This window comes from Geotrypetes seraphini, chromosome 2, assembly GCF_902459505.1.
Source record: "Geotrypetes seraphini chromosome 2, aGeoSer1.1, whole genome shotgun sequence".
Classification (NCBI taxonomy): Eukaryota; Metazoa; Chordata; class Amphibia; order Gymnophiona; family Dermophiidae; genus Geotrypetes; species Geotrypetes seraphini.
This window is the reverse complement of record NC_047085.1, coordinates 115863485-115967221: the sequence shown is the minus strand read 5'-3', so window position 1 is coordinate 115967221 and position 103737 is coordinate 115863485. Positions and strand designations below refer to the sequence as shown.

General features: G+C 44.5%; 1 protein-coding gene across 4 annotated transcripts; it reads right to left on the bottom strand.

Moving 5' to 3' along the window:
- Window positions 1-264: 264 nt before the first annotated feature.
- Window positions 265-76252, bottom strand: SDR16C5 (short chain dehydrogenase/reductase family 16C member 5). Of its 4 annotated transcripts, none has more exons than XM_033934185.1 (7): window positions 76215-76252; window positions 73356-73702; window positions 52428-52559; window positions 46150-46249; window positions 36682-36826; window positions 19579-19704; window positions 265-744 (listed from the first exon to the last, which is right to left on the bottom strand). In XM_033934185.1, the coding sequence occupies exons 2-7, from the start codon at window positions 73674-73676 to the stop codon at window positions 651-653; spliced, it is 918 nt and encodes a 305-aa protein (XP_033790076.1). In that variant the 5' UTR covers window positions 73677-73702; window positions 76215-76252; the 3' UTR covers window positions 265-650. The 4 variants fall into 4 exon arrangements, with proteins under 4 accessions (XP_033790076.1, XP_033790074.1, XP_033790073.1 ...); XM_033934183.1 differs by lacking the exon at window positions 76215-76252 and adding an exon at window positions 75920-76067; XM_033934182.1 differs by lacking the exon at window positions 76215-76252 and adding an exon at window positions 75819-75969.
- Between the last annotated feature and the right edge of the window lie 27485 nt (window positions 76253-103737).

Genomic DNA, 103737 nt, shown 5'->3' with positions numbered 1-103737 from the left:
GGTTTGAGGGCTGTTAGCGCGGGGGTGGGGGTGCGTCTTCCGGCAGGAGGGATTGGGCACCCTCCTGCCAGCGATTGGTAGTGGCGGGGGGGGGGGGTCGGTAGTGTCGGGGGGGGGGGGGCATCTTCTGGCAGGAGGGATTGGGCACCCTCCTGCCAGTGATCGGTAGTGTCGGGGGGGGGGGGGGGGGGGCGGTCAGGCCTCGCCTTCAATATAGGCGGCCTGCCTGGGTAGCATTTTTTTAAAAAACATGCATCCCGATTGGCTGATTAGACAGCTGTAGGATGCCTACAGCTGCCTAAAATCGGGACGCACTTTGTAGAATCAGGGCCTTTGTGTCTGTAGCTTTTGTATATGAAGTTAGCAACATTATATATGAAAATATAAACAGCCAAAAAACTGTACTTAAACTGGTCCATTATTTCTAGACATGATAGTTTCATAATTAATTTGCAAGGTTTACTGATGATATTTTTCATGACTAAAGACAAGGCAACCTTGTTATAGAACATCAAAATACATTACATATCGTAGGAGCCTTTGCTAGAACAATGTCATCCAGAAAATTCAAAGATAACATTTATACTATTAGTATATCTAGAAGACAGCATCATTGCTTTCTCATCTTCATTTTATTTAGCCACTGGATTTCAGTCCTTTTTCACACGACCTTTGAAGTGATCCATGAAATGGAATGCTCCAAAGTAATCTCCAAGAAGAAATCCTAGTTTCACTGACACTAGACTGGAAAAACAAGAGCATAATTAAAACAGATTTTCACCATCTTTTTTTTTAAGGTATATCCATCACTACATTCCAAACCAGAAAATGCAAAACATACATAGTGCAAGTAAGTGAACAACTCGCATAGCAAGCAAGTCACCTTCATTATATGCAAATCTGCCTCATGCATATTCATTACTGGGATTGAATAAAGAGGTAGAGTGGCACTCCTTGTGAGTCCACTGATTGGATTAACTAGGAACTGGGAGGAGGGATTAAGCAGCATAAGAGCAAGTTAGGTTGTCAGGTCTTGTAGGTCAGTTTATTCCTTCCAGAGGGGAGATGTGGTTTTTGAGTCTAAGCTGCAGTTGCTGTATGATTAACAAATGTGATTACAGGTATGTGTTATACTGATATAGTTTTGAAAAGAAAGTGTGGTATTTGATTAAGGTTAGCATGATAGTGGAATGATGTTTATCTTGTCGAGAGAAAAATACAGTGAAAACCTGAAGTGGCTTCAGCTCCCGAGGACACCTGTGTGGCGAAATGCAAGGTTGTGTTGGGCTGGCTTGAACATTCTGTCAGGTGTTATTCAAGAGAGAACAAGATCTTATCATGAAAGCAGGAGTTTAATACATGAAGCACCAGTTTGACAAGGACATTTTAAATAGAACACTGGACAATGTGGAACTGATTATCCAGGTTTTCGGGGCAACAAGGGCATTTGCCTGGGTTGTTGGTGTTTGTTATAAGTCAGAGGGTGGTATATTTAATATATTTATAATATTTGTGAAAAAAGTAAGGTTGATTAATAAATTATTAATGTTGGGTGCATATATGTATTAGTTTCTCTTCTTCTAAATGTATGTTATGCATATTCATTAGGGATATCCTGAAAACCATACTGGCTGGTGGCCCCCAGGACAGGTTTGAGAACCACTGGTATATTAGATTAGATAAAATACAAGGTGGGCTCTTAATTCAACATTCTAAAAGGTATTCTGTCGTGCATTCCTTTGCAAGAAGGGAATACATAAAAGCTCGCACAATAAGCAGGTTTAAGTGCAGGGTCAGCCTAGCCTTGTGATCTTATCAATGCTTCTTAGTTCAAGTCTTTTTATTGGAATTATAGGCAACAATACAGAAAAAGAAAACAATACTTGCATATTATATTTTAATATATTTGCAATTTTGCATATTATATTTTAATATATTTGCTCCGCAAATGTGTTGTTCCAGTAGTAACCACGCTGGTGATTCCTCAGTAGGAGGTGGAATAAGCCATAGAGTAGCTTGTCTCATTAGAAAGGTTATATGGTAGCCGTGAAAGTCAGGAAAATTCACCCCTCTTTTGTCCTTAGCCGCTTAAGGACAAAAAATTAAAATTATTACTTTTTACCCTAACCTATTGTGTTTTCCCTTTTTTGTTTCACTTCTCTTTTACGATTGTAGTTCTTCCCCTTTTTGCCCATTGTTTGAAGTTGGTCTATATGTCTTATTAGTGTTTTATTAAGACCCCTAGATTTTATCTAGTATCCCCAGTTTTAAGATGTTTTTATGTAAATTTTATATTGTACACTGCTTAGAAACCTGATTAAGTGGTTTAAAAAAATCTTTTAATAAATTTGAAATTTTCTTCAATGTGATGCGCGGTTGTTTACTGCGCCAGAGAAATCCTGCCAACAGTTTTTCGATTTGACAGTAGATATTGAGCAGTAGTGGCTCGTGGCCAGTTGGGGGTGATGTCTATGGGACGGTAATGGAATGGATGTCAGGTCATGATGGTGCAGTATTTTTGTGGAATTTTTCTACAAAAGAGCCTGCTTTTCGTATGATTCTGGGTAACTCTAGTCAGATACAAGTGTAGGGTCATGAAATGGTTAACTGTTTAAAATATTGCTCTGGCCTACATAGCTGAAAACCGTGTACAATCTATTGACCTCATCTGCCTGAAATGTATGTCCCTGCCTTACCACATTGTAAGCTAAATAGATAAGAGTTTGAGCCATGATGTACCCTGCCCTTTTGTACATTTAACATTTAGAACTGTAAGAGTTAGATAAGTGTCCTGCTAGTGACCTGCTAGTGTGAGCTTAGAACCAATGAGTGTTAAGAAAAGTAACACGTGAAAAGCTTTTTCTAGAATTCAGTTGTATAGCCAGAAAAATGAATAAATATCTCTCTAACTTCCTGGTTTCGGCACTTCTGAGCCAGCTTGGAGCTCAGGGGTCCAGCATGCATTCTGTAATAAACCTCTTGTACTTTCTTCACGCCTCTGACTTTGTGTGTCCAAGTGACCTTTCACAAGCATATGTGTTAGTTAAGGCCACACCCAATAGAAGCGTACAAAAAATCGGTGAATTAAAATCTGAATATTAGCCAAGGCCAGAAAAACACACTACAGATTAATATTAAGAGAAAGTATAATAATATTATTTTTATGTACTTTGATATTAGGCTATATCATGGAGGAAATCAGGATATACATGGACTCCATTTTGTTCTGTCTTTCTACGTCTTTCTGTGTCTTGAACTACATTTTGTGTCAGTGACTTTCTGTCTCTGTTTAGATTTCCCGCTCCTAGCATCATGGTTCTAATTGATACCAGATGTGCCTTAGGCTGGGTAGGAAGAGCATATTAGATTAAGTATCCTAAACTAAGATATAATATGTATTAAATATGAATGACATATAATGTGTGTGAAGTTATGAATGTTGGGCCCAAGTATGGATGGATGAAGGAATTTTGTATTAAAAATGAAATGGAAGATACTAAGGGAAAAATCCTGAACACAACATCCAGAAATGGTTAACTTAGAGTCAGAGACTGCTGTTCCAGTCTCTAACATAGGAAGACTTCTGTGTGAAGATAAATGAAATTTGAAACTGTCAGCTCAGGAAGAGGGGGAGATAGCCCCTCCTTTCCTCTAAGGCTGACCAATTTTCAGCACTGTTTGTAGGTGAAACATGAAACTTAGTTGTTCAAAGCAGGCTTAGAACATTTCAGCATCTTGCCTGACACAGACAAATTGTCTGAAATAAGTTTTAAGAATGACAAAAAGAATATTGAATATGTAATAAAATGTTAATGTATATTCAGAAATGAATGTAAACATAACAAATGTAATTTCTGAAATTTTTAAACGTAGAGGAATTTTCTTTGTCTAACTTTTAAGACCACCTCTGTTAGTTTTGATTGGCCCGCACAGCCAATGATGTCACATTGAGCCAAAGGTATATAATGGGGGGCTTCGAAGTATACAGCTGAGTTCGTTATCAGAAGGCCAGCATTTTGGCAACTATAACGACCTCCCACTAACGCAACTAGCCTTTTGATGTCCATGATAGAAAAATAGAAACAATAAAATTAAATATTTTGGTAAATCTTGCGTTAGCATCATTTTCCATGTTTTTTGTTATTTTTCACACCTTGAGTGAAAGCTAGCAGCGTAATTGGTAACTGCAGCTTTATGAGTGTGCTGGCGTCCAATACCCATGCTCAATATCCGGTTTGAATAGCATGGGGATCATATTTAAAATATAATTGACTTTAGGTACAATCATCATCTTTATTGTTTCTAATCTCCCCCACCAAGAGATGTTGAGAGGAGACCATTTGTTAGTCAATTCTTTGACAGTGTTTAAAATATATTCTGTATTGTATTCAATAGATTTGTGAAATGTGGGGGCAAAGAAAACACCTAAATATTTTAGTCTATGATTTGTCCATGTAAAGCCAAATTGTTTGATTTCAGGTAATATAGCTGCACAGTTCAAAACCATGAGTTCCGTTTTGCTTTGGTTTAGTTTATAACCAGAAATCTGTGAATATTCATCTATAGTTTCCAGTAGATGAGGTATAGAATCTGGGGAAGTGTAAAGCAGAACGTCGTCAGCATAAGCTGATAGTTTGATTGTGTGATCACTGTATTCAAAACCTTTAATTAACGGATTGTTTCTGATTGCAATTAACAGTGGTTCTAGAGCGATATTGAAGAGAAGTGGGGATAACGGGCACCTTTGTCTAGTGCCTCTAGTCGGGAAGAATGTTTGCGAATAATGTTCACTGATATAAAGTCTAGTGGAGGGAAGTTTGTAAAGCACTTTGATCTTATTTATCACATTCTCAGAAAATCCAAACCACTGGAGGGTACCAAATAGATAGGGCCACTCCACCCAGTCAAAGACTTTTTCAGCATCTAAGCCTATAGCTAGAAGTTGTTGTGAGGTGGTCGAGGCCAAAGCAATATCTGCAAAAGTTCTGGTGTTATTGTATGAGTATCTGCCCTGCATGAATCCACTTTGATCAGGATTAATTATTCTGGAAAGAGTCTTTTGTAGTCTATTCACAATGACTTTAGCGTAAAGTTTGGCATCAGCATTTATTAAGGAAAGAGGTCTATAATTTTGTATTATTTGGGGGTCCTTTCCTGGCTTGGGAATCACTATGATGGAAGCTTCAATGAAAGTGCCTTTAACATCTAACGTGCTATACAAATGATTAAAATATTGAAGTAAGACTGGAGCAAGTAAATTTTGAAAAGTTTTGTAAAATTCTATTGTGATCCCATCTGGTCCAGGCGCTTTGTTAGGTGCCATACATTTTAAAGTGGTAGTAATTTCCTCTAAAGTGAAATCACCCTCTAACATATCATTATCTTCCTTATTTAAAATAGTATGCGGTAGTTTATCCAAGAAGTAGTATTGCTTGTTATTCCCATTAACCTCAGAGGCGTATAAGGATTCATAATATGTTTTGAAGACTGATAATATATCTTCATTTTTTGTGAGGATGTCCCAATACTATTCTGAATGGAAGAAATCAGTTTCCTGTCCGTTTTTGTTTTTAGATATGATGCTAAGAGATGACCACTTTTATTACTTTCTGCATAGTATGTGGAGGACCTCATAAAAACAGAATTAGCAGCTGTTGTACTTAAAATCGAATTATATTGCAATCTTATTTTTTGTAATTCCACTAACTTAGTTATGTTAGTAATATTTGCTTGATGTTCTTCTTCCAATTTTTTAATTTGCTGTTCCAGTTCTACTAATTTCATTTTAGCCGTTTTGTGTTTGGTGCGAGTGAAAGAAATAATCATTCCTCGGGAATAGGCTTTAAATGCATCCCAAAAGCAGTGTCATGTAGTGTCAGTAGGACTATTAAATTCTAAATACTCCAATATTGCCTTTTCCATATATTTGATGAATTCAGAATCTGAAATAAGGGATGACTTAAATCTCCAATTGGAAGGAGGGTTGGTTGAATTTTCACATTGCATAGATATTGATATTGCTGCATGATCAGAAACTAATATTTCTTTAATATCTGCTAATTTAATCTTGTTTAATATTCGGCTACTGATCAAAAAGAAATCAATACGCGAGTATGAGATGTGAGGGTTTGAGTAAAATGTATATTTTTTTTCTTCAGGGTGGAGAATTTGCCATGGGTCTGCTAATTTAAATTGTTCTATAATATCATGTAGCAGAGTCCATGCTTTGGTTTTTCTGCATTGAACAGAGGAACACCTATCCTTTAGTGCAGTGGTCTCAAACTCATGGCCTGGGGGCCACAAGCGGCCCGCCAGGTACTATTTTGAGGCCCTCAGTATGTTTATCATAATCAGAAAAGTAAAATAAAACAGTTTCTTGATCATATGTCTCTTTAGCTATAAATTACAATATTATTATTAAGACTTAGCCAAAAGGAAGGATTTATAAACTATAAAGAGTTTTACCTCATGGAAAATTGTCATTTCTTTAATAAGACATTAACTATTTTTTCTGAGGCTATCCAAGTACCTAGAAACCCAAAATGTGGCCCTGCAAAAGGTTTGAGTTTGAGACCACTGCTTTAGTGGGTGCACAGTCATATTATAATCTCCTATAACATAATCCGCCCTTGGGTGTTGTAATAATAAATCAGCAATGTCAGAGAAAAACTGTAAGTCATCAAGATTAGGTGCATAGATATTAATCAGCGTCAATACCTGTCCATTTGGGGTCTGCAATGTGGTGCTTACCCATCTGCCTCTTGTATCAGTAGAATTAGATATGACTTTGGCATTGAGGGATTTATTAATTATAGTTATTAGCCCGGGTTTTTTTTTTATCTATTGCCTCTGAGTAAAAAACATTTGAGGGCCAGTCAGTTTTAAATTTTAAGGAATCATTTTTGTCAAGATGAGTTTCCTGTAGCATCAGTACATCCGCATTCAGGTATTTCAAATAATTAAGAATTTTTACTTTCTTTGTGGGATTATTTAAACCCTTAACGTTAAGGGAACTGATTTTTAGAGTCATGATGGCATTTTAAACATTAGATTTCCATTAGTATGTAAAAGTTGCATAATAAACCAACAATTGTGAGATGTATAGCACACAGAGAAATGCGGCAAGGCAGTTAAAATAAAAGGCAATTCAATGAGCTGAAGCAGAGTCATGAACAACAAACAATGAACCTCCTTAATGGGTCTGCCTTAAAACAGTAGAAGAATTCAGCACAGCATGCCATCACTCCAGGCAGTGTCAGTATTATAAGTACGGTACAGTGGTACCTTGGTTTACGAGCATAATTCGTTCCAGAAGCATGCTCTTAAACCAAAACACTCGTATATCAACGCAATTTTTTCCATAAGAGTTAGTGTAAACTTGAACAATTCATTCCACATCCCCAAAAACTTAATTACCATTAGGGATGCCTCCACCGCTGCCTCTGCCACAGACCCATCCACGCGGCTCCTCCAATTCTCCTCCTCTGCTGCTGTTCGCTGCCTCTCACTGCGGGTGGTGCTGGCTAAGCAAACGCCGCCACCGCCACAGAGCCCGACTGGACACTGTTGGCTCTGCCGCTCCCGGAGGCTGCTGCCCCCCCCCCCCCCCGGATGCCACTACCCCCTCTGCTGGGATTCTCAGGTGCTGGCTCACTCCTGCCGGATGCACCTGGGACTCTCAGCTGCTGGCTCACTCCTGCCGGACTCCCATGCTCCACCCGAGGCCACTGGTGCTGCTATCACCTTTCCCCCCCTCCCCGACTGGCCCTGTCCTTACCCCTGTACCGCCGGTGATAGAAAATGCCTGCCGCCGGTCTGCTGCTGAGCCTTGAGCATCTGCACATGCTCAGGCCTTCTGGATCTCACCCTCTCCGAGATTCTTATGAGAATCTCGGTGAGGATGAGATCCAGAAGGCCTTGAGCATGCGCAGATGCTCAAGGCTCAGCAGCAGACTGGCGGCAGGCCCTTTCTAACTCCGGTGGCACACGGGTAAGGACAGGGCCGGTCGGTAGATGGGGAGGAGACAATCGTGAAGGGAGGGAGCAGCGCCGGTGGCCATGGGGGGAGCAATACTGTTGGTCGGGTGGGGTGGGGTTGGACGGGTCAGGTCGGGTGGGGGCTAGCAAATCGAGTCAATGCTCGGTTTACGAGTCAAAAGTTTGCCGAGTGTTTTGCTTGTCTTGCAAAACACTCGCAAACCGGGTTACTCGTAAACCGAGGTTTGACTGTAAGTGGAAAGAGAGCATAAGATAGCTCTCAGAAACCAATCTAACTACAGAGGAACTTAGGTTTTATCACCTAGTTAGTGTTATCAGCAGCATAGAGAAGATGTCGAACTGAGAACTGCTTCTTAACCTTTGGGCCTTCCTAGGAGGTGGTAGAAGAGCAACAATGGTAGGCCTAGCAGCAACAAGGGAAAAGGAGAGTGATGGATGCTGAGTGAGGGTACAGGAGAAATGAAAAGTTGGCTAATGGGGGGGTGGTGAAGGAGGGATGCTTGACCGTGGGTGGAGGGAGGGCATGGCTGAAGATTCACTAAGGCAGTGTTTCTCAACCCCTTTGCTAGTCAGGTTTTCAGGATATCCACAATGAATATGCATGAAAGAAATTTGCATATAATTGAGGCAGTGTATGCAAATCAAGTTTATACATATTCATTGTAGATATTCTGAAACCCTGACTGGCAAGGGGGTACTCCAGGTCCGAGTTGAGAAACACTGGGCATACAATACTCTTGGGCTGGCCTTGTTTGAATAAATGCAATGATTTGTTTGTGGCAGCTCTTAATGGCACTCATAAATCTGTCAGAGCAACTGGTAGTGCAATTAAATGTGCCTCAGATCTTGCATCCCACTGGATTGTAGAAAGCACAGTTACTTACCGTAACAGGTGTTATCCAGGGACAGCAGGCAGATATTCTTTACGCATGGGTGACGTCACCGACGGAGCCCTCGGTACGGACCTTTTTAACTAGAAAGTTCTAGTTGGCCGCACCGCGCGTGCGCGAGTGCCTTCCCGCCCGACGGAGGAGTGTGTGGTCCCCAGTTAGGATAAGCCAGCTAAGAAGCCAACCCGGGGAGGAGGGTGGGACGTAAGAATATCTGCCTGCTGTCCCTGGATAACACCTGTTACGGTAAGTAACTGTGCTTTATCCCAGGACAAGCAGGCAGCATATTCTTTACGCATGGGTGACCTCCAAGCTAACAGAGAGGGAGGAGGGATGGTTGGCCATTAGGAAAATAAATTTTGTAACACAGATTGGCCGAAGTGTCCATCCCGTCTGGAGAAGGCATCCAGACAGTAGTGAGTAGTGAACGTGTGAACTGAGGACCAAGTGGCCGCCTTGCAGATTTCCTCGATGGGCGTGGAACGGAGGAAAGCCACAGAAGCAGCCATAGCTCTGACCCTGGGGGCCGTGACAGCACCTTCCAGTGAGATACCGGCCCGAGCATAACAGAACGCAATACAGGCAGCAAGCCAATTGGAAAGCGTCCGTTTGGAGACAGGACGACCTAGACGGTTAGGGTCGAAGGGCAAAAAGAGCTGAGGAGATGAGCGGTGAGCCCTGGTACGGTCAAGGTAGTATGCAAGGGCACGCTTACAATCCAGCGTGTGCAACGCCTGTTCCCCAGGATGAGAATGGGGTTTAGGGAAAAAGACAGGCAACACAATGGACTGATTGAGGTGAAAAGCCGAGACCACCTTGGGGAGGAATTTAGGATGGGTACGCAGAACCACCTTGTCATGGTGAAAAACAGTGAACGGTGGATCGGCGACCAGTGCATGCAGCTCACTAACCCTCCTGGCAGAGGTGATGGCAATGAGGAAAAGCACCTTCCAAGTTAGAAGTTTGAGCGAAGTTGTGGCAAGAGGCTCAAAAGGGGGTTTCATGAGGGCTGATAAAACCACATTCAGGTCCCAGACGACAGGAGGAGGCTTCAGAGGCGGTTTGACATTGAAGAGGCCTCTCATGAACCGGGAAACCAGTGGATGGGCCGTGAGAGGTTTTCCGAGGATAGGCTCATGAAACGCAGTGATGGCACTGAGGTGGACTCTGATGGAGGTAGATTTGAGGCCAGCATTGGACAGAGAGAGCAAATATTCCAGTACAGTTTCCACCGCTAAAGAGGTGGGATCGTGATGACGCCATAGACACCAAGAGGAGAACCTGGTCCACTTCTGATGGTAACATTGGAGGGTGGCCGGTTTCCTGGAGGCGTCCAAAAAGAGACGGACAGGCTGAGACAGATTCTCTGGAGAGGTCAGCCCGAGAGAAACCAAGCTGTCAGGTGGAGCGAAGACAGATTGGGATGTAGTAGAGACTGATGCTGCTGCATAAGCAGAGTAGGAAACACAGGAAGAGGAATGGGCTCCTGGAGCTGAGCTGGAGCAGGAGGGAGAACCAGTGTTGGCGAGGCCACCGAGGAGCGATGAGAATCATGGTGGCCCTGTCCCTGCGGAGTTTGGATAAGGTCCGCAACATCAGAGGAAGTGGAGGAAAGGCATAAAGGAACCGATCTCTCCAGTCGAGCAGGAATGCATCTGGGGCCAGACGATGAGGAGAGAAGAGTCTGGAACAGAACTGGGGCAGCTGATGGTTGTGAGGTGCTGCAAAGAGGTCCACCTGCGGAGTGCCCCAGCGAGCAAAGATGGAGCGGAGTGTTGGAGGGTCCAGAGTCCACTCGTGAGGTTGAAGGATGCGGCTGAGATTGTCGGCCAGGGAGTTTTGTTCGCCCTGGATATAGACAGCCTTGAGGAAGAGATTGCGGGCCGTGGCCCAAGTCCAGATGCTGAGAGCCTCCTGACAAAGGAGGCGCGATCCGGTGCCGCCTTGCTTGTTTATGTAGTACATGGCAACTTGGTTGTCTGTGCACAGGAGAAGAACCTGAGGGTAGAGAAGATGCTGGAAGGCCTTGAGGGCATAGAACATGGCTCTGAGTTCCAGGAAATTGATGTGATGTAGACGCTCCTGCGGGGTCCAAAGTCCCTGGGTGCGCAGATCTACCAGGTGAGCTCCCCATGCATAGGGGGAGGCATCCGTGGTGATGGTCAAGGAGTGAGGGGGCGGATGAAAAAGAAGACCCCTGGAAAGATTTGAGGAGTTCAACCACCATTGCAGAGATTGCTGAAGAGACGATGTCACAGAGATGGGTTGAGAAAGATCCGTAATCTGTGACCATTGGTTGGCTAGCGTCCATTGAGGTGTCCTGAGGTGGAGTCGCGCCAGAGGAAGTACATGGACCGTCGAGGCCATGTGGCCGAGGAGGACCATCATCTGTCGGGCCGGAATGGATTGATGAAGGAGTACCTGACGACAGAGGTGGAGCAGTGTCCGTTGCCGGTCAGAGGGGAGAAACGCCCTCATTAGTGTGGTGTCGAGAACTGCTCCAATGAATTGAAGTCGCTGTGTGGGAAGTAGATGCGACTTGGGGTAGTTGATCTCGAACCCCAGGAGATGGAGGAGAGAGATGGTGTGATGAGTGGCTTGTAGCACAAGTGGAGACATAGGTGCTTTCACCAACCAATCGTCCAAGTAGGGGAACACCTGGAGGTTGTGAGACCTGAGGAAGGCCGCCACCACAATAAGGCACTTGGTGAATACCCTGGGCGATGAAGCGAGGCCAAAGGGTAGCACTTTGTACTGATAGTGGCGGTGTTGCACCTGGAACCGCAGGTAGCGACGTGAATTCGGATTGATTGGGATGTGAGTGTAGGCCTCCTTGAGGTCCAGGGAACATAGCCAGTCGTGTTGAGAAAGAAGAGGGTAAAGCGTGGCAAGGGAGAGCATTCTGAATTTCTCCTTGACGAGATACTTGTTGAGGTCCCTGAGATCGAGAATGGGACGGAGGTCTCCCGTCTTCTTGGGAACCAGGAAGTAGCGGGAGTAGAATCCCAGACCCCTTTGTTCCGGAGGCACTTCTTCAAAGGCATTGAGAAGAAGGAGGGATTGGACCTCCCTCAGGAGGAGGGGGGTTTGGGAGGAGTGAAAAGCAGACTCTACGGGAGGGTTGTCCGGTGGAAGAGTCTGGAAGTTGAGAGAGTAGCCGTGGCGGATGATGTTGAGGACCCACTGGTCCGATGTGATGACCTCCCAACGGCTGAAGAATATGTGGAGACGGCCTCCGATTGGTTGTGGAAGAGGCAATGAAGGTGGAAGACTGGCTATGCCCTGGAGAGAAGAGTCAAAAGGGCTGAGAAGGCTTTGCAGGTTGAAGAGGCTTGTTGGGTTGATTGGACTGAGAACGAGCCTGGGCATGGTGTTGTTGCTGACGGGGCCGCCGAGGTTGTTGAGAAGGCGGATTGAGTGGCCTGGCTGAGAACCTGCGCTGATAGGAGGATTGAGGTCTGTAAGGTCGGGCAGGTGGAGCCTTTTTCTTCGGTTTAATCAGGGTGTCCCACCTGGTTTCATGTGCCGAGAGTTTCTGGGTGGTGGAATCCAGGGACTCTCCAAAAAGTTCATCCCCGAGACAGGGGGCGTTGGCCAGACGATCTTGGTGGTTAATGTCCAAATCTGATACTCTCAGCCAGGCCAGGCGGCGCATGGCGACAGCCATGGCAGAGGCACGGGAGGTCAGCTCGAAGGAATCGTAGATAGAGCGGACCATAAATTTTCTCAGCTGAAGGAGACCAGAGATATGTTGTTGGAAAAGTGGAATCTTCCTCTCCGGAAGATACTTTTGGAGGGCGGACAGCTGTTGAACCAAGTGTTTCATGTAAAATGAAAAATGGAAGGAATAATTGTTCGCCCTGTTGGCCAGCATGGCATTCTGATAGAGCCTCTTGCCAAACTTGTCCATGGTTTTGCCCTCTCTGCCAGGAGGGGTGGAGGCATAGACACTGGAGCCCTGAGTTTTCTTCAAGGTGGATTCAACTAGAAGAGACTCATGGGGCAATTGGGACTTATCGAACCCGGGAATTGGGATAACTCGGTAGAGGTTATCCAACTTGCGGGGGGCCCCAGGTACTGTAAGAGGGTTCTCCCAATTTTTGTAAAAAGTCTCCCGTAGGATGTCATGTACGGGCAATTTGAGAAACTCCTTAGGTGGTTGCTCAAAATCCAGAGCTTCCAGAAAGGCTTGGGATTTTTTGGAGTCTGACTCCAGAGGGAGAGATAAAGCTGCTGACATCTCCCTAAGGAACTTTGAGAAGGAGGATTGCTCTGGCTTGGAGGTGGTATCGGGTGCTGAGGGGTCCTCATCGGATGAGGAGAGATCCTCCTCGGTACCGGGGGGGGACTCTTCCCATAAGTCCGGGTCCCGGACCTCCGGGTGCGTATGCCGAGACACCGGGGTGGAAGGCTCGGTATGGTGGGTCTTAGATAAAGATTTTCCAGAGCGCACCGAAACGGTACCGGGAGAGGAAGACCGGCGTCGATCCCGGTCCCGGGAAGAATGGTGCCCCGCCCGGTCCCGAGGCGGATCCGCAGTGGTATGAGAATGAACCACAGGATGGGCGTGAAGTTGCTCAGCCGAAAGAATCGGCATGGAGGTATTGATTGGTACCGATGGGGTGGATACCGGGTGCTCGGTACTGGGCTCGGGCCGGTCTGGTACCGAAAGGAGCGGTGCCAGGATAGTAGGCAACAGGTGCTGGAGTTGATGCTGCAGCTGTTCCTGGAGTTGAGTTTGGAGGATGGCCGCAATGCGGTCATCCAGGGGTGGCACCGGAACCGCTTTCTTTATTTTCGGTTCCTTAGGTGCCGCTCCACGCCCCGGCGATGAGGAGGCCGATGACGAGGCACTCACCGAAATTGGGGCGGAGCGTTTTCGGGGTCGGCGTGAAGCCGGCAAGGTCGGTGCCGCCACTGTGGCTGGCGGGCGCTCGAGGGAAGAGGAAGGCTTCTTAGCCGGCTTACCTGGCGCCAGCGGCGCCGATGTCGGGTCGGGCGGTGTCGAAGTAGGCGGTGTCGATTTCGATGGTACCGCTGTCGATGCCGAGGAGTCCATCGTCGACCCGGTGCCGAACAAAATGTTTTGTTGAATTTGGCGATTCTTGAGTGTTCGCTTTTTAAGAGTGGCACAGCGGGTGCAGGAGTCCGCCCGATGCTCCGGACCCAAACACTGCAAACACCAATTGTGTGGGTCAGTGAGGGAGATCGGGCGTGCACACCGCTGGCACTTCTTAAAACCGGGCTGCGGGGGCATGAATGGGAATACGGCCTCCGCAAAATCAAACCCCGAGGCCTGTATAATGGCAACAGGCCCCGCCGGGGCAAAGACGAAAAAAGGAAAGAAATTAAAGATTTTTTTTTTTTTTTTTTGACAAATCAAAAGAAAAGATAACCCGAAGGTAAAATGAAAATAAAAAGGGAAAAATTTCGTGAGCGGGAAGGCAAAAAAGTTAGTTCAACGGCCGTTGAAAAAACACGCGTCTTCTTCGCTCCGCGGAAACGAAGAAACTGGGGACCACGCACTCCTCCGTCGGGCGGGAAGGCACTCGCGCACGCGCAGTGCGGCCAACTAGAACTTTCTAGTTAAAAAGGTCCGTACCGAGGGCTCCGTCGGTGACGTCACCCATGCGTAAAGAATATGCTGCCTGCTTGTCCTGGGATAAAGTTCATTATGAAAAGTCTGGGAATTTCTAGATGCTTTAACTCCTATTACGATACAGCAAACCAAATGTCAATCCCTGTGGTTGAACGCCAAGATACAAATCAGCGAGTCTAAAATTCTCTGGAAACATTGGTTACAGGCAGGCATATGTACTTTAGATGATGTAATTTCAAATGGGAAAATGGTAAATTTATTACAATTGCAACAATCATTTGGCATATCAAAATCGCAAGGTTAAAAATGGTTGCAGTTGAATAAGGCCATTCAGAAGGGGTTCCCTGACTGGCACAACTTAAAAAATCAGTATAACTTGCCGGGTCTATGTTTACAAACAGATTTTCAAGGGCATCAGGCCACTAAGTGGTACAAATTAATATCTGAATATTTGGCAAAAAAACCCTAAAACAAGCTTAAAAGACATTTGGAGTATAGAAACAAAGCAGCATATTTCTGCTATACAATGGCCACAGATTTGGACTTGGAGAATGAGATGTAGAGCGTCAGCATCTATGAGAAAAACTTGGTTCTTTTTGTTATATAGAATTTTTTGGACCCCAGTTCGTTTACAAAAGTTGGATAGTTCAAAGTCTAATAGATGTTGGCACTGTCATCTTGATGTAGGGACACTGGTTCACTTGTTATTTTATTGTCTCTCGATACTAAATTTTTAGAAATCAATATAGGGGAAAATTAATAAAGTACTCAGTGTCTTTATGCCATTGACTCACGATGTGATTTTATTTGGAACACTATTGAGACCTAAGCAGTGGCGTACCTAGGGTATGTGGCACCTGGGGTCCATCATTTTTTGACACCCCCCATGTAAAAAAATATTTTTTGCAATGACCATGAAACGGAATAAATGGTCAGAATAAAAAACAGGCAGTGAAAATTTTTTTTTTATTGAACCTCATATATTACATTAAATGCAGCGCTGTTACAAACATTCTGAAGGTCAATGCTAAGGTTAACAAAGTTTCCTTCCTTGGACCACAAGGAGATACTGACAAACCACTGGAAGAGATCCCAAAACAACTACCCAGGCACAACACCCAAAGACCTAATCAGTGTGTGAACCAGTTGAGTGGAGTGGACTAACTGGGGGGTGGAAATGGGCCCGAAGTTTGCTCAGCAGAATTTCCCAGACCACCTCTTCCTCTCAACACATTGACACGCTGCCACCACCACCACTAGGAACAACTCACCGGGTAGGCCAGCAATGCTATAAACTTTATAAAACACATTATTATATTTTCTTATAAAGCACATATTTTAACTGAACTCTCTGACATTTTCAGCCTTTCCATTCACAAAAATAGAAGGAAGAAAAGTTCCCATTTCCTGCTGTCTCATGTCCCCGGCCTATACAATATTTTTCTTCTGCAGACCCTTCAAAAGTCTGACCAAATCCTCGTTTCACTTGCATTATAAAGTATTGAGGATGCCATCTCTCCCCAATCCCAGGTCCTAAAGTCTAAGACAGTAACCATTATTCCAAACATAACATAACATAAATTATGTCTGAATTGTTATGACATCAGAAGTACATATGGAGTAGTTGCAGTTGATGCTTGGGACAATTCTGATTGTGTTAGTTCGGTTTTATGTGTTTTTTGAATAGAAGGGTTTTATTTCTTTTTTGAAGGTTTTGTAGTCTGTGGTCGAGGTCAATAGGTTGTAGAGCTGGGGGTCGAGTGTTGCAGCTCGAATGACTAGGAGGTTGTCAAACAGTTTTTTTCTTTTGATGCTTTTGGTTGGAGGGTGTGTGAATGGTACGCGAGTTCTCCTATGTCTGGTTGAGGTGGATTGAATTATTTAGCTGAAGAAATTAGTACCCCCCCCCCATTCCACACACATTAATTCTCTGCCATTTTTGTTCCCATTATAAAAAACACTGATAAGTTCCCAGAAAAAAAATACATTAAAATAAGAAGTGAAAATAAAGGCCCCTACAGATGAGAACATAACATAAGAATAGCCTAACTGGGTCAGACCAATGGTCCATCATGTCCAATAGCCCATTCTCATGGTAGCCAATCCAGGTCACTAATACCTGGTCAAAATCCAAAGAGTAGCAACATTTCATGCTACCGATCCAGGGCAAGCAGACACTTCCCCCATGTCTTAATAACAGACTATGGACTTTTCCTCCAGGAATTTGTCCAAACCTTTCTTAAAACCAGCAACGCTATCTGCTTTTACCATAACTTCTGGCCACTTCATTTTTAAGTTTAGATCTTTCCTTCCAAACAGAGACCTTGCTAGATGTCAAATACAGCACAAGGTAACTTCACACGGACTTAGCTGTGCAGGAAATGTGAATCTCCTCATACACCCACCATATAGTGCAAAAATGTGCAAAGGTCTGGTTTTTTCTTTCGATCATTACATAGCCTAATGCCACACAAGCAGCGCTGTTATAAACATATTCTGAAGGTCAATGCTAAGGTTAACAAAGTTTCCTTCCTTCAACCACAAGGAGATACTGACAAACTACTGGAAGAGATTCCAAAACAACTACCCAGGCACAACACCCAAAGACCCACTCAGTGTGTGAACCAGTTGAGTGGAATGGACTAACTAGGGGGTGGAAATTGGCCCGGAGTTTGCTCAGCAGAATTTCCCAAACCACCTCTTCCTCTCAACACATTAACACGCTGCCACCACCACTAGGAACACCTCACCGGGTAGGCCAGCAAGGCTTATAAATTTTATAAAACACATTATTATATTTTCTTATAAAGCACATATTTTAACTGAACTCTGACATCCTCAGCCTTTCCATTCACAAAAATAGAAGGAAGAAAAGTTCCCATTTCCTGCTGTCTCATGTCCCCGGCCTATACAATATTTTTCTTCTGCAGACCCTTCAAAAATCTAACCAAATCCTTGTTTCACTTGCATTATAAAGTACTGAGGATGCCATCTCTCCCCAATCCCAGGCCCTAAAGTCTACGACAGTATCACAAACTAGTGCTGCCAGATTCAGGAAAAAATTTTTCGATTCAGCCTATTGAATTGGTTTATCGATTCGATTTTCCTGCCCAATTGGGTGTTTTTTTCAAACATCCTGGTGGGTTTATTTTATAGCTTTTTCACTTCCCTTTGGCTTCTCCTAACCACACTGGTGCTGTGGTGTAAATAAAATAAAGAAACATAAAGGACTTTTCCTCTCTCTGTTAAATCCTAGCTCACGTTTGCGGTCTAACACCAGCTCTGGCAGGATTCACATTTCAAATCTGACATATTGTAATCACAAAACAGAAAAAAAAAATTAGTTTTTCTACCTTTTGTTTGGTTATTTTTCAAATCTTGTTGGTCCAAGGCTCTGGTTGTCTTCTGATAACTTGCTTTCCAGTATCTCCTTCTTCTTTCTCCGTGCTAACCATCCATCTTCCATCTCTGTCCTCCCCTTCTGTTTCCCTTCCTTCCCCTGTATAGCATCTTTCCTTTTTTTCGTCTCCCTCCACAGATCCATCTTTTCTTAACTACCCTTTCATCCAGCATCTCTCCCTCCTTCCCCACCACCCCAGGGTCTACCATCTCTCTCTTTCTTTTCCCAACTACCCTCCTAACCAGTATCTCTATTCTCCTCTCCACAACATCCCTTGTGTCCAACTTTTCTCCCTTTCTGTTCCTACCCTCCCTAAAACCGATGGTCCATCATCTCTCTCCCTCTCCTCTATTTTCAGACCCATTATTTCTTCCCACCCAAAGTCCGGCATATGCATGTCTCTTTGAACCCCTCCTCCTTCCCTCCGTGTACTTCTACACCAAGGCCCCCCTCCCCTGAAGGCCTGTACCCCCCCTCAAAAGTCTGCATCCCACCCCTGAAGGCCTCTCCTCCCCTTTAAGGCCTGCACCCCCCCCCCCGAATGCCTGTCCCCCCCTTGAAGGCCTGCCTGCCTGTTCCCCTTGAAGACCTGCCTGTTCCCCCCCCTTGAAGGCTTGCCTGTCCCCCCCCCCCTTTGAAGGCCTGCCTGCCTGTCCCTCCCTTGAAGGCCTGCCTGCCTGTCCCTCCCTTGAAGGCCTGTCCCCCTGAAGGCCTGTCTCCCTCCCCCCCAAGGCCTGCCTGCCCGCCCGTCTGCCCCACCCTGAAGGACTGCTGCCCCCCCTCCGAAGGACCACTCGCCCCCACCACCTCGAAGGACCGCTCATCTGCCCAGCTTCCCCGCACCATTTACCTGAAGCAGCCTGCAGCAAGATCGCGATGCCAGCGATCTTTGCGCTGCTTCGGCTCTGTTTCCTCCGCCGCAGTCCTGCCCCTCCTCTGACGTCAGAGGAGGGGCGGGACTGCGGCGGAGGAAACAGAGCTGAAGCAGCGCAAAGATTGCTGGCATCGCGATCTTGCTGCAGGCTGCTTCAGGTAAATGGTGCGGGGAGGCTGAGGGGGGAGGAATCCAGTCACGAGACGTCGGGGGCTGAACCGGTCGCAGGGGGGGAACCGGACCGGGAGCACCCCCTCAGGGCTTGCACCCGGGGCGGACCGCCCCCCCCCGCCCATTAGTATGCCACTGGACCTAAGAATCCACTTGACACATATAAAAGTAGACTTCTGATTATGATGGGGGTCGCTATGCAAATGATAACTAGGAACTGGAAAAATTATTTTGGGTTAAACCTTTCTTTTTGGTGGGAATAATTGTGTTTGTATTACAGATATGAGAGAATGAATGCAGAACAGGTGGGAAACAATAAAAAGTTTAAAGAAATATGGGGTCCGTTGGAAACATTTATTAAATTGAAGGTTGATTAAATTGGTAAGATCCTTAATTCCCAGAATTTTCCACACATATCCAGATAAGAGAGGGAGGGTAAGGGAGGGGGGAGGGTATTTTGTTTTAATATTGTTTAATTTTAAGTGCTGTTAATTGTTGTATCTATGCATATTTGTTTGCACTTTTTGTAAGTCTTGAAAATTAACAAAATTAAAAAAAAAAAGAAAAAGAAAGAAAAGCAGAAGAGATAGATCATCATAGACTGTAAGCATTCAACTGGCAAAAATCTGGATTAATATTTACTTACTTTCTCATAGCAAATACAAAATACAGGCTACGAGGCATCACCAAAAACACCTGCTCTTTAAGAATAGCATCCATGATCTTCCTGGCTGCATAATCGCTCTCCAAAATAGGCAAAAGATTTGGCCACCTAAAGATGCAAATACAAATTGCTAAAACCACAATGCTTAGTACTGACACTCTGTAAAAGTTTCTTATATGAGGACGCATGTGAGACATAGATAGGATAATTCATCTATCATTAATGCTTATAGCAATGTTACTTACCGTAACAGTTGTTATCCAGGGACAGCAGGCAGCTATTCTCACTAGTGGGTGATGTCATCAGACAGAGCCCCGGTACGGACGTCTCACAAGCACGTGTTGCTTGTAGAAACTTAAAGTTTCTAGATGCCCGCACCGCGCATGCGCCGGTGCCTTCCTACCCGGAGATCCGGGCGTGTCTCCTCAGTTCAGGTAGCTAGCCTGAGAAGCCAACCCAGGGGAGGTGGGTGGGACGTGAGAATAGCTGCCTGCTGTCCCTGGATAACAACTGTTACGGTAAGTAACATTGCTTTATCCCAGGACAAGCAGGCAGGTATTCTCACTAGTGGGTGACCTCCAAGCTAACCTCAGTGGGATGGAGGGGGAGTTGGCGACTTAAGAGAATAAGTTTTTCAATACTGTTTGGCCAAACTGTCCATCCCGTCTGGAGAGGGTATCCAGACAATAATGTGAGGTGAATGTGTGAACCGAGGACCAGGTGGCAGCCTTGCAAATTTCCTCGATTGGTGTTGATCTGAGGAATGCTATTGAGGCTGCCATTGCTCTGACCTTATGGGCTGTGACCTTACAAGGAAGTGATAATCCAGCCTGGGCATAGCAGAAAGAGATACAAGCCGCCATCCAGTTAGAGATGGTGCGCTTTGATACGGGTCTTCCCAACTTGTTAGGATCGAAGGAGACAAAAAGTTGAGGAGTGGTTCTGTGTGGCTTGGTGCGATCCAGGTAGAAAGCCAAGGCACGTTTACAGTCTAGAGTGTGAAGGGCCGATTCTCCGTGGTGAGAATGAGGCTTAGGGAAGAATACTGGAAGTACAATGGATTGGTTGAGATGAAACTCGGAGACCACCTTAGGCAGGAATTTCGGGTGAGTGCGGAGGACCACCTTGTCATGGTGGAATACTGTGAATGGTGGGTCCGCCATCAATGCCTGGAGTTCGCTGACTCTGCGAGCGGACGTAAGGGCTACAAGGAAAAGCACTTTCCAGGTGAGATACTTCAGAGGGGCCCTGTTGAGTGGTTCAAACGGGGGCTTCATGAGGTGGGAAAGGACTACATTGAGGTCCCAAACCACTGGGGGTGGTTTGAGAGGAGGGTTAACATGGAAGAGTCCTTTCATAAATCTGGCGACCACCGGATGGGCCGAGAGGGGTTTCCCTTGTAGAGGCTGGTGGAACGCCGCAATAGCGCTCAGGTGGACTCGTATGGATGTGGACTTGAGCCCAGATTGAGATAGGTGTAGGAGATAGTCCAGCACGGAGGATAAGGAAGCTCGCTGAGGTTCCTTTGACTTAGAAACACACCATGAGGAGAATCTGGTCCATTTCTGGGAGTAGCATTGTCGAGTGGCGGGCTTCCTGGAAGCTTCCAATACCTCCCTCACTTCTTGTGAGAATTGGTGAGGGGTTACGTTGAGAGGAATCAAGCTGTCAGGTGGAGAGACTGCAGGTTGGGATGAAGTAGTGATCCTTGATGTTGAGTAAGTAGAGAAGGAAACACTGGAAGTGGTACTGGTTCCCTGCTGCTGAGTTGAAGTAGGAGGGAGAACCAAGGTTGTCTGGGCCACCGAGGAGCTATTAGAATCATGGTGGCCCGTTCGAGTTTCAGCTTGACCAGAGTCTTCTGGATCAGCGGGAATGGTGGGAACGCATATAGAAATCGTTTCCCCCAGTTCAGTAGAAAAGCATCTGCCTCGAGGCGATGAGGGGTGTAGATCCTGGAGCAAAACTGAGGCAGTTTGGCGTTGTGGGGAGCCGCAAAGAGGTCTATCTGAGGCGTCCCCCATTGCGTGAAGATTTGGTGAAGGGGGTTGGAATGGAGAGTCCATTCGTGCGGTTGTAGCAGACGGCTTAGTTTGTCTGCTAAGACGTTGTTCTCCCCCTGGATGTATACCGCTCTGAGTAGGGCGTTGTGGCGCACCGCCCAGTCCCAGACTCGTAGAGCTTCCTGGCAAAGGAGGGACGAGCCCGTGCCCCCTTGCTTGTTGATGTAATACATGGCAGCCTGATTGTCTGTGCGAATGAGGATTACCATGTCGTGAAGTAGATGTTGGAAAGCTTGGAGCGCATTGAAGATGGCTCTGAGTTCCAGTAGATTGATTTGGTGTAGTCTTTCCGCACTGGTCCAGAATCCTTGGGTGCGGAGACCCTCCAGGTGGGCCCCCCATGCGTAATTCGACGAATCGGTTGTGAGAACTTTCTGATGGGGGGGAGAGTGCATCAGCAAACCTCTGGATAGATTCGAAGAGGTCATCCACCAAAGTAGAGACTGCCGAAGAGCAGGTGTGACTACGATGCGTTTGGATAGTGGATCGGATGTCTGATTCCACTGTGATGCCAGGGTCCACTGGGGGATCCTGAGGTGGAGTCTGGCAAAGGGTGTCACGTGTACTTTGGAGGCCATATGGCCCAGGAGCACCATCAGTTGTCTCGCCGGTATGGTTTGGTGAGTGACCACCGACTGGCAGAGATGAAGAAGAGACTCCATGCGTTGCCGGGGCAGGAATGCTCGGAGTCGGGTGGTGTCCAGGACCGCTCCGATGAAGGGGAGGGACTGGGTGGGTTGTAGATGGGACTTGGAGAAGTTGATCTCGAAGCCCAAATTCTGGAGGAAGTAGGTTGTAGCCAAGGCCGCCGAAGTGACCTCTGGGGCTGACGGGGCCTTGATGAGCCAGTCGTCGAGGTATGGAAAGACCTGTAGACCCCTGTCCCGGAGTGCTGCGGCCACTACCACCAGGCACTTTGTGAAGACTCTGGGGGACGAAGATAGGCCGAATGGTAGCACTCGATACTGTAGGTGCAGATTTCCCACCCGAAATCTGAGGAACTTTCGGGAGGCCGGGTGAATGGGGATGTGAGTGTAGGCCTCCTTGAGATCCAGGGAGCATAACCAGTCGTTCTGCTCGAGGAGGGGGTATAGAGAAGCCAAAGTCAACATGCGAAACTTCTCTTTGACCAGGAACTTGTTGAGGGCCCGAAGGTCTAAAATGGGTCGCAGGTCGCCCGTTTTCTTCGGGACGAGGAAGTACCGGGAGTAAAACCCTCGGTTCAATTGGTCTGACGGGACCGTCTCGACAGCCCGAAGCTGAAGTAAGGTTTGGACTTCCTGAAGAAGAAGGGCGGTCTGCGTCGAGCTTGAAGGATACTCTCTTGGAGGATGGTCCGGGGGGACCCGGTGGAATTGAAGAGAGTATCCTTCTCTTATGATGGAGAGGACCCATAGGTCCGTGGTTATGGCCTCCCATCGGTGGTAAAAAAGATGGAGGCGGCCCCCTATGGGAGAGGCCGAGGTTATGCTCCCGGGAGGGGCGTCAAAAGGGCTGGGGAGCCTTAGGTACAGCCGGTGGCTGAAGTTTTTGCTGAGACTTCTGGGGGGGTTGTCTCTTCGCAGGCTGTCTCGCAGCGGGCGTTTGTCTGGGCATGTAACGCCGCTGGTAAATCAGGGGTGGCCTGGAAGGTCGAGACTGTTGAGGTTTGGGTTTGGGCCGTAGGATGGATTGAAAGGATTTTTCATGATCCGACAGCTTCTTGGTAACAGTTTCGATAGACTCATCGAACAGGTCAGCTCCAGCACATGGTAAGTTGGCGAGTCTGTCCTGTAGGTTGGGATCCATATCGATAGTACGGAGCCATGCCAGGCGACGCATAGCTACCGCGCTTGCGGCGGCACGTGCCGAGAGTTCGAATGCATCGAAGGAGGATTGCATCAGCTGGAGTCGTAGTTGGGAGAGGGAGGCTACCACTTCCTCGAACTCGAATCGAGCTTGGTTGTCTATGAACGGAGTGAACTTGCGGAGTACCGGCAAGAAGAACTCCAGATAGGAAGAGAAAAAGAAGTTGTAGTTTAGCACCCGTGACGCCATCATGGAGTTTTGGTAGAATTTTCTACCAAATTTGTCCATCGTTCTTCCCTCTCGGCCCGGCGGTACAGAGGCGTAGACCTGGGAGGGATGAGAGCGTTTAAGGGAGGACTCGACCAGTAGGGATTGGTGGGAGAGTTGGGGGCCCTCGAACCCTTTATGGTGCACGATGCGGTATCGAGCATCGAGTTTGCTGGGGATCGCCGGTATGGAATACGGCGTTTCGAAGCACTGCATGAAGGTCTGGTCCAGTAATTTATGCAAGGGGAGCCGAAGCGACTCCGTTGGAGGGTTAGGTAAGTGCATGGTGTCCAGATACTCTTTGGAGTATCTGGAGCCCGTGTCAAGGGTCACATCCAGATCATCCGCCATTTGTCGGAGGAATGATGAGAAGGACAATTGTTCCGCCAGCGTCGGTCTGTGGGACGGGCTGGAGGAGGATGAGGCCTCCAGGTCCGTGGACATCGGGGAGTGACAAGGAGAATCGGGCACCGGTGTCTCCTCGTACTCCGGGCCCCTCGGAGGGGACACCTCTGATGAGGAATATCCCCTACATTGCAGTTTTTTCTGCGGTGACACCTCCGAATGGCGTGAGGAGTGCCAGGATGAGTGTCTCGATCGGTGCCCGTCTCGGTGACGGGACGGGGATCGGGATCGTCTGTGCATCACATGGTCTCCCGAGGCCCCCAAGTGGATAGGGCTGGAAGCGGTGGATCGCAACTGGGTTTGCGATGCGGGTTCTTGCGATGCTACCCAAGTCTGGTAAGGAGTACGGAAGAACTCTTCCTGACTATGCCCAGGGTTTCGAGTATCGAGCGGAGGTCTGGTCCCATGTTGGCGCGGAGGCGTAATGGGTTCTAATGGCGGCATATCGGTAAGCGAGGCTTGCCGCGTGGGCATCGCCGCCCTCCCCCGTTCGTCCTCGTCGGTTGTCGAGGTCGAACGGTGTGGGGGAGGGGGAGGGGGCGGACCGCCCCTTTGGATCGGTACCGGGAGGTCACCCTGTATGGCAGCGATGAGCCCGGGTCCGATGGTCTGCATGAGCTCAACGAATTGAGCTTCCAGCACGGACCGTAGCGAAGCCGATAGGGAGGGATCCGCACCGAAAGGGGGTCCTCCTGCACGGACATCGCGCTCCTTCGAGGTCGAGTGCTTCTGCTTAGTAGCTTTCGGCACTTTGATGACCATTGGTGGCACTGTGGAAGGAAGAGGTACCTGAATCGAGGAGACCGGGGCAGGCACCGACGTCGAGCTCGTGGATGGTGTCGGGGTGAGCGATGCCGGTTTCACCACACTCGATGCAGGGGTGGTCGATGCCGGTTTCGCCCGAACCGGGGAGGTATCAGATGAAGTGGAGGCTGTGGGATCCTTAGCTGCGTCCATCTTGAACATCGATTCCCACAATAGGCAATGCCGCTTGAATGAGCGTGCCGTAAGGGTAGAGCAAGGCCCGCACGATTTCGGGATGTGGTCAGGGCCCAAACACTGCAAACAGCGCCAGTGAGGGTCCGTGAGTGAAATCGCGCGTTGGCACTTGCTGCACTTTTTAAACCCGGTGATTGGCCGGGACATAGGCCGGAAAATCTCCGCCGCGAGGTCGAAGCCAGTGGGCCTGAGCCACGTGGCCGGCCCGTTCGACCCGCCGGAGGAAATAATCTTCTTCTTTTTTTTTGAAAAAGAAAAGAACTGTTAACTGTAATTAAAAGAAAACGAAAACGCGGACAAGGAAGGCAAATTTAACTGAATTCAGCTAGCGCATGAAGAAGTTGAACTTCTCAGCTCCGCGGAAAAGAAAGAACTGAGGAGACACGCCCGGATCTCCGGGTAGGAAGGCACCGGCGCATGCGCGGTGCGGGCATCTAGAAACTTTAAGTTTCTACAAGCAACACATGCTTGTGAGACGTCCGTACCGGGGCTCTGTCTGATGACATCACCCACTAGTGAGAATACCTGCCTGCTTGTCCTGGGATAAGCTCCAATTCCTAATTTTAATTAGACCTTATGTATAGGTCGCAATTTCCCTTTAGGCTTAGCCATATTTTTAAAATTATTCTTTGTTACCCTCCAGATATTTTTTTTCCCTAAATGCACTTTTATTTTCTTTAAAGATTGTAGTTCATCCCTCTCTCCTTTTGTATCAGTAATTATTTGTACGTTACATTGTACGTTTATTTGTATAAAATTGTTTCATTTTTTGTCTCCTAATTTTAAATGGTCATATGCATTGAAGTACTTGACATTGCATGTACAACAAACTTTTAGTAAACTTGAAACTTGAATAAACTCGTAATTCAAAGATTTACTCTATCAACACAAGAGGCAGGTGTGATCCATAGCCTGTCTGCTGCCACTACTTTTAGTCCCTGCGTTGCTTTTAAATTCGTGTGCTACTACTGCTCGTCTGCTTCCACTCCCTTTTTAAATTCATGTGATTATGCTTCCTTTTAATTCAGTGAGTTTTATGATCAATGCATGGGTTTTAAGTGCTGATTTTCAAGCCCGGATTCCATTTCTGACTTCATTTGCTTGAAATAGTTATAGGGCTCCTTTTACAAAGCCGCGCTAGCGGTTTTAACGCACGCACCAGATTAGCGCATGCCAGCCGGAAATCTACCGCCTGCTCCAAAGGAGGCAGTAGCGGCTAGTGCGTGCGACAATTTAGCGCACGCTATTCCCCGCGTTAAGGCTCTAGCGTGACTTTGTAAAAGGAGCCCATAGTGCGTCAGGAGTCCTTTCCTCCACAGAGGGGAAGCATGGCCTTTAGAATCCCCTTTAGGTATGTAATTGTACAACATGATTCACTCTGTTTTGTAATTAAGATACTGAGCGCTTTATAATGTAAGATACACGGAGAAGCTGCTTTTAAAAATCTGCGTGCCTATGATTTTGTTTTTTTTATTATGTAATTTGATGGGGTATTTTAGATGTTTATATTTCAAATATGTAATGTAATTTGTAATGTAATTTATTTCTTATATACCGCTACATCCGTTAAGTTCTAAGCGGTTTACAGAAAATATACATTAAAATTAAAAATAAGAAAATAATAAAGGTACTTAAAAAAATTCCCTTTCTGTCCCGAAGGCTCACAATCTAACTAAAGTACCTGTATATATACCTGTATAACTAAAGTACTAAAATATATTTTATTGAGCTCAACAAAAACATCAAACAAGAAACCAATCAAGTACAAACAAGCTCAGCATTTTGAAAACCAATATCCGTCCCTACAAATAAGAAAACCCTATCCCAACACAACCCACCCCAAAATAAATACCCCCACCCACCCAGGGTCCTCCTTCCAAGTACATCACAGCCAGAGAAAATTATACAAATATCAGGGAAACCAGGCATAACAAAGGAAAACAAAATACAAAGATTCAACAGTTCAGCAAGCAGCTTCGGGCCAGCGGGGTCATAGTTGCCCAGAAGGGTTCCCAAGTGCATTGAAAGACCCGGCCTGAGAGAGAAGAAAGGTCCAATACATCTCTCCGTTCCCACATCAAGAGGGTAATCATCCGACATCGCCAAATGGAGTAATCTGGAGCAGTATCTTCAAGCCAGCTCAGCAAAATACATTTCAGGGCCACCAAAACAGTCCATTTAAGGAAAGCTGCAGCGCCCCGCACTCGAGGGGAATAGTGAGGAACAGTTCCAAACAATAACAAAGGGGAGCGGCGAATGGTAATTATTTTAGATGTTTACAAAATTTTATCTTGATTTCTAATGTATATGTGCTCTTATGATTTGATTTATGTCTGCTTAACAGTTGCTGACCCTGAAGCAGCTTATTATAGGCAAATGTGGCCACGTTGGGCTATTTTAATAAACGTTCACTCTTCACCTTGTCTGATCCATTTTCGTAATCTGCACGACAATATTTACATCCACCAACACAATCTTGTTATTTAATTTGATATTGTTTTTATCAACACAATTATTTTAAAGTGTTAGTAGAATTCAATAGGATTTATTTGATTTTTCAACATGTGATGCACTAAGAGAAATAGGAGCATAATGGCTTCTAAACGTGTAGATCACCTAAACCTGCAAATGGTGATTTTAGTAAGCTACTACTTATGTGAGAATCACCACCACACACACCAAGGTGTGGTAAGAGTGTGTATTCCTCATCTTAAAGGAAACACACAAGATGTAAAAAAAATTTGGGAACTTTGGCTTCTATACTTACTTTGAGATATACATGCTAAAATGTCTTGAGGTAAAAAAGCACAGTTACTTACCGTAACAGGTGTTATCCAGGGACAGCAGGCATATATTCTCACATGTGGGTGACGTCATCTACGGAGCCCCGGCGCGGACAGCTTTTCAAGCAAACTTGATTGAAGTTTCAAGTTTGCACACTGCACCACGCATGTGCGTGCCTTCTCGCCCACTAGAGGGCGCATCCCACCTCGTGGTCCTCAGTTCCATAACTAGCAAGGAAGCCATCCCCGGGGAGGCGGGCGGGTTGTGAGAATATATGCCTGCTGTCCCTGGATAACACCTGTTACGGTAAGTAACTGTGCTTTATCCCAGGACAAGCAGGCATGATATTCTCACATGTGGGTGACCTCCAAGCTAACCAAAAAAGGGCAGGTGGGAGGATGGCAATTTAGGAAAACAGATTTTGCAAAACTGACTGGCCAAACCGGCCGTCACTCCTGGATAAAGTGTCCAGACAGTAATGAGAGGTGAATGTATGAACCGAAGACCAAGTGGCAGCCTTACATATGTCCTCCATCGGAGTGGATCGGAGGAAAGCTATCGAAGCTGCCATCGCTCGGACCTTGTGCCCCGTGACTCGACCCGGGGGAGGAAGGCCAGCCTGAGCGTAGCAAAAGGAAATGCAAGCGGCCAACCAGTTAGACAGAGTGCGCTTGGAAACTGGATGCCCTAATCGATTGGGATCGAAGGACAAAAACAATTGAGGAACCTTCCGATGAGGCCTGGTGCGTTGAAGATAAAATGCCAACGCCCTCTTACAGTCAAGCGTGTGAAGCGCCGTCTCGCCAGGATGGGAGTGGGGCTTCGGGAAGAACACAGGAAGGACAATGGACTGATTGAGGTGGAAGTCAGAAACAACTTTAGGTAAAAACTTAGGATGGGTGCGGAGAACCACCTTGTCGTGATGAAAGACCGTGAAAGGGGGGTCCGCAACCAAGGCTTGCAACTCGCCGATCCGCCTGGCGGAGGTGAGGGCAATTAGAAACACCGCCTTCCAAGTCAGAAATTTCAAGAGGGACTTGTTGAGTGGCTCAAACGGGGGTTTCATCAGTTGAGCCAGAACTACATTCAAATTCCACACGACAGACGGAGGCTTAAGAGGGGGACAAACCCTGAGTAACCCTTTCATGAAGCGTGTCACCAAGGGATGGAGTGACAGAGGGCGTCCCTCCAGAGGTTGGTGGAAAGCAGAAATCGCACTGAGATGAACCCGCACCGAAGTGGTTTTCAAGCCGGAGCGCGACAAATGAAACAAATATTCTAAAACCGAGGATACCGGGACTGATACCGGATCCAGGTGAAAAGACGAGCACCAGGTGGAAAACCTGGTCCATTTCTGCGCATAGCAAAGCCTCGTCGAGATCTTGCGGGAGGCTTCCAACACCTCCTTCACCGATTGAGACAGGTCCGGAGGAGTCAGGGAACAAGAAACCAGGCTGTCAGGTGCAATGACTGCAGATTGGGATGTAACATGGATCCTTGACTCTGAGACAGCAGAGAAGGAGAGACAGGCAGGGGAAGAGGCTCTCTGGCACTGAGCTGGAGCAGCAGGGAGAACCAGTGCTGACGCGGCCACCGAGGTGCTATGAGAATCATCGTGGCCGTGGACGATTTTAGGTGTACCAACGTTCGCATGATCAGAGGGAACGGAGGGAATGCATACAGGAACCTCCCTTCCCAGTCGAGTAGGAAGGCATCCGCTTCCAGACGGTCCTGCGAGTACATCCGAGAACAATATAGTGGTAGTTTGTGTGTCTCCGGAGAGGCAAACAGATCCACCTGTGGCGTTCCCCAGCGAGCGAAGACCTCGCGTAGAACTGCTGAGTGTAGAGTCCACTCGTGCGGTTGCAGAAGTCGACTCAGTTTGTCCGCCAGGCAATTCCGTTCTCCTTGGATGTAGACCGCCCGGAGGAAGATGTTCCGGGAGGCCGCCCACTCCCAGAGGCGAAGAGCTTCGGAGCAGAGGGGCCATGACCCCGTTCCTCCCTGCTTGTTCACATAATACATTGCCACCTGATTGTCCGTGCGGACGAGGACCACCTGGTCCTGCAATATGTGAACGAAGGCTCGAAGTGCTAGGAAGATGGCTCGCAGCTCTAGCACGTTGATATGACACTGACGGTCTTCTGACGACCACAGGCCCTGCGTGCGAAGACCGTCGAGATGGGCTCCCCACGCGTACTCCGAGGAGTCCGTGGTCAGGACCTTGCGAAAAGGCGGAGTGCGAAACAATAGCCCCATGGACAGATTTGAAGAGTCTGTCCACCAACGCAGCGATTTCCGCAAGGGCGGAGTTACCGAAATGAGGCGAGACACCGGGTCGCACTCCTGGCACCACTGGGACGCGAGGGTCCACTGAGGGATCCTCAGGTGTAGCCTCGCAAACGGCGTGACATGTACCGTCGAGGCCATATGGCCCAGCAGCATCATCATGCGCTTGGCCGACACCCTCGATAGTTGGGAGACCTGGCGGCTCATCCGTACCAAGGTTTCCACCCGCTGGGTCGGCAGGTAGGAGCGTAGGCGCACCGTGTCCAGCACCGCACCTATGAATTGAAGAGACTGCGACGGTCTCAACTGAGACTTTGGAAAGTTTATCTCGAACCCGAGAGTTTGCAGGAAGGCAATAGACTGTCGGGTCGCTGAGATAACCCCCTCCCTGGTCGGGGCTTTGATGAGCCAATCGTCCAGGTAAGGGAACACATGGAGTCCACGTGACCTGAGGGCTGCTGCAACCACCACCATGCACTTCGTGAATACTCGTGGGGACGCGGCCAGGCCGAAGGGCAGTACCCTGTACTGGAGGTGGAGGTCCCCCACCTGGAATCGTAAGAATCTTCGACAGGCGGGGTGCACCGGAACATGGGTGTATGCTTCCTTCAGGTCGAGGGAGCACATCCAGTCCCCTTCCCCCAAGAGGGGGTACAAAACCGGGAGAGATAGCATTCGAAACTTCTCCCGGGCCAGGAATTTGTTGAGCTTCCTGAGGTCCAGTATGGGGCGCAGGTCCCCGGTCTTTTTTGGGACCAAAAAGTAGCGGGAGTAAAACCCCGTACCCCACTGGTCCTTGGGGACCGGCTCGACCGCCCGAAGCTTCAAGAGGGCTTTGGCTTCGGTTATAAGGGTCGGTAGCTGCGAACGGTTGCAGGGGACTAAACTTGGGGGACTGTCCGGCGGCGAGGACACAAAGTTGAGCGAGTAGCCCTCGGAGACGATCCGGAGCACCCAAGCGTCTGAGGTAATCCCGGTCCATGCCTCCCGGAAGAACCGAAGACGGCCCCCGATAGGAAGGGGTTCCTGAGAAAGTGCGGAGGGGAACCCGCCCCGTCCGCTCAGCCCGTCAAAAGGAAGGCGCTGGCTTAGAAGGGCCCTGCGCCGGGGCTTGGGGTTGTCCCCCTCTGCCTCGCTGAGATGGACGTCTCGGAGGCGGTCTCGAGAAAGCCGGGGTCGACTTCTGAGGGTATCGGCGCGGCGGAGGCCGAAAGGGTTTCTGCGGCGGGGGCCTAGGTTTGGGGCGGACCAGGGATGCTAGAGAGCGCTCCTGTTCCGACAAGCGCTTGGTCGCCGCATCCAATGACTCGTCGAATAACTCGGACCCCACACAAGGCAAGTCTGCCAGGCGTTCCTGCAGGTTTGGGTCCATGTCGAGGGTGCGAAGCCAGGCCAAGCGGCGCATGGCCACCGCGAGGGCCGACACCCTCGAAACCAGCTCAAAGGCGTCGTACACTGCTTGGAATAGGTACAACCGCAATTGAGACAGGTTGGACATAAACTTGTCGAATCCTGCTCTTTGGGAGTCCGGTAACGAGTTTCGATATTGAGGAAGGTCCTTCACCATCCCACGCAAAAAGGAGGAGAAGGTGAAGGCGTAATTTAGAACCCTGGTGGCCATCAGGGAATTTGAATAGAGGCAACGGCCAAACTTGTCCAGGGTCCGCCCCTCCCTGCCTGGTGGAACCGCCGCAGAAACCCGTGAGGGCTGTGATTTTTTAAGAGCAGACTCCACCAGAAGAGACTGGTGTGAGAGCTGCGCCTTATCGAACCCTTTAGGGGGAATCGTCCTATACTTCGATTCCATTTTTGAAGGCACAGACGTGACTGTAAGAGGGTTTGACAAGTTCTTCAGCCAGGTTTGCAGAAGGACACTGTTGAGAGGGAGTCTAGGCACCTCCCTAGGAAGAATGGGGAGGTCCTGTTCCTCCAAAAATTCTTTGGAATACCGAGAGCCTACCATCAGGTCAATCCCCAGGGCTTGGGCCATGTCCTGAACGAAGGATGAAAATGAGGACGGCCTAGCCTGGGGAGAGGGGGTTCTCGACCGCCCCACCGAGGAGAGGGGGGAGGCCTCATGGGAATAATGAGGATCCCTAACCGATCCCGAATCCCAGGATCCCCTCTCGAGGGCCCTCGAGGGGGAAGGGGAAGTTATCCTCCTCGCAGAACCCTTGGGTGAGGACCCCGGGGTTCGTGGGACACTCTCCCGTTTCCTCGGCGAGGCGGCCCGGGAAGACTTCCCATGGGGTGAGCGGAGGAGCCTCGGGTTGTCGAGGCGCAACTCCGACACCTGCAACGCCTCGCCCCCGAACGACGAGGAACGGTCGCGCCGAGGCGAGCCTCGGGGCCGCTTAGACTTCCTCGATCGACGCCCCGTCCGAGGTCGCGTCGAGGGCGAGGCGTGTCTGGAAGACCCGGAGGAAGAGGAGGAAAGACGGCGCACTCTGCGCAACTTTTCTTTGGGCCTTACACTCCGCTCAGGGGGTTCCCCCGAGGTCGAGGTCTGGGGCGGGGCCGAGACTGAGGTGAACGGGGTCCCAGTACCCGAGACCGAGGTCGCCGAGGCCGGGGCTCCCGAGGGAGCCGAGGCCGGGGCCTCCGAGACCGAAGGCGTCCAGGCCGAGGTCGAGGCCGCCGGAACCGCAGCACGCTGCAACACTTCCAGGGCTCCCGACAGCTCCGATGAGATCAGTGCTCGGAGGAGATCCTGGAAGGCCGGAATCCCCACGAAGGTGGGGAGTTCCGAGTCCGGGGCACACTCCCTGGAGGGCGACCTCGGTCTCGAGTATTCCCTCGGGGTGTGCGGAGTCGAGGTCCGATGCGGGGCCGGGGTCGACCCACCCGCCTTGGCCTGACTCGAGGATGGCTTCTTTGCTGAAGGGGATGGAACAGAGGACTTACCCGAAGCTTGCTTCACTGACGACGCCTTCGAGGAAGAGGGCCGAGGCGAGGCCGAGGCCCCCGAGGACGCCGAGGCCGAGGTCAAGGCCGGGGCCGAAGCCGAGGCCGACGTCGAGGCCTTAGGCGGCGCGTCGACGGCGAACAATTCGGCCATTCTTGCCTTACGGCGACGGAGGGCCCTGTTTTGGAAGGTAGCACAGCGATCACACGAGTCTGTCGGATGTTCGGGCCCAAGACAGACAATGCACCACCGGTGAGGGTCAGTGATGGAAAGCAACCTCTCACACCGGCTGCACTTTTTGAATCCCGTAACAGGACGGGACATCCACGAAGAAAAAGAAGAAGGCCGGGAACGTACCGACGTCCCGCGGCCACGGCTTCCGGGAGCCCCCGGAACCCGACGAAAAACGAAAGACTTTTTTTTTTTTTTTTTTTGAAAAGAAACGAAAGGAAAACAGTACCGCGAACTAATTCGAAGGGAAAAACAAACTAAACGCGGCAGCTAGAAGGCAAAAACACTGGAGCTCAGATCCACAGGGCTTTCTTGCTCCGCGGAAAAATTTGAACTGAGGACCACGAGGTGGGATGCGCCCTCTAGTGGGCGAGAAGGCACGCACATGCGTGGTGCAGTGTGCAAACTTGAAACTTCAATCAAGTTTGCTTGAAAAGCTGTCCGCGCCGGGGCTCCGTAGATGACGTCACCCACATGTGAGAATATCATGCCTGCTTGTCCTGGGATAAATGTCTTGTCCCCTTATTTTACCACATCGGCTATTTTTTTCTTCTACAGTGGTACTTCGGAATCTGAACGCCCCAGAACTCGAACGATTTGGAATCCAAACTTTTTTTTTTCTTCATTTTTGCCCCGGAATCCGAATGCTACTTTGAAATCTGAACTGCAAGCAGTGCTCAGCCCAAAGCTTCCCCTCTGATGCAGCTTCCTGTTTCCGCCTGGGAGGGAAGCTTTGGGCTGAACACCACTTGCAGCTGCCGTTGCCAATCTTGCTGTCTTGCCGCTGGGGATCCCGATCTTGCTGCCTCTGCTGCTGGGGGTCCCAATCTTACTGTTTCTGCCAGGTGGGCCTGATCTTGCAGAGTTTGTGGGACCAAGGAACAGATTAATCCAGTTTCTATTCTTTTCAATGGGAAAACTTGTCTTGTAACTCAAACGTTTTGGAACTCGAATGGTGTTCTGGAACGGATTAAGTTCAGATTCCAAGGTACCACTGTATTTGTATCTTTGCTTTCCTGAGTACTCAACCAGCTTCTCTTAAGCTTTCCAGATTATTTTCACCCATCTTCCTCTTTCTACGATCTTTTGCAGTTTATGAAAGCTAACCTCTTTTTCCTTACCTTTCAGCTACTATTTTTGAGTACCAAAGCGGCCTTCCTTTCCTCTTACTTATTTCCCTTACAAAATGGTTTGTTATCCTTACAGTAGCTCATTTCAGTTTTGCCCACTGCTTTCCTTCTTCCAGATGTTCCCATCCAGACAATTCCTTGTTGTAATCCCTCATCTGAACAAAGTTAGTATTTTTAAAAGTCTAGAACCTTTATTTTTGAATTAGCCCTTTCTACTCCTGTCTTAATATTAAACCAGTCAGAAAACAGAGAAAGGGAGTCCAACAATACAGCCACAAACAATAACACCAAAAAGGTAAAAAAATGCCTCCAGAACTGGATAAAAATTCACTTTATTGGGTCATTCGATTTTCATGCAATAAAGTGAATTTTTATCCAGGTCTGGAGGCATTTTTTCATCTTTTTTTTTTAATTGAACCATTTTATATTTATTCAAGTAGATCTGTTCTTATTTAGCTGGGGTTCCATCAAATAACCTCCAAGATGATCATATGCCTTTTCATGGGTACAAGTGGACGAAAATAGGCCACAGAAACATATTAGCAGCTGATTACAGGGTGCAGACATGACCATACACAATCAAAGGCAACTCAAGCCAGTTATAAACAATTAAAGGTTAAAGGCTTGACTTACTATAGGGGAAAATTTCTAAGTTATTCAAGCCTAAATGACGATTTATTTTACACATATTTTCCAGGATGCTTAATTGTCCAGTGAATAAAGATTTTTTTCCCTTGGAGATGAGTTTCTTCTTTAAGGAGGATGGCGCTTCTTTTGGTTGAACAGACGCCGACACGTTCACATTTGTCCCCTGAGGAAGGCGATGGCCTCGCCGAAACTTGGATCCTAGTCAGGACTTTGCCTTTTGGGCATTTTGCTTGTTTTTAAACTTTGACACAAACTGCTAATAAAGGATCTCTGACCACTTGGCTGGATTTGACATCTCTAGTGCCTCTTCTTGTTGGATTTGCCTTCCTCCCATGGCACATAGGACACGGCCGCTCCTTAACCAGCAACTCTGTGCGACTGGTGCAGGATCCAGCACTAGACAGGCCTGGGGTATCCATTAGAGGCAGTCACTTGCCAAAATGAGCGGTTTTGAGGCAGATAGTGTTTTAAATTAGATCGCTAAAAATCCAAGACGGCTGACGTTAAAAAAAAAAAAGAAAAGCACACTACAAACAGGGGCCATTGGAGACAGATCCAAAAATAAAAAATAGTGATTTTAGGGTTTTGGAAGCGGCTGCAGGAAAAGGATTTCTGCCTCAGAAATTGCTCAGGAATTCTTCTGTCTGCTGGTTGAACGGACCATTGACTTCCACTCCCGAGATTCCTCACTCAGTGACGGGGGTGGGGGGTGGGAGAAGAAATTACACATCCGGTTCCCCGATACCCTGAGGGTTCTTACTCAGGGACCAAATAGCCTGTGCTCAAGCCTCTGATATAATCAGCAGTGTACCCCGAGCTCCCGAAGGGACCCAAAGCAGGCTGGTTCCACAGATACTCTAAAACAGGGGTGTCAAAGTCCCTCCTCGAGGGCCAGAATCCAGTCGGGTTTTCTGGATTTCCCCAATTAATATGCATTGAAAGCAGTGCATGCAAATAGATCTCATGCAGATTCATTGGGGAAATCCTGAAAACCCGACTGGATTCTGGCCCTCGAGGACCGACTTTGACACCTGTGCTCTAAAAGATTGGTTTGGGAGCAGCAGCCTTCCCACACAGGACTATGTCTTTTCTCCGATGGAGTATGCCCTTGCAGGGGACCTCAAAGTACCAAATCCATGAAGAATTTCAAAAATCCAACTGAAAAAGTACTCAAAAATAACAAAGAAAAGCAGAACAGAGCAAAAGAAGAGGAGGTGTCCACTGCAGAAGGGAAGTTGTTCAAGTTCTTAAAGTAATACCCTTCTGCAGTTTGCAGGAAATGGGAATAGCTCAAGTGTGGACTCCTGTGTCTCCGCAACAGAAATACATGTTAACTGTGATTCATATGTTGCTTTTTATGACTTTATAAGAATGAAAGGATGAAAATTCTGTAATTTTCACATTTTAAATAGGTAAGCTACAAAATTTGACTATCCTGGCCACAAAGGTAAAGTTTTAAGGCAATAACACACATTTTTTATACTTTTTAGGCATTTGCAATTAGGAAATTACACTAATTGCCTAGGAACAAATACCGTGTTACATAATGTTTGCATAACTTAATTGGAAAGCTTACTTGGTAGTGCAGCCATCAAACATTCCAGTGTTTATAAAATAAGGGCAAACAATGGTTGTTTTAACGCCAGTCTTCCCTAGTGCCAGCATTTCAAGACCAAGAGACTCAGCAAAACCAACAGCTGCAAATTTACTTGCACAGTAATCTGTAAAAGAAGAGAAGGAAAAAAAAAAACAACAACAAACCCAAATTTACAATTATGTTGGGAAGGGTAGAAACAAGACAAGAGCCCAACCTTGTTTGGATTGCCCCCCTTTTTTTAAGAAACATAGAAAAAGATGGCAGATAAGGATCACGGCCCATCAACTCTGCCCATCCCAAAGACCCTCCCCTACCTTTCCCTGTGAATAGATCCCACGTGTCTTTCCCATTTGGTCTTAAAATCAGGCACGCTGCTGGCCTCAATAACCTGAAGTGGAAGACTATTCCAGCGATCAACCACCCTTTCAGTGAAAAAGAATTTCCTGGTGTCCCCGTGCAGTTTCCCGGCCCTGATTTTCCGCAGATGCCCCTTTGTTGCTGCAGGACCCTTGAAAAAGAAGATATCTTCTTCCACCTCGATGTGGCCCGTGAGATACTTGAAAGTCTCAATCAGGTCACCCCTCTTCTCTGCGTTCCTCGAGTGAGTATAGCTGTAATCTATCCAGCCGTTCCTCGTACGGGAGATCCTTGAGTCCCGAGACCATCCGGGTGGCCATTCTCTGGACCGACTCAAGTCTCAGAACATCCTTACGGTAATGCGGCCTCCAAAATTGCACACAGTATTCCAGGTATAGCACAGAGCATAATCTTTGGGGCCCTTTTACAAAAATTTAGCACACACTAATGGAATTAGCATTTGCTAAATGCTACGAAGCCCATTTTATTTCTATGGGTTTCTTAGCATTTAGTGTGTGCTAATTCAGTTTGTGTGCACTAAGCTTTAATAAAGGGGCCCCTTTGTTATTTCATTTCTGAAGTTAAAATAAATCTACTCAGACATAAAACAGTGAAAAGTTTTATTTGCACTCTATCATAACCAACTAGATCAGTGGTCTCAAACTCAAACCCTTTGGTAGGGCCACATTTTGGATTTGTAGGTACTTGGAGGGTCTCAGTAAAAAATAGTTAATGTCTTATTAAAGAAATGACAATTTTGCATGAGGTAAAACTCTTTATAGTTTATAAATCTTTCCTTTTGGCTAAGTCTTAATAATAATATTGTAATTTATAGCTAAAGAGACATATGATTAAGAAACTTTTATTTTACTTTTGAGATTTTGATAAACATACTGAGGGCCTCAAAATAGTACCTGGCGGGCCGCATGTGGACCCTGGGCCACGAGTTTGAGACCACTGAACTAGATGGTAGTGCTGTTTAGCAATTAAGTAAACGTAACTAATTACTGTACTTAAGTAAAAATTTTGATGCTTTCACTTGTATAGAAGTAGAAGGATAACATTTGTTACTTTTACTGAAGTAATAATTTTGCCAATTTTTACTACTTTTACCTAGTTACATTTGATGCTTGGAGATGAAGCTGAAGCTGGTAGTAATTCTTGATGAATCAAACAAAGGGGAAAATTGTGATCCATTCAAAACTATATTGCTCATATATCACAAAAAACAATGGAACCCGACCAATTGATATTAACTTGATTCTCAAATAACATGAAGGGAAAAAAACGACCTCAGTGAGTGGAACAGAACGCTTGCTGAAAAACTTTTAGCATTAACTCTATCTAATCGTAGGTCAGAAACCTCCTTGTGTGTAATTTGTTTAAATATATACTTCCCCCTCCCCATTCGCGGTTTCGGCAATCGCAATTTCACATATTCACGATTTTGGGGGAAGGGGAAAAAAAGAATAACACCCCACAGTTTAGCCTTCCCCCCGGCGTCCCGGCCTTACCTGGTGGTCTAGCAGGCTTTCGGGGCAGGAGCGATCTTCCTACACTCCTGCCCCATGTAGATCGCCAATAGGTGGTGAGTTCCCATTGTAGTCTCGAGAGACTACGGGAAGAAGATCGCTCCTGCCCCGAAAGCCCGCTAGACCACCAGGTAAGGCCGGGATGCCGGGGGGAAGGCAGGAGGGAGGCGGGGGTGGGTCAGAGCTGGACCAGAAGATATTCGCAGTATTTCACCATTCGCGGTCCAGCTCTGCCCCTATCCTCCCGCGAATTCGGAGTGAGAAGTGTACCTTAAACGGCATGAAAAGAGACTTAACAGCACTTATCTTAGGAAATCCCAACAGAGTACCTGTTTCACCAGTGGCTTCTTACTACTACTACTACTTAGTATTTCTATAGCGCTGAAAGGTGTACGCAGCGCTGTACATTCTAACAGGGAATATCAAGGCTGTAGGTGAATAATCATGCCAGTATTAATTTTGTCATTCCTACAAATACTCAGCCCTCCCATAGGAATTATAATTAAAGTTAATACCGGCATGATTATTTGCCTACAGCCTCGATTTCCCCCTGAACATATACAACTCATGGTTTAACAAAGAGAGTCATAAACAACTAAATGTATCAAGGGATACAATCGTATATAACAAAAGTAATCTAATTCAAAACGTATTGTAGATTATGTTTAGTAGAAGGGTTTCATTCATACCACATAAGAAAAAATATTGATATAACACAAATAGTGTATAAAACAATAGTTACAAAAAATGGAGAAAAACAAACCTCAATTGCAAGCAGCTGGGACTACACAAGTACCCTAAGCCACTTGCATCATCACTGATTTGTAAAAAAAAACTCCGTACAAATATATATACTATTGCTTTCATTCATATGCAACAAAGTTTATATTTTCAACATTCTGTTAACTTCATGTGTCAAAACTGGTGAAAGAGAGCTCAAACTATCTAAAACATTAATGAGGGCAACAGCTCAGCTTCAGCTTCAAAAATTCAAACGGTTTTAACAAACGTGGAACCAAGAGCAGTTGTGTCAGATATAAAAAGATAGCACTCATCTGAAGGTGTTATAATCAAAAAACCTCTCATCCGATATCTGGCTTCTCATCCCGACAGAAAAGTCTTTCTGTTTCGCTCGAATTGGCTAATTCAGGGGATCCATTTAATGTAGAACTTCTCCACGCTTCTTACAAAACAATGGCAGTGGAACTGACTCCTCTCAAAATGGAGTTTTTTTTACAAATCAGTGATGATGCAAGTGGCTTAGGGTACTTGTGTAGTCCCGGCTGCTTGCAATTGAGGTTTGTTTTTATTCCGTTTTTTGTAACTATTGTTTTATACACTATTTGTGTTATGTTAATATTTTTTCTTATGTGGTATGAATGAAACCCTTCTACTAAACATAATCTACAATACGTTTTGAATTAGATTACTTTTGTTAACAAGAGAGTCAACATGGATTTGGCAAGGAAAATCATTCCTCATTAAATCTGCTACAGGTTTTGAAGGCATAAACAAACATGAATAAAAGGTAAGCTAATTGATAATAATGTATCTGGATTTTCAGAAAGGTGTAAGACAAAGTCCCTCATGAAAAACTCCTCAGAGCAAATTCCTACTGTAGTTAGATACTTGTTAAGACAGAAACGTAATAGGGCTCAATGGTTAATTTTCTCAGTGGAGAAAGTTCAAAAATACACACTAGCAGCCTGGTTCTACCCTGGTTAAGGTCGAGCCCATCTTTGCGGAATAGGCTCCTCCTTCCCCAGTATGTTGCCCAGTTCCAACAAATCTAAAACCCTACTCCCTGCACCATTGCCTCATTCATGCATTGAGATTCTGAAGCTCTGCTTGTCTTGGGTCCTAGGGGTGGAACGGGGAGCACTTCTGAAAATGCTACCCTGAAGGTTCTGGATTTTAATTTCCTACCTAGGAGCCTAAATTTGGCTTCCAGAACCACCCTACCACATTTCCTTATGTCACTGGTACCCACAAGTACCAAGACAGCAGACTCCTCCCTGGCACTGTCTAAAATCTTATCTAGGTGATGCATAAGGTCTGCCACTTTCACACCAGGCAGGCAAGAGACCAAGCAATCCTCATGCCCTCCAGCCAACCAGCTATCTACATGCCTAATGAATGAACTTCCCACTATAACCACTTGGACCTGTCGTAAGAACAAGTGGTATAACAAGGGGCACAGAGTCACTCTGAAATGACAGAAGAATATGGTTCCGTGGCTGCGGAGGATCCACAGCCTTGCACATGTAACTATCTGCTGTGCCGATTTTTTAAAACAAAGTAAGCCGCCCTGCAGGACTAGCTAAGCATTTAGTCATCTGCTTAATCAGGGGTGATGCTAAGCCTTGTGTTGCTGCAACACGTGGTGGAAAAACGTTCCAAATGACACCCAATTTGCACAATCCTGACAAGGGTTCACATTAGGAGAGTCCAAGGACTCCATCCCAATAAGTTTGGAGGCAAAAATTGCAGTTTTGGAGAAGCAGGGAGCTTTTGAAAAAGAGGTACCTAAAAATCCAAGATGGTGCCGCTAAGAAAATCACACCAAAATTGCAATATTTGTCATATATAGCAAACATTAAAAATGGCAATTTAAGGATTTTTCAAGTGGGGGAACATGGAGGGACATGCAAAAATCTTCAAAACTGCAAAATTCAGACCCCCCCCTCAAGATTCACTTCCACCTTTACTCACTGTGACCTGTGCTGAAATGCTGGAAATGTGCTGAAGCCTGCCACAGCTCTCTTATAGTAACTGGAATCAGAGAACCACTGCCTCATGCTTGGAATGTCTCCATGATACTGATCTCCATGCCTGACTGCACTTTTGCTCCTGTGGACCAACGGATGCTCTCAGGAATGGGTGGAAGCGCGGAATGCAGCTGACACCTTGTGAGACACTGCCGAGTCTCATAGTTATGCCCATCAGCTTGAACCGAACTTCGTCCAGCAGTAGGAGAAATGGGGATGGCCCAAACTCCTCAGAAGCAGATGCAGGCAGGTTGACAGCTACAGACTGAAGTCTGTGAGTTCTCCATGCAGGTAGAGCTGAACAGCACAAGAAATCCCCCAAAAAAGGGATGAAAAACACAGAATAAGATAATAAAAAGGAGAGCAGAACAAACACTGCTGCTGGCATGCGTGCGAAAGGGGAAGCGAGAGAGCACATTGAAGTACAGCAGTCACAGAAAAAAATCCGGATCGGATTCCTTCTGCATATTGTATGCGGCCATTGGGACACAACCCACTTGTCTATGTCTCCCCTATTGCACTGGAAACAAATTTAACTATTTACAATATATAACAAGATGAAAAAACAAACAAGTCACCAACTTGAGTGCAATCTGCACTAAGAATGTGGGAGATTTTATAGATATCCCCTAGCTTCTTCATTGTGACAGTCGCGTCATCAATCCTCGTTAAGGCTGGATAAAGGAAAGAAACAAGATGTCTGGAATCCCTAGCACCTCTGAGGCAGTAAGCAGGCAAATGAACATCTGACAGGGTAGGTTTCAGGAATGGAGTATCTGTCTACTAGAAAGAAGATTAACGAGGTAAGAACCTAATCTTTCCTTCTAGTGCTACAGACACTCCATTCCAGAATATGTGGGACATATCAAAGCAGTCCCCTAACTTTAGGGTGGGACATATGAGCTGTTTATATTTCACATCCATCAAACAGAGTTTTACCATAGCTTTGGCCATCCTAAGGGGCCCCTCCAGACCTCCCAATCATCCGTGAGCATTTTGGTAATGTCTTGATGAGAGGGAGAACAGCACTGTATAGCAGAGGACTGTGGAGTCTCTATCTTTAATTCCTGGAGGGATTCCGTTATCACTTCCAAAAGTGCTGAGGACTTAAACAACCTGCACACAATTGGGACCTCCCTGAATCCGGCACCTCCACCAGATCTGAATCAGGCCCTTCTAGAGACAAAGCAGCATTTCCTGCCACAGAGGACCCTGACTGGGAGAGTAAATGCATTGAAATAGAGCCCTTTTAATCCCAATCATTCTCAAACGGAACTTCCTCATCTTGTGCATGGCAGTGTTGCTGGGGAACTGCATTCTTTGAGAGAACCCATGGCGCCAGTAGGGCTGCGATCCTGAGGGTTTCATGCAGCCCTTGTTAATCACATAGGCTTCAAACATCTTATTAATGAATTCAGGTTGAAGCCCCTGACCAGGACAGCCCCTGTAGATTCTCACAAGCTCTTTTTTGGGGTTCTACAGTTGTGTCATGGCTGCGCTTCACCGAGGATGCACTTGTGCTGCTTCCCGGTTCAACTCTGGACTTTTTCCTTGGTCCTCAGACCAACTGGGAACTAACATCTCTCAAGGGACCAGAAGAGGATAAGCCAGTGGTTACTGTCTCCCCCCCCATGTGCCACATGGCATGTGGAACACAGATGATCCTCAGATGGCTATCCATTACAAACTTGTCATAAATCAAAGGTATCCTGGCCTGAGGAGTCCATTACACCTATTTTAAAGGAAAATTGATGTGTTTTGAGACAGATAGAGGCTTTTATTTTCAAATTTGGAAATCCAAGATGGCCATTCTGGCAGCAATTTTAGCACCAAAAACCGCCCGGGGAGCTACACAGGGGATTAAAAATCAGCAATGTTAGAGGAAAGAAAACCTAACTTTAACTCCAGATCCTTAAACAAATTCAATTTTAAAGACCCCAATTTTTGATTTCCAGGCTGTCAGCCTGTTACACACTGTGCGATTCTGTATGCTGGGAACTGCAAGTGGTGAAGCTTCAAACAGCTTACAGGGAGAACTTCTGCCTCAACAAGCATGGAATCCAGAATGCTTGTGTCTTCTGTCTCTTAGGCCCAACGAAGCTGTCGGAGACCTCAACCCCCACTGGAACATTTGCAAGCAAACGGGGGGAGGAAAGCAGTTGGCCCCGATCCTGGAAAACTGCCAAGGAGTCACTCAGCCTTCGCTCAAGCCCACTGTGGATGAACCTGGGGCAAGCCTTGCACCCAAGGGAATGGTCCCCGAGTCCTTAAACTGTTAGTGCAGGCTGTCCAAGTGGGTGCACTGCAAAGCAATCCACCCCTTGGAAGCAGACTCTAGACTTCAGAGTCTGCGCTCTTCCGCAGTCAGAGCTGTCCCAAAAGAGGGATCCTCTGCAGCACCAAAAAAACCTTGCAAATAGTTAGCAATAAGACTGAGTTTAAATGAAAAGGAACATAAGCAGAAAAGACAAGCTCCTATCATCCCGCTTGCAGAGAGACAACTGAGAAATTTGAGGACAGCCAGAAGGATGGGAGGTGGAGCAAAAGAATACTAATGAAGCTCTCTACAAGAATTCTTGTGAGAAAGGATTGAGTACCTACCTACACTTTCAGGAATGGAGTGTCTATCGCAATAGAATAGATGGTTGAGGGGAGATAAGATAAAGGTCTGTAAAATCGCATGTAGAATGGAATGGTTTATACACAAATCAGTTGTTTGTTCTTTCAAAAATTACAAACACTAGAGGACAGAAAATAATTTTAAGACATCCACAATTTTTTTTTACTCTTAACACATTTAAGCTCTGGATTTTGCTGCTAGAAGGTATGATTTTCAGCAGCTAGCATAAGGTTTGTACAAATTCCTAGAGGAAAAAGTCCATAAATTAAAGTTATCCCTACAAATAGGCAGCATGGAATCTTGCTATTTTCTGAAATACTGCCAGGTACTTGTGACCTAGATATGAAAACAAGATAGGGAGTTTAATTGATGTTTGGTCTGACCCAGTATGGCAATTCTTCGTTTCTTATAGCATAAGACAACCTGCAAGACAATCCAGTTTACCTAGTTATTTTACAGGCAATTACACTAAGTGGTTAGCAACCAGGATGTATCTCTGTTGTACTTAACCGTTCTGTATAATTCAGCACAAAAGATCCCTCCCTCCCTTTTTTTGGTTAGAGTTCATCTCATGATCAGCCACTAGATTCTACAACACTGACTAATTAACCATCACAGAAAAAAGTAGTTAATTTACTGAATTTGGTCTTTCAGCATATACTTTACCAGCTTTGTGAGAAGTTTCAAGTCTCCCCAGTATCCCCATCCTATTCAACCTATTTATGAGCTCATGTAGCGCACATGCTCACTTATGCAGATGACATCTTCCTTCTTATATGGTTTGATCTACCCTCTGCAAACGTCTCAGAAAAAAAAGTCTCAAATGGAATAAATAAAATATCCAACTGGGCCAACATACTCAAGTTAAATGCAATCAAAACGAAGTTACTTTAGTTTAATATCGCTCAACAGACAGTTCTCAGCTCTACTGTATAGTTCTACTATCTGGAACTAACCTTAATGTAAACAAAACATACAAAGGACTTGGTGTCATCTTAGACTCAACACTCTTATGCATTACAAATATCCAATCTGTGGAAGACGACCTTCCTTAGCACAAAATGACAACAGTTGATCAGACCTCTCTTTTACGAACATTACTTTGCTATTGTAGTTCAAATGCTCATTCTATTGCAATTAGGATGGTAGATGTGTGGAATATTCTCCTGGTAGAGGTGATAGAGACACCTGTGTCTGAATTCAAGAAAGTGTGAGACAGGCACATGAGATCTGTTAGGGAGAGGAGGCGATAGTGGATGCTGCGGATGAGCCATTTGGCCTTAACCTGCCATCATTTTTCTATGTTTCTACATAATTAGACTATTGCAATTCTCTATACACAGGTCTGAGCACCAAATAACTTCACAGACTGCAGCTCATTCAAAACATAGCAATTAGAATAATCTTCAGGTTCAAGAAATTTGATGCAATTAACAGAATACTACCACAACTTCACTGGCTACCCTTGTCCTCCTGCATCTTCTTCAAAATATCCTGTATTGTTTTCCATATACGCAACACCAACTCATCGGAAGAACTAATTTTCCTCCTCTCGGAACTCTACTCCACATCAACCAGATTGTCCAACACCTCTAAGATGATCCTCCTCTCACTGAAAGGAACCAAGTACAAATGTATTTTCAACTCATTGTTCACATACATTGCCATCAAAACTTGGAATAATCAGACACCAGAAAAGAATTCTGTTACCTAAAGTTCAGAAGAAAACTGAAAACATTTCTATACCACAAACCACTAGGATTGATCATACAACTGGAACCTTAAGCTGTATACTCTGCTTAAATAGTAGTACACTGTATAGCTAACCATATTGCTTAACTTGTTCTACATTACATAGTTTGCAATCGTTAGCACTAGCAGATAATATCAAGGTCCTTTACTTGTCCCCTTAGCAGAAAAATATGTCTATTGTAAGCTCCCCATGTATTGTATGGGCTCTTAATCTTTGTTAATTGCCTTGAACCTATATAGGCATAGAGCAATCCACAAATTATAGATTAGATCACTTTTGATTCTTTAAATTACTGTATCATAGACTAGGATACTTAATGCTGTGTAAAGTCTGCTATATTTCTCAAAAATACAGTGTTAAGTCAAAGTCTTATGTAAAAGAAAATGTTAAATTAAAATTACAGCTGTATATTCCTACCTGCTAGCCCGTTGACACCGATAAGTCCAGCTGAACTTGAAATACTGACCAAGTGTCCATGGTTAGAGGCCATCATGGCTGGAAGGAATGCTTTGCATGTCTAAGAAACATACAGAAAAATTACACTTGTCTTTGTATTTACAAAATTTACTTTTTGGTATAATTCTTGTATAAATTAGATAGCCAGTATATCAAGTTTCTTTTTCCCCCCCAAATTATGTACACTTATTTTGGTAAGCAAAAATATTCTCTGTTCAGTCTGGGCATTGTGTATACTTCAATCTATTATTTATTTATATACTGCTTCTATCCAAAGCTGTTTACATTCAGGTACTCTTAAGTATTTCTCCCTATCTTTCATGACGGGCTCACAATCTAACTATGATATCTGGGGCAATGAAGGATTAAGTGACATGCCTAAGGTCACAAGGAGCGGCACATGGCTTGAACCCACAACCTCAGGGTTCCGAGACAGGCCACTCCTCCACCTCTAGTTGTGTTGTACATAATGCAGACATTGGGCTCTGTAGCAGGTGACCTTCAATAGCTCTTTGATAAGTCTCTTTAGTAAGCTTGCTCTGGTCAATACTATGCAAAAGAGGCACAGCCCATGTTTCAGAATGCAATCATGAGATTTTAAAAATTTTCATTTTTCAAAATCAATGATCATTTTTACCAGCTTATACAGAAATCATCTCAGCACAGAGTTGCATACAATGTGCAACAAATTTCTGTTCTGTTCAAGGCAAAATAATTTTTCAAGACAGGAAGAAAATTGGCAGTGGAGTTGAGTTTCAACCCGTGCCTTTGGTGGCTTGCATGCCAAAAGGCCTAGGAAGCATTCTTAGGATTTTTCCTGGGATTTTTGCCTCTGGAAGTAGGCTGATTTATATTTTGGTGTAGTCGAGTTACAGTAAGATATTGTCATGTAAACTCTTACCTGTCCAGCAAAAGATATTTTGTTGTGTTTCCTAGGCCCCTTCCCTATTTTATTTTGCCTCATCTTCCAGAGATGAGTACTGCCTGAGGTATCAGCCTATTAAGCGACTACGAATTAGCGGGTAAAGTAAGGCAGTGCTTGCACTGTGGAGGGTCGGGTTACTCTAGGATGGCTCAGCAAAGATGCTAAGTTACCCAGTTCCAGGTTGGAGATTTTAGACCAGTCCTGGATTTCTGAACACCATCTTGATACAGTATGAAACTTGTAGCACTGCTTTGGGATGTAAGTTAAAAATCAGGACTGGCCTAAAATCTCTAGTATTGAACTGGGTAAACTGACATCTCTGCAGCTGCCATCAAAGGGTGAAAACTGCCATTGGAAAAAGCTTTTTTTGTACTGGCCCATGGATGGTGGGCATAGCTGTTCCTGCTGCACTGGCCTTTAGCAGCAGTGGCACAAGGCACTTGGCTGTTAAGAACTGGAGCCGACCTGTGTGCAAATGTTCTCCCTCCTTCTCACACACACATATAGGTGCACCCCTACTAGGGGCAGAACACACAGTTTGGTTGGAGGGTCAAAAAAACTGATCGCTAGCCCTGCCCAAAGTTATTTTGATAAACAGGATGATAAATCCCATAATAAACTTGGAAACTTAGGCACAATATTGGCGGGGCTATGGCTCCTGTGATCCACCCCATTCTGCAGCCTATGATCCCTATACTCCACTTTCTATCCCCATCCTCACCACAGTGTTCCTCTCCCTCCCTGACAACCATGCCTGCAGCTTATTTATTTATTCAATTTTCTATACTGTTCTCCCAGGGGAGCTCAGAACGGTTTACATGAATTTATTCAGGTACTCAAGCATTTTTCCCTGTCTGTCCTGGCGGGCTCACAATCTATCTAATGTACCTGGGGCAATGGGGGGATTAAGTGACTTGCCCAGGGTCATAAGGAGCAGCGTAGGTTTGAACCCACAACCTCAGGGTGCTGAGGCTGTAGCTTTAACCATTGTGCCTTTCTTCCTCCACCCTGCTGAGATCAAGCCACGCCCCCTCTTGCTTGAAGCCTCCTAATTCTTTATACAATCTTGACCTCTTCAGATATGAATGACTTCTACTACCAACTTAAATTTTTGCAGGTGAAGACATGGGCTGGAACTTTCATTTTTTTCAAACATGCGCACAAGAAGCCGTGCTAACTGCTGTACCTCTGTGTGCATGTATCCAGCAGGTTCACCCCCCCACCCAATTAGCCTGCAAGATCTGTGCACACTGGTATTTTTGTCTCTCCCCCCCCTTTCCTGTCTTCCATGTCACCCCGACTCCCTCTGCCATAGATGGATCCAACCAGGAGCAAGGTTTTCAAACTGAGTGAAACATTCCTGTTTTCTTTCTGATGTATTTATATATAGTTTATTTGAGCAGCTCAAGGTTGGGGGCAGGGCGCGAGAGGCCGGGCATTGTTGGAGAGGTAGGGGTGCAAAATAGAGAGTTGCATGGGGACAGAAATCCCTCCATCCCCACCCTATCCCACCAGGATCCTCTCCATCCCTACCCATCCCCATCAGGATCCTCTCCGTCCCCACCCAACCCCGCACGGAATTACCTCCATCCCCGCCCGTCCCCATAAAAAGCAGCAATTTCTTCTGACAGGATCATCAATTCCACAGTTTCTTTTGTGTTAGCGCTGCTGTTTTCCTTGTGGAATCTCTTTGGTGGAACCCTTTTTTTGTTTTCTGTTCAGATGATTAACTTATAAACCCCCTCTTTTACTAAGGCTGACGTGTCCATTATATTATATGGACGAACCCTGCTTCCAAAGCCTTCCATCCCCGTGGGAGTCCCGTTGGCTAGAGGGGGGTCCCCGTGGGAGTCCCGTGGGTTAGGGGGGATTCCTGCGGGACCCGCAGGATTCCCACGATTCCCGTTCCCGTGCAGACTTCTAGTGCAAAAACAAATGTTGGTTTGGGGGGCCACAACCTCTTGAGTGGACCCTGTTTGTCAGGCAGAGAGAGGTACACCTTTGGGCAAGAAGTGATACCCGTGGGGTGAGGAGAAATAGTATAGTGAAAAGTTTTTGTGGTTTTTTTTAAGGGTAGGGTTGGTTTAATGATGCAGCTAGTTATGTTTACCTTATGACCCGTTTTCTATGTGAAAGATCAGACTGCTAGATTTTCCTCATAGCATGATTATGCATCTTATTTTCAGCTGGACTGAGTAAGTGATAAAGATATGAAATATGCAACACTGAATACAGCAGAATAGGAGGAGCAACCGCAACATACTGGATTTATATCCTGTGTATGTCATGAATCATATTTTCATAGAATGAGGCAGTCAAACAAGCAAAGAACCACAAATCTAGAACTACCATGGAAAACAACTTCTTATAGAGTTTGTTTTTACTGTAACTGAAAGTAACTTGTCTTGGGCTACCAATGAAAAAGGTGTGAGGTCAATCCAATCCCCTATCACAAAAAAAAAAAAAAGCCGAGGGTATTTTGACTTCTATAGCTTAAGCAGATATGTGTGGAAAACATAAATACTATACAGACTGAGGTTGTCATGTCAGTGGGACTTCCTGTACTTTCAGATGAGATGATTTATAAAAAGGTTCTGTATACAGTCAAACCTTGGTTTACGAGCATAATTCGTTGCAGAAGCATGCTTGTAATCCAAAGTACTCGTACATCAAAGCAAATTTCCCCATAGGAAATAATGGAAACTCAGACGATTCATTCCACAACCCAAAAACTTTAATACAAAATACTATACGTACTTGTATTGGAAGACCTCGCTCATTTAGAACAGTCACTACACTCCTGCAGCGTCAGAGAGAGAACCATCGGCTCAGTTGTGATGATGTGACACGTGCATACTGTATGTACTTGTATTGCAAGACATTGCTTGTATATCAAGTTAAAATTTAATAAAATGTTTTGCTTGTCTTGCATAACACTTGCAAACCAAGTTACTTGCAATCCAAGGTTTTACTGTGTTTACTTCCACTACATCCAAGGAGCTTTGAAGTGGTCCTGTAAGACCCCAGGCTACACAACTGCCAACATTCCTATAGGGTGGCATGAATTCTTATTAACCAAATGGACACCATCTAAAGAACACCAGTGAACATTTTAATAGTAGTAAGTGGCCTCATTTGATTCACTGTTTATTAAAAGGGAATGCCACTAATTGTTGATAAAACGGGACGCTAATCCTTTTCAAAATTCTTATGTTGACATTTAAGGTTATTCATTATAACATTCCCTGGTATCTAACACAAGTAATGACGTTCTATCTGCCTTCTAGATTATTGTATGTGGAGGTATTATAGAGAAGACAATTTTTATAATTTACATTCTTGTATATTATTGTATGCATGTCCTAAGTACTTTGTAAGCTGCTTAGATTTTTAAGCAACAAATTTTTAAAATAAATAAATTATACATAATATAAAATTTGCACTTTCAAGTTTATTTTGGACTCCACCCTTATCTTGATTCATTCTCAAAAGCACCAAGACCTTGCAGCTGGTCCCACTGTTTTAAACATATTTTTGTCTGCAATACTTGCATGTCTTTAATAAGTTAAAAGTTTAAGGGAGGAGGGTCTGTCTATAATATTTATGTCTGTAAAGTGCTATGCAAAAAACAAAACCTAGAAGTGACTCTTACTGTATTATAAGGCGATTATAAATCTAATTGTCACATTTTGTTAGTGCTCAGAGATTGTTTGATGTCAGACCACGGGAAAAGCTTGAGCAGAAAGATGAACATCTGAATTTCAGTCCTAATCATCGCATTGTTTTTTAAAACATGAAATTATTCAAAAAAGTACAGAAAACTGCATGAACTTATCTGAAAAATCTGTGAATAGTGTACAACAAATTCTGGTTTCTGATGCATTTCGCGATCCAGGTTCTTCAGAAAACCCAAGTGTAGCTCTGTCACACACAGCCTTCACTTCTCCACAAACCTGCAGGCCATCCAAGGAGCTCTGAAGTGGTCCTGTAAGACCCCAGGCTACACAACTGCCAACATTACTACAGGGTGGCATAAATTCTTATTAACTTGTGGAGAAGTGAAGGCTGTGTGTGACAGAGCTATACTTGAACGTTACAGTATGGGTTTTCTGAAGAAGCTGGATCACGAAATGCGTCAGAACCCAGAATTGGTTGTATACTATTCACAGATTTTTCAGATAAGTTCATGCAATTTTCTGTACTATTTTTTTGACTAATTTCACGTTTTAAAAAACAGTATGATGATTAGTGGTGAAATTCACAGACGTTCATCTGCTTGGGCTTGTCCTGTGGTCTGATATCAAACAATCTCTGAGCATTAATAAAATGTGGTAATTAGATTTATAATCGCCGTATAATACATTAAGAGCTACTTCTAGGTTTTGTTTTTTGCAAATGCTTCTTTTTGGAAGTGTGCCATTAGAACAGTCTTTTGCTTTCCTGTTTGTTTTGGTGTAAAGTGCTATGTACATTGAATAGTGCAATAAACATTAACAACCTTTATGGGATGTTAGACAAGATAACTAATAGAACAAATGAACTATGGATAATTCACAGTCCTCAAATTACAAACAGGTCTAGATTTTGGGGATCTCTATAATGGAGTATACATGTAATTTGCATCTATACCTCTACTATATGTGAAATGTCCTATTCATGATTTGGAGAACACTCTTTCCCCCCCCAACCTTTACCCGGGTTAACAAAAATTTAACATCAGTACCTGCCACCAAGTAGAGGAACCAGGGATGAAGTCAAGAAAAGCTACAATGGTAGTGGACCGAGGTTGACAACTAATCTCCAGCTGGAGGGAAGGAGTATCAAGGCCGAAAGAGCAGGAAATTTGTTGGCTGGCATAAGAGAAGAACCCTCCTCCCAGAAAGGTCAAAAATAAGATAGAAGAACAAGAATTAAAAAGCTGGAAAGAATGGTTTCCCCTTACTTATAACAATTTTGTTTGGCGTTTAAAAGTTTCTAAAACTAAGTGCCCTTTCAGTAAAGCTTAGCATACGCTAACAGAATTAGTGCACACTAAATGCTAAGAAGCCCATAGGTAGAAGATGGGCTTCTTGGCATTTAGTTTATCAAGTTTCAAGTTTATTAAAAATTAGAATTTTGATCATGTGATTAATCAAAGTGCATTAATTCTATAAGCATATGCTCAGCTTTAGTAAAAGGGTCCCCAAGTCTGTTCATGGCCTTTCATGAATGGGAGGTCACCATTCTTGAGATAAACATTACGTCATTTAAATATAACCGAGAATATGTGTTGACCATCACAAACATTAAAATAATAATAATAAAAAAAAGTTACCCAGAAATGTGCCATACAGTTCACTTCAATGGTTTTCTCCACAAGAGAGTCTGGCGAATCAATGAACTTCTTTCCTGTTACAATTCCAGCATTATTGATCAGGATATTCACATCTCCAACCTCTCTTTTGACCTAAAAAAAAGACATACGGGGGGGGGGGGGGGGGGTAAATTAGATTAAGAGATTTTTTTCCTTTTACAATTTGTACACAGTAGTTCTCTGAACACCTGAACTTTTCCTTCTAGGATATAGCAATTGCTTCTATGTAAAGGTATGATATCAGAAATATTACAAAGTCATACAAGCTCTATGTAAACCACTGTACACATTTTGTGGTTGTATTTTTGCAATTTATCCTTAGGGCACCAAAAGTGTCCCTGCTCCTACATTATTTAGCTCAACGTCAAGACACTAGGGGGTGAATTTAAGAAATGCCACCTAAAGTTAGGTGCCATATATTTGGCCGCTAAGCACCAATTCGATAATAGCAATTATATGCATACAATACCAACGTAAGGCCGGCTTTAGCGCCTGCATTTACACCATATCAAATGACTGTTGGGTGTTGTGCATGCAAGTTATAAAAAGTATTCTGCAAGTACACCTGCAAGACATGCCCCAGACTCACCCATGTCTGCTATAGCATTTCAATGCGATGTTTCTAAGATAACGCCTAAGTGCAGATATGCACCTAACTGCAAATCAGTGCCATTTAAAGGCCATTATTTGTACTTAAAGCTAATTAGTGCCTATTTTACAATTACTGTATATACTTGAATATAAACCTATCCAAATATAAATTGAGGTAACATTTTTTTCCTTCCAAAAAGGGGGGAAAAAGGTTGACTCGAATATAAAGTGGCCTAGTGGTTAGAGCTGCAGCCTAAGCACCCTAAGGTGGCGAGTTCAATCCCAGCCTTCTCCTTGTGACTCTGGGCAAATCACTTAAAAAGGCTCATTGGCTTCCAGTCATACACAGAATTACACATAAATTATGTACTATTATCTTTAAAACATTAGAAAATAAGACTCCAGCATTTTTATTCAGACTACTTATTCCATACTCTGTTAAAAGAACTTTAAGATCTAGTGAACGGAATCTTTTATCAATTCCTACGTTAAAAGTAATAGGCACAAGAAGACAATTTATCTTCTCATGTACAGCTCCCCAGATCTGGAATGCGCTTCCTATGTTTTTACGGGAGGAGAAAGTGTTTGGGAAATTTAAAAGCGAATTAAAAACCTTTTTATTTAAAGACGCATTTTTAAACTAAGTAAATTTTATTATATAGTGTTATTCTAGTCAATTATTTTTCACTTATTTTTTAAATTCCTTATGTGTTTTCCCTGTATGTTCTTTCTTTACTATAAAAAATGTATTTCTCCCTCTCTTTCCCTTTGTTTTTGTTATAATTGATAAATTGTATGTAATGTTTTCGTTTTCATATGTGTATATTTTATTGTAAATCGCTTAGAAATTTGATTAAGCGATTCAACAAACAACCTAATAAACTTGAAACTTGAAACTTAATCCTTCCATTGCTTCAGATACCACAGTTAGATTGTGAGCCTAAAGGGACAGAAACTTATTCAATGTATTGTAACTGCTTTGGATGAATCTTCATGAAAAGGCAGTAAATAAACATAGCAACCACTGTGGGAACTCGCATTAGTCTTTATTTATTTAAAATAATTTATAACCCGCATATCCACAAATCTAGGTGAGGAACAATAAAAACACACACTATAAAACAAACCACAAAACATTACAAACACTAGTCATTTTGAGTAGCGAGACTGCACAGGGCAGGAGCATAAGTGTTATCGCTCTTGTCCTGCCTCACCACTGTAACATAAGCAGGTCTAGGAAGAGGCCTGCGATAGATTTCAGAGGGTGACGACTGTAATATATACCAAACCCCCCCCCCCATTTTTGGGCCATTTTTTTTGGCTCAAAAATCTAGGTTTATATTCAAGTACAGTGGTACCTTGGTTTATGAGCATAATCCATTCCAGGATCATGCTCTTAATCCAAAACGCTCGTTTATCAAAGCAAAGTTCCTCATAGGCCTTAATGCAAACTCAGAAGATTTGTTCTACAACCAAAGTTTGCAATGGTGGCCCAGGGGTGAGTACCTGCCTGCGGGTGCTGCAGCGATTCCAAAGTGGTGCTTTCCTTCCCTCAGGGTCCCCGTGCGGCTGCCCTCCCGCTTCGGCCGATGCCTCTGTCGTCCATCGGCGCCTCCCGGCTCCCGATCCAAGCCGGCCGCCATCCTGAACGAGCATGTGTGCAGCTTCACCTCTCCTAAGTCAGCCACTGCCCCGACAACACGCTCACCACGTACATGCACGCAGGACGTCCTGCGTGCATGAACATGGTGAGCGTGTTGTCGGGGCAGTGGCTGACTTAGGAGAGGTGAAGCTGCACACATGCTCGTTCAGGATGGCGGCCGGCTTGGATCGGGAGCCACCGACAGACGGCAGAGGCATCGGCCGAAGCGGGAGGGCAGCCGCACGGGGACCCCGAGGGAAGGAAGGCACCACTTTGGAATCGCTGCAGCACCCGCAGGCAGGTATTCACCCCTGGGCCACCATTGCTGAGTGCTCGTTTATCGGGGCAGTGCTTGGTTTACAAGACAAAAGTTTGCTGAGTGTTTTGCTCGTCTTGCAAAACACTCACAAACCGGTGCACTCGTAAACCGAGGTACCATTGTATATAGTAAGTTAGGCACTTCTCTGGCACTATTCTAGGTGCAACATTGTGCATTCAAGTTTACAGAATGAAGTGGTACCCTGAGTGACATGCTCCCAAGTGTTCCTGTTGCAGTCTTGCCCTACCCACTTTTATAAAAATCAGCAAGGGAAACCAACGGACAAGGCACAATGTTGGCGTCTTGTGTGACTGCAGAAAGCTAGCTATAGCCCTGCATGTTAGCGTAAGGGACGTAAGAAGCACAGATCTGTGATGAAACAATGGTAGAACAAAAAGAAGACCATACAGATATGTGGAATAAAATAAATTTAATACAACATACGCCTGACATGGCCATGTTTCACCCAAAGGTTGTCAGAGGCAAAACTGTAAATAAAACAATAACGAAAATCAATCGTATATAAAAAAACAATCATAAATCAATCATCTACTATAATAAAATGCTAAGCACGCATGCGCACTCCTACCTGCGTGTTCCGTGATCTGTATGTCCGTGGCCGGCAGGAGTGCGCATGCGCGCTTACAACTGCCCCACACTCGCGGCCCTCCAATACATCGGAGCCGGAGGGAAGGGGGGGTGGGAGGCAAAAAACTCGGCAGCAGAGACGCCATCCCCTCTTTATTTACAGTTCCGAGCTGCTGAAGACTCTCCCCAAAGCCCTGGCGGAGGGTCGGGTGCTGCCCCCGCGCAGGACTAGCGAGTTGAAGGTGTTCCGGGCAGCGGCCAGCGGAGGCTCGAACCTACACAAGCAAAAATCCCTCTCCAACCTCTCCTTCCTCACCGATGCCAAAAAGAAGCCCCGCCACCCCTCCGTGGCACCCGCCCCCCCTCCGTGGCACCCGCCCCGGCCCCGCTATCATGCTCCTTCTCGCATTCCAAGCACTCACTCGACATAGTTGAGAGGAATGGCTGGAGGGCGGCAGTTCCAGAGATTGCAGGAGCAGGAGAGGGAGGAGGAGGAAAAGAAGAAAAGAGAACCACAGACCCATCTTCCTCCTCTTCGGACTCAAAAGTAGAGAAACAGGTGAAGAAGCAGCAGTCCGAGAGGGGGAAAAAGAGCAACACTCTTCAGCGGAGGTGTTAAAAAGGGCTTAGGGTTCTATTAGCTTTTTTTCTATTAGTAGGAGACTGCGCATGTTTCCCCAGCAACGTCCCTGCCTCGGAGGAAACATTGCTGCGGGAACAAAACCTCAGCAGCCAGTCGGCCTCTCTACCTCCGCCTTCAATTTTAAAGAAAGGCAGCGACAAACTGCACTACCCCAACACCGCCATACCAACCTACTGTCTCACTGAGGGGCCCGATCTCGGTAATCGAGGTAACCTGCTGTCATTGACGCCTACACCCACTGTCCGCAGCGGTTGCTTTCTGCACGAGGCGGTTTCCAAATCTTAACAAAATAGCCTGCGCCGAGCCCTGCCATGCTTTCGATTACAAGCTAAACTTCTCAAAGAAGCCTGTTTGGGGAAGGGAAATATTTTGCTTTAATTTGGGTGAAGTGTGTGTGCTGGGGAATCAGTGAACGATCTTACATTACTTTAGGAAAAGGGGGGGGGTGTTGGGAAAGGGGGAAGGGAACAATCTTGCTTCCATTTGGGGAGAGGGGTGTGATTTGTTGGGGACAGGAAACGATCTTGGTTTGATCTGGGGGGAGGGTTTTAATTGAGAACAATAAACTATCTTGGTTTTCTTTGGGAGGAGGGGTGTGATTGTTGGGGATAACGGTGCAATCTTGTTTTGCTTTGGGGGAGGGGTGTGAATATTTTAGTTAAATTTGGGAGAAGTATGTGTGCTGAGGAACAGTACTCCTGAAGGAACTGACAGGGGGGAGGTAAAAGGAAGGGAGAAGGGCTACTGCTGGACAGGGGGAGCAGGGAAGGGGGTACTACTGGACAGGGGGGAGGTAAAAGGGAGAAAGGCTACTGCTGGACAGGGGAGGTAAAAGGAAGGGAGAAGATACAGCAAGAAAGAAAGACTGACAGCCAGCCAGGGAGAGAGACAGTAAGAAGGGGGGGCAGGGAAGAGACAGACAGAGACACATAGGGGGACAGAGACAGAAAGAAAGAAAGGGGGCAGGGAGAGAGAAAAAGAACATAAAGTAAGAAAGAAAGAAACGCCTCAGCGACCCATTGTGTTAAAAGTCTACACATCTATTCTAGCCCCCTTTAATGTAACAGGCTTAAACACTAGTATGTATATAAAAAACTAACATGTATTAACACTAAAAATAACACCAAATAAGTTTCCAAGTTTCTATAATCTTTGATATATCGTTTATCAAAAACATACCTAAACGGTTTACATTTATCAAATATTAAAATAAAATAAAAGTTAAAAATAAAAGTAGAGGGGGTGACAAAAACATGTTAACTTACTAGTACCAAAGGGAAAAAGTGGGAAATGGTGAGAGATTAAATACAATTCTATATACATATACTTGAAATAATTAAATGCATAAGAGCCAGTTACATGAATCAAATAAAAAAAATATATATTATAAACAACCATGCATATAAAGGAGGACCGTGCATGAAAACCAGTGGGCAAAATATGTCAGAAAGGACTTGTCTTGCAGTGGAGAGTATTTTTTTTTTGTCTTGAAATAACATTTTTTAGTCTGGAGAATAGGGAGTCTGCTAGGTATGAACTAATTCTGAAATGTGGCCTCAGACGCTCACCTGTGAGCCAGAATTCTTTGAAAAAGGAAACTAGGATCACAAGGCACAGTCAATGTTTTCATAAGGAGGAGAATCAGAGGCGTAATTCAGCTTATGTACCTGTTACAAAATACAGGCAGAGTCCAAGTGGAGAGGATTTCTAAGGGGCATTCTGTCTGAGGTTTAGGACAAGAACCATAATTATTAGGGAATTCCTTCTTTCATATTACCTTTTGTGTTCTCTTCTCTTAACCCTGCAAAATGTCCTTTTCTCTCTTTCTTCCCCCCCCCAAAAAAAACAAAACAACAAACCTCCCTGAACTACCTCTCTACCCCTCAACTATTCTCACCTCCAAATCTAAAATGGGTAAAGGGATTTATGTAGTTTTAGCTCATGTCTCTGTTGTTCAAGGTGAATTTAACTCAGGTGTTATATGTGTTTTTCTTATCCCCTCCATGCTCTTAGCAGATAAACAATGCAGGTGGGAGGGAGAGGTAGAGTTCTAAAAAGAAAAAGTTGTTACCTTTGCAGCTAAAACCAATGATACCCATGTAGAAATAGAATTCTGAAATGTTCAGTTAATTGACAGCAACATTAAAGGGGGTTTCTGTATGTAAGTTTCTATGCTATAGAAGCTGGAACTCCTTCTCCCATAGACATCCATTGGACCATATTTTTTTGAGGGATCATTTCTCTGGAATTCCAGATACAAGTTTAGCTTATTTTTGAGTTTGTGGGTTTTTTTTTTTAATCTGGCATAACCCCCACATACCACATTTCATCCCATTCTGTTAAATTTTCAGCATTTCTCTAGACACATTACTTTAGATGGGAAAGGACAGACTCAAAAATTATCTGAACCAACTGCTGTAAGCATGTGTGAAAGAAACTAAAAGGGACTATATTTTATATATCTGTATACAAATGCCAAAAGCCTATAAATAAAATTATAGACTTCTGGTAGCTATCAAACAGTGTTGGCTGTTGTTGGGGTAATCAGTTCCTTAACAAGCACTGTGTTAGCCACCTAATACAGGTGGCAGTGTGGAATGAACGTATTGTACTTTACTCTTAAACGTGGAGACATGAGTTACTGCACATTACTGTATTTTTCGGACCATAAGACGTACTTTTTCCATCCCAAAAAGGGGGTGCATCTTATGTACCGAATACAATTTTTTTTAAACACCCGCCCTCGGTACCTTTTTGTAAATGCCGGTGGTTCAGCGTGATCTTGGCAGGAGCCTTCCGTGCTCCTTGCCCCTCCCTCGTTGGATGACTGCCCTTTCTTGATGTAGAGAGCGCCGCCTGCCTGGTCCCACGCTGTTCTCTATGGCAGCAGCTGCACACACTGCTTCCTCGTGCTTTGTAGCCCTGCCCCTTCCTCAGCCAAGATCCACACAGCCTCACCTCTCCCATCTAGTACCCTGCCCCAGTGCTTGTTTCTTTGTGCGTGCTCCCCACTCTTCCTGCTCCACCATTAGTTTCTGGTCAAGGGCTCCACCCCCTGCCGCGGGTTAAGTTTGCTCCTAGAGCCCAGCCCCACCCCTTCTCCACATCCGTTCCCGTTCTCCACCGCCGACTCGTTGCTCTTCTGCTGGCTCCATGGCAAACAGTCAAGGTGGAGGGAAGAAGAAGGTCTACTACTACAACGGTGAGTGACAGGGACGCTGCGGCCTCCCTAGAGCACGGCCAGGACTCTAGGCTCCACAGTAGCAAGGGGGATGGGCTTCTTCACTGGGCCCAGTGGGGGAGTGTCATGGTGCTTGTAGCATGGGGGGAGGAGGTCTGAGGCCCTGAAACACAGGGATCTTCTTTATAGAGGGAAGCCAGCAGCAAGTAACAAAGGCTGCAGAAAGCCCTTCACTCTCTTGAAATGCTCAGCTCCAGAGCCACAAACTCCTGCACTTCCAGTGCTGAAACGCTGCCCTGATGCATGCTCCTGCATCACCCACATGTCCCTAAAGCATCTCATACACAACCCCATGCATCTCCCCCCCCATGTCCTTAAAGCATCCTCATACCACCAGACGCACCTATGTGTAGAGGAGGAACCCCCCCAAAAAAATTGTGAACCAAATTTCTTCTTCTTGGTTTTTCCTCTTCTACAGGTGGGTGCGTCTTATGGTCCAATAAATATGGTATTTATTTATACCTTACATACAAACATCAATTATACTGTAATATAGCCAATTAAAAGAAGACTTCTACTGCATTAGATAATACAACACAGCCACTCTTAATGTCAGCGCAATAACTGCATCACATTAATGTATTTTAACTGCATGACAGATAAATAATTTTTTCTGAGTTAGCTGAACAAGAAACAACCAGGAACAGCTCTTAACAGTCAATGTAGAAGTTTTGCAATTGCGATGCAGTAATTGCTAAACCTTACCACAAGTTCATATAATTGCAAAATCTTACCACACGTTCATAAATAGACTCAGAGTATATGGCACTAAATTAAGGTGGAAAAAGAACCACCAGGGTACAAAAAACAATGAATTAAAAAAAGGTGTGGCACATTTTCTTCCGTTTAACTTATTTGTTAAGGATTCCATAGTTAACTAGGATACTCACTCTGCAGCCTCTCAATCTCTCTCCACACTTCTCTCCCCCTATGATCTCTCCACCCCTGTGAACGCCATTCATTAGGCAGATGGCATTGGAACCCACCAGGGACCAGGCAATCTTGGACCTGCTGCTCACCAACGGTGACAGCATCACAGAGATATCGGTGGGAGACACCCTGACATCCAGCGACCACGACATGGTTTGGTTCCACCTCAAGAAAGGATCCACTAGGCCAAACACATGGACTAAGGTCCTAAATTTTAAGAGAACTAACTTTCAGGACATGGGGGACTACGTTTACAAAGTGCTGCAAAACCAAAGCACAACAGACAAGATAGAGGAATTATGGTCGACTCTAAAATCTACCCTGCAAGGAGCAACCAACATGTACATCAAAACTGAGAGCAAACGACGCAGAAAAAATAGACCACAGTGGTTCTCTGCGGAGATCTCAGAATTAGTAAGGCAAAAGAAAAAAAGCTTTTGTAAACTACAAACAATCACAACGACCGGAAGCTAAAGAAACCTATCTGGCCAAAGCCAGAAAAGTTAAAACGACAGTCAGAGAGGCCAAACTACGGATGGAAGAAAACATAGCTAGGCAAGTAAAGGAAGGGGAGAAATCCTTTTTTAAATATGTTAGTGATAGGAAGAAGATCACAAGCGGTATTGGGCGCCTAAAGAAATCTGACGGCAACTTTACAGACTCGGACGCAGATAAGGCAGAAACACTAAACAACTATTTCTATTCAGTCTTCACCTGCAAAGCACCAGGATCCAGTCCTCAGCTACAGACAAATGGGAATTTGGAAGACCCATTCTGGGACATGGAGTTTACTGAGAGCGAAGTCTTCCAAGAATTATCGAAATTAAAAGTTAACAAAGCTATGGGCCTGGACAATCTACACTCTAGAGTACTTCGAGAACTGAGGGATGTCCTAGCAGAGCCGTTAGCTGTGCTCTTCAATCTTTCCCTGAGTGAGGGAAAAGTTCCCCAGGACTGGAAAACCGCCAATGTTATCCCACTCCACAAAAAGGGATGCAGGTCAGAAGCTGAAAATTATAGACCGGTGAGTCTCACATCAATAGTGAGTAAACTCATGGAGAAGTTGATCAAGAACAGATTGGACACATTTCTAGATGATGAAAGATTAAGGGATCCCCACCAGCATGGCTTTACAAAGGGAAGGCCTTGTCAATCCAACCTGATAAGCTTCTTTGACTGGGTAACAAAAAAACTGGATGGGGGTGAGTCCCTGGATATCGTGTATTTAGACTTTAGCAAGGCTTTTGATAGTGTTCCACACTGTAGGTTATTGAACAAGTTGTACTCGTTGGGACTAGGAAAAACACTAACAGCATGGGTGCAAGACTGGCTTAGCGGCAGACTTCAAAGTGTAATGGTGAACGGTATCCCCTCAAAAACATCAAGGGTGACCAGCGGAGTTCCACAGGGCTCGGTCTTGGGCCCGATGCTATTTAATATCTTTATTAGGGATCTAACTCAGGGACTTCGAGACAAAATTACATTGTTTGCTGATGATGCTAAACTATGCAACATTGTGGGCAGAGCAACCGGGCCCAGCACTATGGAGAAGGACCTGCTTTTGTTGGAACAATGGTCCAGTATTTGGCAACTAAACTTTAATGCCAAAAAATGTAAAGTAATGCACCTTGGGAGCGGAAACCCATGCAGAACATACACCTTGAATGGTGAAAACTTAGCGAGAACCACTGCAGAAAGGGACTTGGGAGTTCTCATCCGAGAAGATATGAAAGCTGTCAATCAGGTGGAGAAAGCTTCAGCAAAGGCTAGACAAATGCTGGGTTGCATCAGAAGGAGCTTTATCAGCCGAAAGCCTGAAGTCATACTACCGTTATACAGATCCATGGTGAGACCTCACCTGGAGTACTGTGTCCAGTTTTGGAGGCCACATTATCAAAAAGATGTGAAGAGAATGGAGTCGATCCAGAGAATGGCCACTAGGATGATCTCAGGACTTAAAGACATCACATATGAAGAACGTCTAACCAGACTGCACCTATATTCTCTCGAGGAGCGCAGAGAAAGAGGAGACATGATAGAAACATTCAAATACATTACGGGTCACATTGAAGTGGAGGAAGAATTATTTTTTCTTACGGGCCCCACGGCAACAAGAGGGCATCCGCTAAAACTTAAGGAGGGAAGATTTCATGGTGACACCAGGAAATACTTCTTCACTGAATGGGCGATTGGTCGATGAAATAAGCTTCCACGCCATGTGGTCGAGGCTAGTAGCATGCTCGACTTCAAAAATCGATGGGACAAACAGGTGGGGATGCTACAGAGATATGCATAAAGGATGGGTACACCAGGGAGGGAGGGTTCTAGAGTGGGCAGACTTGTTGGGTCGCCAGCCCTCTTCTGCCGTCTTATTCTGTTTCTATGTTTCTATCTGTACTCTTCTCCTCCACTGCCACCTCCAGACTTCATCCCTTCTATCTTGCTGCGCCATATAAATGGAACAAACTGCCCGAGTCATTACGTCAGGTGTCATCTCTGGCAGTATTCAAATCCAAGTTAAAAGCCCATTTTTTCGATGCTGCCTTTAATTCCTAACTCCCACTCACCATAAAATTACCATGGCTTTCCTATCATTCTCTCTGCCATAAACCTCCCACCTCTATATGTCCTGTCTGTCCAATTAGATTGTAAGTTCTTCTGAGCATGGACTGTCTATTGCATGTTGATTGTATAGCGCTGCGTATGCTTTTCAGCACTTTAGAAATGATAAATACCGTGTTTCCTCCCATAATATTGTCATATTAATTTGGGGTCAAAAAATAGGGATTATTTTCGGGGGTTGTCTTATTTTTTTCATGTACAACAATCATCTCTCCCTTCCTCTCCTTCACCCCAATTCTTCCTCTTTCCTTTCTCCCCTCCATGTGCAGCATCTTTCCTCCCCTATCACCCATCCCCTTATGCAGCATCTTTCTATCCCTCCCTTCCATCCATCCATCCCCCTGTGTAGCAGAACCCCACTGACTTCCAAATGTGAGACTGACATACCTCCACTCCGATGCCTTCCAAAACAGCAGCAGCGCTCTGAACAGGCTGCTTTGCAGTTATCCCCCACCGGGGCCTTCCCTCTGCTGCATCACCGATGATATCAGTGACGAGGCAGAGGGAAAGCTCCGGTGGGGAAGGCCATTAAGCAGCCTGTTCAGAGCGCTTCCACCGCTGCTGCTTTAGGAGGCCTCAGAGCAGAGGTATTTCAGGTCTCACCAGGGTGGGGGGTTGCTGAATCGACAAGTCCGATTTTTTCAGCAAATTGGACAGGGATGAGTCAGGGAGTGTTGGGGATATTCAGAGTTGATCTTAACTAGGGCTTATTTTTGGGGTAGGGCTTATATTAGGAGCATCTGTAAAAATCATGCTAGGGCTTATTTTCAGGATAGCTCTTATTTTTGGGGAAACAGGGTAGTAGTAATAGTAGTAGAAGCAGCAAACTATATCCTAAAATTTCTAGTGACCCAAGCAACTATAGACTAATGAGCCCAGAGTCTGTCCAGGTAAATGGTGGAAACTAACAAAAATGAGTAGTCAGACAGTATCAGAACAGGCTGATATTTGGAATACCTGTAATGGCCCCTCTAAAGAAGGTCCTATTCTCTACAAACACTCCCCATAGTTCTCCCCAAATCTACGGGTCCTTAAATGTCAAGGACGTCAACATGATGAAAATCTTGCCTAGATGAAGACAGGCTCAACTGTAAGAAACAAATGGTAATGTACCACCAGGCCTTAACAGCCAAAACCAATATTTCTCTGAAACATCAAACAAGCTGCAAATTCAACCAAGCAACTTTTTAAAATAGTAAACAGCCTACTGAAAACCCCACAACTGTACTAGCCCTCTCAGTCGCAAATAACTTGCAATGATTTTGCCAAATATTTCACCAACAAAATTACAGGTTTCCATTAAGACCTGAAGACAGTACCATCAAAGCTCATGAAGAGAATGCTCTTTCCACCCCAGCATGCACAGCCATCTGGGACTCATTAAACCAGGTTGCAGAGGAAACGCTTGAAAAATACCTGAAAGGCCTATGGCCTACAACTTGCCCCTGTGAACCCTGTCCAGCAAATACAACAAGCGAGCTTAGGCCTCATTGAAAGGACCACTAAAATTGTTAACTCCTTGCTTGTGGAAGGGCAGCTATCAACAACACTAAAAAGAGCTGAGGTACACACCCTACTGAAAAAGAGCTCCCTGAAGTCTCTAACATTCCTTTCCTGGCAAAATTTATAGAACAGATAGTCTGCATTCATCTCACTGACTAGCTAACTGAAAGGAATTGGCTAGATCCATGTCAATCTGGCTTCAGACATGGGTACAGAACGGAGACAGTTCTTATGTCCCTTTTTGAAGATCTTCACAGAAACCGTGACAGAGAATCTGCCTCGATATTACTTTTGCTAGATTTCTCAGCAGCCTTCAACACTGTGGATCCATATCATCATGCTTACAAGACTGCCAGAAACAGATATCTGTGACACAGTATTTACACGGTTCAAATCCTATTTGCGAGACAGACCATCAGTTCTGTTCAGCAATAGCACATCATTACCTTGGGCACTGAACTGTGGGGTGCCACAGGGATCTATTCTGTCTCCTGTCTTATTTAATATCTTCCTCAAGCCTATGGCTGAGCCGCTTTGGTCAATTGACATAAAATTCTATAACTATGCCAAAAACGTGTAACTTCTCATATCCACAGCTTTGAGTAAAATGACTGCCACAAACAACAAAAAAACTCTGCCTGAGCCCAAGCAAAACAAAGATTATTTGGGTTCCTAACACAAGTGAACAAATACTTGACTTCAAAATATATTTTGGGAATTATGAACTTCACTTAAAAACCACAGGTCAGGAATCTTGGAGTACTCTTTAGGACTCGCCACTCACTCTGATCTGGCAAATTCAAACTACTTTAAATATTGTCTCTGTCATCTTCTGCAGCTACAAAATCTCTTCCCATATAGTGAAAAGACAAGTCTGACCACAATCTCCCCATATATTGAAAAGACACGTCTGACCACAGTGGTCCATGCCATGATAGCATCTAGACTACTGCGATGCCCTGCACACTGGTCTAACCAAAGAGTTTAGCATTCAGCTGCAACTAAATTCAGAATGCTGCACAAAGTGCAACCACATCACACCCTTCCTGCATAAACTACACTGGCTACCAGTACCTTACAGGGCTAAATCTAAATCTTTTTGATTTTCAAGGTCCTCAGACAAAATGGGTCACAATTCTTAAACAACAAGTTAACCTTCTATATACCGTCAAGATCCTCTCAAAGAGCATCACTATCTGTACCCTCATCAAAAGAAATTGTACGATGGTGATACTCACCAAAAAGCCTTCTCAGAAGTAGCTTCTATACTCTGGAATTTACTTCCAGAAGGTGTATGTCTAACTCCACACTACCTCAAAAACAGGTGGAAGCCTAGCTCTTTACCCAAGGCTTTAATACATGAGGTAATTGACTATACACTCATTCTGCACCAGGACTAGCTTGCTACACACACTCACTAATTAACTGGATAAACAACTTGCCTTAATTTTAGCCTCCTGTTTTGTTTATCCCACTACAAACTGTACCACCCATCTTGTCCCCATCTAATATCTGCATTTGACCCCTTGGCAACAGGATAAGCTGTATTATGGAAAAACATTCGCGTCATATGTTATTTGAATGTTCCAATTTGTGCTTATTATATGCTTCATAAGTATTATGTCTCCCTTTTAGTATGTATTACATTTACCCCCGCGAATTTTAAAAAAAAAAACGCAAATGCGGTTTTTCACTTGTCTAAAAGGCAGAGGAGGTAGGTGAGGGTAGATGGAGCACCGGCGGGTGAAGAAAATCACTCGCGGTCTGCTCCAACCGCCTCTTCCTGTAGTAAAGTCGGGCTACACCAATCAGGAGCTGCTTTGACATGCAGCTTCCGATTGGTGTAGTCCGACTTTATAACAGGAAGAGGCGGTCAGAGCAGACAGCAAATGAGTGAGTCCGCAATTCGCAAACTGTATGTCTTATTTGAATTTGTGCAGTTAAGTCAACTGTTTCATGATAGTCCTAACTTTCAGTTTACTGATTTTGGGGGGTATCGCCGCTGTTCCGGGGGAGGGGGGAAGGGTGTGTTCGCTGCGATGCAGCGGGAGAGAGAATGGGCTTTATAGCAGTCTCTGACTGGCACCTCTGGGACAGTTGCTTACTTTTGCCGCCAAAAGCCGATGCCGCTTTTAGAAAATGGCTAGGCATTTTTTAAGAATCCACCGGAGGGCTCATTTCAATGTTGAAGAGCCCATTTGCATGCCATTGTCCCTATTGACAGAGATAATCTGCTGTTAAAATGTGTACAGGCTAAACCGTTGGTAAACAGTTTAGAAACGGCGTTCTGAATTCTCAATACTGCTCTGCAGCTTTTTAACTTCTCCATCAACACAACTTTTATTTTGCAGTGTTTCCATCTATAGAATCATTCCTCTTGTCAGTGACAGCGTATGATCATGGTAAATACCCACTCAGTAAAAGAAAAGGCAAGGATAATGTCCAATTCAACCCAAACAAATTTTTTCCCCTTGTCATTCTCTAGGCTCTACCACGAATCGATTTCAACTATGTGCGGGCGAGCGGGGTGACAATCAGGTTGATGTAGCCATCATAGCGCAAGCGGGCACGGGGTATGGCTCTCAAAAGAAATCTTAATTTTTGTACTGCTGATCTTTGGCTCTTTTAACTAATAAGTTTGCCTACCACTGGGCTAGTGGTTCACCAACCTCCTCATTTGACTAATTGATTCCCTGGTGGAAGTTCTGGAGGCTACCACTAGGAGTCAGTGGCTGCCATTTTGCCAAAGTGAGGCACAAGAGCAAAAGTCAGGATCATTTCTGCTCTCATTTCTCTGAACCCCCAGCTATTTTAGAAGGGCTATTCTTAAGATATGGCAGCAAAAAGAAGACAATTCATGTTGCTTCAAAATACAGTATTCTACCAAAGGTTCCATTAACTTTTTAGCTGATACACAGTGTCAACGTTCAGTTGAATGAACTGTGGTAACATGAAGCAATCCTCCTTAATCAACTGGGAAGTAAGACTTTTCCACCTTTTGAGTAAACCACAACTTTTCTTCCAGTTATGTGTGGTCTGTAGAATCAAAGAAAATACAATTGTTATAAGTTATCAATTGCAGTTCAACATAGCAAGGGGGAGAGTGTGGCACACTGGTTATAGCTACAGCCTCAGACAGACAGGGAAAAATGCTTGAGTACCTGAATAAAATTCATGTAAACGGTTCTAAGCTCCCAAGGAAGGAAGGAATGAGTGAGTGAATGAATGAATAAATAAATAGGACTGAAGAATGAGGAGGGGGGAAATGGATCCTGAGCCCGTTTTTGGGCACCAAAACATATCTATCTACAGAGGAGAAAAAGGTTAAAAGAAAAGGTTGTTGGTGGTGGTGGTGGTGGTGGTGGTAGAGAACACAAGTAAAGCCTTGCCACAGACCAAACCCTCTCCCCCATTATTTGTATAGACACAGTAGATAAAGGGAGATTCATCCTTTGCCTCCCTACCCCCAAGGGCTTACAAGATTTTATGCTGTTTTTCCTGTGCTGATGTCTTATTGCATTAGGCACTAGTAAAGTATATATATATAGCACAGAGTATTGTAGACTATAAACTTTCCAGAGACAGAAACACCTATTCTACCTGAATGCAACTTATCTTTAGCTACTACTGGAAAAGGTGTGAACTAAACCACCAAGTGCTACACAACTTTGTACTGTGAAGTTGAAAATAAAGAACTTTTACTAACTGATAAAGTACATGCACTCTGGACCTTGAGATTCTACCAACTCAGAAAAAAGATAAGTGCTCTATGATTAGATGCAGGACAGTGCCAAATATTTGCATACCCTTTTGAGGCTTTAATAGTTGGGGGGCAGTAAAAATTCCTTTTCTGACTGTCTCCCCAAGCTAGTAGCTCTCTTCCTTTACCCAAGATTTAAACACTGCATATTCCTTCACTAGTCCCTCACTATTTACGTAAAGGCATTTTGACTAAAAGATTAGGGTGAGATATAACAGCGGGATCTGGATAGTCCCTATTGTCGCTCTCAATCACACCCACCCCTTCATTCATTGCCCCCTCTAACTAATAAGTCAACACACTCAATTATAGAAAATAGCCGCAGCTCTATTTATTGATCAACAATACTAAATAAATTAACATTGCATATATTAGCATTCATTAACAAATTAAACATCAATTAACAACATCAGCAAGCTCCTCCCGAGCAGCATATTGCCCCCAAACCCCACCACAAACAGCAAGAGTCTGAGGGGTGGCATAACCTCATGCCCCTTTAATCGGGTCACCTGACCCCCAATGCATGGCTCATCGCCGGATGAGCCCCAGCACCCAGTAGCTCGGGAGACCCGCTCTCTTGAGCTACCAATTACCTACCAAAAACACGGGCGGGCAGGTGGGGAAAAAAGCCACTCTGGAGGACCCTGAAAGGAGCCAAGTCCTCCAAGGTCCCGGCTTTATAACCTCACCCCTGCGCCGTCCATCATTCTTATGCCCTTTCGGCGCGAAATTCCCCTGCCTTATCCTTCTTATATTAACGTTCCCCAACAACACTCCCCCCCTCCCCCCTCGGACTTGTCTCAATGGGCGACATGCGGGCCTCCCAGCCCCGTGTTACCCTAAGCCTGTTGAGACAAGCTCTCGGGCTACACTTAAAATTGGGTTTCTTACCATTTAGCATGTACTATGCTTTACTAAAAGGGCTCCTAAACCTTTGTGAAACAGGAGCTGCAGGATTAGGCAGGGGAATAAGACTGACAGTGACTACAGACTAGTGTCCCGTAAACTTTTTTGGTGCTGCAACATACTAAACCCGGTGCCGCAGACGGAAGGCATCTGGAAGTGCACGGACATCTATGCAATGACATCAAGTGCATGTGTGGTATCATCACATCGACACCCACACATGCGCGGAGGCCCTCTGGCCACGCCCATGAACCCGTTACTTCACGGGTGGGGGGTCCTGGAGAAGAGACATCGGCGCCGGCTGACTGCCTACAGGACATGCCTCTTGTTGCGAGAGGCATGTCCTGTAAGCAGTCAGCCGGCGCCTCTCCACTTTGCCGGTGTCTCGCGGCACACCTGGAAGCTGCTGGGGCACAAAGTTTGCAATACACTGCTATAGACAGAGAGAAGGCAGTATTAGGATAGTGTTCAAAGGAAATTGCCCAGGAAACTTAATCACTAGCTGGGTTACTTACCCAGGCTGAAAATTTCCCTTTCTTTAGCATGCACACATTTGTTAGCAGTGGATGTTCAAAGGGAAGCTCAGCCCACATTTTCAAGGGAATCTCTATTCAAATGACAGAAAAACATACACAAGTGCATGTGCTCTCTCAGGCAATGCTCCCACCTCTATACTATCATTGCTGCCAATTCTTTAACTCAGCTTTCACATTCTCCCATTCTTCTTAAATTCCTACTGCCTTTCAACAATCCCATCCCGACAGAATATTCACTAGTTTCACAGCTTTCTCCAAAATAGTGCTGCCCAATTCTCGATTCACCAATTCAGTTTGGCTGAATTGATTCGAATCAATTTATTTTTGGGGGGGAGAAAAAAAAAATCAGACATCGATTCAGGCTTGCTCTTGAGCTTTCCCTCTGCCAGAGTCCTTCCTTTTGATGTAACTTACTATTTTGTGAAACAGGAAGTTGCATCAGAAGGAAGGACTCGGCAAAGGGAAAGCCCAAGAGTAGGTCTGTGAGGATCAGCAGTGAGGACTGAGAAGGTAGTGGGGTAGGGTGCTATGCTGCATCCTCTGCTTTCGCTGTTGGACCAACAGGGGGGGGGGGAACTATGGCTGCTGCAGCTATTGGACCCACATATGGGGGGGGGGGGGGGTGCTGCTGCTGCCAATGGACTCAGGCTGGAAGTTGGAGGAAAGAAAGAGAGGATTGCTGGACCCGCAAGAGGGTTGTGTGATTTGACTGTCTGAGGCTGGAATTGATGGGAAGAAAAGAGGGATAGGGCTAGAGGAAATGGAAGAGAGGTAGATACTGCACTGAGGCTGAAACTAGAAGGGAGAGAGAAGGAAGATGGATAGTGAGCATGGAGAAAGAAGAAAATTTCAAATGTGCAAGAGACCCTGACACTCATTTTTCATTTTTAGGAAATGAAAATCTCACCCGCTTCCCTTCTGTATCATGTCTAGTTTATTAATATTTTATCATGTATGTTTTGCCCCCTTTTTAAAAAAAATAATTTTTTAGAATTATATGATGTAAACTAGTGTTTCTCAACCTTTTCAAGCCAAGTACCCCCTAAGCCTAACAAATACCAACTGAGTACCCCACTCAAACTCCACCCCCATAATAATTGTAATGCTATTTCTTCCATCCATTTTTCATATATACACACACAATATAATCTTATTAATACATAACCACAAAATTAAAAAAGAACACAAAGCACACTGTATGCAGAGAAAATGTTAATTATCATTTATATTCAAGGGTTTTTCAAAGATGTCAAGATAGATGACTTCAAAAATATGCAATGCCACCTCAGTAACAACCATAGAAAAATAGACAAATATAGTGCAAAATATAGACAGAAGATATAAATTCTCAAAACTGACACATTTTTGATCACTAAATTGAAAATAAAATCATTTTTCCTACCTTTGTTATCTGGTGATTTCATGAGTCTCTGGTTGCATTTCTTTCTTTTTTCCTTCCTTCCTTTCCTCCAAACCTCATTCCATTCCCCAAACATCTCTCTCTGTCCCTCCATGAGTCCAACTTTTCTTCCTCCCTCATCCCCCAGATCAATTTTCACCACTGCCCATTTCTCCTTCTATCATCCCTCTCCAACACCATGCCACATTTCTCCCTCCATCACTATGCCCAACTCCATCACTCCTCCCCCTTGCATCCCCTTCAAAATCTATCTCTTTGTTCCCTCTCCACCATCATATCCAACATTTCTTCCTTTCATCCTTCTATTTCCCCATGCATCTCTACCTCACTCCTCTCTATGCCCAATTTTCCTCTTCCTTTCCCCATGTACATCATCTCTTTCCCTCTCACTCACACACTCAGGCCCAATGATATTTGTGCCTCTACATAGCATTGAGTCAGGTGCCACCATTTTCCAGAATAGTAGTATGGGGAAGCAGGAGTGAGAGTTCATCACTCTTGCCTCCTGACTTTGAAGGTGAGGGGGTTTTTTTTCGGGAGGGGGAGGAATTCTGTTTAGACACCTAGGACTAGATTCACTAAAGATATCGACTCAATTGCTGTTGGCCGATTTTCACTATCTACAGCAATCAGGTTTTAGGATCGGTAAAACCCAATGCTAAATAGCCAAGCATTGTAAGTGAATCAATCGCTTGGCTATTTTGCATGGGGTTTTACTAATTTGCATGGCCGGATCAGAAAATGGGCAATAGAGGGGAAAAACACATGGTAGGTCGTTTAGTGAATCGGATTGGTTAGCAGCAATCATCGCTAAACCTGTGGAGGGAAGGAGGAAGGGGTGGAACAAAGACTGGAAGGCAGTGATGGGGAGGAGGCACGGACTCGAGACATAGGAAGGAAGGAAGGAGGAAAGGGGCACTAACTTGGGACATAGGGGGGAGGGAGGGAATAGAAAGGGACATTTGGGTCTGAGTGTGTGAGTGAGAGGGAAAGAGATAAAATACCCTGGGGGCCCACTTGGACCATATGTTTTAGGTTAATTTTCTAATACTAATCTTTCTTTCTACATTCAGAGTAAGATTAGCATGAGAAAAATGAGTATCCCTCTGCAGCCAGCAGTAGGGCAGCTTACTTCATCAGTCTCAGAGGTTCACAGTTCCCTTGCTCAGCGAGTCTGTAGCTCCTGCCACACTTGCTACCACTCAGATCCAGGATTTCTGTGGTCATTTCCTGTTTTCCTCCACACACATACATCCACTATGGGCAGCTTCCACTTCTGCATATACGAAGTGGATAGGGAACATACTGGAGGCAAGAGGCAAAAGGAGACGAGAGAATGAGCCATGGAGGGCCAGTATACCCATATTAATCAATACTGTGCTGTTCTGGTAGTGGTTATATGGAAGATGAATTGGAGGCTCTGTGGTTCTGAAGCCTCCATGTGCTTTGTGCAATCCTCACATTTTTCCCTCCAATTCATCTTCCATATAACCACTACAGTTTTCTATGGACAGACAAAGCTTCAAACTCCATTCCAAGCCTGTTGAGGTATTTCTTATTTCAAAACATGCGTGAATGCCAAGTCATAATGCTAATTAACCCTGTCTGGCCACAATTGAAGGAGCTTTGCTCAAATTGGAGACGCTCAGCATCACCAGAGCTGACCAGTATGGCACCAGACATACAGGAACCTATACTCATGGCTCAAACTCAAAGATTCATGGCCTCTAGAAAACAACTGATCAACTAGAAGTTGTTACTTGTAGCATGTGCGTTTAGAAATATAAGCAAGTTAAAATATGAGAGAATGAATGTGGAGTGTTTGGGGTCTAGTATGATATTCAATAATGTGTGGAGCCCATTGACTGCATATGTTGAATTACAATGAATGTCAGGTATCTCCCATTTTACAGATTCCTTACATATCCAGGGGATTGGGTGGGGGGAGGGGAAGGTATTTGGGATTGCTAAAGGTATTTATCTATAATATTGCAATAATATTGCACATGCAGTATAATAGTTCTGTGAGGAAGGGAGGGAGAAAAGGATTGGTAATGTATTAATTTTGTGTATTTTAAGTGCGTTATATATAATGCTGTTTAATATAGTTGTATTGCACTGTCAAAATTTGAAAATCAATAAAGAATTAAACAAACAAACAAAAAATATAAGCAAGTGAACAAATTACCTGATCAGCCACTTTGTAAATATCTTGCCGTTTGCTGCAGTCACATATGTAAGTGTGTACTCTTGCTGAACCAAGTTCTTTGGCCAGCCTACATGTCTCCTCATTGCCTTCACGGTTGACGTCCCAGAGAACCAAGGTAGCTCCACGACTGGCAAATTCTAAGGCTAATAGCCTTCCTATTCCACTTCCAGCTCCCGTTATGAGCACTATTTCACCAGCTACGTTCTTTTTTCGAATAGGAATAAACCATAAAAATATAGCTTCAAGGATATAATATACTGTTAGCACCAGAACTTTCAGTGTTTCTAGAAAGAAGTTCATCTTCAAAATGTTTCTGTTAAAGATACCTGTTGAGAAATATGTTATAATATTAATATTAAAAATAAGACATCGTATCTCAATTTATTCTTTTTTTTTTTAGTTCCCATGTCACTTCTTTCATATTCACCTAGAACAGAATTTACTTCCAAAATAAATGTACATAAATATCACAGATAGGGGGTATAACACATTTTAAACAGTAGCCCATGTTGATTTTGCTTTGTTAATGCCAGTTATTAATAACTAGACATATTACAGATAAACAGCATGAGTTAGTAGTAAAACAATATACAGTGATGCCTTGGAATTCAAACTTAATCCGTTCCAGAACCCAGTTCGAGTTCCAAAACGTTCGAGTTCCAAGACAATTTTTCCCATTGAAAATAATGGAAACTGGATTAATCCGTTCCTGGGTCCCACAGACTCAAATTTTAACAGTAAATACACTGGATTTTAGGGGCAGAAACACACACATACAATGTGCAGGGCTCCAAAGCAGAGTTCAGATTCTGGGGCAAAATTTACTACAAAAAAAAGTTCAGATTCCAAAACGTTCACGTTCTGGGGCATTCGGATTTCGAGGTACCACTGTATCTTAATGATGATAATGATGCCCCTTAATACCTACTCTACTTAGAGCAGTGGTCTCAAACTTGCGGCCCGGGGGCCACATGCGGCCCTCCAGGTACTATTTTGAGGCTCTCGATATGTTTATCATAATCAGAAAAGTAAAATAAAACAGTTTCTTGATCATATGTCTCTTTAGCTATAAATTACAATATTATTATTAAGACTTAGCCAAAAGGAAAGATTTATATATATAAAGAGTTTTACCTCATGCAAAATTGTCATTTCTTTAATAAGACATTAACTATTTTTTTCTGAAGCCCTCCAAGTACCTACAAATCCAAAATGTGGCCCTGCAAAGGGTTTGAGTTTGAGACCACTGACTTAGAGCAAACAAAGGGGGGGGGGGGTCTTTTACTAAAAGTTAGGGTATGTTGTTAACTGCCATAGCTCTCATTTTATTCCATTGAGTCCTGCCGCAGACAATATGCACTAATATTTAGTAAAAGATTCCCTAACTCAGTGGTCTATAACTGCATGATCCACTACTGTTTCTTGGAAGAATACTGCAGGGAACCTTCTTCAAAGTTCTAGGAAGCCAGTGGCCATAGGAGCCAGCTCTGTGGTGTTTGACCCTCCTCCCAATACTGAGAAAAACTCCTTGCCTGTCCCTAAAAGGGCTCATTCCTATCCTCTAATCATTCTGAAAGGTTGGCTCCTATGCCAGTGACTAAAATAATACCTGTAAAGCATCAATACTGCATAAACAGCAAATATGTAAAGTCAGAACAAACATTTTCGATTTTCTATTAAAACCAAAATAGTACTATAGGACCCCCCCCCAAAAAAAAAAAAAAAAAAACCCAAAAGAAAACAACAGTAACAATCTATAGTTGACTTGATCTATAGTTTTTTTGATGTGAGACGCTGGTAGCCTCTTTACATTATCATTATTATGTTTTATTTGATGTTCTCTTTGTTGTAATGTATGTGACTGTTTGTATATGTACCCGCCTTGGGAAAGGCAGTGTATAAATAAATAAATACAAAAATATAGTGAATGGAAACCTAGGAATTTACTCAGAGTCCTACTGTTGATTAAAGGCATCACCCCCCTCTTCAATTGATTTTTCTTGCTTTAGTACTATTAAAGGGGGAAAAAAGGGAGGAATTATAGGAAAGCGCAAAGATCTAGAGCGCATAGTTGTTTTTTTTTGCAGGAACTACAACAGCTGCTACAGCGTTTTGAAAAAAAAAATATCCCTCGGCACAAAACACGGCAGCTAAACTCTGGCTCGTGCAGCTTCTCCCGCTCCAGCAGGAAACTCAAGCCAGCTTGCCAGTCTAGAAAAGAGCTCCAAACGTCCCCAAATCTTTTGGGTTGTTTCCTTTAATATTAACAAAAGGAAACCAAACCCAACAGCCCCGCCCCTTATCCTGGAAATACGAGACAGCAAATTAAAAGACCTGACGCGGACGTCCTCGCTCCCCACTCCCGTCCCTTCACAGCGTTCGTTTCCCCTTTTTTATGGGTAAAAACAATAGTGTATACTAGACACCACACAACCCACCCACCTGATACCGAGGCTGCTCCAACTAATTCAACCGCGCTCACATACACTAGTAATGATAGCAGGACGCCACTACCCCACAAAAAATGGCCTATCAAGGCCTACCCAGAACAAAGACTCCTCCTCCGCCCTCAGATCACACGGGATCAGCAAACAGGAATCAGCAGAAAAGGATGGTAAAACCAAAGTCCGGCAGAAGCAAATATGCTCTGCCTCACCCCCCCCCCCCCCCACCGAGTGTAAAGAGAATGAAAATAGTAAAAATAATGAAACAGAAAACAACCCAACCAGCGGGTGATTACCACACGATTAGGCGTCCGAAGGGAAACAGGATCTTCCAGTGAGGTTGTTTCGGTTTCTAAGTGAAAAAACAGAAATGAAAAAAAGATGAAGACAATACCTTTTTTAAAAATTTTCTTTATGTGTACCCTTCTTCTCCACCGCCAATTCCAGACTAGAGAGTTGTGGGGGGACAGAAATCCCACCCGTCCCTGCAAGGAATCCCTCCGTCCCCGCCCGTCCCTATAAACTTCACAAATAGTTATTTCATTTAATTATGTTACTGAATTAAAGGCTCTGGTAGAGACCCATTTACAAATAAGCAGACTTTCTTAATTAGGAAATATTAATTGGGAAGAATACTTACTTTGTAAACGTGTTTCTACCAGAGCCTCTAATGTAAATACAGTCAAACCTCGGTTTGCGAGTAACCCGGTTTGCGAGTGTTTTGCAAGACGAGCAAAACATTATGGCAAAACGTGTCTCGCAAACCGAGTGTTGACTTGATTTGCGAGCACCCCCCCCCCCCGATAACCGGCATCGCTCTCCCCCGCTCGCAAAGGGCCCCCCCCGCTCGAATCGGCACCCCCCCCGCGAGAACAGGAACCCCCCACCCGACCAACTTTAACTCACCCCCCCCGTTTGGCACCGGCACGCAGCCCACAAGTGCCAGTGCCGGTGCCACTTGAAGATCTTCTTCTTCCCAGTCTCTGCCAGCTTTGAGCATGCATCTGCGCATGCTCGCAAGAATTAGAAGGGCTTGAGCATGCGCAGATGCATGCTCAAAGCTGGCAGAGACTGGGAAGAAGAAGATCTTCAAGTGGCACCGGTACTGGCACTTGTGGGCTGCGTGCCGGTGCCAAAGGAGGGGTGAGTTAAAGTTGGTCGGGTGGGGGGTTCCTGTTCTCGCGGGGGGGGGGGAAGAGGGGGTGCCGATTCAAGCAGGGGGGGGGGCCTTTGCGAGCGGGGGGGAGCGGTTCTCGTGCCAGTGCCAGACGGGGGGGTGAGTTAAAGTTGGTCGGGCGGGGGGGTGCCTGTTCTCACGGGGGGTGCCGGATCACGCGGGGGGGGGACTTTGCGAGCGGGGGGGGACTTTGCAAACAGGGGGGGAGCAGCGCCCTGGCCTCGGGGGTGGGGGGGTGGGAATGTATCAAAGCGAGTTTCCATTATTTCCTATGGGGAAACTCGCTTTGATAAACGAGTATTTTGGATTACGAGCATGCTCCTGGAATGGATTATGCTCGTAATCCAAGGTACCACTGTATAAAATTTCAGCTGATGAGAACCCCCCCAAGCTGTCAGCTGAGGACTTCCTTTGCAGTTGTCCAAGCTTGGCAGGAAGCAGTAGCGTCCCTGAGTCACATATGCTAGCACCTCAGTGGATCAAGGATGCTGCCAGCGACTGCTGTGCTTGGTGGAGGGGAATTCTGGCCATCTCTAGAGGAGGTCCTCTGCTGGTGGTGCTTGGGGATCCCCACCAGCCACAGCAAGGGTCAGCAAATACTTCAACACTGTAGAAATAAAACCGGAAATGCATTTCCTTTTCTTTTAAACACAGTGCAAAGACATCTGCTATATACATTTCCCAAAGCTAACATATTTTAGTCAATAAATTCTGTTTTTTACCTTTGGTGTCTGGAGACTTATTTTTCCAACAAGTTTCTTTTTTCCACTTTCCCATCTTCTGTAAATTCTTCTGTTGCTGTCCATTGGTTCCTCCTACCATGGACCAGCATTTATCCCTTTCTCATCTTTCGCCCCTGCCCAACATTTCTCCTTCTATCACCCCTCTCCAGCACCATGCCACATCTCTCCCTCCATTCCCTTCACCACTATGTCCAACATTCCTCCTTCTTGAATCCATTTCAATCTGTCCGTTCCACTACAATATTTCTCCCTCTCATCTGTACCTCCCTCCCTCCCTATGACCAGAAATTTTCCTCTTTCTTCCATTCCCCATGTACACCATCTCTTTCCCTCTAACTGACACACTCACGCCCAATTCTCCCTTTTCTATTCTCTCCCCCACCTCAGCATCACTTTCCCTCCCTTCTTCCGTCCTCTCTCCCAAGTTTATGCCATTCAACAAGGGTATGGATGTGAAAACTAGCTAACTAGCTTGCTATAAAAAGCAGAGGCCTGTAGACAGTTTCCCTTCCTTCCTTGCCTCGTTGTAATGCACAGGAACACCCCCCAAACCCTCCCCCCCAAACAACAAAAAACTACAACTCAAGCAGCCAATCTGTCCTCTTTCCATTAATGTTGCTTCTCTCTTCTTTTCCCTGCCTTCTGTATTCAAAAATTCACTCTCTTCTGTGTCCCGCGTTTGGGCCCCTCTCACGTCCCAACTGCTTCCTCCTAATTACAATGCATGCGTGCCCACTTGCTTGCTCCCTCCCATTCTGCCCCCTCTCGCAAGACTCGCTAATTCCTTCTTTCCACTCCTTTGTGGCATGCGAGGCGCACGACAGAACCATCTCACCACCTCTCCCGACGTTACTCAGAGCAGCACATCTTCACAATCAGCTCTGACGTCGAGGGAAGACTTCTGGGTCAGCTAGTGTGGACTCGGGAGCGCTGTATGCTACAGGAAGGCAGGAAAAAAAGATGAGCCACTCGGCTCAAGCTGCCTCCAACCCCGCGGGATCCCCATGACCTGAGGGGGCGTCACCATGGGATTCCCGCAACCTGAAGGGGGAACCCGCGGGATTACCATCGTTACCATTCCCGTGCAGCTCTCTATTCCAGACGTCGTTCCTTTCACCTCGCTGCCCTGTATGCCTGGAATAGACTACCTGTGCCCGTGCATTGTAGTAGTAGCATTCATTACCTTTAAAAGTGGACTAACATCCTACACAGCTACTGCTGACTCCACTTTTCTGTTTCTAGAGGATAATGGTGACGGTAGCCATTGATTGTGGTGCAAAGGCACAGGATGTTAGATAACTTTATTGGTAAGACAATGTTTGTATGTAGAGAAACTGTTATGAATGTTGTTGTTAGGTCAATTATTAAATGACCAGAAACTATATGGGAAAATTACCACAGTGAGAGATGTTCATAAAAAATAATGGAGAAAAAGACCTCAGTATTTCCAGGGATCAGTATCTCCTGGAAGTCTCTATGTCAGCTTCAAAGCTGCTATAGGAAATGCATCCTTGGTCAGAAAAAATACTCCATTTATTTTATTGAAATTCTCAAAACTTTGCAATATAATCAGTTCGCTTTCAATATTTAAAAAAATAATTCAAGAAAGAAAATCTTTGAAGCAGTAGCTCTTTTTCTTGATAGTTTCCCCTGATGCAGTGATTTAGCAAAACAGGGCCTTGTCTGGAAATCTATGGATCACTATAACATTATCCATTTCCAGGAAGAAAAGAACAATATGAGACACTAGATGCATTTGTAATATGCTGTTCTCTGCTTTGATTTTTATAACTACCGGAGATGAAAGATTTTCACAGGTTTTCTTCTTTCTTGAATGATTTTTTGAATATTGAAAAGAAACTGATTATATTGCAAAGTTTTGATAATTTCAATAAAATAAATAGAGTTTTTTTCTGACCAAGGATGCATTTCCTATAGGAGCTTTGAAGCTGACATAGAGACTTCCAGGAGATACTGATCCCTGGAAACACTGAGGTCTTTTTCTCCATTATTTTAATGAACATCTCTCACTGTGGTAATTTTTCCATAGTCTCTGGTATTTAATAATTGAATATTTTTTGGTGGAATTTAGTAATTTTTGATGTTCAGCTTGTCTGATTTGTGGTTGTTGTTAGGTGCCATTGACCCATGTTCAAGTTCTAGCGACTTGATGAATTGTGGATCTAAAAAGAATTGGTTTTGTGCTAGTCCAGAAAGGTCCTCTAGCATCATCCCCATGATTGTTTTCAACTTGTCCAGCCATCTGATTGCAGGTTACCCTCTTCGCCTGGTCCCTTTGATCTTCCCAAACATGATATTCTTCTCCAGTGATCTTTCTCTCCTGATGGTGTGACCAAAATAGTGTGGTACCCCTGTTTATAAAGGTTAATAAATATGAGAATAAATAGAATTAAGAAGATACCTTTTCTTTGGACTTATTTTAATACATTTTTGACCAACTGTCAGAAACCAAAAACCTCCTATCTCAAGTCAGGACAGCTTAATGTCTTGATCTGGGGAAGGAGGTGTTGGCCTCTGAGAACAAACAGAAATGTTTTAAGTCCTTTTAATAAAATATGATCTTGTTTTCAATTTTTTAATTTATATTTGTAAAGTACTGTATATTGTGTATAATACCATCAGGGTAATGTAACGGAAAATATTTGTTCAAATCAACTCAGTCCTTTGTTCACAAAAAATGTTTTTGCTCACATGAACTCTGTTCTTAGAGGGAACATTGCTCTTGTAGATTCCGTCCTTATGCAGGATTCTAAGCGACACAGAGGTGCTTTCAGCAGTCATGGCAAATGTTCAGCAGGAGTGGGAGACAGCAAGCCTGTGGCTCTCATCCCTTCCCAGTCTCCAAGAAAGCACATTGATACCAGGGCAGGAGTTAAGCTCCCCAGATAGGGGACAGGCTGTCAAGCTTTTGGTCAGTCTGGGCTCAGATAGGCACAGACCGTTAGGTCCTAGAAGTTGTTCAAGCAGGTTAGAAAATCAAGTTTTGCGCCCTCTTCCAGATCTCTTTGCAGATTCTCTGGTCAGCCTGGTTGTTTGTACCAGATGAAAAATTGGGCTCGAGCAGGCACTCTATATACTTCATCATGCCGAAGAAAGGCTCAGACAAGTGGAGGCCAGTGTCATTGAAAGTGCTCATTTTTTCATGGCGACCGTTACGTTCAGTCATAGCAGCAGTGGCAGGCCTATTTCCACATCCCCATGTTTTCTAGCCCATAGGAAGTACTTGTGGTTTCATGTACTGAAGCAGCATTTTCAGTTCTTGGCACTCCCCTTCGGCCTCGTGATGGCACCTTGCACTTTTACCAAGGTAATTGTGGGATGGTAGCAGTGCACCTCCACAAGGCAGGGATCCAGGTGCACCCATATTAGCCATATGTGGCTAATCAGAGCCTCATCAAAGGAGGAAGGCAAACTGGAAGTTTTGTGAGTGGTCCAACTCCTCCAGGACTTGGCATGGATTGTCAACTTCAAGAAGAGCCAGCTGGAGTCAACCTAGCACCTGGAACACCTGGGAGTTTTGTTCAACATGGCCTGGGCCAGGTCTCTTCCAGGGCCATGCAGACTGAAACTCCAGAATCAGATTTTGAACCTGCTATAGAGTCCAACTCCCACGTAGTGGCATTATCTGCAGGTCCTGGGGTTGATGGTGACAGCCATAGAGGTGGTCCTTTGAGCAACAGCACACATGAGGCCCTCTTGGCCGCGCACATAGCAGGAGTGGAAAATGTGCAGGTCAACTTCCTTGGTTGGCAGACTCTTGACCTAGAGGAATGGTCTCTGTCTCCCTCCCCCTCCCAACCTTCACCTCTATAATTCAATGGTGGTGGCTTCCACAGATGGATCTGATGGCCTCAGCTGTAAACACAAAGGTGGATTATTTTTTTTTTCTTTTTATTCATTATATCTCACTTTTCAGAACAAGAACATACACAATATTTAAAACACATGTGCACACACAATACATGTTTAAACACAAACAAATCAGTGGCCAGTGCTTAAGCAAATATAATAAGCCTAGTTCTCATATTTCAAATTGCAGAACAAGTATCTCTTCAATAACCTCTTAAAGGTACATAAATTTTCCTGCTGTCATATATATATAGGTACTGTGTTCCATTCCTGGGGGCCCATGCAAGAAAACATACTTGTTCTTGACAGGTGGAATATACAAATCTGTAGAATGGACAGAACACAGTTTTGGTAATGGGACATAAGGCAGAACCCATCAGGTTTTCTGGTGCCAAGCCATCCACACACAAATAAACCATCACTACATCAATACAGCCGAAGATATGAGCCCAGAAGCGTGGGATTGGACATGTTTGTCCAACTGTGGCTAGAGAAAGGGCTCTTGTAAGTGTTTCCCTCATGGCCCATGCTAGGGCAAGTCATCCACAGGCAAGTCATCCGGGGTTGGTAGTCCTAGTGGTACTCAATTGGCCCTACAGATCATGGTTTGTGGACCTTGTTCACATTCAGAGGGATGAAAGTCTCAGACTTCCAATCCAAGTGGATCTTCTCATTCAGGGACCAGTCCCTATTGAGAATCTAGAACATTTTGGGCTTATGGCATGACTCTTGAGCGGGTGGCCCTGACAAGCAGACGTGGTTACTTCAACTCTGCTTAGAGCTAAGAAGATGTCGACGGTAGCTGCTTATGCCAAGACCTGGAAGTCCTTTCAGCACTGGTATGCTAGGGATGATGTATAGCCCTTCAAGCTCTGATTTCAGTAATACTGGACTTTTTGCAAGAGGGACTTCAGAAGGGTCTGTTGGTTGGATCACTGAAGGTGTAGATAGCAGTCCTCTCCTGTTTCCAAGCTTGGGGAAAAGAGGTTCTCTGGCTTCTCACCCAGATGTTGCCCAGTTCATTAAAGGGACTCTTTGGTTGCACCCTCTGGTTTGTCTCCCTTTCCTTTCCAGGAATCTTAAACACCATATTACAAGGTCTCAGTAGAGCTCCATATAAGTCCTTATGGGAGCTCTCCCTTCTGGATCTTACAATCAAAACAATGTTTCTGGTGACGATGGGCAAGACGAATTTTCAAGTTACAAACTCTGACCTGTAGGAAATTGTTCCTTATGTTTATGGAAGCAGGGCTCTCCTTGCTCACAGTTCTATCCTTTGTACTGAAAGTAGTCTTGGCCTTCCACATCAATCAGAAAGTCCGTTTGCCCACTTTTCACCCTACAAGAAAAAGGATAAAGTATTGCATTTGCTGGATGTCAAGTGATTGCTCCTTCAGTACCTCAAAGGTACCAATGAGTTTTGTATGTCGCATCACCTTTTTGTTCTGACCAGTCATGCCAAGAAAGAGAGGCTTGCGTCTAAAGTCACAATTTCCAGATGGATTAATATGGCCATTTCCACCACATATATGGGCTGCTGTAAGTAGTCGCCGATTACATTGAAAGCGCACTCCACTAAAGGAGTTGCTACCTCCTGGGAGGAGACTCAGGTGGTTTCACCTGAGGAATTCTGTAGAGCAGCTACTTGGTCTACCCCTCATACCTTTACCAGGTTCTATAGGGTGGATGTAGCAGCCAGGAAAGACACCGCTTTCTGGTCCACCATTTTGAAGGTAGGCTCAATGGGCTCACCTAATGGCTCCCTAGCATTCAAGACCACTAGACACATTACACTAGAAGGAAAGATTAGGTTCTTACCTCAATTAATTTTCTTTCTTGTAGATTTGTCTAGTGGTTTTGAAACCCCGCCCTGTCAGTTGGGTTCACCTGCCTTCTGCCTTAAGATCAGTCTGAATTTGGAGAATTTTCTTGTCTCTCAGATAAACTCAGAGTATAAAGAAAAAGGAAAACACTCAAGAACATAAAGTCTGGTTTAAGTCTTTGCTTGATAGCAGGACATGTGTAGCTATGAGCTCTATATAAGATTAGTGCTGATTGCACACCGTTTTTGTATCTGTTTTGATCAGTCTTGAATGTTATAATGGTAATGGATATATTTGTTACAGAGCAGAACAGAATTGTAGTTGTGGGGATTTTTCCCTGTTTCCCTTCTGGTTATGTCTGTCATTACAGTGCTACTTGATTGCTTTTGTATAAACTGAGGGGGCAGAAGCAGCTTGCTGGGAAGGAGGCAGAGTCCAAAAGATGATTGACAGCATTATGCAAGCAACTTGCAGGTACAAATGTAAAACCCTAGTATTCAGGACCACTAGACACATCCACAAGAGAGAGGGTTATTGAGGTAAGAACCTAATCTTTCTTTTGGTGTACTGAATTGTGTACTGCCTCAGACTTATAAGCCTGGAGTGTGAGATACCACCTTATCAAGCAGGCATTTCCGGTTTTCATGGCTGATAGACACCTGAGGAGGCATGGCCAGCCACTAACATAAATGGTCTACCTGAGAAAGCACTGCAAGGTGTCCATAGGATAATTAATATCCAAGCATTCATTTTTGGGAACCAGTTTCTCATTTGGAAACACTTTTACTCAGAACAGGGCAAAAAGTTCCTCACCCTCTCACTGTCTATTTCTCTATTTCTAAAGTGTTTTTCTGTAATATACAGTCTTTTTTTTTTTTTTTTTATAAAATGACAGTGTGTTATACTGGCTTCTGACGCAACCTATATTTCCAGTTCCTGAAATTAGTCTTGACACTCTGCCATCCTGTTGGCAAGATTTGTCTTTTTTAGAAGTTTGTTAAGGAGCTCTGCTTTATCTGAGTAGTTTAGAAGGAACTCCTTATAATAACCTAACAAACCTAGAAAGGATCTGACTTGCTTCATTGTGGGGGATCATTATTTTCGATTGTCTCTCAGTGCAGATGGCTCTACTTCCTACTATATATCCTAAATACTGGGCCTCTCTTTACTGAATGACACACTTCGCATGGTTGGCAGTAAATTTAGCTTTTCTCGGCAATTTCAGCAGTGCAACTGTGGTCAAATGTGACTCCTATCTGGTAGAACTCATTGTGCATAGAAGCAAGTCTCACTCATTTAAAGGCTTTCTTACACTCATACTCTTTGAGCCTCTTCGCTCACTCTCATTGCCAGAGCACTGATCTTGATAACTACTTTCATGAGAGACAAGCCTAAGAGATGAAAAGTCAAGTTGCCAACCAGTATAAAGAAATACATACCTGTGTAACTTGCTTCCCCCTTCCCCAGATTTTATGTTGCTTATCACAGGAATAAGCAGTGGATATTCCCCAAGTTCACTTTAATAATGGGTTATGGACTTTTCAGGAACTTGGTCATACCTTTTTTAAACCCTGCTATGCTAACCACTTTTCCCATATTCTCTGACAATGATTTCCAGAACTTAATTTTATATTGAGTGAAAAAATATTTGTTTTAAAAGTACTACTTAGTAACTTCATTGTGTACCCCCTAGTCCTTGTACTTTTGGAAAGAATAAGCAAGTGATTCACATCTAACCGATCCTATTTGCTCATTATTTTATGGACCTCTATCAGATCTCCCCACATCCCTCACTATTCCAACCTGAAGAGCCCTAACCTTTTTAGCCTTTCCTCATAGGGGAATCATTCCATCCTCTTTATGATTTTGATCGCCTTTCTTTTTTGAGATGCAGTGATCAGAATTGCACACAATATTCAAGGTGCCGTCACATCATGGAGCAATAGAAAAGCATAATAAGCTTTTTATTTATAAATTTATTTATCATTTTATATTCTAATTAACCCAAAGCAGACTACATTAAAAACACAAACACAACAATTTTGAAAAACAATCAACCAATCAACAATTTTGAAACCAACCAATCAACAATTTTGAAAAACAATCAACCAATCTAATGTAGAGTAAAGATAAAATCACTCATCTATCATACAGAAAAAAAGTTTGTAGAAAATAGTGGGCTTTCAAATATTTTTTTTAACTGAGAAGTAGTAGAAAAAAGCTTAAAAGGATCAGGAAGCGTTTTCTACAACAATGGCCCTGCAATAGAGAAGCCACAAGCCTCAACATAATGAAAATCTGATACTGATGGCAGGGTTAATTGCTTCAAATATCACACTTTCTTGCAATGATCTGGATATAATCCTTATATATCCTTAGGCCTCAGCCCCACCACTCCACCGCTAACATATATTAATAGCATGAAGAATTATGTGGGCCATCATCATCTGCCATGGACAGTTTTTTATTTCATTTCTTCATTTTTTACTTTTTTAAATTAATCTTTATATAAGTCTTGCTTGCTAAGAGGTTGTAAGTCGGATGACATTACCGGCCATGGGGGACCATTGAAAAAGCACGTTGTGCGAAACATGTCGGGTCAATCCTTCACGGTCATACAGCTGTTAAGATAAGTGGCTGAAAATAAGGCAGAAGATTTACTATTTATTATAGTCTTTAATACGATTTAGATTTAACTTATATAAAGATTAAGTAAAAAAAGAAAATTATGATGATGATGGCCAAATAATTCTTCATGCTATTAATATATGTTAGCGGTGGAGTGGTGGGGCTGAGGCCTAAGGATATATAAGGATTATATCCGGATCATTGCAAGAAAGTATGAACAATTGCCTTAATGCAGCAGTATAATTCAAGTTTCACAAAAGTTGAGGAGCAGAAGCAGCTTCTCCTTCACCTTGTTACTCAACACTATCCAACTTGCTCCAGCCACAGTTATGGATTCTGACTGAACATAGGACTACTGTTCAGCATTCGCACATAACAAACATTTTGCATTTACTGTAGAATAATGACATTAGTTACCAGTCATTACTGAACATTGAACAATGCATAATAAATCATTAGGCCAACAAGTCTATTTTCAACTGTAGGTAACAAAGTATGGTGTGCATAATCAAAACAAAAATATGTCCAAAAACCCGCCCAAGTCGGCACTTGGATGACCTAAAAGACAGGTCGTCCAAGTGCCGATAATTGAAATGGCTTTTTTGTTGTATCCAGGGACTTTTTAGGCCTCAGAATCCCGCTGTGCACCCAGAGCTCAAAGGGGAGTTTCTGGAGGAGAGGTTAGGGAAAGATGTGGGTGGGATATGGGCCGACTTAGACTTAGTTGTCCTGCAGCGATAATCGAAGGCTTGACGAGACTTCCTGGACACCTTAATAACAAAGTCAATGTTATACAGGGTGTCCAAGTAGAAAAAGGGATATGCAAGGCAGAAATTTACAGTTTGCAAGGTATGTTACAAATGCTCTCGAAACACAGAGGTGGAAGTTCTATAAAGGTGCACACAGATCTAAGTGCCTTGATGCACACTATTCTATAACAATATCTGGGCACCCAGATTCCATCACAGAATACTGAAGCAAACCTGCAGCAGTGCATATAAATGTAGGCACACCCATTTATGCTAGACCTATGACACATGCACATAAATACAGCATAGAGCTTGTATAACTTCCGGTATTCTATAAGTTGTGCATATAGCTGAGAAACATGCCCATGTCCCGCCCATGTGTACATCTTCTTGCAGCTGTGCACTATGCTATTTACATGCACCCTTATGTGTTGGAGGAAAAGCACAACCTAAAAGTCTGTATATATGACTATGCTCAAAATTTTCAAGATGCAAAGATTCTCTTGAGTCCATTTCTGAAAGAAAGAATATTGATGTTTTTACTCTTCTGATGTAACCTTTTGGCAGAAATGTCTGTAAGTCTCCAATGGGAGAAAAAAAATCAAGCTGTATGAGAGAGAAAACAACCCAGAACTTTTGAGTCTAATATAACTATTTATTCTAAACCAAAACTAAGGCAGTAGCAATAAATGAAACTTTCAAATGTCACCAGTTCTGCTTTATATACTCATATATAGTTAGAAAAGTGAAACATATAAGACATTTTTGCATCCTTTTTGCATCTCTTTTTCTCTCCAAACAGAGCTATAGCTATGCATAGTTTCACAGAAAGCTGCATGAAAGATTATAGTGTATTTGTATGCATATCTACAGCTACGTAAGCCTTAGATTCTTCTACATGAGTAAATAGCAGGATTTACACACAAATATTTTAGTATGGCGCCGTGATTAAAGCTGTAGTTTCAGCACCCTGAGGTTGTGGTTTCAAATCCACCGCTGCTCCTTGTGACCCTGGGCAAGTCACTTAATCCCTCCATTGCCCCCAGTACATTAGATAGAATACCTGGATAAATTCATGTAAACCATTCTGAGCAACCCTGGGAGAACAGCATAAAAAACTGAATAAATAAACTTTTACGAGTATATGTGGAGATCAAAATATAGAAGAGAAGAGGGATTCAGACAGTACATACCACAAAAGAACACACAAAAAAAAAATCACAAAGGGCCTTTAAGTTTGGTGTAATTCTACATTAATGATGGACCATCTACTTTAATGATGGACCATCATTAAAGTATAGTATACTCTCAGTTAACCGGCACCCATGGGGATTGATAGATGCTGGATAAATGTAGTTACTATTAAAAGTAGGCCTAATCGATTCAATTTTTTTTAAATAAATCGGCCTTTCCGATTCGATGATGAACCCTTCCCCCATGCCTTCCTAAAGCAGGAGCGGCAGTGCTGCCTCTTGCTGGCCGTCCGCTGCCGCTCCTGCTTGAGAGGAGAGGGTCAGTTGGAAAGGCCTACATGTTCCCCCAGCTTCCCCGCTCTTACCTGAAGCAGCTAATATGGCAGCCTGCAGGATCGCTGGTGCTATTGCGATCCCTGCAGCTGCACGTCATCCTCAGTGGCACGTTCTCTCTGACGTCAGGGGCAGGATCGCGGCAGAGAGAATGTGCCGGTGAGGACGACGGGCAGCTACAGGGATCACTATAGCACCAGCGATCCTGCAAGCTACTGTATTAGCTGCTTAAGGTAAAAGCGGGGAAGCTGGGGGAACATGCAGGCTTGCGGGGGGAGCAGGCCTTCGGCGGGGTGGAGGAGGAAGAGTTCCTTCACGGCGGGGGGGGGGGCAGGCTTTCATGGGGGGAGCACGCCTTTGTGGCGGGGAGCAGGCCTGTGCAGAGGGAGGAGGAGGAAGGAGTAAGAGAGGGGAGGGGAGATGCCAAACCTGGGGTGAAGTGAAGAAAGAGACCAAACCAAAAAGAGGGGGAGGAAAGCAGAGGGAGAGCTGCTAGACTAATGAAGAGAGGGAGAGAGAAATGCAAGACCACAAGGGGCAGGATACAAGAAGAACAGATACTGCTCCAAAGTAGGTGTGCAGGATGGCAGGAGAGATAGTAGGAGAAAGCCTGTACCTGGGGAAGGGGACACAGGAGGTAAGGAAGAGAGAAATAAGAAGCTGGATATGGGGAGAGACATGAAACAGAGATAAGATGCTGGGCATGGAGGGAGCATAGGAACAGGAACACAAGGGGGACACAACTGGAGAGGAGAATAGGGACAGAAACAGAAGAGAGATGCTGGATGAAAGGATAGTTGAGAAAAGGAGAGATGGTGGCAGTGGCGTACCAAGGGGGTTGGTCCACCCTGGGTGCACGCCCCAAGGGGGTGCACAGCTGGCCACCCTCCAGTTTTCTCCCTAGGGCAGTGGTCGGCAAACTGTGGCTCGCGAGCCGCATGCGGCTCTTTAGCCACTTGAGTGCGGCTCGCGGCTCGTCTACAGCAGGGGTGCCAACCTGCTTCCCTTCCCTTCTCACTGCCCTCCCCCATGCCACCGTCACCATCGGGGAACAGGCCGGCGCCGTGTTCTGAGATCGCCCTGCTTCTCTTCCCTGCGGGGCTGACCAACTCTCGCCACCTGATGTCAATTCTGACGTCGGAGAGGACGCTCTGGGCCAGTCATTCGCTGACTGGCTGGCCCGGAACGTCCTCTCCGCCATTAGAATTGACGTCGAGTGGCAAGAGTTGGGGAAGAGAAGCAGGGAGAACTCGGCACTGGCCTATTCCCGATGGCAACAGTGACAATCTATTCCCCGGCGGCGGTGGCGGCATGTTTCCCAATGGCAGTGGCATGGGGAGGGCAGGGATAAAGAAATAAAAAAAGGGGGGACAGGGAGCAAGAAAGAAAGAAAGAAAGGGGCAGGATGAAACAAAGAAAGAAAGAAAAAAAAATGGGGAACGGAGAGAGAGAAAGACAGACATAGAGAAAGAAAGGGGGCATGGAGAGAGAAATAAAGAAGGGGGCAGGGTGAAAGAAAGAAAGAAATGGGGCACAGAGAGAGAGAAAGACAGACATACAGAAAGAAAGGGGGCATGGAAGAGAAAGAAGGGGGCAGGGTGAAAAAAAGAAATGGAGCACAGAGAGAGAAAGAGAAAGACAGACTAAAGGAGACAAAATGCCGGCCAGAGGGAAAGAAAGGAGAGGAGGTGTCAGAGGGAGAGATAGGAGGGTCATGCCAGGGCATGGGGGGAGAGAAGGGAAGGAGATAGAGATGCCAGACCATGGGGTGGAGTGGGAAGAAAGGAAGGAAAGGAGAAGAGAGAGATGCCAGAGCATAGGGGAGGGGGTGAAGCCAAAATGAATCATGTACAAAGGAGAGAAAGGGCACAGGATATACAGTTTATTGAAGGGACATAGAAAGAGGGAAGATGCCATATGGAACAGAGAGAGGGTAGACAGTGGATGCAAGGAGCATAGAGAAGGTGGACAGTGGATGCAAGGGGCAGAGAGGGGGTGGACAGTAGATGGAAGGGGTAGAGAGAGAGGGCACAAACTGGGTAGAAGGGGCAAAGAGAGGGCAGATGTTGCATGGAAGGGAGAGAGGACAAACGCTGTATAGAAAGAAGAGAGCAAAGAGAAGATGATTAAAGCAGAAACGACAAAAGGTAGAAAGATTTTTTTGTTGCTTTACTTAGAATCAAGTAGTATTGTAACTGTATTGATAAAATTTTATAAATAGGAAATGGAAATAAGGCAATTTTTTGTACTAAACCCTTTTCCTCGGGTCAGGACAGGATACCGTAACAGTACTGTTCTGAAGAAAAATTTGGCCTCCGAAAGCTAATTGAAAAATGGATTAGTCCAATAAAATGGTATTTTCTTATTTCTCATTATTTGTTTTATTTTTATTTGTTAATTTGTAAAGTGATGATTGTTATATATCAGTTTTTTCAAATTTACATCTACTGTCTTTATATTTTGCACAGTATTAGAGGACATGTGTTACTGCTTTTGTGGTGTTGTGGTGCTGCAATGTATGAAGAGTCTGATTTCTTGGCAGTTCAGTTTAACTTTTGTCTACATATTTCTATTTTTAGTTTGTGATTATTCCATATTAGGTGAGGGTATATCTCTGTTCTGTGTGTATGAAAAGAACATAGTTTTCCTTAGCAACAGCAGCAGATGAATCCAGAGACCAATGGGATAGCCCACATCTACCAGCAGGCGGAGATAGAGAAACTGAATAACAGGTGGTCCTATTGGCTAACACTCCTCCTGCATCTTCAATATGCTCTATCTCCCAGCATGTAATGGTCGCTATTCAACTAGCTCCTGGATTGTGGATGGGCCTGGGCAGTTAATTTCTCCTGTTGAGGTTTTCTCTTCAGTGAGCTAACATTTCTATTTCTCCTGTTGAGATTTTCTCTTCAATGAGACAGGGGTGTCGGGCTGAACGGTGCCGGCTTTGGGGGTTACACCTGGGCCCCCCAGGTCCCTGCCTCATCCTCCCTCCAGTGATAGAGGGTCTGCCTTGGTCTCTAATTTTCTTCTTTCCCTAAAAAAAAAAAGAGACCACAGTTGGTGAATAACATTTCTGCCCTGCTAGTGCTGAGCAACCGGCTTCTACCGGCCCTGCAAGTGAGGTTGTATGATTACTTACATTGTTGGAATTGTGCAATTGCGTTAGTGGTCTTGAACGGCGGGTTTCTTAGTTTATTTTATAAAACGCTGACTTGGTGAGGCACGGAATGTGCGAGAAAAGCTGGATGGAAGGACTCTGGGTATATAATTCAAACACCATTGTAGGAGCTGTTGCCTTCCCACGCGCGGGAACCGCACGCTTTATTTCTTCCTCTGAGGAGATCGTTGCAGCTTTCATGGAGGGTCATGCTTGTTATCGTGCACTGCCTGAATCGCCGCAGCGTTGATAGCGTTCTCCACGGGGCTGCCTTGGAGTCAGTGTTTGTCGTGGCTCGGTTTAATTTTCCCGCTGGTCAGTTATTATAACTGTTTGCTAAGAGCTGCTGGCTTGCAGGGAACAAGAGGCTAGCGCTTGTACTCCTGCACTGGTGGGAGCGCCACAGCGTACAATGTGTTTCTCTGGCAGCTGACTTTTATTAGCATCTGCCGCAGCTCCTATGCCTTCGGAGTCTGATGCGTCGGAGGTTATGGCAGTTTTCTGCATGGCTGAGACAGTAATGCTTGGTGTGTGCATGTCGCCCGAGTTGTTGTTTTGCCGTTTGGTGCTTTGGAGAGAGAGTCCACTCTCTGTTTGTATTACTATTTAAAAAGGCTTACCAAAGACCTTCAGTCACTTTCCTCACTGGACAGAATGCCAGGAAATCAAAATAGTATACAAATTAAGTTTTATTACATATATACAATATTTCTAGCCATAATCATTGATTAAGTACAGAGTCATGGGAAAAGGTTCTGGGAAGTGCAGAACCAATTGATCTTGTACAAGTTTAGAAAAATGCCCCGATAAATCGGGTGATGTAGTTGCTCTGGGTTCTGGGAAGGGCAGAACCACTTGATCTTGTACAAGCTTTAGAAAAATGCCCCGATAAATCGGGTGATGTAGTTGCTCTGGGTTCTGGGAAGGGCAGAACCACTTGATCTTGTACAAGCTTTAGAAAAATGCCCCGATAAATCGGGTGATGTAGTTGCTCTGGGTTCTGGGAAGGGCAGAACCACTTGATCTTGTACAAGTTTAGAAAAATGCCCCGATAAATCGGGTGATGTAGTTGCTCTGGGTTCTGGGAAGGGCAGAACCACTTGATCTTGTACAAGCTTTAGGAAAATGCCCCGATAAATCGGGTGATGTAGTTGCTCTGGGTTCTGGGAAGGGCAGAACCACTTGATCTTGTACAAGTTTAGAAAAAAAAAAAATGCCCCGATAAATCGGGTGATGTAGTTTAGAAAAAAAAAAATGCCCCGATAAATCGGGTGATGTAGTTTAGAAAAAATGCCCCGATAAATCAGGTGATGTAGTTGCTTTGGCTCGAAGAAGCTGGGTATTAACTTCTGCATACCGTATAGTGCACATACGGTTGCAAACAGCAGTTCAGGATGCTGGAATGTAGTGGTAAACTTTGAAGAGATAAGTTAAATCACTATCAAAAGATAGCTGAGGAATCTGCAGTTCATATTGTTGCCACAAAATATAAGAAAAGGCGCGGTCGAGTAAATAGGATAAAGGTGCAGAAACATATGGCGGCCGCTACAGTAAAATGGGACCCTAGTAAGTGGAATGGGGATGTTTGGGATAGTATTGATTCAGATGATGGGTGGGATTGGGACGATTGTCCAGGAGGAAGCTAACTGGTAGTTTTGTCTTTCTAAACTCCAGTTTCTGTCTCTCTGTCTCTTTGTCTCTCTGAATTAAATTTTTTTTGGTCTCTGCAAAAGAAAAGTTAATGGCGTCTCGTTGGAGTAAAAGTTCCTTTGTTTGAAAGAGCGAACTGCAAATGGGGGATTTTCACCCCCACCTTTTTCCTCCTTCGATGCTATCATGTGAGCTTGACGGCGGGCTTTTTGAGTTTCTCCTTTGTTCACTACCAGGCAGAGGGGAGGGGGAAGGGGGAGGAAAAAGGAAATGTAAGAACTTGTAATGAAATTAATAGTGTACCAGCCTTATGCTATTTGGAGTTCCGATCAGCCGATATAAGGTACTTGAAGTTAATTGAAAGTTGTTTTGCTCTTCAGGAAACAAAGAAAGTTTGCGTAGAACAATGGAGGTAATTTAGGAGCTGTTTGCCTGATATAGCCTGAATTTTTTTTTCTTCTTCCCTTGTTTCTTTATCAGAAGGGATTTTTTTTTCTTTTCCACTGCTGACGAGCTGTGTGACGACATTTTGTGAGTAAGCCTCCTGATCGTGGTCCCCCGACGGAGTGATGATGCAATAACCGGTAATGTATTGATTCAAACTCTGTACTTAATCAATGATTATGGCTAGAAATATTGTATATATGTAATAAAACTTAATTTGTATACTATTTTGATTTCCTGGCATTCTGTCCAGTGAGGAAAGTGACTGAAGGTCTTTGGTAAGCCTTTTTAAATAGTAATACACTGTTTAACCACCCAGTTTCAGATTTCCTCCGTACTGGGTCAGTAGCAGGCAACTTATGTCAGTCGCAAGCGAGTACCCGGTGTTTCATTCGGGTATCTCCTCATCTCTCTCCCGGTCTCCAAAGGGTGAGACTATGTAGATTTGGCTGTTTCCTTCATGTGGGTGCCTTTGTGCAGTGCTGAGTGTGTCTGGTAGCGCTGTGGAAATACTTACTGTACTTATGGAGCAGTTCTAGGGGCATGATTACTATTCGCATTTCCCTGTGGGCACGACTGTCTTTTTCTGTTTCTAGCGTGGCAGAGTCTTTAGCAGGGGTGTCCCACCTTTTGCTTTCCCTGGGCCACCTTGGTTACCGTAAAAAACAAAAACAAAAACAAACAAGGTTGCCCTTTAAGGGCGGTTGGATTTTGGAGCAGCTTGCATGCGGTTTTAGATACCACAGGCTGCCGCAGCTTAATCTTATTTTTCAGACTTCCATCATAGTCATTATTACATTGCGAGACTAGTTGGTTCTCAGGAGTGTTCCTTTATTCTATTGCGATTTTCCTCCATCTCATTACCTGACCGCTGCTTCACTTTGTAGGGGTCATTATTTCCGCTGCCAGTTCTTTCGGCTTTCTTGTGGAAAGGGAGCTGTAATATTGGCAGGTCACGGGACTTTGACCATTATACAAGTTGCTTGTGCCTTTGTGTTATTTTCTCCCATTTCAAATTCTTTCTTGCTGTCACTGTGTATTGAGTATCCAAGGGCGATGTTGGTGTGTGATGCCCTTCAAGGTTTGCTAGTGCTTTGGACCGTGGTTTCAGCTCTTCCGGAACTAAGGGAAGTTGTTCCATTTGCTTCATGGTGCCTGAAATTTAAAAGGGAGATTGATCTGACTAGCGATGGGTTTCATTTGAGTCTCTTAGTTTCTCGAAGTTGAATATTTCAAATGGGAACTGTGAGATTATTTATATTTTCACATATGGCCACTACATCAGCAGTATCTTCGCTTGGTTGTTCTCGAGCGGCGCTTTCAGTTTAAGCAGACATCGTTTGGCCTAGTCTAAGAGCAGTTATTCCATTTACTTTTTTGTGCCTACAATGGGGTTATTGGTCGGATGGGAGCTGGATCTCATTCTGGTAAATTAGTTTCTCAGTGTTAGACATTTCCGGAGATAAACTGTGAGAAAATTTGCAATTGCGCTATCGTCCCCGAATTTGCGCTATCTTCGCTTAGCTCTCATTGAGCAGCGCTATCAGTTTTGGCTGATGCCATTTGGCCTCACCACGGCTCCATGAACATTTTTATTATGAGGGCAGTAGTGGCGTTTTAGCGCAAACAGGAGATTCAGGTACTTTCTTTCTTAGACGGCTGCTTGATTCGGATGTCTTCCAGCCGGGTGAATTTGTTAGACACAAACGGATGATCTCTTTTATTTGTACTTCTTTTCTTCAATTCTTTGGATGTGTATCTTCCAATTTCCAAAGAGCTCATTTCTCCTGTATTATTGGAATATCAGGGGATGTTCACGTAGGAGAGGAATGTGTTTCTTCCCAGAGACTGGGGCGACAGATTGCAGTCTCAGGTTTGTCTTCTTCAGTCACCCAGATCAAGAGTATGGGATTCTGTACAGGTTCTTGAATCTATGGTGGTGACTCCACTGAGGACTTTGGCTTGCTTTCCAATGAGAACGCTCTAGCAGTCGCTTTTGTTCCGATGTTTCCCGGTAATTCAAGGCTCCAATTGTGGTATCTAGTGGGCTCCTCAAGCATCGCTCATTATAATTTGGTGGCTCAGCAAGATTAATCGTTTCAAATGCATGCCTTGGTCTTTGCTGGACTGGCTCAAGTTCAACACACATCCAAGGCTGTCGGGTTGGGGGGCTCAGTGCCTTCAATCCTCGGCGCAAGGAGTCTGGTATTAAGAAGAGACTCAGTACTTGTTTATTCTTCTGATCTGCAGCATGGTCAGGCTACTGTTTCAGGAGTTTCAGCCCATTCCTCCGAAATGGTGATAAAGGTCTTTTAGGACAGTGTTCTGACAGTGGTATTTCTCTGCAGCCAGGAAAGTATGTGAGGTACACAGTTGGCATGTCGAGTACTTGTTCTACTTCAATGGGTGGAATCTCTTCTTCCTCTTCTGTCCGCACATCATTTTATAGGACAGGAACTCCCCCAATGACCCTCCCCTGATCACCCCCCCATCCTCCCGACAATCCCCCATACCTTGAAGACAAAGGCTGGCAGGAGAGATGCCTACTTCATCCGGCAGGTCCTCCTCTTCAAAATGGCAGGCTTTTCCCGAAGTGGGCTAAGGTTCTGATTGGCCCAGGTACCTAAGGCCCCTCCTATGGGAAATGTCTTAGATGTCTGAGCCAATCAGAGCCTTAGGCCCTTGTCTGAAATTGGAGAGTGTGGCATAGTGAGTTCAAACCCTACACTGCTCCTTGTGACCCTGGCCAAGTCTCTTAATCCTCCACTATCCCAGGTACATTACATAAATTGTGAGCCCACCAGGACAGATAGGGAAAATGCTTGAAGTACCTGTATGTAAACCACTTTGAGTGTAGTTGTAAAACTACAGAAAGGCAGTGTACAAATCCCAATCTCTTTACCTATATGCAGTTTTAACAGCTGCTTACTGATAAAGTATATCCTGGAAAATATATGGCATGTTGCAGAAAGGACCCACTTAAAGGGTGAGTCAGTGAGGCACTGGTAGGGGATGTCCAAGCTTAAGGGCACTGAGGGGAAGCAGAGCAGAGACAGACCAGGACACGCAGGCAGGAGTGGAACTGCATGTGGGCCCTGAAGTGAGAAACAGAACCACCTGAGAAGAGAACTGCATGAGAGAGAGACAGGTTGCAAACAAAGAGGGGAGCAGATGCTGAATGCGAGCCCTAAATGTGGAGAGGAAAAGAGAGACCCCCAAGTAGCCCCCTCTTTATTAAAAAAACAAAAAACCCTGCCTTTGAGAACTTTTATCCTGAAATCTGCCTTTGAGAAGTTTTATTCAAACGTCTGCCTCCAAAAACTTTATTTAAAAGCCTGCCTATGGGATTTAATGCTAGTAAGTAATTGTAGTTTGCGCAGGATGGGTGGAAGGAGCAAAGACGTCATTGTTTTTGGGGAGAGCTAGATAGGAGCCCCTTTGATTATCTTTTATTTTGAATTTAGTTAGCCTACACGGCCCTTTCGCCAATCCCCTCCACTAATTGAAATCAGGGTGTCTTCATGCTAAGGACATGGAGTCTGGGTTTTTCTTTATTGATTTGTTTCAGAACCCTGGAGTTCCTGAGTTGGTGAGCTGATTTCAACTGACTAAAGAAGTGGACCCAAAGGATTATGGTACTCAACATGAGACAACTGCAATGTTTCCAGAGACTTTCTTGGACTGGTAACATTGTGTGCATACACAAATGTATTGTATAGGCCATATCTATTCCAACAAAACACACCTCAGATCTGAGTATTTAAGTTATTTGTAAGTGTGTATTGTAGTATACCTACCTGAAGGAGTCCTGGTTAAATGTGAATCTGTTGATACCTGTAAGGAAAAACATAGAAGAGTTTGAGACCAAAGAACCAAAATCCTAGTGGAGCGAATTCAAATTACAGTATATAATAAATAAGGAAGAATAGTTTTGTACTTATCTGATGTTATGATCTTTAAAGGTTGTTAGTTGCTGAATTACTAAGGGGAATGAAACAATAATTAAGTTTTGGGTGTAAAGCATAGATTATTCTTTAGATTATGGAAGTTAAAGTGAACACTGAACCTTTGCCAGCTTTAGAGGATAAACTGTTTCCTCCTAGTACCTTTGTAATGTATTTATTTATTATTTTAAAATTTTCTATTCCACTTAAAGCCTGAACCCAAACTTGGTGGACCAGGCCCGCCCAGACTCACCCCTTGGCTGCGCTCCTGGCTGTGACACTCCTGATTTACATCACCTGATTCACACATATCTATTTCCCAAATACAACTCTCCAGATCCCCTTGACATCAGAAGATCACCTTTAACCCCTGAACCCTCCCCCTCAATATCAAGAGGACCATGACTCTTTCCCTGGATCCTTTACCTCCACCAATATCAGGGGTACCTTTCTCCTCCTCCCCTGACATTGAGTATCTTGCTTCTACCCCCTGGAACTCCTGGGCTCCATATGTATCTCCCTGGTGATCTAGTGGGGAACACAAGTGATTGCCAGTTGCTCCTTCTCCACTGCGCACTCAGGTTGAAAATGGTGCCTTTCACCCCTAGTAGTATTCTTGTGCTACTGCCACTAGAAGTCAAGCTTCCAAACACAATCATATCTACTATTGATTTTGTTTATCAGCATAAACTAACATATTTGCCAAGTGAATCAACTTGAATGCAGCCTAAAATAACATATTTGCCATACAAATTCAAAAATAAAATGAAATATAATAGAAATACCCTTTATTTTTTTGCCTCTGGCCAGCTAAATATCACTAGGCTATCTAACCGCTGATATTCAGCTGGAGATAACCAACTATCTCCCATTGAATATCCCAGTCAGCAGATTGGCCAGTCACCGGCTATGTCATGTGACATAGCTTGTCAGTGCCAATACTTACTGGCTGGCCAGCCAAGGCTAGCAGCAAGATAGAGTTGCTTTTTCAGCGGGTATATCTTTGGCCATTAGGCCTTAGCCAGCCAGCTGATGAGTATTGGCTTGGCTGACTTTGTCTAAGGCAGCTGCATTTAACCTGGAAATTCAATGCTTGTGACCAGATAGGTCCTGGTATTGAATATTCAGGTCTGCTGCTGACCATGGGAGGAAGCTGAGTCTCTACATTTCCATTAAACTATATATTGCTTAAAAATACAAAACACTAAAGAATGAGCTTGTCTGTCTTATGAATCAGCTTGCATGGAGCCAAGACATAAATCCTAGGATATGCTCTTATGATGTTGTTATATGACATGGTAGAATGTTTCTGATCATAAGTGATCCCCCCCCACCAAAAAAAAAAAAAAAGGAAAGCAAGAGACACCATGGTGGTAAACCAGTCAGAGTAGGACCAGATAAATGGTCTTCTAAAAATAAAAAGGGGGAAGAGGTCCAAACAACAATTTTATTAAGTAGCAGGTTAGAAGAGCTCTCAATGTCCACCACAAAGCTACGACACTGAAAGCTCTTTCTAATCTATTACTTAATAAAATTGTTTAGGCCTCTTTTTTTTTTTTTTTGGTGGGGGGGGGACCATTTACCTGGCTCTACTCTTCTTGTCTGATCATAAGTGAGCCAATTTTTGAAGCTTAATAATGGATATAAAGATGATGGATACATTATGAGTGGCAATGTCATTTTGTTTAATACTTCACACAACCAAGCATTCTTTGTGTTTATACCATGTCTTTTAGAACAGTGTTCTTCAACTATCGGTCCATGGACTGGTGCCGGTCCACAGAAATTTCCTGCCAGTCCAAAGGGCCGGCATGTGCATCAGGCCCAAAACTGTGTTCTTCAACTGCCGGTCTGCGGTGCGATTGATGCGTTGTTAATAAGATTATATTGTGTGTATATATGAAAAATGAATGGAAAAAATAGTGTTACAATTAGGACTATGGGGGCAGGCTCTGGCCCACGACTTAGCCCAGTGTTCTTCAACCACCAGTCTGCGGACCGATGCCAGTCCACAAAATAATTATTTTATTTCTGCCGGTCCATAGGTGTAAAAAGGTTGAAGAACACTGTTTTAGAACTTGATACTGTGTTTGGCTCCACCTGGAGGCTGTTTCATGAATTCACCACTACTTCTGTATAATATTTTCTAGTATTGCTCTTGAACAGGGGTGCCCACACTTTTTTGGCTTGCGAGCTACTTTTAAAATGACCAAGTCAAAATGATCTACCAACAATAAAATTAAAAAAACACAAAGCACACTGTACGCACAGAAAATGTTAATTATCATTTATATTTGGGGGGGTTTCCAAAGAGGTCAAGGCAGATGACTTTAAAATATGCAATGTCACCTCAGTAACAACTATACAAAAATAGACAAATATACCCCCTCCCTTTTTACTAAACCGCGATATCAGTTTTTAGCGCAGGGAGTTGCACTGAATGCCCCGCGCTGCTCTCGATGCTCATAGGCTCTCTGCGCTAAAATCCACTACTGCTGTTTAGTAAAAGGGGACCATAGTGCAAAATATAGACAGCAGATATAAATTCTCAAAATGGACACATTTTGATTACTAAATTGAAAATAAAATAATTTTTCCTACCTTTGTTGTCTGGTGATTTCATGAGTCTCTGGTTGCACTTTCTTCTTCTGACTGTGCATGCAATATTTCTTTCCTCCTTTCTGCCTCCTGCATGCTTCGTCTCCTCCAGACCTCCTCCCCAACCAACATCTCTGTCCTTTCATGAGTCCAACTTTTTCTTCCTCTCTCCCTGCCACCTGCCACACTTCATTTCTCCCCCTTTTCCTTTCTCTCTCACTGCCCCCTCCCCTTTCTTCCTTTCTGTCTCCCTGCCCCACTTTCTTACTTTCTTTCTCTCTGCTGTCTTTCTTTCTGTCTTCCTGCCCCCTTTCATTGTCTCCCTGCCCTCCTTTCTTACTTTCTTTCTCTCTACTGTCTCTTTCTGTCACCCAGCCCCCTTTCTTTCTTTGTCTCCATGCCCCCTGTCATTCTTTTTGTCTCACTGTTCTTCCTCCCCTTTTTTTCTCCCCAAGCCACCACCCAGGCTGTTGCCGCCGAGTTCCCCCTGTTTCCCGACACCGCAACAGGCCAGCAGCCTTCCCCCCGATGTCAATTCTGATGTCGGGGGGTGGGGTGGGGTTGGGGGGAGGCTGGCTTGCCCGTCACTTCTGTAGTCGCTGCTGGCCTGTTGTGGTGTCGGGGAACAGAGAGAATGCAAAGGCAATGCGAATCAATCTCGGAGCCTGGGATGAGCTCTGCGATCGACTCACGTGGCCTTTGGGATCGACTGGTCAATCACAATCGACCTTTTGGGCACCCCTGCTCTTGAGTATAACCACTTGTATCCTCATATCATGACCTCTTATTTGCGAAATCCCTTCTCATTGGGGGGGGGGGGGAGTTTGCTTTTACCAGTCCATGGGGCCAAACTGCTATTTTTAAAATAAACTTTTATAGGTTTGTGAACAAATTTTGGACTGAAGTCTACATAAATGACAAATCTGTCCTACATATTAAGGCTGATATTCAGCGCAAATTAACTGACTAGGAATTGCTGCTGACTAGTTAACTTGCATCTCGGCAGCTAACTGGGCATTTAATTAGTTATCATCACTGAAAATGCCTGTTTAAGTGTCGAAAAATAAGCTGACAATTATGGGGGCATTCTGGGGGTGTGACTGCTTAAGTCCTGAAATTAAGAACTACATCGGCCAGGCTCAGCGGGCAAATAAAGCCACATAAAAAGCAGGCTTATATTTGCTCAATAAGCCATGGTCGGTTAAGTCTGAATATTGCCTTAACTGACCATATGCTAGCCGTTGTTCAAACAGCCAGATATCAATGCTGGTCACCGGAAATGGCTCGGCATTGAATAACCGGGTTTAATGCTAGCAGCAGGCAGTCAAAGCACTGCTTGCCACTGACTGAATATCGGGTAGATTGTATCCAGAGTAGCTACTACCCATATCAGCAAATATTAGCCACTCTGCAGACTGCCCCATCTCCAAAACCTATTTACATTACATTACATTAGAGATTTCTATTCCGCCATTACCTTGCGGTTCAAGGCGGATTTCAAAAGATTTATTAATGGGGGTTATAGTGGAAGAACAATTTCTAGAGTTGTGAAGAGTAGATCATTTGTCATTTCTAGAGTTGTAAGCAGTAAGGTCATTTGTCAAGTAGTAAAAAGTGGTGTAGAGTAGATAGATATTTATGAATGGAGGGTAACAAAGGAAGATCATTTGTCATTTCTCAGGTTGTAAAGAGAAGGTCAGGTAGTTTCAGTGTGCCGGGAGGGGGGAGTGGCGGAGTAAGTGAAGTTAGGGCTGTTTCAGGAATATCTTGAAGAGTATAGTTTTTATTTCTTTTCTGAATATCTTATAGTTTGGGGTGCTTATCAGAAGGTTGGAGATCTGGTTATCTAGTTTTGCGGCTTGAGTGGCTAGGAGGCCATCGTATAATTTTGTCTGTTTTACTTCTTTGATTGGGGGGGTGAAAGGGGAGTGCGTTTTTATATGTATGGTTGAGGATGCTTGGATGAGGCAGTTGTTCAGGTAGGATGGGTTGTCTCCGTTTAGAGTTTTAAATAACATACAGTAGAATTTAAATAGTATTCTTTCTTGGATTGGTAGCCAGTGTGAGTTGATGTAAGCTTCTGTGATATGGTCATGTTTCCTCAGTGAGTAGATGAGTCTCGAAGCTGTGTTTTGGATTGTTTGTAGTTGCTTGGTCATAGTAGCGGGGCATGGGAGGTAGAGGATGTTGCAGTAGTCTAGCATTCCTGGGATTAGGGATTGCACTATGAGCTGGAATTGTGTTCTTTCAAAGAATTTCCGGACTTGTCTCAGGTTTCTCATGACTGTGAAGGATTTCTGTATTGTTTTATTTGCGGTTGCATGGTACAGCATCTGTCTATTGTCATTCCTAGTAGTTTTGTGGTGGTTTGTATGGGATAGATTATTGAATTGAGTTCTATATTGGTTATGGTTGGGACTTTGTCATTTTCGAGGAGGATGAATTGTCTGGGTTGAGTTTCAGTTTGTGATCTTTCATCCAAGTCTTGACTGATTCTAATTGTCCATCTCTCAGAATTACCCCATGCTAATGCCCCACCCCCAAATTTCCCCTCCACAAGTACCCACACATCAAAACTGCACTAAAATATCTCAGCTTCTGAGAACTACCCCCACTATTACAAGGATGGTTTGAAAAGTTTGGTAAAAAAGCAAGTTAGCAAAGTAGTCTCCATCGAGGGATATACAGTACACTTAGTTCAATGAGTTTTGATTTTTTTCTAAGCTATTTTTCTTACAATTCAAAAAAACTGGAAACTCACTGGACTACGGGGCTCATAATCAAAACAAAAATACATCTAAAAACCTGCCCATCTGCATTTGGGTGACCTAAAAGACAGGTCGTTTATTTATTATTTATTTAGATTTTTATCCCGTCCTCCTAGTAGCTCAGAACGGTTTACAAGTAAACATTCACAATGGAGTGAATTGGACATACAAGATTATACAGTAGATTTAAATACTTGGACATACGAGACTGTGCAGCAGTTTAGATATAGGGACTATACAGCAAATTAAGAACAGTAAGTTAAATATAAGTAGTTTAGTTTAGATATGTTATTTGAGTATAGGCTGAGAGTGGACTATACAGAAATGTAGGCAGAAGATTAGAATGGAGAAAGAAGGGTAGAGGTGGGGCTTAAGGGGGTTGGGTGTAGACTGAGGGTGACCTTTTGTTGAAGAGGAGGGTCTTTACCATTTTCCGGAATGTCATTAGTGAGTTCTGTAGTCTGAGTTGAGGGGGGAGTTGGTTCCAGAGTTGGGGAATGAAGTGGCTGTAGGAGCGTTTGCGGGCGGTTTCTGAGAGGAGGGACCTTCCGGGGGGAATGCATAGGCGTATCTCCATTTCCGATAATCACAAAGGGTTTTTAGATGTATCCAGAGACTTTTTAGGCCTCTGAATCCCGCTGTGTGCCCAGAGCTGAAAAGGGAGTTTTGAAGGAGTGGTGAGGATGGGATGTGGGCCCACCTACACTTAATCGTACTGCAGGGATAATTTAAAGTTTTATGAGGCTGCCTGGACGGAACTTATTCGCTGTGACTTAGATGATGTAAAACCAGGTCTAATGGCTGGAGTCTGTATAGGACACCCATTCTCAGAAACCA

What these genes read in the sequence shown, in the direction of transcription:
- SDR16C5 (XM_033934185.1), bottom strand. Translation starts at nt 73,676, where the DNA reads ATGAACTTCTTTCTAGAAACACTGAAAGTTCTGGTGCTAACAGTATAT. An exon ending in TTTGATGGCTGCACTACCAA is followed by an intron (nt 19,705 to 36,681) that starts GTAAGCTTTCCA and finishes TTGCATCTTTAG; the next exon opens with GTGGCCAAATCTTTTGCCTA. An exon ending in TTTGTATTTGCTATGAGAAA is followed by an intron (nt 745 to 19,578) that starts GTAAGTAAATAT and finishes TTGTTTTTCCAG; the next exon opens with TCTAGTGTCAGTGAAACTAG.